At 46.6% G+C, this 121896-nt stretch overlaps 1 protein-coding gene across 8 annotated transcripts; it reads left to right on the forward strand.

Moving 5' to 3' along the window:
* The first annotated feature begins 2945 nt into the window (after window positions 1-2945).
* On the forward strand, window positions 2946-120649 carry ALPK2 (alpha kinase 2). 8 transcript variants are annotated; one of them, XR_013443284.1, is made up of 16 exons: window positions 2952-3586; window positions 17427-17554; window positions 21007-21124; window positions 47752-49486; window positions 80411-83636; window positions 86746-86893; window positions 90229-90356; window positions 90472-90507; window positions 94978-95252; window positions 96717-96805; window positions 101795-102012; window positions 107036-107084; window positions 111056-111162; window positions 116520-116616; window positions 116897-116982; window positions 119851-119916. XR_013443284.1 is itself a non-coding variant. In XM_036111957.2 (13 exons), the coding sequence occupies exons 2-13, from the start codon at window positions 17446-17448 to the stop codon at window positions 120077-120079; spliced, it is 6360 nt and encodes a 2119-aa protein (XP_035967850.2). In that variant the 5' UTR covers window positions 2955-3586; window positions 17427-17445; the 3' UTR covers window positions 120080-120649. The 8 variants fall into 8 exon arrangements, 4 of the variants coding, with proteins under 4 accessions (XP_035967853.2, XP_035967850.2, XP_077916379.1 ...); XR_013443286.1 differs by lacking the exon at window positions 111056-111162; XR_013443285.1 differs by lacking the exon at window positions 116897-116982 and having other exon boundaries at window positions 119851-119912.
* Window positions 120650-121896: the final 1247 nt, after the last annotated feature.

Genomic DNA, 121896 nt, shown 5'->3' on the forward strand with positions numbered 1-121896 from the left:
GATTTCTATGCACTGTTCAACTAATTAATTTTACTTAGTAATTGTCTTAGGGTTTAGCATACAAATTTATGAAAATTGGAATTTTGCTCCTGTTCTGAGGAGTTGTAATACTTTTTTTTTTTAATGTCTGTTTTTAAAATGAAACTAAAACTGTGCCAAAATTTTATTTTGGAAGTTGAAGTCTGGATATTTTTTTGCAGATATTTAGACTTACATATATAGTTAAATTGAATTTTAACCTAGTTTTGATCCTTGTGGTTTTAGGAAGCTGAAATACAGTACTTTGGGAACATGATGGATTAAATACTTCTGTAAGGTGTTCTGTAACCATTTATTATTTTGAGACTCAGGGAGAAAAGGAAATCTAACTTCCAAACAACATTCATATATTTGGAAAAGCCCCTTTTGGATATATGAATTCTGAGAAAATTGCATTTTAAAAATTATTTTGCAAGTATTTTTTATAAAGATTTTAAGTAATCTCTACACCCAACAAGGGGCTTGAACTCACAACCCCGAGATCAAGAGTCGCACGCTCCACTGACTGAGACAGCCAGGTGTCCCTTTTGCAAATATTTTTTAAACTTCATATTCTAATGAAGAATTTTATCTGCTACCTGGTATGAAAAACATCATGAGAGAACACAGTCCTATTTACATTGATCTTTCTGTTGCCACTGTACTTAAGGGATCAAAATGCCTGTTGAGTTGACCTACCTGATTGGCAATACGGGGAACTGAATGAAGGTTGCAAGAGTTGGATTCAGGTCGTGTCCTCTGAGCAAGATGCCAGACACAGTGCAGAAACTATCAGAACCCCTGGATCCTGCGTAGGGATGGACTGCTGAGAGAGGGAACCCGAGCTGATGCTCTCAGTAGTGGGGGACTCTCACAAACGTTGACTGTGCCCTGAAGTTGGAGTGGCTGCCTCAGTTCCAGCTTGGCCCAAGGACCCTGGCAGAAAATCTGATCTGACCTGACATGTGACTGGTACCGAGCCTCCGCCAAGAATGTGCTCTGCTGGAAAGGGCATTCATCACTCCTACCATTAGACACAAACATTTGAGGGCCTTCTCTGCCAGGAGGGATAAAATGAGCAGATAAACTCTTCACGTACCAATTCAAGCCCAATTTATGGGAGTGAAAAGCAGCTTGCAAACCTAATGAATTGGCTTTAAATATTCAGATTAGTTGGGAACTGACTAGATCTGGTCCCCAGCAAGCCTACTGTAGCCAAGGAAATGTGAGGCACCTGTTCATTTGAGAAGCCAAGAAAATAACAAAGCCCCAGAGGCCTTTGAGAGAAGCAATTAAAAGACATCTGATAAAAAATACATTTCCAACTCTGCTCTGTGGATGGGCAATCCCCTTACAGAGGGAGGGCTTTGTTTATCCTCCTCTAGCTTCAGAAAAAGAGATAACTTACACCTATTTTCTTTTATGTCATACTGCTTTACCTGAAATGGTGCTACACATCTTTAGGTCTTCATTTTTAATCACAAACTCCGGTATTTTTGATGCTTTTGAAAGGGCACAAATATATGCCCTCCTTTTTCTCTTCAACACCTTAAACCTTCCATCCCCTCCTTTGAATAATCACAGAAAATTCAGAACAGTGTCCTGGCCTCATTGAGTTTAATCCCAAGGTCTGTTTCTGATTGTCTTCTATTCCTGCTCCCCAAACCTAAGATTAAAACAGAAATTCTATGGCTGCAGGTTAATGAGATGAACAATAAAACATATATAGGCAAGCCTACTATATATATAATATATATAAACATAAATATATATATATTTTTTAATCCTCTGCTCCTTAAATTTATTTTACTAGAAGATGAATGCTAGGCGCTGAGGGAGTCCATCTTTCAGACTGTCGGGAACAAAAGCAAGTTTCATAATGAGCGTCAACTTTTCCATTTAAGAACTCCCAGGCAGCAATTCTTTCATGACCATATACGTCTGTCTACTGCACTGGGATGTTGATTCCCTTTTGTCTTTATCCTATCTTGCTGTTGTGTGATAACTTTTATTTATTTTTTATCATCACACCTTCCTCTTATCGGCTCTCTTAACAACGTTCTCTCCTTTTACTTGGAAAGAGCCTCTATGAAGAGGATCCAGCTCTAAATAAAAACAGCTGATGCCTGCCGTCACCAAGGGGTGGTAATTTCTGCATCCGGTTGCATTTCATAGATGTGTTCCCAGAGACAGTCATTATTTTAGAGTCTCTCGGCTTTCAATATCTTTCTTCTCACATGAAGATAAAACTGAGAAACAGAACACATCAACCGTATACTTCTTGATATTTAATAATTTTAGATGATGACTTTTCATCTTGTGGAAAATGTCATTCCATCCAGGGGTAGTGATGCACACACTGCGCTACGTAAGAACAATCTGCTTTTGAGGATTATACTGCCCAGGACAGAGTGAATATATCCAGTTATGTCCCTCTCAAAGTCACCCACTCAGAGCTGCTAATTTTAGCCATCTCTGTGAGTGTCCTAAGAAGTTTCTTTCCAAGCTGTCCGTTTCCAGGTGTGGCACACACTTTTCCAGAGAGGCGAAGTAGTTACAGAAGAATACTTCAGGATTTTTTATCTTCTGTCTTGGATTTGGACAAAGTTCAATCAAAGAAATGCCCGCCTGACAAATTCTACTTTGGTATGTAACACGAACAATTCTTGACAGTTTGATGGATTTGTGGTATTTCTCTATGGTTTTCTTGTGTTCTTCCTCTCTTCTCTTCTTACTACAATAGCCAAAATAGGAAGAGAGAGAATGTGCGTGTGTGTGTGTGTGTGTGTGTGTGTGTGTGTGAGACAGAGAGAGAGAGAGGGAGGGAGGGCTGTGGGGGGAGGACCCCGATGGGAGGAGGGAGGAGGGAGGAGGGAGGAGGGTGGATCTTGCCCTGCTGTGGCTTCTGCGTTTCTCAGAGAACTTCAGAGAACTGTAATGCCAATTCTAAACGAACAACATAGTGCCTCTTCTTTTCACCTCCCCTCCACCCCCTCCGCCCCCTCCACGGGTTTCCTATGTGTACTTCAGTGCCTGGTATTCTTGGTATGAGACCTGCTGGTGTTACACCGGCCTCAGGGTCTTTATCAGACAGCAAGATTCTGCTTTTCTGAGAGGGAAGCCACTACCTCAGGGACAGCTCGTCTGCGTTTCGTCAGCTCACTGGAGCTGCATTTCACCAGGCCCCTCTGCCAGGGCCTCCCTGGCGGCCTCGTCAACAAGTGTCACACCTCCTGCAGAAACAGCCCTCAAGTTTCATCACAGTGATGCTCAAAAATATTATCCAGCTTCAGCAATGACCTAGTTCATTCAAGTGCAAGGGGGAAAATGTCTTCTTCCAGAACTTCTCTGGGCACGGAATTTTCCCTCTTAGGAAGATAGGAGCTTTTCTGGAAACAGACCCAACTGTGCTTTGACTCGAACGTGGAAAAGACCCTGAACCCTGTAACTCCTCTGAATCCCCAGTCCCAGGAGCAGGGACACCCAATCAATTCCTCCCACACAGCCTGGGGAGCCCACAGCCGAGCCAGCCCTCCTATCATGTCTCTTGGACAAAACGTATTGAAAAGTAAGTATCTAGACTTTGGTTTTTACATAAGGAATGGCTGTGTTTTAAATATGTAGTTGTTTGCATTTTCTGCAATAAGGAACAAAGCCGATGGTTTCCTTACGAAATGGAACAGAAGGGAACAAGTAGGGGCTGTCTGGCATATTTGGCTATCTAGGGTTTTAAAGTGGCCAAATTATCATTTGTAGTTTAAGTCCATGCAGACCCTTTTTGGGAAATGATTCTTTTTCATGTCTGTTTAAATAATTAAAATTGATTCTTTCACATCAGGGCTATCTCAACACTTAGAGAAAATAAACACATAGGATGACTTGAAGGAGTGATCTGCAAAGGCTTTGCAATGTAAAATGAAAAACTGAAGTAATTATCCAGGTAACTCAGGCCCCAGATCCTTTTGCCTGAAGTATTTGAGGATTTTAGTCAAAAGTTATTTCTTGGATTATATGAGTGATTGAAAATCCCCACTTTCTGGGTGGACACAGAATGACACCCGGAATGCAAATTGCTGAAAAGCTATCAGGCATTTCAAAATGGCTGATGCAGACATTCATCAAGTCATTAAATAGATTTGCTTTCCTCTCCTTTCCCTTTAAAAAAAAAAAAGAAAAAACTGAGGTAAGAACATTTAACATGACATCTACCCTCCTGATGAATTTTAAAGTGTACAATACAGTATTGTTAACTATAGGCATGATCTTGTACTCTAATTGTTAAACAGAGTCTTTAAAAATCTAAGGCAAAAAGTCAATCAAAAAAATCCATCGATAAAATGGCACCACTGTCACATTGCATTTGGATGAACACATCTAAACTTAAAAACCACTGATTAAGGGTGTCAGTTACAGACATGTTTCTTTACAGCGTACCAGCTAAGGGTAAATTGAATGAGCTGCTTTGCTGTGAGGCTTCTGAACCAAAATCCAGGATGTTGTGAGTGACTTTCTGAATCAACAAATTAACAAATTCTGTATTAGCGGGCACTGAGGGTCAATAAGCATGTTCAAATCTTGGAAATCAGGACTTAAAACAAATCTGGTGCCAAATTACACTGTCCTTTTGAAGTTTTTGCAAAACATTCACAATTTGGGGAAGATTTTTAGGTGGGGTGGAATTCCTGTTTTTGTCACCTGCAAAAACCACCCTCCCCCGATCTAACTGGTTTTTAAGTGCCCCGTGCACACCTACATGTAGATATCAGCCTATGCAAGGAGGAAGCAGTGGATGTTCTAATCTGGGTAGAGGTGTGTGTGGGGGGGCAGGGGGTGCTGAGTAAAGTCCAGGCTCTGGAGTCAGATTTCCAATCAAATCCTGACTCTAGCAGTTTTCCAGCTTGTCTGAACTCCAGGGTTCTCATCTATAAAACGAAGGTAGCAACATCCACTCTGACAGGAGTGATGGGGACATGAGTAAATATACCTAAGTATCTGTCACATCCTAGCTTCTCCCCAAAGTTCAGTTCTTCTCCTTGGTTAATTTAAAAAACTCTTTTTTTTGCTAAAACTTCCGAATGCTTTCATAATACAAACTATTATAGTGGAAGTGGCACATTTTTGACATTGGTGCCACGATTAAACAAAAATAACATAGGAAATTAGATTTTTTGAGGAACTTTCTGTACTTAAAAACAGTGTGTTTGAGAGCAAAACAAAAAAGGATTATATTTTGGAATGCATCTGCAATAAATAAGAAAAACTATTTTCTGTTTGAACATGGCTGATGGTATATTTATTATCTAAAAGGAGAGGTAGAGATTTCTCAACATCATTGGATCTGATACTTTTTAGCATATATTGGTACCATATTTAAATATGAGTTCTCATAATTCATAGGAATGGAGGGTAAAGTTAAATCTCTGCATACAAGGTGATATCTCTGTGATTATTACGAAAATTAAGGCACAAGTCCAGTCTTTTCTCAAAAATTCTAGCTGCGCCTTTCACTGATCCCTTTTTGCTTGGACAGAGACATAGTGGAGTGAGGGCACGTGAAAACACTCTGAAATGGGCTAGCCATGGGGGCTGAGTGGAGACAGTAGCTGGGGGGGGTGCATTTCAGGAGCCATGGCTGGAATTTCGAGGTCAGCGATGAAAGTGCATAATGAACAGGATGCTTCCTTGTTCTGGAGTGAGGGTGAGTCAGGCACAGAGGGACGGAGCAGACAAGGGTCACAAGCAGGCCTCATGGAACAGCTCCAAAGAATGTTATCCACATCTTTATTATTGCACTGTCTTTACTGAGCTACACCACAGCTTTTGCCCAGACACATCAGAGTAGCTTGATAAATTCTTTGCTTGAGCTACTGACAAATCCACAAGGAACCCTGTTATTTTGGGTTTAATTCTGCCAAAAAGGAAATCTAGAAATTCAGAAATGTAAAGAAACTTGGGAGAAAGTAAACATGTCATCTTAGGGTTGGCAAAAAGGAAAGAATAAATGCCCAACCTACATGAGAGAAAAAGACCCACAACTCACGTTGATCTTTGCTTGGTCTTCAATCCTGCTCTTGGATAACCAGGCTCATTTGCTCCTCAGTCAGTAGTTTAAGATTTTCCTCTAGTCCAGTGGTTCTCAAACTTTAAAGTGCAACAGAATCCAGAGAGCTTGTTAAAACGCAGGCTACTAGGTCCCACCCCCAGAGTTTCTGGTTCTGAAGTTCCGAAGAATTTGCATTTCTGAAAAGTCCCCAGGTGATGCTGATGGTGTGGTCCAGGGACCCACACCTGAGAACCATTGCTTTAGCCGTTTCTTTGGCCTGTAATTCCTGAGGAAAACCTATTCTTTTCAATCACTAAACTTGCCTCCTTCTCAAGAGGTGTGGAAGGCCCGGCCACAATACGCTGGAGCTGGGGTAAATACAAAAGATAAACCCAGGAGTTGTCTTGCAGGCAAACATGTCACAGTGGAGTGTGTCTGGGGGGGGATACTGAGTGTGGGCGGGGCACACTGAGGTAAGCGGTCCACCCTTTGGGAGGGGGCTGTTTTTTTCTAGCTGAGGCTCTCAGGGGAGGCTTCAAGGACAAGCTAGCACTTGAGCTGGGGTTTGAAAACTGGTGGGACTGAACATAAGAACCAGATGGAAGGTGCTCTTTCTGTGTAAACAACAAAAAGCAAAACAAAACACAAAGGGCAGAAATAGACAGGAGGCAAATACAAATGGAGCTCAGAAATTCGGTTATGTTAGGCGTCCCCACAACTTTCTTGGAGAAGCATTCTTTGATTAAGCTCTCTAATCTTAAATCCTTCCCTTCTGCCTGTAGCTTGGCGAAGGCACGTACGACACGGAGATGTGGAATGGAGGGCCAGTGGTAGGAATTTCAGGCACCATGGGCCAGGGAGGGGAAGCTATGGATGCTTTGGTATGCTTTCCAGAAGGAACAATCAAAAATCAACTCAAACTAGCTTAAGCAACAGCAACAGTGGGGATGTACTGCTCACACAACTGAAAAGTCCAGGAGTTCGGTCAGGACCCCGGTTCTGGTTCTCTGCATTTCTGGAGACTCTGCTCTTCTCTGAGCTTTGGTTTCCACCTCGGGCTGGCTTTCCACAGTCTCAAATGGTACCCTCCCCTGGGCTCCGCACGCGTTCTTTTTCCTGTTTACAGGACGCAGTGAAAGACCTAAGCTTTGCACTGATTGGATCACCCCTGAACCACTCTCTGGAGAGAGCCGCGTGCTGACTGGCTTAGAAGTAGGTTATAAGCCAATCACTGAGCAAGAGTACTTGACCAGTTTGGACCAATCAGGGCTCATGAAGCAGGAAGGGTGAGGTTCCGCACGTTGGTCCCCAGGCTGAGTGATGGGAGAGGCATAGGGGAATGCAGTTAGGAGGACAAGGGAAATGGCCAGTCTAGGAGGTTTGGGATATACTCTAAAGTCAAACCATCTCTTCCCTTAGTCACGAGGTTAGTCGTGGGCAGTGTGGATACTTCACAGGGCTTAGGATGGGCCTGCTTCAAACTCCAGCCCAAACAGATGAAAAGAATCTCCCACAGAAGAGTCCTGTGTTTGAAGGCAACGAACTCCACGGATGCAGGACTACTCCCCCGCTTTCCTTGGGGGTGGTGCTCCTTATCTCTAAGGCACACTTTACTAAAAACAATTCGATAATGAACGATAAAAATAATTCTTCAGAAAACAAGGCAAGTGGGGGCCAAAACACAAGAGTTTTCTCCTGAGACCGTTTGACTGGCTGGGGGAAGGATGGTGGAGGAAGGTGGCCGAGGTGACGCTGGCACTCCCCACAGCACCCCTTCCCCGTCCCAGGCAGGGAGGGGACAGAAGGGAAGATAACTCTTTCCGGGGGCTCCCCTATCTGCAGATGCCTGAAATTGCACACCTCTTGGTCCAATTTAAAATAGATACTCTCCAAAGAGGGACACAGAGAGCCTAGGAGAAAGCAGAGGACAAGAGGAGGAGGAACCAGAGAGAGGGTTTCTTCACAACACAGTGAGGACTCTGATGACCCATGCCTGGATGGGACACGGCCTTCAGCCCACCACGTTCAACCTCAACCGAAGTGATGTTAACCGGTTAATCCATGGCAGTTGGTCTCATTAACAACACTGTCATGCTCTGTATGTTGGTAGCATCATGATCTTTCCTTTCTACCCTGTCTTTACCCTGAGAAAGGACCAGAATAAGCCCGGCAGAGGAATATATCCTCTCAACAGAGAGTAAGTTGAAAATCAGAATCAAGAATCGTGGACTCTGCTGCTAACAAGCAGTGTGACCTTGGAAAAGTCACTTGAGCTCCCTGTTTCAGGGCATTTTTCAATCGTAAAATCAGGGAGGTACTAAACTCTCTCACATGTTTCATTTAACCTTGAGCTCTTTGTTTTTAGCCCTCCCTTAAAGAATTGGAAACTGTCATAGATTTTAAATAGCAGGGAGGAGTACCAGTGGAAAGACTATTCTACTGCCAAAAAAGTTCGAGCAACTTCTGAATGCAGAGCAAGCAGCAGCTACAGCTCAGTGGTCAGCACAGATGTGCCAGGCACACTGTCAGGCACACGGAGTTGCTCGCTATTAATATTTAAAAGTTAAATTGTATTTATTAGGTAACATGTATAAATTTAAATTATCCAAAAGGATCTGCAGAGACAATCACTGTCCTTAACAGGCTCCCCACACCCCTTTCCTTAGATACTTGGGCCTCCTCCCAGTGGCAACCATATTACCAGTTTCTTGTGTGTTTTTGGAATCATTATGTGTATAAATAAGCATATCAGAATATTCTTCTTTTTTGCCTATACAAGCGATAGCATACTCTACATTCTCTTCTGTATTTTATTTTTTTGAGCAATGTATCTTGGAGATTATTTCAGATCAATGCATACAGAACTGCCTTATTCATTTATAATGCCTGTTGCTGTTAAAAATAGAAAATTCCGTTTAACAGATAAACTGTAAGCATATTCCTACCGGTAGACATTTTGGTTGTTTGCAGTCTTTTGCTATCACAAGTAAGGCTGCAATGAACTCAGTATGTACTTATGAAATGTTTGTCTCCTTCTTGCCTCTGTTTTTTTTATTGTATGATTTCATTTATATGAGGCATCCAGACTAGGTAAATCCATAGAGACAGAATGCAGACTGGTGGTTGCTGGGGCAAGGGGGAAAGGGAGTAGGGGGTTTCCTTTTGGGGTAATGATACTGATTTGGAACTAGACAGAGTTGATGGTTGCACAACATTTTGAACGTACTAAATGCCGCTGAATTGTTCACTTTGAAATGATTAATTTTGTTATGTGAACTTCACCTCAGTTTTTAGAAAAATTTGTATAGCATATAAGCAAACCTCCAGGGCACATTTCCTTGGTTCTATTTTGAAAATTAACTTTATTGAGGCATATATTGCATATTATAGAATTTACCTTTTCTTTTTTGCTCACCTGCCCCACACCCCTATAATTCACCTTCTCTAAGTGTTCAGTTCAATGATGTTTTTAGTAAATTTATCAAGTTGTACAACCATCACCATCGATTAGTTTTAGAACATTTTCATCACCCCAAAAAGATCCCTCATGCACATTATTGTTGTTGTTATTATTATTATTATTATATTTTTTAAGTAGACTGCACGCCCAGCATGGAGCCCAACACGGGGCCCAAACTCACGACTGTGAGATCAAGACCTCAGCTGAGATCAAGTGTTGGATGCTTAATGGACTGAGCCATCTAGGCTCTCCCATGCACATTTATTTTTTTTTTTCCTTTTTTTAAATTAACATATAATGTATTATTTGTTTCAGGGGTACAGGTCTGTGATTCATCAGTCTTACACAATTCACAGCACTCACCATAGCACATACCCTCCCCAATATCCATCACCCAGCCACCCCATCCCTCCCACCCCCCTTCACTCCAGCAACCCTCAGTTTGTTTCCTGAGATTAAGAGTCTCTTATGGTTTGTCTCCCTCTCTGGTTTCGTCTTGTTTCATTTTTCCCTCCCTTCCCCTATGATCCTCTGTCTTGTTTCTCAGTTTCCTCATATCAGTGAGATCATATGATACTTGTCTTTCTCTGATTGACTTATTTCACTTAGCATAATACCCTCTAGTTCCATCCATGTCGTTGCAAATGGCAAGATTTCATTTTCCTGATGGTTGCATAATATTCCATTGTATATATATACCACATCTTCTTTATCCATTTATCTGTTGATGGATATCTAGGCTCTTTCCATAGTTTGGCTATTGTGGACATTGCTGCTATCAACATTGGGGTGCACGTACCCTTTTGGATCACTACATCTGTATCTTTGGGGTAAATACCCAGTAGTGCAATTCCATGCACATTTATTAATCAGTGTTTTCCCCATTGCCTCCACCTCCAGCAACCATGAGTCTACTTTTGGTCTCCATAGCTTCTTTTCGATATCTTATATAAATGGAATCTTACAATATGTGGTCTTTTGTGTCTGGCTTCTTTCACTGGAATGTTTTTGAGGTTCATCCATATTGTACCGTGTATCCAAGTTTGCTCCTTTTTATTGCTCCAAAGTATTCTATGGTATGGCTTTATCCCATTTGTCTATCTATTCACTCGTTGGACATTTAGGTTGTTTCCAACGCACATTTAGGTTATTTCCCATTTTAGGTTATTATGAATAATCCTGTTAAGAATATTTGTGTGCAAGTCTTTGGGTGGATATATGTTTTCATTTCTCTTGGGTAGATACCCAGGAATGGAATTTCTGAGTCTTTTGTTCAATTCCTGTTTAACTTTTTCAGGAACTGCCAAACTGTCTTCCAAAGTGTCTGTACTGTTTTACATTCCCACCCCAGCCATGCTTGAGGATTTTCTCTATATCTTTGCGCACATTTGGCTGCCTATCCTGTTATAACCATTCCAGTGGTTGTGAAATGCTATCTCATTCATTATGGTTTTTATTTGAATTTCCATGATGACTAATGATATTGAGCTTCTTTTCATGGGCTTCTTTTCTTGCCTCTATTTCGCACACACAACCCTAAAATCACACCCAAGAAAGAAAACAGTGCTTGAGCTCCGACAAACCTGGACTCATTTCCCAACCTTGTCACTTACAGGCAGCGAGAAACTAAGTTTGTTACATCAACGCTTTTAAAGTTACCTTAAGCTTTCAAGTCATTATCTGTGAAATGGGCAAGAACACCTACCTTGGTAGTTTTGCTGTGAGGATTAAATGTGATAATGTCTTTGAAGCGTCCAGCCTGGGGGTTGACACATAGAACGTACCCAAGACATGTTCATTTTCTCTCTCCCCCCTGGTTTGCCTCCTCCCCATCCACCTCCCCAAATTCCCAGGACCCATCTTTGGGGAGGTTCTCTTCCCTAACTAACATGATGTCCAAATCTGTAGTAACTCAGATGGCACATGCAGGCACCCAATTGCCATTGGATTAGGCTGGGTAATCAGAACTAATCCCGCCTGTCCCCAGCGAGAAAGCGCTCTGACAGCTGGCTTTCCTGACAGCTCCAGGGGAGCTGGTTCCCCGTTCTCTGCACGTGGGCTGAGATTGCTTCCCTGACCCTGTCAGCTGGCAACAGCTTTCCTGCTGAGAGCAGCCACACCACCGGCTATCTAAACGGGGCAGATTGGCCGAAAGAAAACTTGGCGTCAGTCGAGGGCTCTAAATATTCAAAGAATTCTCCTATAACCTCTGGTCTGTTCTCTAATTTAAGAGGAAGATATTTGGGTACTTTTACTGATGTTAAACCCAAAGCTCCTGAGAGCAGCTAACACAGAGTTCTTACTCTACCATTTAGAAGAGCTTTGTATGTACTCACGTCATTTTCCTAACAATGAAATGAAGTAGATACTGCGATTATCTTAGTTTTACAGATGAAGAACGTCGATAGAGCAAAGGTGAGCTAGGAAGTGGCAGAGCTAAGATTTGAACTCAGGAATCCGGCCCTTCATCACCACATCCTTCTACTATTCTGTTAAGGGCCCCGCCCATTTCGGAGTATCTATCAAAATAAAATATGTGAATGCTCTCTTATTCAGCAATTTCTTATTTATTTATTTATTTTAAAAAGATTTTATTTATTTATTTGACAGAGAGAGACACAGCAAGAGAGGGAACACAAGCAGGGGGAGTGGGAGATGGAGAAGCAGGCTTCCCGCTGAGCAGGGAGCCCGATGCGGGGCTCGATCCCAGGACCCTGGGATCATGACCTGAGCCGAAGGCAGACGGTTAACAACTGAGCCACCCAGGTGCCCCTTATTCAGCAATTTCATTTCTTGGTATTTAGTATAGAGAACCACTTATGTGCCCAAGGAAGCATGTAGCAGGATGGGTTTTTTTTGTTTGTTTGTTTTGAGACACATTTTGTAAGTGTAAAAAACTGTAGCCTGGCTCTAGGTCATCAACACAAGAACACACAGAGTAAGCCTGGTATTGCGTGCTATGCAATATTGATGTCATTGAGCAGTGTTTAAAAAATGAGGCAGCCCTTTATGGATTGGATTGACATTGGAAGATTTCCAACGCTTACTACTAAGTAAGATAAGCCAACTGCCTGGGAAGTATACACAATTTAATGCCATGCATGCAACAAAATTATATATGTATATTTAGATGACTATATACATACATGGATAGAGATTATACAGGTATATTTATATATACGTATATATAAAATAAAATATAAATGTTATATAAATATATATATATATTTAGATGATGATATACATACATGGATAGAAAAATGTCTGAAAGTCTAGCAAACCCTTCCTCTTGAGAGGGTACTGAGTTGGAGGGATAGGGCCTGTGGGAGACTTTGCCTTTAGATGTATTTTTACAAATACAAATGTATGCATTTAGAATCTGTACAATTAAAAGTAAACCAAATTTTTTTCTTAAAAAGGAAGCAGCTTGGGGACACCTGGGTGGCTCAGTCGGTTAAGCATCTGCCTTCAGCTCAGGTCGTGATCCCAGGGTCCTGGGATCGAGCCCCACATTGGGCTCCCTGCTCAGTGGAGAGCCTGCTTCTCTCTTTCCCTCTGCTGCTCCCCCTGCTTGTGCTCTCTCGCTCTCTCTCTCTGTCAAATAAGTAAATAAAATCTTAAACAAAAAGGAAGCAGCTGGTTCTGGACCCCACAGCTAAAAAAAAAAAAAAAACAAAAAAACACAAAAACACAAAATAAAATCATGCAAATCTTGTGTTCCTTCCAGTTAGCATGTTACCTCTCCAAGGTGTCTGTGAACGCCACCTTGGCCCCCTCTGCTCAATCAGTAATTGGTTGTCCACATCTAGCAGAGAATGATAAATCTGTCTTCAAGGGTTCTGAACTTCAGAGAAGCCACGAAACATGAACCACAGCCTGACTTAACTGTCCTTTCTCCTTTATAGTCAGCACCGTGGTGGTGACTGAACCGTCTCTATGAGTCAAATAACGTGTTTGTCAGTGTTGTAACCTGTGGGACCTCACTGTCAGGAAGCAGTCACCTGGGGAGGAGTCAGAGATGACACATCAGGTTGCCAGCGTCACCCCAACTCTTCTTGGCAGTTTGATTTGTCCTTTCTTCCCTTTCTATCCATAGCAGTGGACCCTGGTCATGGGAATGGGAGGAGCCTCGTCTTGAAATTACTATTACAGGTGAATGTTCCACAAGGAGAGATTTTTAGACATTAACTGGTGTATCACTTAAAAAAATTACTGTGGTAACTCACAGCAGAAAAGGAAACTGATGAAACCAAGTGACGTCTTTCCCTGATTATCACCTCGAAAACCAATTATGTAGCAGATTCTCCCTAGGCCATTTACGTAAGGATTATTCTAATCCTTAGAACACTAACATCATCTCCTTTTACAGATGGGGAACTTTGACCAGGTAAGTGGCAGAGCTAGATGTCGATTTGTCCCTGACAAGTGACAAAGCCTGGGTTCGGTCCCCAGTCTTATGATGCTTCCTGATCAGGAGAGATTTCCAGCCTCTAGAGCCCTTCCCCTGCTACCCTCCCAATTGTCTGAGTAAGCATCCTAGGACTGTGGAGAGCCAGGGAGTCATCCTTCCGCCCCGACAGCTGCTCCCAAGAAGGGTTGCAGAATGTTTAAAAAGGACTGAATACTGACCCGTGCTACAACATGGATGAACCTTGGAAATGTCGTGCTAAGAGAAAGAAGCCAGTCACAGAGGACCACGTAGCATTTGATTCTGTTTACCTGAAATGTCCAGAATAGGCAAATCCATAGAGACAGAAAGTAGACTAGTGGTTGCTTGGGGCTGTGTGTGTGTTTTGGTGGAGGGATGGGAAGATGAGGACTTGAAAGCTAAGGAGTGGGGGATTCTTTCTGGGGAAATGAAAATGTTCTACAATTGATTGTGGTGATGGTCGCACAACTGAATATATTGAAAGTCCCTGGATTGTACACTGTAAATGAGTGAATTATATGGCATATGAATTATATCTCATTAAAGCTATTAAAAAAAAAAAAAGTGTTGCAGAGCTCCCAGTCTCACTGCCAGTCAGATGGGCTAGTGTTTTCAACTGAAGCCACATTTTTTTTTTCAATAATTAGTGCGAACATTTACTGAGCATTTGCTTTTGTGCCAGGTCCTGTACTAAGTGCATTACGGGCAATAACTCATTTGATCTTTATAACGACCTATGACGTATAGACCATTTTACAGATGAGGAAGCTGAGGCGCAGAGGGGCTGCGACATGCTTACTGACAATGCTAGTAAGGCGTGCGGCCGGAATGTGAACCCAGCGTATCCGGCTCTGGAGCTCTTAACCACCGGTGCTATGTTGCCACTCAGAAACGATCAACAGATGTGTTGGAACTAGAACTTCTGACTCCAACTTCACTGCTTTTCGTGGGGAGTAAAACCTACCTATGTGCCATGTCCAATCAATATACTAACTGGGGATATAAGATACGTAAATTGCATGGTTCCCATCTTTGGGAAATTTACCAGACCAGCAATAAATACCCCAAATATCTTTATTTGGAGGATGATTCTAAATCTGACTCTCTACGTCTCTTTCTCTTGCCTTTCTTTCTTCCTCCTTCCCTCCCTCCCTCCCTCCCCCCTCCATTCCTTCCTTCCCTTCTCTCTTTTCCTTTCTTCCCTTCCTTTCCTTTCTTCTCTCTTTCTGAAGTTATACTTTTATATGTTTGCCAACCCTTGTTCTATATTTTATATTAAGTTAAAACAGTAGATGAGGTCATGAATACAACTTACACTCTTAGTTGTGAAATACCATAAAAAATTTAAAACTGGACTTAGGTTCCATTCTTACTGCCTTATGCTTACATTTAGCCCTAACGTTCTTTGTTCAATAATACTGAGAAATATCAACTTTTATCTCAAGTCCAATCCAGAGCTCTAGCTCCCATCACCTGCTCAAACCTCTGAAATGGATAAGCAAACACACTGGCGTTAACCGAAAAGCTGCTTCTTTCTGCGCATGTTTGTTGGGGGTGGTGGGCAACATTTCCTCAGTAGTGAAAGGACAGCATGTTGCCATTCATTTTCTTGGTTTTCTGAGTACTGTGGGACCCGCACTCATTCTGGCTTAGTCATCTATTCATACGGTAATTCAGCCACACTCACCATGTCTTCTCTAAACATCATCCTTGCGCAAGGTGGCTACCATGAACGTTGTCCTTTGGAGTTAGTTGTTTTTGAGACTTCCTTCAACCTAGTTGAGAGCAGTATTTCCATTAGACATTTCTGTGATTGCTAAGTAAATAGTAATACATGTCAAATCTGGCCTTTTTATACCAATCGGAACCATCAAACACCAAACGCACTTATCACATAATCTGGATTGGAGGTGTCTATTTGCCATTTTACAGACGGAGTTTCTTTCTGTTCTGTGCAACTAACTTACCATCTAGACCGAGAGGGGCTTATGATGCTTTTAAATATAACACCTGTTGACCAGGGACCTCATGGGGTCCAATCTCAGCACAGCTGCATTTAAAATGCCCTATAACCAAAACCCACCAGAAATGCAATTCAAGTCTTTATTAAAGAGTGTTAAAATTCAAGTGTCGAGAGGATCCAATTAACAACCACAGAACAAAACTTCTTACAATCCTCCCTTCAGTCTCTCTGGCTCAATCCCCCCCCTTTCCACCACCACCCCCATCCCAGATCCCTGCAGCTCATCAGGCTTCTCTCCTTGTCCTTGTGCTGTGTTCCAAACCCAAGTGGTTGTCTTCCTTTTTGATGCAAGCATACTACTTTTTCAGCTTTCCAACTTTCTCCCTGTTATGTGCATTAGCTGAACCTCAGGTCAAAGCACAAAGTTGCTTCCTGCACACTCCTCCTGAGGAAAGGAAGGAATTGTATTCTCCTAAATATGTTTATCCTGATATTCAGAGAGCTTGGGTGTTTCAGTTTGGGAATGCTTTTTTGTTTTCAAGGAATAACCTTGTTTCTAAACAGACACCTTGAGATTAAGGAAATGCTGTGGGAACATCAGAAGGTGCAGGAAAGGCATCAAAGGGAAGGAAGAGCTAGTGGACATTCGTGAGCAGAATGTTCCCGGGGCTGTGTCTGCCCGGCAGGGCCAGCCTCAGGATCCCACGATGTGAGCCTCACACACTGATCCCCACGCCCAGAAGGGCCCCAGGGCTCAGTTTAGTGTTCTGTTGTTGCCATCTCAAATAGCTTAATCATTTTTGAACAAGGAACCCCTCATTTTCATCTTGAACCTGGCCCTGCAAATTGGAACCAATTCCTAAACGGTTAAGAAACTGGTCCTGGTGACTAATCAAGTGTTAAATGCCTTCTCGTATCGATGAGTACATGCTTGCTCAAAAATGCTAGCCAAAGGAACAGTACTTCCCCAGTTTCAAAATACCTCCCTCCTGGAGATTCATTTGCACTTCATCAACTCGTCTTTTTTGGAGGCATGTGTGGCTATGTCCTTTTTTGAGCCCAGTGAAAAGACTTGGAGGACAGAAAGAAAGAAAGAGAAAGGAGAGATGGCAGTGGCTATCGGCTTAGGCAATTCTCTCTCTCAGTCTGGGCTCCAGCTGCCTTGCCCTCCACTCGGATTCCTGGTTCTGCACTGGGGCTGCCCTCCCCAGGGAAACTGGCAATTTCTGCGGACATTTTCAATGGTCACGACTCGGGGGAGGGTTGCTGGTGGCATCTGCTGGGTGGAAGCCAGGGGGTGCTGCTAAGCCCGCGACAGTGCACAGGACAGCCCCCCACGATGAAGCATCTGGTCCTGAGAAAACCTGCCCACCAGCCCAAGTGCCGAGGCCCAGCCCTCTCTAAGCCAGGGGGCAGCGCCGGGCTCCTTCTCTCCCAAAGAGCCACCGACAGAACCAGGAAAGTCAGAGGAGTCCCGGAACCAATGGTGATGTCAGGGATTTTTGTTTTTCAGATTCACGTGGCATGAAAGGATGACAGACTCGGGAGGGCCCCAGAGGCACACCCTTTGTTTTCTATCGACATTGCTTTCCCAGAAAGTTCCTGAGAAGTCAGACGCTTCGCTTCACTGCATAATATCTGGTAACCGTCAGCCACTAATTACCTCTGAAATCTCCCTGTGGACCATGGTTTTCGGCTCACAAAGGCATTATTAAAACATCACTTGTGGAAAGGACCTGGGAAGCTTGGTCTGAGTGACCAGTTGAACAACTAAATCCTCTACGATGATTTTTTTTTTTTTTTCTGGAGGATTTCTTCGAGTAACTTCCTGGACACATTTTAGTGATCTTTTTCACTTCACATTGTGGTTCTTGGTTAGGCGACTCCCACACCTGTTATTTTTTTCAAATAATACAGTCTTCACTTCCTGTGTGCATAGGAATGGCATGAATAACTTTGCTTCAGATGACTTACTGAAATCTTCCATCACTCTTTCCTTGATATCCCCAAACTGGTTAAATGCATCTCTGGCTGCTTGCGTTCCTCAGGTGGGCTAGTCAGCAGTAAAGAAGTCAAAACCAAGGCAGAGGGTGCCCAGTGGAGGAAAAGCAGGGGACTGGAACTCCCCCGGGACTGGAGAGTACATGACCCAGACCTGACCCCAAATAGGCACCCCCAGTGGTAAGAAGGATTTGTTATTAAAAGCAAATAGTAGAAGCAAAATAATAGGGCAGCGAAGTGGTCTCTTGTACCTTGTGGGTTCTTTTCTTTCTTGGATTATATCTCCACCTTCAAAAACATAGAGGCACCAGTGCTCTTTCCTGAGGATTCACAGGAAACTCTTCTCCCTTGAGATCCCTTTTTCTAGAGAAGAAGAAGAAAAGAGCCAGCTTCTGAAACGGCCAGGCTTCCTTAGCCGAAGTCGTAATAAAATCTCATCTCTGGCCTGGGTGCTGGGGTGTGCAACTCTGTGCTCAGGCTCTTCTACGAGGCCAGAGCCAGGGGCCCCCCTCTTTCTCGGTGTTTGTCCACAGCCATTCAGAGGAGGGACATGCACGAGTCCACCATTGAGCCTTCATGCTCGGGCCCCTGTGGCTCCTCAGGAAGCCCCAGTGTTTGGTCATACCCTAAACTTGGCCACCAGTCCCCACACATATTAGCCAGATGCTTGTGAAACATTCTGGAGGTGGCTCTTAGTATGTGACCTGCAGGTAGGCTTAAAAAACAAGGGTAGGATTTTCGGGTGAGGTTTCCAGCAAGTGGAGGGAGAAAAGAGAACCACCCACAAGGTACAAGATACCACTTCCCTGTGCAAGTCTCATTTCTGGCTGATTATTCAGATCTATACTGCACAAAAGGAAAAAACCAGTCAGCCATTAAGAAACTGGGGGCATCAACCAGCCCTGATCAGTCTGAATAAAAAAAAATGGGGGTCCAAGTGATTAGAATGAGTTCCCCAGGCCCAGTTGCATGCATACTTTATATACCTTCTTTTTTTTTTTTTTTTTTTTTAAGATTTTATTTATTTGTGTGTGTGTGAGAGAGGGAGAGAGCACAAGCAGGGGGAATGGCAGGCAGAGGGAGAAGCAGGCTCCCTACTGAGCAGGGAGCCGGATGCGGGACTCAATCCCAAGACCCTGGGATCATGACCTGAGCCAAAGGTAGACGCTTAACTGACTGAGCCACCCAGGAGACCCTATATACCTTCTTAAAAAAAAAAAAAAAAAAAAGAGTCAATTATACACAAAAAAAGGGGCAATTAGATGCTTCCTGAGAAGGAATCTAATAAAACTGACTGAACGGGGGACACAAGGCTGATAAGAACCAATAGAAATGAATTATGATCAGCAACCTCCTTGATGGTTTTTCAGGGAAGCTCATTTTTGGTGGTTTAGTCATTTGCCTGGAAGGGACTCAGCCAAGCCACTGGTAAAGAAGGATCTGTCCTTGCACGCAGATCTGTCTGCTTCTGGTTCTGGCGACTGATTAGTCAGGCACCTACCTAAAGGGAGGGGGCAAGGAGTAACAACCACAGTTGCCACCAAGCACATTCATGGTATTAGCAGAGAGGTAGCCTAGCTGGGAGACTCCAAATCAGACAAGACACAGAGAGGGAGGCGGGGGCTCTGAGCACGCTCAGGTCCTGTCCATGGTACAGGTCTCAGAAGCACATGGAGTTCTTCTCTTAGTAGTCTCTGGGGCTACTCACCAAATATCCTGTGATAAATCAGACAGAAACACAAGAAGGATGGATCTAGAAAGTGTCTTGTTTCCCAATACTGGGCTTTCCTCCTATACACATGGCACATTTTGATAGGTTTTCAATGATACGGAGGCTAGGGGGAAAGCTCCTTGCGACACACTGGAAACCTTCCTTCGCCTGTCACAAGGGGTAGAAAATCCCAAGAGGTGAATGGGATTCCTGGGGGTTTCACCAGATGAGTCCATCAGCATCACAAGGGCAGGATGAGCTCCTTCTGAGGGAGAAGGCTTAGGGCAGTTCCCGTGAGACCTCCCTCAGGTATGCACAGTCCCAGCCTGGGAGACGCTCACCCCAGACTCTTTTATCCTCAGGAGACAGCATTTGTTCCTCTACTTCGTTCTTCCCTCTTCTGTGCCGTAACATAGGCTCAACTCTGAGTGCTGCCAAAGTATAATTTTCCAAAGGTCAAGGGACTTCCATGCAAATATGAAATGAACACTTCAGTGGTTTTTGTTCAATTCTTTGAGTAAAGAGGGAACTGGAAAGTAGGAAATCCTGGTCAGAAGACATTTGAGGAATTAGGTATTTATAGGCAATTTCATAAAAGAATGTTAGGATAAGATTGCTGACCCAGGTAAAACACTGGTCAATAAGCCACGACGTACAGAGTTATTTTTTTTTTCTTCCAGGCAGAGATTATTTACATCTCCGTTGGATAAAAATCTACCAGTGTACATGTAACTTCACTAAACCTGGGAATTTTAATCAGTAGTAATCATTGAATTAAACAGAGTACATTCCCCTAGATAATTCTTAGATGGACCTTTGTCCCCCTGTGACATTGAAAGAAGATACTATCCACATTTTTGCCTCAATACAAGTTTTTGATAATTTTTCTTAATAGCGGGCGCCTGGGTGGCTCAGTTGGTTAAGCGACTGCCTTCGGCTCAGGTCATGATCCTGGAGTCCCTGGATCGAGTCCCGCATCGGGCTCCCTGCTCGGCGGGGAGTCTGCTTCTCCTCTGACCCTCCCCCCTCTCATGTGCTTTCTCTCTCATTCTCTCTCTGTCAAATAAATAAAAAAAAAAAAAAAAAAAAAAAAAAAAAAAATTTTTCTTAATAGCTCCTTGAGATTAGGGAGAGCATCTTTCATTTTGTATGCCTCATCCTCACCCCAGCACCACACCATCTTAGGCACATAGCGTGCTCAGTCATGCTTATTGAATGATGCATTTGAATCAAGGAAAGGGAGATTTTCCAGTTCCCCGACTCGACATACTTTATCATGCTCATCCCTAGTGTTTATTACCCATTCTTGTTCATAGCTTTAGGATTTACTTTTCTAAAAATACTTAATGTAATAAGAATATTCTTATTTCTTCATTATCAGGTCAGCCCAAGCCAAAGGTAACTTGGTATAAGAATGGTCGCACCATCAATGAGTGTGGCATTGTTTCCAGTTACGAATTCTTCCAGAATCAGTATATTCATGTGCTACATCTCTGTTGGTAAGTGAATGTATCTCTGTGGACGGTTTGCAAAGGTCCCTGCATTCTGTCATGGGCTGGTTGCTATCAGGTAAGGCCAAAAGATTGGCTCCTGTTCGCTTTTTGCATCCTAATGTTAGATGCTATGAGCAGGCGTCAGCCAAGGCGTCCAGCTGAGCTCTGTCTGGTAAATTGTTCACACTCCTCTAATTTGCTGCCATTGATGGAATTACAACTTTATCTAGAATGGTATTCAAGGTGTCCAGGCATTTTCATTCATTAAATGAGCTTTTCATTTAATCTTGTTCTCTCTGGCAAGTCAAGAAATGCAACAGGGTTTTGGCACTGTCATTGAATCTTTCTTGTGTTAACACTGGAAGGAAGGAGGAGTGGCTGGCCATGATCCCATAGAACACTGGTGATGGTGGAAGGCTGGAAACCATGCCTTCTGGCTTTATTTTAGGAAGTAGTATGGTCCAGTACAGTGGCTTCTATTCTTTTTCATTTCCCCAAGAACTGTTTTTTCAGATGAAATCAGGAAGCTCCACATGTGAAGTAGAGAAACAGAACAGCTTTGGTTGAAGCTGGGTGGAGAGCCTGTGCTCTTGGTCCCCAGTGCTACTGAACTGGTCACGATGTTCCTTACGGGAACTCTGAGGAGCCTGAGGTCTGCAGAGCGTGATAGGAAAATGATTGGTAGGCATGCGCATGCGCCGATAGCCTTGGATCCGAGAATAACAAAGTAAGACTTGGGTTTGAATTCTGGCTCTACTATTTCCTGGCTGTGTGACCGTAGCCGCTATTGAACCTCTCCAAAACTGAATTTCTTTATCTGCAAAATAAAAGGATTGCTGAGAGAATTAAATGATTTTATGCTTGTAAAGTTTCTTGCTATGTAGTAGTTGTTCAATAAACACTAGCTTTCTTATCTTCCTATCCACTCTTTTGTATCAAAGTATGATCAGAGATCATTTTATCACTGAATGATCTGTGAATCATTGAAATGCTTCACTCAACTGGCTTACAGAATATCTAACCTGATATTCAAGACATTCATTTATTTGTCTACTATTTAATCCTTTAAAAAAAGATTTTATTTATTTATTTATGAGAGAGAGAGAGAGAGAGAGAGCGAATGCAGGGAAGGGCAGAAGGAGAGGGAGAGGCAGAGAATCTCAAGCAGACTCCGCACTGAGCATGGAGCTCAATGCGGAGTTTGATCTCAAGACCCTGAGATAGTGACCTGAGTCAAAACGAAGAGCCAGATGCTTAACCGACTGAGCCACTCAGGCGCCCCCATCTACTATTTAATTCTTTAAACAATATTCATCAAGCAACTATTATATGGCAGGCATGTTACATAATGCTAGAGCTAGAAATGAACAACATAAGTGTTGTCTCTGCCCTCATGAAATCTCAAGTCCAGTACAGAAGGTAAGTGGTGAACAAATCACATGCCCTTTTCCCCCTCACTCCCCAGTATCCTGGGAGCCAGTCCAGTTGTCACTTGCTGAACCTCATCCATGGAGTAGACTTTCCTGCCTCTTCAATCCAACTTGGCCCAGGCCTTCCCCTCCCTCCTCTTCATCCTGTTCAACTCAGAATCCATCTCTATGGTTCACAATAATTCTAGTTACCACGGCTCTGTCCAGCTTCAGACATCCTCTGTTCTTTTGCACAGGCCCCCCCTTTGGTGCTTATTTATTGCTTCGGATTGACAGTTCAGTAGACTGTGGACCTCCTAGGGGGGCAGGAACCTTCTCTGTTTCACACTAATGCGACGCCTAGGGCCTAGTACAGTGCAACATAAATATTTACTAAGAGGATAGGTGGGTGGATGGCTTTATATGTACCATAAATATACATGATGTTAATTTAGATCAGCATTGGCAAACTTTTTCTATAAAGGGCCAGATAGTAAATATTTTAGGCTTTGAAGGCCAAATGGTCTCTGTCACAACTACTCAACTCCACCATCGTAGTGTAAAAGCAGCCATAGACAATATGTTTTGTTTTGTTTTTTTTAAGCATGGTTGTGTTCCAATAAAACTTTATTTACAGAAACAGGTAGGGGGCCAGATTTGGTCTGTGGGCTATAGTTTGTCAATCCCTGGTCTAGATGGTAAGATCCTTGAGTATCTACATACTGTACTTCTTCATGTGTTTTCCACTCTTGCCTTTGTCCCTCTGAGCTCTCAATCCATATTTCTTGATTGATTAATTTTAGTCTCACACTAAGCTAAAACATTACACTCACCTTTTTAGCCAGAAGAGAGACTTAATGAGTGTTCTTTTACTGATGGAATGCTGTTTAAGAATTGAGGTTTGTTATTTATGTTATTTGCTGTTAATACAGGACCAGAAATGTAGGCAAAACCAGTGTTTGTGGGGTAAGGGAGCTAAGGGATGGAGGAATGAGAAGGCCATGATGAAGCCCAGGGGCAGGTGGGCAGGTTAAAATGGGAAGAGAAACTTAGGAAGAGAACTTGAGCTGTGGACGGGGCACGGAGTCCTCATTCTCGTCCTAGAAGTCCAGCAGGGCACCGGTTTATGGTAACAACTGAAGACTTGAGATGACAGAATGTACTCTTTCCAAACTCCTGTTTTGCCATTTGGAAAAGTAGCCCACTTACTGGGAAAAGCATTCAGTCATGGTGCAAGGAGTATTGGTGGGGCAATACAATAATAGATGTGGTTGCATTTTTCTGCTTCGTAGTCAGTGTGCTGGGGTACTAATGGTCTTTTGAAAGTTCTGACTTTTTACACCCGTAAAGTTCTGAACATTGCTGCCCATGAACATCCCCCAGGGAACTTTTAAAACCCCTTAATGCTTGACCTTCAACCTTGACTAATTCAATCTGGACCCCAGGTGATTCCAATGTAATTGCCCAAGGTGAAAAATTCTTATTTATTTATTTATTTATTTTAGTAATCTCTACACCCAACATGGGGCTCGAACTCACAACCCCGAGATCAAGAGTTACATGCTCTTCCCACTGAACCAGCCAGGTGCCCCCAAGACGAAAAATTCTTTACATCCTAAAATATTCACCTGCCAAGTAGTTTGACTTTTACCAGTGTGTTAAATGCTGGTTAGGCAAATGAATTGTATTTTGTGCCAATGCCTTTCAAAGATTAAACACTGGTTGTTCATTATAATATTAGTCTCAAATTTTCTTACCATCATTGGGTCACCATAAACCACCAGATTAACTCATAGTTCCCCCAAAGGAAAGTACTTTCATTTTTAATCTCCCTGAGTTTAGTCTTTGGGTCATTACATCTTCACTCTCAGATGTTCAAAAGCTCCCATTCCTGTGTTTCCCAAGGGTTTTTTTCCTGGTTTGATAGACCTAATCTGCAGTTCTGCTCTGGGGTCAAGAGCTTCTTAGTTGACCTTCTGATCTTCCCTCTTTCCTTACCTAGCACGGTCCTTCTCCATCCTCCCTGGGTCCTCCTCCTTATGCCCCTCTAATCTTGTCATACCATGTACTTTGGACAAGTGAGACGGCTCCGAGGAGATTGATCAGTGCTGTTGGGACCTTTGCATACCACAGGTCAAGTGTGCTTGGCAGGCGGAGGAGTGGGAAGCCGGGAGAGCATTCCAAGGGCGAGCAACATCAATAATAGCATGGTTTGCCCCGTAGCATCAAAAGTTTTCTTTTTTTTTTTCAGAAGATGTGGGGGTTGGGACGAGGAAAATGCAACTAGATGTTTTCTACCTCATAGAAAGCAAGTTGCAAAGAGCGTGTACACAAACGAGGAATTGTGGTCTCTTCTGAACACAATGTAAAGAAAGGCAGCTGAACAAGAGATAAAAATCTGTCCAGGAACTCACACCTAGAGAGACACACTCCTTTTCTCAGCAAGGAGGCCTCTTAGTGGTCATGATCGCGTCCCGCCGTGCTGAGCACCGATTACAAGAGAGGCAGAAGTGAGGGGGAGGCAGGGTGGGTGGACTGGGCCCCCGAAAACCTGGATCACAAGGAGGCGTGAGGCTGCTCTTCCTGTCCCTCGTCAGCTCAGCCCCGGCCCTACAGAGGACCTGGTGGGGACGAAGGCCAGGAGGCCTGCACAGTCACCACGAGCCAGTCTGCTCATGATGTGTACAGATTGAATAGTGTCCCCCCACCAAAATTCATGTTCACCTGGAATGTCAGGATGTGACCTTATTTGGAAATAAGATGTTTTCAGCTGTAATTATTTAAATGAAGGGGAGATTGTGGTGGATTAACGTGGGTTTTAATTCAATAAATGGTGTTTTTATAAAAAGGAGAAAACAGACACAGAGGGGACATAGCCATGTGAAGACAGGCAGAGACCACAGGGATTTAGCTACAAGCCAGGAAATGCTGAGGACTGCCCCCCACCACTGGAAGCTAGGAAGGGGCAAGGGAAGATTCTTTCCTAGAGCCTTCAGAGGGAGCACGGCCTTGCCAACACCTTGATTTGAGACTTCTAGCCTCCAGAACTGTGCAAGAATAAATTTGTGTTGTTTTCTTGCTACCCTCTTCGTAGTAGTGTGTTCTGGCAGCTCTAGGAAACGAATACGTGGTGTATCTGAACATTCTAGCAAAAAAAAGTGCTGCCATTTGCCTACCTTGACTTAGGGCTGACCAACTTATCTGATAATGTAGTACTGGTTCCCCAAATACCAGCTGGGTTCATCTGGGCCACCTGGGAGGCATCTATGGGTCAGGGGGGGAAGGAACATTTTTCCAATTACGCCTCAAACTGGATATTGATTCCTCAAGACTTTGAAGGAAAAATCAATATGAAGGTTTCCTGGGTCACTTGTGTTTTTGCTCCCAGGGGACATCTGGCCATGTCTGGAGATACTTTTGATTGTCACAGCTGGAAAGGGATGCTCCTGGCATCCAGGGAGGAGAGGCTAAAGGTGCTGCTGGACATTGGACATTGGCTGGGGCGATCCCCACGACAAAGAACTATCCAGTCTACAATGTCAGTAGTGTTGAGGCTGAGAAGCTATGTAATAAACCACCACCAAACAGAGTGCCTTGAAACAGCAGTGGCTTATTATTTCTCATGGTCTGGTGGGCGGGTTGTGGTTCCTCTGCTGGCTTGGCCTGGCTCACTCAGTGCTCCCTCTGACCACTTGAGTCAGTTGGTGGATTGGTTGGTCTGGAAGGTCCAAGATGGCTTCACCAACAGGTCTGGCCGTCGATGCTGGCTGCCGGCTGGGCCACCTCCGCTCTCCTCCACCTGGGCTCCTATCCTCCAGTAGTCTACAACCTCTTGAGCTCCACTGTTAACGCCGGTCCCCACACATCCCCCTGGTCAGAGCAAGACACTGGGCCAGATTTCAGCAGCACGAAAGCAGATGCCACCCCTTTAAGAGTGGAGTGGCGAAGTCACATTGCAATAGGGCATGCGTAAGTGGATGGGAGGAATTCATGGCAAACTGTGTCATCTACTACCCCCTCTATCCATCGAACACCTACCTAATTAATCTTTTTAAATCACCTACTTGCAAGCCTCTTTATCCCACTTGAAAACAACTTTCTAAGGCTCCTTTTTGCCTATAGAATAATTGTTTTCATTCTTATTCCATTCATTATTCTGTAAGCATCAAGCGCACTTTGTCGGTTCTCATCACAGCCCGAGATAGGAGGATGCAGGGTGGTAAGAAAATGTCTCGCCCCTGTCTTCTGTGATCTCACAATCCAGCGGAGGAAGCAGACACAGCAGAAGACAATTAGCAGAATGAGTCAGGGTTTTTCTTCCTGATACCAACCAGTTCCGACACCAGCTGTCTGTTTTACAATTCCATTCAGTTCTGACACCAGATATTCAGAGGGAGCATCCGATTCCGTAGGTTTAAGACCTCCCTCCCTCAAAATTGCCCCCCCCCACCCCCACTTCAGACACCAGATTATCCACATTTCTGTCTGACTGGCTACAAAGTCAGAGGGTTCCCACAATCTCCTCTCCCTCCTTCAGGTTCCATAATTTGTCGGAACAACTCAGGACTCAGGGAAAATACTTGACTTACAATTATCATTTTGTCATAAAGGGTACAATTCAGGAGCGGCTAAATAGAATCGACACGAGGGCAGGGTGTGGGGTCAAGGCTGCAGCACTTGGGGACCTCTCCAGGTATGCCACTCTCCCAGAACCTTGATACATTCACCAACCTGGACCCTTTCTGAACCCAGGACTTTAGGGGTTTGTATGGGGCTTCCATTATGTAGGTATGACTGGTGATTAACAGTCTTCAGCTCCTCTCCCTCTCTGGAGGCCTGGGAGTGGAGCTGGAGGTTCCAACCCTGTAATCATGCCTTGGTCCTTCTGGGACCAGGCCCCCTCCTGAAGCTACCTAGGGGTTCTCATTACCATGCAAAGGACATCACTCCAGAGATTCCAAGGGTTTTAGGGGCCATGTGCCAGGAGCCTGGACAAAGACTGAGTATTCATTTTTATTATACCACACCAAGCATGTGTTAAGATGGAGCTGAAGAGAAAGCATCCTGGAAGACCAGAGTAAAGGCCGTTAAGTCAGACTCTGCCGGGTGGGGGTAGGTGAGGGGCCAGTGCGGAGGTACTGGGAAGTTTTCTTAGAGGTGCCGCCAGCATGAAGCCTTGAAGGGCCTGGAGAAGGTGGATGGGAGGGAGGGGAGGACTGTGCGTCCCCTGGGATGAGAAAAGCATGAGCAACGGCACGAGGGCACCACCTCCTGGGGTGACTGGGGTGCATTCAGTCTCTGGCAGGGGTACAGGCAGGGCCCGGGGGGCAAGCAGCCTGCACTGGAGAACAGCCGGGAGGCCAGGCTGGGGCTGGACCCAGAACCCATGTGTCCTAGCTAAGAGGTTTGCACACTTGTCCTAAAGACGATGCCCAGACTAGGAAGGAGTTTGGGGCAGCAGAGGATCATGGGAAGGTTTGCATTTTTAAAAACCTCCCTCTGACTGGGACACCTGGGTGGCTCAGTCGGTTAAGCGTCTGACCTTTGATTTTGGCGCAGGTCATGACCTCAGGGTTGTGAGATCGAGTCTCACTTCAGCTTTTTGTTGGAAGTTCAGCTCCCAGGGGCAGGGACTGGGATTTCTGTTATCTCTTATCCCCGCAGCCTCATGTGTTTGTAAATGATGACTAAGTTCTCCGGGTCCTTCCTCAAAGTCCACACTTTTGCTGTTGCCATGCTCTACCACTTATTAGCTGGGTGGCCTGGAGCGAGTCAATTAACTTCTCCGTGCTTTGGTGTCTTCATAAACGATTTTTTGTGATGATTTAAATGAGATTATTCATGTAGAATGGTCAGCAAAGCGTGCATTAAGCATGCACCAAATATTAGGTATTAGTAACTAATACTATTTTACTGACCATTCCCTGAAAGCTATGTGGTCCCAGAATTACTCTGAATCACTCTGCCCTAGCTTATAGTAGTTGTATTTAGAGCCAGGATACTTTTATATGAATAGTTTTGAAAAGTGTTAGAATCAGTGGAACATTTTCCAAGACAGGAAAGAAGTGGACATTTAACAGGTGAGCTGGAACACAGACCCAGGTTGAAGCTGTTTTTCTCATCCGTGTTTGTACCTGAAACCCTGTTTGGATGGTTTTTAGATGGTGGACTCTGTGATTTTAGTGATGTCTTAGACTTTTTAGTTATTCCTCACATCTAGGTGGAGCTTTGGGACACTGTGTTATATTCTCGAAGCACTCCAGTTTATAGCAAAGAGTTGTTTATAAGTTCTTGTCATCTGAGTCGAAGACTTTGGTTTTTGGAGGCCGCTTGCTGGACATGATCACCCAGGGAAACCCAAACTCCTTGCCAAACATCTAAAAACCATGAGTTGTTGGTCGAGAATGAGTCTGGGCAAATGAGTATTGGAGAATCAGTTTAAAACATCTATATTCCTGCAAGAAACACTTCAAGGCACCTGTCCTGCTAACAGAATTGTCACCATCAACTTTACTTACAAAGGACAGGAGATTATTTCCACCATTTAGAGCAAGGATATGAAGCTGGGTTGTCTGGATTTAAACCCCAGATCTTATACACTGTATCATCTTCAGCAAGTTACTTAGCCTCTCTGAGACTCAGTTTTCTCATCTGCAAAATGGGGATAATGATAGTACTGCTTTATGGGATTGGTATGGGGATTAAATCAAGATGTGCAAAGAATTTAGAATGCTCTGTAAATAATAGTTATTTTATGCAATTTGAACATGTCCCCACATGGAACTATAATTTTGGAACTGATTAAAAATAGGGCAACTTGGAGGTAGGAAAGGTAGCATAGCTTGGCTGCATTTCCCCTCTGCTATTTCCCTCTTGGAGGGTAAGATATAATTAATGTGTTTCATCAAGGAACCATTGGGTAGAAATAAAGATGACTGAATCTTGCTGTCTTGACTAAGACAGGAAAAGGCATTTCATCTGGGGTTGGAAAGCATTTTGTGGACTTCATGTTCCTGTGAGCTTAAGTAGGTCTAACAAGTCTTAAGGATGACTGGTAGAACTTTCAGCACCCCAAGGCCTCTGTGTTCCCAGCACGGAGCCCAGGTGGGCATTCCTCCTGAATGAATTCAGTGTTGTAGTCATTCCTCAGACCATGCCTGGAGCATTTCTTGAATGAGTCCTGAGGGTCTGACGAGAAACTCCCATTTAGTCCCCAGGGTAATGGGTCTGTGCCGAGAATTCACATTGTCCTCCCATTCTGGTTTTGACTTTGGTTAGGTAAGTGTGTCAGAGGAGTGAATGGTTATGGGAGCCATGAAATGGGACACTCATCTTTTCCTGGGGGCTGGACTTGGGCCGTTGCTCTCACTGTGGTGCTGGCTCTCAGGGCAAATCAATGCTAGTTTGGGAACAAGTGACAGATTGATCCAGGAGCCCCTCCCAAGATGTCGGGACAGAGAAAGGTGCAGTAATCCCTGGAAATTGGACGAGTGCTAAATGTCTTTGTAAATGCCACTCCATCACCACCTTCTGAGGACTTAGAGCAGACCATTCGGGAAGCTTTGGGCCAGCTGGGGTTCGGTTTTAATTTGTAATCACAGAATCTCGGTCCAGCACTTCTGATGACTGACAAGATGGGGAGTCTCACTGCTCTACAAATCACGGCGTTAGTACTAGCAACCATTTGACTCTGTTTTAAAGGTGAGCATCATAAAGAAGGTACTTGACAAGTGCAGACAGCTACTTGGGAGAAGAGCTGGAACCAAATCAGGCCTAGGATGGGCTTTGCTCCAACTCTGAAGGGAGGGGCGCAGGGCAGGTGGTTGCGGGGGCGGGGGCAGGACTAAGAACAAAATTTGGTTTGGGAACATGTGTCCTTGTCCTGGCCAGCACAGCCTTATTTTCTCCCTCTCATGCACTCAGCCAAGGGCCTCCCATGAAGTTTACCTCTATCTTTGTCCCATCATGCCTGGGAGCTTCTCGTATCTCTGACTCTACCCACCTCCTCCCCTTACTTTTAGTTCTTTGTGAGCCTTGGACCCTGAGCCTCCTCTCTGCCTGCCTCCAGACTCCGTCACTTCTGACTGCCTGGTTTGCCCTCTCCCTTCTTCTGAGTCCTACAAGGTTGGGCCAGTCCCAGCACCTCAACCCCTCGGTTCCTAAGACATCAGCCCAGGCCTCAGCCTGAGTCCCACTCATATGGGTGAGGAGGGCCAACTCTCTGGATCCTCCTAGTACCCCCTCGAAGCCACACCTGAGCCCCAGATGAACCCAAGAATGAGCTGGACCTATGAGAGGGGTTTCTACCTGGCATGGTCCACCTGACCCCACCTGCATTAGTCAGCTCAAAATACCACACCCTGGGGGGCTTAACCAACAGAAAGTAATTTCTCACAGTGCTGGAGGCTGGAGTCTGAGATAAAGGTACCAGCATGGTGGGGTTGTGGTGAGAACCCTCTTCCGGGTTTGCATATAGTGACCTTCTTGCTGTGTCCTCATATAGTGAGCAAGCTTTCTACTGTCTCTCCTCATCAGGGCACTAATCCCATCCTGAGGGTCCTACCCTCATGACCTCACCTAACCCTAATTACCTCCCAAAGGCTGCATCTGCAAATACCAACACATTGGGGGTTAGGACTTCAACATAGACATTTTAGGGGGACACAATTCAGTCCATAATACCGCTCCAACTGTGGAAGTTTTCCCAGCCACGTACAGGGACAGGCCTGGACCGGGCCAGTGGGGGTGTGCAGGGGCCCACTGGTTAAGAATCAAGGATTTGCAACAGGCTGGGAGGCCACATGTGGATATTTATGAGGGCTGGCTCCAGAGTCTTATTGCCTGGGGTCAAATCTTGGCCCCATCTCTTAATTGGGCCTGTTGCTTATCCTCTTACCTGCCTCAGTTTCTAGATGTGTAAAGTAGGAATAATAATAGTATGTACCTTGCTGGGTAGATTGGGTAAAGATTAAATGAGATAATACACATTAGGTTTTTAGGACAGTGCCTGGCACTTACCAGATGCTTAGTAAATGTTAATTCTTTTTACCCTGAGGGCTTCCGTATTTTGTTATACACAGTCATTCTTGGTCATAAGAATTTGAAAGCGGAATCAGGCTGCCTGCCCATTTCAGAGAAGAAGGGATCAAACTGACCTCTGAATTCTTGAATGAGAATCTTAGTGCAGATTTCCAGAGCTGATGTTAAGAAGCCAGGCTCAGGCTAAAGACACGGACCCTACTTGGGTGGTCAGGACAGATGCAAGACTGTATGTGAAGCTTGGGGCAATTCTTTTTTTTTTTTTTTTTTTAGATTTATTTATTTATTTGAGACAGAGAGAGAGAGTATGCATGAGGGGGAGCACAAGCAGGGGCAGAGGGAGAAGGAGAAGCATATGCCCCACTGAGCAGGGAGCCTGACGTGGGGCTTGATCCCTGGACCCCTGGATCATGACCTGAGCCAAAGGCAGAAGCTTAACCGACTGAGCCACCCAGGCGATCTTAATGCTTTAACTCAGTTCTGAGCTATTTCAGAGCTCAAAGATGTTAATGAGGTCTAGCAGCTTGCTCCCACAGGGCCTTTGCACTTGCTCTTCCTTCTACCCGGGATGTTCTCTCCCCACGTAGCCCCATGGCTAGTTCTCGTGTCTGCTCCAACTCACCTGGATCACTAAGGCCTTCTCTGACCAGCCACCCATAGTACCACCTGCCCCCAGCATGTCCTACCTTTCTTATCTTTATTTTTCACATAGCACATGACATAATGTGTGTGCGTGTACATATATTTAACAGCTTTGTGTAGGTGTAGTTGACACACAATGAACCACACATTGAAAGCGTTCAGTTTGGTAAGCTTTGATGCGTGCATACACCCATGAAGCCATCACCACTATCAAGATGAGCGTATCTCTCACCCTCAAACGATTTCTCAGTGCCCCTTTGCAGTCCAGCCCTTCTGCCCCTCTCTCCCGCCCATCTTACACGGCAACCCCTCTGCCTTCTATCCCTGGAGACAGGTTCGTCTTTTCTAGAATTTTATATAAATGAGATCATAGAACATGTACTCTTTTGTATCTGGCTTCTTTCACTCCCCATAATTATCTTCAGAATCATCTGTGTCCTTTCGTGTGTCAATAGTTCCTTCCTTTAATCATGGAACAGTGTTCCAGTGTTTCATTGTTTGGATCTACCAGAATTTGTTATTCCATTCACCTGTGGATGGACACTTGGATTGTTTCCAGTCATGATGCTTATTTATTTGTATTTGTGTTTATTGTGAGTATCCCCCAGCTGGAATGTAAATTCCATGGGAACAGAAAGGTGTCCAGTGTTCCCTGCTATACCTCCAGGGCCTGCTCAGTGTCTGGCTATCATCAGACATTCAGTAAGGATTTATGGGATACATTACATAATGCATTCGGTACTTTTGTTATATTCGCCACAGTTTTGCCAAGGGAGGGGGAAATGCTGATAGGGTTCAGGCACCCTTCCTCAAAATATGGCACCTTGGCATATTAAGTAATTTAAACTGAAGGAATTATTAAAAATGGCAGAAGGAGGAAGGTCTGAGCCCCCCACCCCCACCCCAACCATCCTTTCCCTGCTTCCCTGAAACAGGTCATAAATCCTATGTGAAAGGTACATTTCCTGTGCCAGGAGGAGGGAAGCCATTTTTATCACCAGAGACAGGGAATCTGGGGCCAGATCTGTACACAAACAACCTTGTCACACTCATTCTTACCTTCCTAGTTACTTTACTTCTTCACCATTTGCTACCTCTAGCCCAAACCCCTTTGTCTTATCAATTCTTCACAGACTTATTGTTTCTTTGTCTAAAAGGTATAAAAGCTTTCCGCTCTTGTCACTTCTTCGGGTCTTCATTCTCTTGTGAAGGCTACCTTGTATGTGCAAAAATTAAATAAAATGTGTATGCTTTTCTCCTGCTAGTCTGTCCTTGTCTTTTAATTTTCAGACCCATGCAAGGATCCTGACAGGGTTGAGGAAACTTTTTCCTCCCCTGCAGAACCATTCCATGGTTCCTCCCCATGAATGTGGGGACCTGATTTGAATTACTGTGGCTTCTTGGTGGTCAGCAGACTATTACTTTAGAGACTATGCAGTCTAAGGGGATTGTGAAGACAGGAAGTAATTATAAAAGGCCTCTCCCCTGCAGGAGCTGTAGGAGCAGGCCACTATGTCAAGAGACCCTGGGGCCATTTGAGCTTCTGAGTCTGAGCTTCTGATCTTTATGTGGCTGCCCCCTCTCTGTCCTTGTCATTTCCCATTCCCTGGGTTGCCACGCCAGTAGCGTGAGGATTCTTCCTCCTCATCAGCCTAGATCAGCTTTCCTACAACCTGAGCCTGCTCCTCCCAGGTGCCTTATGGCTCCCTGCTTTCCTACCGGCTGCCAGGGGCCACCCTTGCTCACACACAGGGTCCCAGGAGATGGGAGCGAGGCAGACGCACAGTGAGATGGCCCAGAAGAATGACAGAGAGGGACATAGCAAGCACCAAGGCTCTGGCAGAGCAGCAGACAAAGAGAAGCCATCAAATTGTGACAGTTTCTTCTCTGACCGCAGGCCTCCCAGGCTGCTTTTGAGAGAGAAGTTCTTGGGTCTGGTTTTGTGCAAACCCCCCCCCGCCACACACACACACCTGGGTGCAGTGGTTGGTTTTCTAAAAAAGCAAAACTAGTTCCAACACCCAGAGAGCTGCTTGTGGGGGCAGCTTGTCAGGCATTTACTGGGAACTCAGCTTAAATTGAGCAGTGAGTCAAGTGACGGCAGATATTTTTCTGAGAATTTAATAAAGGGACTTTCACCCTTTAGAAACACTGGAGTCCTGGAGCTGGAAGTGACTCTAAGACCTTGCCCTTCAAAGTTGATTTTGGAGCAGCAACAGCAGCTGCAGCCCCTGGGGCTCGTTAGGCTGCCTGAGTCCCAGGCCCCTCCCCTGCCAATCGGATTCTGCATTTTAACAAGGTCCCGGGGGGATTCCTGTGCCTAGTGACACAGAGGAAGCCCAGCTCTAAGGACTATCCCGCTCCTGGCTCTCTGTTACATGTGAAGAACTCTTTAAAAAATACTGACACTCAGGTCCAACATCTAAGAAAGGCTGATTTAATTGGTCAAACCCAGTTGATTTTTACTTTATAGATCACCCAAGGCCCAGAGAGATCATGGGACTCATCCAAGTTCTTAACAACTGGTTAGGAACAAAGCCAGGATTAGAAGCCAAAAATTCTGTCTCCCAGTACCCTCGGGTCCTATTACATTACTCACTGCATTTCCCTCTACCAGAGCCGTCTTCCAAAACAAGACCTACTAACATGTGTGCTGGTGTATAACTCAAAGAGAAGTGATCATGAGGATTGCCTTCAAAAATCAGGATTAATGGAGGGCCTCCTGTATGCCAGAGCCATTCAAGACCCTAGAGACCCTATAAGGGAGCACAGTGAAGTCCTGATCTCATGGGACAGGGATAGAGAAAGAGTCACACGTTAGTCACACCAGCAAAGCCAGTGGTGTCAGGTGACAAAGAGTAAAGGAGGGCAGGGAAAGGAAGGAGTCTCAGAAGGAAGCTGTCTGTGCTGAGGTGCTATGAGCACAGGTGGGGAGGGTAAGAGTGGGACAGTGGTGGCATTATTCTGGGGCAGAGTGTTCTCTTCAGAGGGACCAGCAGGGGCAGAAGGAAGCTGGAGGTGGGGGCATGCAAGGTCACTGTGGCTGCTGCAGAGGACACAGGGCAGAGCGAGGAAGACCCGCAAGCAGCAATGCCATGATCCAGACAAGGGAGGAAGTGGCCCAATCCAGGGTGGTCCTGGATCAGGTGGCAAGAAGCCGCCAGGTTCTGGATCCATCTGCCAAGAGTTCCTGCTGGATTGGATGCAGAAGGGGAATGAAAAATGGGACTCTGAAGTGTGCCCCATGAATGATTAGTAGAACGAATGACAATTTTTTTTTTTGAGACAAGAAGTAGGTTTGGATAGGAAATTCCAGAGGTTGATTTTGGGCGTGCTGGGTGTTTGATGAGTTAGCAGTACTGGTCGTTATGGATTCTAAGCTAACTTGCTTTTATAAAAGAGCTCTGAGTCCTCCAGTGTCTAGGGGTGTGTGGTTCTCGGTCCTGTTCTCAAGATGCCATGTCTTTCAAAGATGGATTTACAATTTACTGTAGGAGTTTTTCTATGGTCACAATGTACCTTGAGATTTCTGGACACATTCTGGGCATTATGGTAGCCTGGGTGCGTGGTAGGGACTGTTTCCAACTACCCTTGAGTTTTCTTTTGATAAGAGGGTTCAGCTGTCTATTAACTAAGCAACTAAGCCTGATGGTAGTAATGCTGCAGGGTTTTTTTTTTTTTTTTTTTTTTCCTCTCTGAAGTCAGTTTGCTCATTTCTTATTTAAAGAATATCTGGTCAGCCTGCTTTGCTCCCAGAGGTTCAAAACGCTGTCAAAAGCTTAGCACTTTTGTGCCACAAGAGAGCCAAAAATCACTCCTGATACATGCCCAGGCAAAGATCCCTCCTCTTCCATCAGTTTACCAACTCCCCTACCTCCTTCACGATCATACAAGAGCTAACATTCATTTAGCTCAGTGCTTCTGAGCTCTGGCTATCCTTTAGAATCACCTGGGAAGCTTAGAAAATACCCATGGTGAAGCCCTTCACCCTTGAGATGCTGCTTAATTGCTTTTTTTGGTAGAGCCCTGACCCTGGTATTTCTCCCCCTTTTAAATACTTCATTCTTTTTTTTTTTTTTTTTTTTTTTAAGATTTTATTTTATTTATTTGAGAGAGAGAATGAGAGAGAGCACATGAGAGGGGGGAGGGTCAGAGGGAGAAGCAGACCCCCCGCCGAGCAGGGAGCCCGATGCGGGACTCGATCCTGGGACTCCAGGATCATGACCTGAGCCGAAGGCAGTCGCTTAACCAACTGAGCCACCCAGGCGCCCCATAAATACTTCATTCTTTAGAGCAGTTTTAGGTCCAGTGCAAAGCTGAGCAGAAAGCACAGCTTCCATGTCTGCCCTTGACCCACCCCACGCACGGCTTCCCCCACAGTCAACATCCCCCACCAGAGTGGTAGAGCTGTTACTAGCAGTGGGCCTACACGAGCCATCATTATCACCCGAAGTCCGTGGTTTACATTAGGATTCACTGTTGGTGTTGCACCGCCCATGCTTTTGGATGAGTGCGTAATGACGTGTATTCACCATTATAGTGAATGGTGAATACCAGTTCCTGGTGGGCGACTCTAATGTTCAGCCAGGGCTGAGAACTACTAATTCAGTGCTTCCTGTGTGTGGGGCCCTGCTTTAAGCACTTCTAGGAATAACCTCCCACAGTCCTCATGTCATCCTCTGGGGTAGGTATAGTTATTGTACTTTGGGAGCTTGTCCACGTCACACAGTGAATGGGCAGTGTGTGGACCCAGGCAGTCTTGCTGCTAAGTCTGTCCCTTAATCGCTGCGCTGTACTGGCCTTGCAAACTGCCTCTCCCCTCTGCTCAGAATTGCACTCGGGTGAAGGGGAAAAGTAGAATTCCCACTGCCGTTCACTCGTGTGCCGTGCTCCTGAGAGAACTCTGTGCCTTTCGGTCCCCAGCTCCTGTCCTTAGGGCCCTCTCCCCACCAGCTCATTTTTTTTCCTGTCCCTTACACATGACCTGCTCATTCCAGCTCTGCTACACCTACCAGGAATGCCCTCCCCACCTCCCCACCAGCCAAAATTTAATCCTTCCCACTATGCTCAAGTTCCACGCTCCTGGCACGTTGTCTGAAGATCCAGGCCACTCTGACCTCTCCCCTCCTAGCACCAGAAACGCTCCCTGCCTCAATTGTGCCTTTTGAGATTCAATGACACTAGAGTTTGCAAATTGCATATTGCTCCCTGTGTAACACCTGAAAGTCTTATCTCTCTGCAAAACGGGCAGCTCCCCTGGGGAAGGAGACAAGTCTTATGCCATCAATTTCTCTCCCCTTTCTCAAGTCCCACACACTGGCTGGGCATGTCTTGTGGTAGGTCCAACAGGACATATGGGAGAATGAGGTGTTCCTGCTGGAGCAGGGACCACAGGCCATGTCAGGTAGGGAGAGCAGGAGCCCTCCATCCTCACCCTGCTACGTGTCGTGAGCATCTTACAGCATGGTTTCCATTCCTCCCTAAATGGCTGCTTTGATCAGATTCCCAGAGATTCCCAGTAAGCCTGAGGTCCAAACTTCTCAGTCCGGGGTGGAAAATCCCCCCCGATCTGGGCCCTGCCCAATTCCTGGTGGGTGACCGTACCTCCTGATTTATCTGAGTCAGTCTCCATTTCCCAGGCATGGCCCTGGTTTCTGCCTGTGGTCTCGGCGTAAGTATTAATAGTGTCCCTTTTCATCCTCAAAACTGTTCTATTTTTTAAAAAAATTTTTTTAAAGATTTTATTTATTTATTTGACAGAGAGACACACAGCGAGAGAGGGAACACAAGCAGGGGGAGTGGGAGAGGGAGAAGCAGGCTTCCCGCCGAGCAGGAAGCCCGATATGGGGCTCGATCCCAGGACCCTGGGACCATGACCTGAGGCAGACGCTTAACGACTGAGCCACCCAGGTGCCCCAAACCTGTTCTGTTTAAACAATAAATAATGCAATGGCCCTACCTTTTAGCCCACCACTCCCCCAGAGTCTCACCTTGAGGCTGTTTCTTCTGCCTGGAATGGTCAGCTTCCTCCCCAACCCTGGGCATATACCAACTTTCCTGCCAAAATCCTACTGTGTATTTTCTAGGCCTGCTTCGGGTTTTTTTCTTTCCTTTTTTTTTTTTTTTTTTTTTAAAGATTTTACTTATTTATTTATTTGAGAGAGAGAGTGAGCAGGAGAGAGAGCACAAGCCATGGGAGGGGCAGAGAAGCAGACTCCCCGCTGAGCAGGGAGCCCAACATGGGACTCAACTCCAGAACCCTGGGATCATGACCTGAGCCAAAGGCAGACATTTCACTGACTGAGCCACCCAGGCGCCCCTGCTTCAGCTTTTAAATACCCAGGAAACCTTCCCTCATTATCTTGCACCCCCTGACCCGAACCTCCATAATTGGTCGGATTTTTAATAGCCCTTAGCATGTACCACCCTGTATTATAGCCATTGGTATGGATACCTCATTTCTCTTATTGGCTGAGAAGCTCCTAGGAAGGGCCTAGGAATTTACCACCTTTATTGTCTATACAGAGCCTAGCACAGTGCCTTACACGTGGTAGACATTTCTTACAATTTTTTAACTGTTGTACGTAAGACACATCTTCTCAGGGCCTCAGTTCCAACGTCAGTGAACTAAATCATCTCTCTATCCGTCGGGGTCTAACCAGGAAGACAAAAACTATTTTCAGGCATTCAATATGGGGTTGTACAAGTGATTGAACCAAACACGGGTCACCCAGAGATGAGCATCAGCAGGAAGCTACCATTCCCTAGGCTTTGAGAGTGAAGGGAGGCGGCAGGACGACTAGTTCCAGGTCACAGGGCAAAAGCTGGAACCCTGGTGGGCCTGTCCCGTGGGACCTGGAGCTACTGACGATGACAGAGGGATGTCCTCTTAGAAATCCCACCGGAGGGTGACTTTTCCCTTCTCCCCACTCTCCAGTCTCCTGCCTCTCTGTTGTCCAATGCAGCAGGAAGCCAGAGGTCCCGGGAGCTGGGGAGCCTGGGCCTCAAGGGTCAGCTCCGGGAGACAGAGCAGAACAGGGAAGAGCGCAGGGGGAGGGAGGCAGGTGGGCCCAGGAGCCGCACAACTCCAAGTCGTCTTTCAGTCTTCAGACTTGTGGTTCAGTAAATCCATTGGATAAATGAGTAAACTGGTAAATGTATATGGAAACTCCTCATCAGTTTTTGAAATGTGTCTAGTTGCTTGTAGAAAATACGATCAAGAAGTTGTGTGTGTTTCTAGTGTTAGAGTTCTCCCCTCTCTACAACAAACATAGCTTTGGGGCGTGAAAAAACCCAAGCCTTTCATATTCCTTTAGTCATTCTGAATAATTCAATCAATCAAATTGATAGTAGCAGTTAGGCCAGTAATAAGATACACTTAGTGTAAGAAAATATTTTGAGCTTCACCTGGCGCTGGGACAGTGGCAAGGACACGGGTGTCATCGTGTATTTATTGAACCAGGCGCTCTCCTTCCTCCCTGCTGCACAGGCAGGCAAGGCTCAGAAAATCCACAGTGGGGGACGGAGTGGGGGAGGGGGGCTTTGGAGGCCTCCCCACCCCCCGCATTCCTGGCTGCAGACATTTTGTTCCCAGAGATTGTTTTCCTCCACTGGAAAGTGGCACATAGTAAAATAGAACAATACCTGAAGCCCAGAGAGGATTTCATGTCTTACCTCCAGCCAATAGCTTGAGCTTCCTCTCCCACAAACTCTGTCCTCAGGGTGTCTGGTCAGATTGCAGGGTTTGTTTCAGCAATTTTAATCTTGTTGGGAGAGTTTTCTGGGGAGCAGGGGAATGACCTCCAGGAGACAAAAGAGAGAAGAGAAGCAACTTGAGCTGGGGAAATCCACTTTTCAGTCCACACGGGTGTAAGTCATTCTATTTTATCTGTGTCAGTGGGGTGGTGAATGAATAGATGTATGAAGGAGTGTGTGTGAAAACCCAACCCCCTGAGGGGGCAGTAAGGGTGGGGATTGGAATGTAGGGATTTCAAAGACTATCAGGTCTGATAAGTCTGTTGTGCTGGTAGCTAGAGAAAAAAATTGATTCCTTGTCTTCTTTTTGCACCTGTTACATTCTATTCCCAAACCTTCTATTTTCATGTTCTTATTTGCCCTATTTTCATGTTCTTATGTACTCTTAGTTCTCACTCACATTTATAATCCTGTTCCCAAAGCACAAAACCGTCCTAAGTTGGCGAGATCCTGAGGAACTTCTAAGGTTAGCGCCCCCCTTCCACTCCTGCACTGATGGACCCAGCCTTCTCCTGCCCCAAATTAAATCGTGTAGACCCAGGTACTGAGCATTAAATCAGAATCTCTAGGGGGGTGGGACCGAGACATAGGTCTTCTTGCTCTTTGTAAGTCAGGAAATTGAGGCCCAAAGAGATGAATTCGTCTGCCTAAGGGAGCACCTAAATGATTATACCGAGCAAAACGTCAGCTCTCCATGCAGCTGCCCATCTTCCAGAGTGCAAGAGCACTCCTCTGTCAGGTGTTTTCCCATGGGAGAATGCTGAGAGCATTTTAAAGCTTCCCTCAGTGAATAGCTTTAATTAGTGGTTTTCAAAGTGTGGTCCATGGACCCCTGGGGGTACCTAATGACCTTTCAGAGGATCTGCCAGATCAAAACTATTACCACAAAAATACTGAAACATTATTTGTCTTTTTCACTGTGTTGACATATGGAGTGATGATAAAAAGCAATAGATGGTAAAACTGTCGGTGGTTTAGCATGAATCTAGGCAGTGGTCCCAAATTATATTAGTTGTCATAGAATTCTTCACTGCCATACAGCCTCAGTTAAAAACAAACCAAAACCCAAAACATTTTGCTTGATAATGTTTCAGATGCATCAATAAAAATGGTTAATTTCATTAAATCTTGACAAAGCCCTTTTTCTGCCCTGTAAGGAAATGGGAAATATGCCCAGAGCATCTCTGCTGGATTTCCTTAAGATGATAGTCATCTTGAGGGAAAGCACCTGTATGATTGTTTAAGTTGCAAACTGAACTAGCCACTTTTTCATGGAGTACAATTTTTACTTGGAAGAGCAATGAACAAATGATGATCATCCAGCCCCGGATATTTGGCAAACATTGTCCTGAAAATTAACAAAGTAGACCTGCCACTTCAAGGAAAACTAATAGTATTTGTTGCTAGTGATAAAAATCCAAACTTTTTAAAAAGGTACAAACTTCCAGCTATAAAATAAGTAAGTCCTGAAAATGTTGTGTACAGCATGGTGACTATAGTTAATAATGTTGTATCGTGTATTTGAAAGTTGCTAAGAGAGTAGATCTTAAAAGTTCTCATGGCAAGAAAAAGAAATTTGTAACCATATGTGGTGATTGTTGTTAACTAGACTTATTGCAGTGATCATTTACAAGGTATACAAATATCGAATCATTATGTTGTACACCGGAAACTAATGTAATGTTATATGTCAGTTATACCACAATTAAAAAAAAATCCAAGCTTTCAAGCTATCACCGCAGTCCCTCCTCTGAACTAAGAACTTCCACTTTCTTCAGCTATTCTTTCTGCCTCTTTCATCTCCTTCTGGGACTCCCTTTGTGCATATGTTGTCTCTGAGATTCTGTCCACTTTTTTCCATTCTTTTTTCTTTCTGTTCTGAAGACTGGGTAGTCTTAATCAATCATATTCAAGTTCATGGACTCTTTATTCTGTCTGCTCATCTCTGCTCTTGAGCCCTGTAGTGAATTTTTCATGTCAGTTATTATACTTTTCAACTTCAGGATTTCTATATCGTTCTTATTTACAATTTCTGTGTCTTTATTGAGACATTGTTCTCACATTTTCCTTTAGTTCTTTAGATATAGCTTCCTTTAGTTCTTAAAAGAGCTAATTAAAATCTTTATCTAGCAAGTCCAGAGATGGTTTCTATTGACTGCTTCTCCCCTTCCCCATGACCATGTATGGGTCATGCTTTATTCTGTCTTTGCATGTCTCTAATTGTTTTGCAAAGACTGGACATTTTAAACAATAGAATGTGGCAACTCTGGGAAACAGATTCTCCCCCTTTCCCAGGGCTTGTTGTTATTTGTTTGTTTAGTGACTTTTCTGAACTAATTCTTTCAGTCAGTATTCTTTATTGTTTGTGGTCACTGAAGTCTCTGCTCAGTTTAACTTAGTGGTTGACTAATGACTAGACGGAGATTTCCTTAGATGCCTGGAACAAGTAAGTCTCCCAGTTTTTGTTGAGAGGCTCTGTGCACATGTTGGTGCATGCCTTCAACACTCAGCCAAGCAGTGGAGAACTCTGTCTTAGCCTTCACTTCCTGCTAGCACGAAGCCTTCAGGTCAGTTAGAGTTGAGAGCTTAATGTCTTCTCAGGTCTTTCCTGAGCATGCATACAGCCGTGGACATGCTCACAGCCATACACATGTGCATGGCCTTCTGGATTCCCAGAAACATGTTGGAGCTTTTCAATGGCCCCTATGGACATCTCATTCCCTAGCTTTCCCTTTTAATCTTTCTGGTTAGCCTGTTGTTTGTCTCGCCAGTTATCCACTGCCTCAGGCAGCCATCATGTTAAATAGTTGCCTCTGAATTTTTTCCTGACAAATGTCTCAGGGAAAATGTTCTTCAGTCTAGTTGAACTCTGAATCAGGACACATAAACACAGTCTTGTACGTGTGATCAGGGAGCCAGCAGACAGATCAGATGATAATTCCCTGGGAATGGGGGCTTTGGAGTTGCTTCAACCGTGTTCTGCCCCTTCTGTGGCTGCCAGACTGCTGATTTTCGCCATGATTGTGAACACTTGGTTTACAGGACTCCATGGAGGTGGGGATGAGGGATAGGACAGGTGAAGTTACAACACCAGAAAATTTGCTATTCTTCCTGAGATTCAGTCATTTTTCTTGAATAAATCCCCCTCAGATTGTCTTTGGTTATTTTTCAGAATTCTGAAAAAGTTGATTCAGACACATTTTGCCAGCATTCTTATTGCTTTTATGGAGGAGAAAATTTTCAGAAGTCTTTACTCTGCCATTTTACTGATGTCCTCCATCTTTCCATTGCTACCAAGCAACTTAGCACAGAATTGACTTACACAGTTATGATCAATTAATATTGGTATTATTTCCCTAACTAGAAATTTCAAAAACTTGTATCCTTCATCAGAAGCTTGATAGTTTGCCAGTACTTCCAAATTATTCTGGAAAGATCAGTAGGAATATTAATTAATGTGATTTTTAAAAATATTATATAATGAAATGTGGTAATGTTTAGAAGATCTCATGAACCAAGTTCCTCCAGATGAACAATACATGATGTTACAAAATCACATATGGGTAAAAATGCATGTAAAATGCAGTCTAGATGAATGGATTTTATGTAACTAGATGATAGGGTTTCAGATTCCACATCGCAACCACTCTTTGTATAGTAATGAAGATTATCTGCAATCATATGAAAAGACTATTAAAATACTCTTCCTTTTCCAACTGCATATCTGCACGAGGCCAGATTTTCTCCCTATACTTCAACCAAACCAAAGTATTGCATCACAATGCAGAAGCAGATAGAAAAAAAACAGCTGTCTTTTATTAGGCCAGATATTAGGTGTGTGAAAAATGTAAAGCAATGCCATTCTTATGAAATTTTACTTTGTTTAGGAAAAATATAGGTAGCATATAAATATATGCTATCCATGCTCACATGTAATGAGCTTATTTTTGTTATTTTTAAATGAATAAACGTTTTCAATTTTTCTCAGTTTTAATTTTAATATGGTAAATATTGATAGATATAACCCTCATAAACAAACATTCTTGGGAGTCCTCAGTTGTTTTTCAGAGTGTATAAAGGGGTCCTGCTGCCCAAATATTTAAGAACCTCTGGTTTAGACCAACCCAGGGGGTTCAAGCCCAGAAGAAGCCCCATCCACTTAAGGTCACATGTGCCTCTTTTTCTTTAATATGGAAATGATTAATTGAGAAAGAACGTAGAGTATTCCAGCAAGACTTTCACAGCAAGGGGGAGGAATGCTGTTGCTTCCTTCCACCAAAAGGAAAGATATGCAAGGAGGGAACACAATTAATTGTTCAGGGAATTTCTTCCGGGAAGCTTTTGCATTCCTGTCAAATCACTGTGGGGCACACAGGTCACTCTGCCGGCATCTTGCAGATTCTAAAGCTCAGCACTACTCACACCATTTTAGCTGCTCCTACTGGAGTCCCCTCTTTGAGCTTCCCTTGCTCTTCCAGTTTCCACCTGACAACTTAGCACAGAACTGACCTACAAGGTTCTCACAGAAATTCAGACTGTTTCCCCCAGTAGACTTTCAGTCATTTTAGGGCTGGACATGACGTGGCATGCATCTCCTTGACTCTTGCTCAGCACTCAACATAATACCGGGCACCAGAACAAAGTCTTCAAGAGTGTGTCAGTTGACCAATGCAGATGAACACTTAGGACAGAAACATTTGTAAAAATGATCGCTCTACATCTGTCACTTCCTTTTTCTGAATGGGAGTTTTCTAACACGACGTACCGAGCCTGGCTTCAGGGTAGAAGGCTCTGGTTTCCTAGCCCAGCTCCACCACTTACCAACTTTGTCACTTCAGGGAAATTAGTCAACCCCTTTGAGCCTCAATTTTGCATGCAGGGAGCAGCACGCACATTGTTTACTAGAGGGGACATTCAACAAATGTAGCGCTCCTGGCCAAATGTTCGCCCTCTCTTCTTTAAGATGCTTAGAGATAATGATCAAGGACATGTCAACCACAAACCATAAGTCTCTGAAAAGAGGTCATTAGCCGGTGAGAAGAACTCTACTTAATTAACTTCTGAGAGGTCAGTTATGCTTTTTCCTCTTTAGTAGACATAAGATGATTTGTAAATCTTCTATTGGCTGAAACACATACTCCATAAAATCATACATTACTAAATCATAACGTTCTCCCATTTGCTTATTTAGTCATTCAGAAGTGAAATATATTTAACCCAATTATTTTCTCCATATTTTTTCTAAAATTTCTTTGATTTTCCATCCTTGGTTCTTGAGAACCATCCCTGTTCCCCACCTTGAATGCTTTCTTACCTGGTCCTTTGGCCTCTCCGCCTTATTTCCTTCTCTCCCTTTCTGTTCTTTCCACACAAGTCTTGGTACTTTCGGGGCAGGTGGTTTCTCTGGCATAGGGATCATGTCTGGATAAATCAGGAAATCAGAATTACTTGGGATTTCCCAGTAGCCCATGGTACTATTCTATGCTCCTTGTAAGTTCCTATCTGAGGCCAGGTCTCCAAGAACTAATGGAAAAGAGGCAAGCGGGCAGTGGTGTGGGCCATGTGAAGCTCAAACGAAGGCCCGTTTCTCTTCATTCAGCTTTAATTCAGCTCAACCGAGACCTATGTGTAAGTAATGAGGATGAGGATGAGGCTGTCTCCAAGGGCGGGCCCAGGACAATTTGTAGCAGAATGTGTTTGGGATCTCTTTTTTTCTTTTTTAAAGATTTATTTATTTATTTGGGGGGGGGCAGAGGGAGAGGGAGAAGCAGACTCCCCGCCGAGCAGGGAGCCTAACACAACCCTACCCGAAATCAAGAGTCGGATGCTCAATCGACTGAGCCACCCAGGCGCCCCTGTTTAGGATCTTTAAAAGCAGATTCTCAGGCCTTTAACCCATGGATTCTGATTCAAAAATTTTAAATAGAGTTTCCTGATGCTTCTTCTGCACAGTTCTTGAGAACCCAAGGTAATCTGGTCTCAGCACTCTCACATTTTTTTTTTTTTAAATTGAGTTATATTTGACATACAACATTGTGTATGTTTTAAGGTGTACAGCATATTGATTTGATGCATTTATGATTGCCATAGCAGTGTTAGCTAATGTCTCTATCACACCACGTAAATATCATTTTAGCCCTTCCACATTCTTATAGAATATATGTGGCATAAAGTTTCTGCTTTGCCAAGCCCCTTCACATTGATTTTCTCATTTGAACCTCAGAATAACCTTGTGAAGTAGACAGGAGGGGCAGGTACTTTTCCTCTAGAAAGTTAACCCTAAATTTCAGTCTCCGCATGTTGTTGGCCAAGACAAATCCGAATATCAGCTGTGGCCAGCCTCAGCCACCCCTGATTGGCTTCTACTTGGGAACCAGATTATTAAAAACCAAGATATTAACAAAATTGGAATTAGTCTATGATTTTTGAAAATGAGGTGTGTGTGAGCAGGCACCCAACTATTTTTTTTTTTTAGATTTTATTTATTTATTTGACAGAGGCAGAGAGATCACAAGTAGGCAGAGAGGCAGGCAGAGAGAGAGGGGGAAGCAGGCTCCGTGCTGAGCAGAGAGCCCAATGTGGGGCTCGATCCCAGGACCTTGAGATCACGACCTGAGCCGAAGGCAGATGCTTAACCAACTGAGCCACCCAGGTGCCCCAAGCACCCAACTATTGAGGGCTTATGAGCACATATGAGCTTGGGGAGACAGGGGGATGCCTTCAGCAAGAAGAAAGCGAGTAAGAAAGACTGTGCCATTGAGTGTCTAACAATGACCCTTCTAGGTTAGATATTGGTGCACATTTTATGTAAATCAGTCAATAAATATCTAAACATCACCTCTAATTCTGGCCAGACCACAGCTCCTGCCTTCTGAAAATCCTGATTGACTTCTGAGCTGGATAATGCATCTAGTGAGACCAGCAATGTCATAGCTACACTGAGGTCAAATGAATAAAGCAGTGCAAATTATAAAGCAAGTGTAACAAGTTTTTATTGGAACTGCAGAGCCTGGAGGCCCTAGTGGGAAAGGTCAGCAAAGCCTGTTAGGCTTGAGTCAATAAAGGGAGGGGCCACAGGAATACCATCTCTCCTGGAGCAGGGAGAGCAGGCTCAGCATGATCCAGGATTCAGTTTCTTCCCTGCTGGGCCCAAGCCAAACACCTGACTTGGTCTGTGTAAGTCAGGATGGCATGTGAACATGGGTTTCCAGCCAGAGGGGCTCATGGGGTGGGGTTTAGACTTCATAGTCATGTAAAATGAAGAGAAATGGCACCATTCTTCATGCACATAATCCCAGTGTGGTACCTTTACAGCCTCCTGGCAAGAACCTTGCCTTCTCAGCACAGGCTTAAAAAGAGTTATTGCTTATGCTGTTCCACTGCAGGGGGTCGAATTCTTCAGTTGTTTGTGTACCATATCTCACTCCAGAAAATGATGTTTTTTTTTCAAATTCCCATAGCATAAAAAAAGACTTAAAAGGAGAGAAGAAGGAACTAGAATACTAGAAGCTTCCCCATTCATCTGAATAATTCTCAGCAGTTTTCAAGTTGGGGTAATATTGTGGAAAGTTCTAAGGGAAAATGCTGAGCTTCCTGGGTTCTCAGCTCGAGGGCAACTGGAACTCAGGAGCTGGTTGCCTCTGACCACGAGCCCCTTTGCAGGGAGACCACAGATCTCTTTGTGGGTGCAGCAAAAACCATGGTGGTTTTCTGTGTGCCATGACGTGAGAAAGGTTGGCATGTCCGTCCAAACCCGGCAAACTTACCTGTGTATTCTCTTCCTCCTAGCTGTACCCCAGATGACGCTGCTGTTTACCAAATCTCCGCTAAAAACGGTTCCGGAATGATTTGCTGCTCTGCGTCCGTTGAAGTCCTGTGCTCAGCAGAGGACCCAGAGCTCTCTCCCAGCCTGAAAGATGGCGGGGGCACGGGCTGGAAACATGCAACAGGGGCACGTGCGCAGGAGAAAACAAATCAGCTCGATGAGAAAGAACATCCTTGCGAGGGGGAAGAAAGTATCTCCGCAGGTACTCCCATGTCAGCTGATGCTCCCTCCTCCAAACTCAGCTGTCTATGCTCACTCCAGTTTTTGGTCAATAGGGGCACTAGGGCCTCCAGTCCTGAAAGTCCCTTGGATGTTAAAGGAACGAGGTCAACGGAAGAGGCTCATGATCCGGATGACGCAGAGGAGGTTGCAGATGGGTTGCTTTTCTCTAATTCAAGTTATATTCCCGCTAAACAAGACATCTCTTGCCACAGGACCGTGCATTCCAAAGTATCGAGGCTAACGGACGGTGCCTTAAACAGCGATGGGCCTCATGAGGAAGTCTCAGACTCTGGGCAAGCGGAGCCCAAAGTGCAGAAATACATCAGCTTCAGCCGGCCCCTGTCGGAGGCGACCGCATCCGCCTGCCCAGGTGACAGGGCCACGATCAAGCAGCAAGTCAGCCCACAGGTGTCCAGCGAAGACTCTGACAGTGACTATGAACTTTGCCCAGAGATAACCCTAACCTGCACTGAGGAGTTTTCAGATGATGACCTAGAGTATCTGGAATGTTCCGACGTTATGACAGATTACTCTAATGCAGTTTGGCAAAGGAACCTGCAGGGGACTGAGCATGTTTTTTTATTAGAAAGCGATGACGAAGAGATGGAATTCAGTGCGTGTTGCCTGGGTGGGTGTGAGCATCTCCTCAGTGAAATGGGTTGTGGGCCTCGGGTTTCGGATGACAGCAGGCCTATGGCTGCCACCACTGGCTTCTGCGGTTATCACTCACAACCCCAAGAAGTGGGGGTGAGGAGCAGCCAAGCCTCCACCCACAGTCCCTCATCCCTGCAAACGGGGATGATTCTGACTTTGGGACCTCACCGGGACGCAACGTCTACGGTGACAGACCAGGGGAGATATAAACCACCCAGTGCTTCTGAGGCCGCTGAAAATGATTATCCAGGAATTCGAAGAGAAACCAGAGACAGCCACCAGGGAGGAGAGGAATTCACCAGTGACAATCTGCTAAACGTGGATAAAGCAGTGATAGAGACGGCGATGAAGCGCTTGTCTGGTGAGTTAGAAAAGTCAGGGGCGAACCAGTGGTTGGAGATCGCAGCCGAGGAAAAAGTAAGGGATGAGGGTTCATTGACCAAGAGGGGCTCAGAGAAACCTGCCAGGGTGAGGCGGCCCGGCATGAGAGGAAAACCCAAAAAGCTGAGGCCCAACCGGAAAGAAAGTGCAACAGAGGGCACCCTTAATCTCCTCTATCCCAAAGAACCTGTTAAGCACCCACTAACCCAGAGTGATAAAAGAGATGGTTCTCATGCCAGAGCGCAAGCTGCCGAGTGGAATTCCCAGTTCCCTGAAGGAGAATGTACTGCTGCAACCCAAACCGAGCAAGAAGCAAAACCCCTGCAAACTGCCCCGGGCCCACTCCCCCGAGGAGGGAACTCAGGCTTCTCGGGAGAAGGGGTGCTGGTCCAGAACCTATTCGAAATGAGCAGAGCTCCAGACTGCAGGGCTCATCCTCAGGTAAGGCTCCTCTTTTTTAAAAATTACTAGATGGAAGGTGTGTGTGTGTGGGGCTCATCCTCAGGTAAGGCTCCTCTTTTTTAAAAATTACTAGATGGAAGGGGGGTGTGTGTGTGTGTCTTCCCTTTATATTCACGATCACCGTACCACAGTGTAAATCAGAAGCTAGGAGTAGCCGCCGCTGCTGGGAAGGAGATCTGGTTTTGAAAAAAGGCCCAGATAAACCCTAAGCCATCCTAATTATAGCCAAAGACAGAAGTGAGAGGCACTAATGGGATTCTAGACAGCTGGAAAAAGAAATTCGATATTTTGTCGACTGCATGTGTTTTACCAGGCCATGTCCCTATTCAGAACGTTTTTCAAGCAAATGTGTTGGGTGAAGACTTTAAAAGGGAAAAAAAAATTCTCTGTGGTCATTTTTCAGGAGCCCTTTGAAAACGGTAAGCGCTGGCTTTAATCAGAATTCATCGTAAAAATGAAAGATCTTGGTGTGTCTCAGTGATTTGTAGAGTCCGCTTTCACGGTGCTGGAGAAGGGGGACAGAGTTGGTTTTCTGTGCCCAAAAATCAAAGTGGATTTGTGAACGAATGTTTGTTTTGTTTTCCTTAGATCACAAAGTATGAAAGAGGCTAAGGAAACACTGCCAGGAAATAAATTTGTTTCACCCTATTACTGATTGGGGGGGGGGTTATTTGAAAGAGATGGAATTAACAGAAATAGGGCACAAAAGGTATTGTGTTTGATATGTGAATTCTTGTATTTTTAATTTTTAACGGTCCGGAATGGGTTTTGGACTGATGTTGTGCTGTGTGGCCGAGATTTTATTTTTGTAGCTAACTACCTAAGAAAAGTTATTCAATTATTCTTACTAGACCTGTGTTCTCTCTCCCCCCAACTTCAGAGTAGGAACCTAGTGTTGTTTTTACAGATTGGACATACTCCAAAGAAAATGAAATATTCCCAAATGCATTCACAGTTACTGAACTCTAGCTATGAAAAAGTAAACACGTAATACATTGGTTTCTAAAGACCCAGTCATAAAGTAGCCAATCTAAAAATCTCCAGATCTGAGGTAGCTTTTTCCTGAGCAAATTCTCTGCCCCATAAAAGTCACATTTATACTTGACATTTTGCAGGAGAGCCAGCTTTATGCTATTTGGTTGTTTAACACCTACCACTGGGGTGATCACATGCCAATGACCACAGATGCCTGCCCGGGATAGGTTTATGGAGGTGGTTTAGCCAGAGGTTAATACAAAATGAAGTTGCAGTGTTAATTTTTTCATGTCAGTACACATAGCATTTCCTTTTCTATTCATAAAACGCTCTTCCTGGCTCAGCTAAGTACCTTGTTACAGTTGTTTATCCACATTGAGCATTTCACTGGGCAAATTATCTTCCTGATTAAAGGTGGGGGCGGTGAGGGGGGTAAAGTGGCCAAGGAAGAATACTTGGAGGGGAGGAGGCTGGTGACAATGTTAGTTTTAGACCCACCACTGGGGGAGACAATTTCTAGCTTCCTCAACTGCCAACAATGAGAGGAGCTAAAGGAAGGAGCCCCCTTTGTCATCCTCGGCTTGCACCCTAAACTGAATTCTGAGATCGGGAGTCCTGGTAACAGCAAGCTCCATGCAGCTAAATAAAATGGGCCGTCTCGGGAACCACAGTCATCTGTCTGGTGCACGTTCTTGTCTCCATCAAAGTTCTTGTGGGACTCTTGCTTGTACACTCCCACACACTCACCTCTCCAGCTATCGGCTCCGGGTCTGAGGTGCGTGTTTTGTGTTTTGTGGCGTGACTCCAGCAATTACCTCAGACCCATAAAGGTGACTTTTTAGGAAGCTTGCATTCTGCAGGTAGTTGGGCTGTCTCTCACCTGGCTGTTCTCAGTAGCAGAGCCAGCCTCTCACTCAAGGGTGACCAGAAACGTGAATGGAAGTTGGAGATTCAGGGGCGGTTCTGTGCAACCTGAAGTTGGAAATAGGAGCTCTGTATCTGTGGCATTTATTTTCCCTTAACTAAAGCGGGAAAATTCTGCCCCAGGGCCAGGGGCATAGTGAGAGCAAATTCTTTTATCCATGTAGAAAGTTACTAACTGTAGGAGATGCCTACGTCCCTTACATGCATAGACAATATAAGCCAAATTTACAGCGAAGGGCTAAATATCATTCTAAATGTGACACAAAAGCATGAGAAGCTCCCTGGGAGCTAAATCAGACTTTCTAAAAGTACTGCTGAAAAAAAAAGTTGGTGAATCTTTCGATAAGTCAAAAAGACATTTTAAATACTTATTCTCAGACACCTGACGCTTGTGGGATCTTAAAATTCGAAATGGTTAAAAATCCTTGGTTGGGGGGTAATATTCATAAATCTGCCCACTCTTGACTCTTGCCTGATGCACTTACCTTTAGGTGTCTTTTTGTAGAAACAGTGACCATCAGCTTATCTTTTAGTAGGTTGTCTTCATCTGTATATTTTAGCATTCTGAGGAAAAGTCCATACCTCTAATTCTGCATTTGAAGAACAAGGCTATATTGTAGAATATCTCCTGCCTAAACATAGATCTGCAGGTGTATTTACCTCCTGTCTTCCCCTCCTGCTTTTACAATGTAAGACCATCTTGTGCTGATTTGTGTGGAAATAGTATTTACCCAGGCTAGGATTGGAAAGCCCCCAGTTTCTCTCCATTTATGGAAGATTCCAAAGTTAATCCCAGTTTGGGGTGGAAAACAGAGAGGGCACCCCAGGATAACTTGAATCATCTTCAAGGATCACACTGCCAATCCTTCACCTTGGTTTTGCTCTTGCTTTTATGATCCAACTCAGAGGCAAGGCCTGATGACCTGCTCATCTTAAGTTTCCTTCTAGCCATGCTGGGGTAAGATCCTCCTGACTCTTAAATCAGAAGTGCTGTCTGTCCTTCTGCATCGCTGCCCAGCTGCACCCCAGAGAGATTTGCATTTCTCTTTGGGGTCGTGGGATCTCAAGTGTACAGTATGAAAGTATACTCTTAGGTTTTGAGAGTTAAGAATCTTCCTGATCAGGAATCAACACTAAGCATAGAAGGTGAGCTCCTTGACAGCAGGGAGTTTGGTCACTGTATTTTATTCATGGATAGGTCCCATGTCTTTGGAATCATGCTGGCCACATAGTAGGCACTCAAGAATTGAAAGAATAAGTAGCCCTATGAGACAAGATTTAATTCCATTAATTCCGTAATGATCATTGGTCTCAACCACTTTACGGCCTTTGGTGACATAAATACTTTCTTTGGTTCTCTTCGCGTACCAATTTTCCACTACCAGATTGCTTCCATTGCTCTTTGGGCCCTGGGAATGGATTACTTTGTACTAAAGTGTAAACACCTTGCACTTGGATTCCTTTGTGTATGCTGGCGATTCGCACATAACCTTGGCCTCATCAGTGCCTTGTTAGCTTTCCCAGATCGCTGCCTAGACCCAGGAAGACATTACCACATTCCCCTAACATTCAAGACCCTCTGCCATATTGCTTCCATCTACCTCTGAGTGGCAAAGCAGACAAACACACCAGTTTCTTCATCTGGAGAACGAAACTTTCTCTCAGATGTGTGGTGTTTCTTCTGTCTTCCTGCCTGGAATGCAATGCCCTCGCTTGGCTTGTTCCCAGATCAGCTCCTTTCGTCTTTCAAGGCCAAGATCCTGCAAGGTACTTCAGATGCACCTCACCCCCGAAGCACAGTCCTCATCCCTAACTATGATTTCTCTTTCCACAGAAACCCAGCATTCTTGTTCGCATACTCTGTGTAAGGCTCTGGACCTGAGTCTGGGTCCTGCCCTACTACTTTCTGATTCTGTGACCTTGGCAAAAACGACCTAAGCTCTCCCAGGCCCAGTTTCCTCATCTAAAACAGAAAACAGAAATGATAATAATAATAATAATACCTTATAGAGTGTTGTGAGGATTAAAGTCTCGCATGAAAAATGCTTATCATAGTACCTATTTTGCAGTTAACATTTAATGAGTATTATCATTTTTATTTTGGTTATTATTTACTTTTTTAAAAAAGATTTTATTTTTACTTAAAATTAATCTCTACACCCAACATGGGGCTCAAACTCACAGCCCCAAGATGAAGAGTTGCATTCTCTACTGACTGAGCCAGCCAGGCCTCCCTGTTATTTACTTTCTTAATACTCTGTCCTTTTCCCCCATGTTAAAGACATACCGAGGGCTGGCTGTGAGTGGTTTTATACCTTTTTTAATTGCAATTTTCATTGAGATCATTGTACGTGCACACACAGTTGTCAGAAACAGCATGAGAGATCTTATACCCGTTGCCCCGGTTTCCCCTACAGTGACATTTTGTAACATTATAGCACAATGTCACAACCAAGAGATGGATACGGATACCATCTAGTGATCTCATTCAGGTTTTCCGTGTTACTTATGTGTGTGCGCACGCACGCGCATGAAGATCTCTCAAAATTTATCATTTGTGTGGGCTTGGGTGATAAATGCAGTGTGAAACTTCATGCTAATCGGAGTTCAGCCTCGTAGCCAGGCAGGTGGTACAATAACACAGTATATGGCAGCTTGAAATGGGCATGGCCGTCCAGTAACGGGCAGGACACATAGTAGGTCTCCAGTAAATATATATATTTTTTAGCATAGGAAAATATCAAGCAGGGACACCTGGGTGGCTCAGTCAGTTAAGCGTCTTCCTTCAGCTCAGGTCATGATCCCGGGGTCCTGGGATAGAGTCCTGCTTTGGGCTCCCTGCTCGGTGGGGACCCCGCTTCTCCCTCTGCCTGCCGCTCCCCCTGCGTGTGCACTCTTTCTAATAAATAGATAAAATCTTTAAAAAAAAAAAAACAAAGGAAAATATCGAGCAGATAATCTAAACCTCCTTGTAATGTAGTTTTCGTCTCTGGGACAGAGCAACCTGAGATTTGAGTTCATCCGCATAATAAAATGCGCCCCCTCCCCAATAACAACTGTTCAAACGGCCTCCAGAAGGCGGATAAGCCAGCTCTCTACCGATGATAGGAAGGGCCGAAGTTTATAATTACTCAACTCTTAGCACGCAGCAGTCAGGCCTCTTGTCAACACCACCCCACGGTTGACCCGGCAAGTAACACAAACATTTGTTTTGTTTTTAATCACGAAGCCTACCGTGCCGCTTCTGCCCAATACTGTCACTGCCCCGCACCTGCAGGATCCGCCGGTGCCCTGGCTCCCCGCGGTAACTGTACTCAACGACTGTCAAATAATCAGTGGAGACTCGCTCGAACCTCCAGCCCTGCTACTCACAGTGCAGTCTGCAGACCAGCTTGTCAAAGTACAGACCCTCAAACCCTGCCCCAGCCTCACGAAATCAGGATCTGCATTTTAACCTGATTCCTGGGTGATTCATATACACACTGAAGTTCCAGAAGCTCTGGTCTACAGAGGGGAGATCTTTCTCAGATTAGAAAAGACCCGAACCCAGAGGTCTGGCTGGCTGGCTGGGACCCTAACACAGTCTGATTCCTGAGTTCGGCCCCCAGAGATTCTGATGTAATTTGGTCTGAGTGTGGCTTGGGCCTTGGGGGTTTTAAAAGCTCCCGGATGGTTCTCTGTACCCACAAATTTGAGAATCTTAGCTGTGCTTTAAAACCATCCCTGTTATTTTCTAAATGTAGAGATGCCTAGGCCCCACCCCCGGAAGTTCTGACGTCAGTAGTCCTAGGGTCCTAGGGCTCAGGCTCGTAGACCTGCAGCCCTTAGTGGAATGGAAGGGTCGCCCTGGCAGGCTCCAGGTTGAAGACCCGAAGAGCAGGGCTGCAGCCTGCAGGGAGCTGAAGGTTGTACAGCTCATGAAAGCACTCTGTCAGTGAGTCGGGAGCCCCTTGCCCCAGATTTCCCTCCAGTCTTAGCTGAGGAGCCCAGCACCAGGTTATTCAGTACTACTTTTCAAACAGGCAGTGGGTATTCGCCACCCAGAAGATGTTGCTGTTCTCGTGACATATATGCATTCCGGAAATACCTCCTATTCTGCGAAAATCACAGCCTTTCAATGATCAGGGCTTCTGGGGAAAATAGCATTCCCTGCAGGTCGCTTCACAAACTGGTCATTGGAAAACCAGAGACAGAAGCAAAAAAATGTGTGCAGGAAGTCCCCTTGGACGGTCCAGGGAGGCAGCCCAGGTTGGCCGTGGGTTGCTAGGGCAGATATTTAAACTACACCAGATAACTGCGTGGAAACGTTGGCAGCCCTCATGTTGGGCAAGTGGGAGGGTGCTGAGGCCGCAGGGACAGGAAGGGGATCTCCACGCCAGCGTGGCTGGGCCTGGGAGGGGGCGAGCAACCTGGCCTCAGACGCACCGGCCTAGAGTGCCCGTCTCAGGAGAGAGGAGTGCAGGACAGGCCTCATTTTTAATTTTATTCAAATACGCCTAGAGTTTCTGCTGCCAGTGCAAAAGTTGAGTTGAAGGCTCTTCCCTTTCCAGCTCAAGATTCTCTACTTGACCCCAGCACTTCGGGGGCCCCTTGGCCTAGGAGAGACCACGTAGGAACCAATGCAGCATCTACATCACAGCGACGTCATTCCCCTACTCACCCATCTCAGAGGGGTAACCCGTTATAGATCCCGTGTTGGAGCACAGAGACGCCCCGGGGCCCGCGGCCTGCCTCTGCTCGGGGCTCAGGGCAGTGCGGCTCCCCCCGGAGGGCCTGGATTATTTGCACTGGATTCACCTGCTGTGGTGCATGTTTAGATCTCTAAATTTTACCTCAGGCTTGTTGAATCGGCACGTGGAACCAGCGCTGGAGGTGGTTCTCGTGGGCAGTATGGTTCCAACCATGGGCTTCATGAGACCGAGATCTCGAGTGAATACTACCACCTGAGGTGTTCCCATAAAGAATCACAGGATTTTGGACGTAACAGGAAGTGTCGGGCTTATCAAGTGTAACCCCTTTGCCCTAAGAGGGAGAAAAACCCCTCATGATTTCGATGTTTCTCTGCTTTCTACTTGGCTTGCTCTAAATGCAGCCTGTTCCTCACCTGTCCGGCAACTGAAATAAATACAGATCCTGACTTATTGTAACTAATCCAAAACAGGTGTGCCATCTACAGCTGAGCTTTATTTTAAGGAGTAGTTCAGTGACCGGAATTTGGGCGGCAGCAGTGGAAGCGGACAGAGAAGGGTCGCGTGGCTGCTTGGGTGGGTTTAAGTCCTTGTAGCAAATCTCTCACCACTGCCTTGGATGGGAGCTGAGTGCCAGAGACATGCCTTGTTGGTGTTTTTTGGCTATGACGGAGAAAGAACTTGCTTCACTGATAATGGGACAGGAAAAATGTTGGATTAACTATCCATCTATCAATATAAATGATAAAACCGTGGCAGAACAGGGTGGGGGCAGCCCTCAGTAGATCAATAGATAAACCAAAGTAGAGAGTACAGAATCAGGCCCAAGAATATACTGGAATTTGGTTTATGATGGAAATAGCCTCTCAAGTTTTAGGAAAGAAACAACATCTTCAATGCTGACACGATTAGCCATCTATGTGGAGAAAAAAAAAAAAAAAGACCAGTACTTTTCAGTGGACCCAAATAAACTCCAGATGGATCTTTGAGTCAAATATATTTTAAAAAGCCCAAAACTATAAACTACTAGAAAAAATATTGGAAACTGTTTTCATGAACTTGAAAGCCATAAGATCTTCTTGGGACACAAAGGACGAAAAAGAAAGGAAGAAAACATTGATCATTTTGCTTACATCAAGTTAATTTCTATATGACAAAAAATGTCATAAACAAAATTAAGTGAAAGTGAGATACTGGAAGAAATATGTAGGACATATGTAACAGACGAAGATTAATTTCCAAAGTATATGAAAAGCAGATAAGAAAACATATCCCTAATGGTTGAATTTTAAGGGAAGTAAATAAATACGAAGTTCATAGACTAGGATATACAAATGGTTACTAAACATGTGAGATGTTCAACCTCATGAGTAATTAGGAAAATATAAATTTTAAACGTATAATATCTCTCACCCATCAGACAGGCAAAAAATTTACAGGATGGGAGATAAGATCAAGGTGTTGAGACTATGGAGAAATGGGTACTTTGTCAGCAAGCGTGTAGCTTGTTGATATCTTTTAAACTTAAAGAGGGCATTACCGGCTATTCTGCAGTTTCATGGGCCCAAGGAGACACGTACCATGATGTAGAGTGAGAAAGGTATATTACAGAATGATCCACAGAACATGGTATCGTGTATGTACCCACCCTGAACCAACCCATAACCATATATGTCATTTGTACCTGTACATGGGAGTACATAAAATTATCTTTGTTAAGTGTAGAAGGATCCACACCAAAGTGACAACTGTTGATAACTCTGGGAAGGGACACAGGAAACTTGCATTTGGACCATTGATTAGTAATGTTAAGAGTTTTTAAGGAAACTATATTCATTTGTTCCTTGTATTATTGAAAACTATTTTTTAAAAAAGGAGACTAAACAGAGGTCTAGGAATCCGTGATTTTGGTCCTGGTTCTACCATTAACCAGCTTTGTGTCCCTGAGCCCATTTCTCCTCTTCCTTGGGCCTCTTCCCTCAGTTTTTCCTTAAACTGAAAGGGTTTGAACATGAGGATCTCTAAGTTTCCAAGGCACGAAAGTCCTGTGAATCCCTAATTCCATATCAGCTGCCAAAATAAATATCAAATAGAGTGGAAGAAAATGTGGATCTCAAGGTGAGGAAAGCCTTTCTAAGCATAAGGGGGAAAATCGATAAACCTGACAATGTAAGAATTCTGCATATTAAAAAACTCATAAACAGAATTTAAAAACAAATGAAAACTTAGAAAAATACGTACTGGGGGCGCCTGGGTGGCTCAGTTGGTTAAGCGTCTGCCTTCGGCTCGGGTCATGATCCCAGGGTCCTGGGATCGAGCCCCGCATCGGGCTCCCTGCTCAGCGGGGAGGCCTGCTTCTCCCTCTCCCACTCCCCCTGCTTGTGTTCCCTCTCTGCTGTCTCTGTCAAATAAATAAATAAAATCTTTAAAAAAAGAAAAGTACGTACTGGTGATGTATAGACAAAGAAATCAGCATAAGAAAGCATGAACAGCTTAATCCAATATAGGCAAAGGAATCATAGTCAATTCATTAAAAAAATGTAGACTTACATCATAAACTTAATCAGCTGACTTCCTTCACCGTTCCTTCCTTCGTCAGTTTTCAGTGATTGCTTTTGAAGTGATAATATCTCCATCTGATAAGACTGTGAGGAAAGAGGCTTTCTTCTACTTTGCGGGTGGAAGTGCAAAGTGGTATCATCTTTCTGGGTGGCAGATTGGCAATATTTACTAATATCTTTAAAATGCGAACTTTGGCCCAGTGATTCGCCAAGTGCGGTGATGAGAGCTGTAAGAGCTAGCTGGACAAGAGTGTCCATTGCAGCATGACTTGTAATAATGAAACTTTGGGAACAATCTAGATCTTTAACAGCGGGGGTAGGGGGATGGTTAAATATTGTGGTACAAAATCCTTTGGAACACCACACGGCCGTTACAAATCATGCTTTGGAAACATTTAAGGGTATGAGAAAATACTTGCAAACAAATGACGAAGCAATATATACGTAGTCTCTTCCCTTGAAAACCTTGGGTGTCATGAGGGAAAGCTCCAGTTCTTCCCCTGTGGTCCCATGGACCCTAACCAAGCGAAACCCCTGGGCACTTTGCTATTCAACACCTTTACACCTCGCTGCAATTCGAGCATCAATCAGTCAGTCTCAAAGTCACTTACTGAGCTCTTGCCGAAGGGAACTGACAAAAACTGGTGGCTTTTGAAAGGAAATAGCCTCGAGGGCGTCTGGGTGGCGCATTTGGCTAGGTTTCCGACTCTTGATTTTGTCTCAGGTCATGATCTTGGGGTCCTGAGACTGAGCCGTGTCAGTCTCTGTGCTCGACGGGGAGTCTGCTTGAGATCCTCTCTCCCTCTCCCTCTGTTCTTCCCCACTCCCTGTGGGCTCTCTCTCTTTCTAAAAAATAAATATAAATAAAAGGAAATAGCCTCTATTCTCTTCTCCCAGCTACTTTACAATACAAATAAGTTCCGTTCCATTTTTCTTGAAAAACAGCCTATATAATACTACAACTTTTCTAAATCCCTTAAGAGACTGCCCCAAATGTAGCAAGAGAAGCTTTCTCTTTGATCAGTGAAAATTAATTCTCTCTGATGCCGAAAGTTAAATGCTGAGTAGAGGCCCTATGAGCATCCAGGGGGCCTAAAAATGAGTTAATACTGTTAAAAATAGAACCCATAAATATGGATAAAACCCCCTTTCTTACCATTTTCCTAGAACCCTATATGGTGAGACTGTATTATGTGAGATGTCAGATTTCCCCAGGAGGAAAGCTACTCTATAATGGTAAGCAAGGTGTCCTGAGTGTTTGTGTCCCCCCCCATTCATATGTTAAAGCCCCAACTCCCACAGTGTTGGTATTTAGAGGTGGGGCCTTTAGGAGGTAATTAGGTTTAGATGAGATCATAAGAGTGGAGACCCCATGATGGGGTTAGTGTCCTCATAGGAAGAGGAAGAGAGATGAGAGCTGTCTCTATCTCCCCTCTCTCTCCCTCCTTCCCTCCCCCCACTTCATGTATGTGCACATGTGTGTCTCTCTCCCTCTCTCTCCCCTCTTCTCCCTCCCTCTCCTTCCTTCCCTCTCTCACTCTCCCTCCCCTTCTCGGTCTCCCTCTCTGTGTGTATGTGTTTCTCTCCCTCCCTCCTTTTTTCCCTCCCTCCCCTTGTCTCTCTCTCCTTCTCTGTGTGTATCTCACCCTCCCTCTCCCCCCGCCCAACCTCCCTCCTTCCCTCCCTCTGCTCCCTGTGAGGACATAGCAAGAAGGCAGACATACGCAAGCCAGGAAAAGAGTCCTCACCTGGATCTGCACTGGACTCCAGAACTAGGAGAAATACGTTTCTGTTGCTTAAGCCTCCCAGGCTATGGCATGCTGTTTGAGCAGCCCAAACAGACTGAGACATACGGTCACCCTCAGAATTCCGAGCCCCAGGTAATTTGGGAGCCATTCGGGGCACTAATGTAGTAAATTACTACAAAGCATGCCTATAGTCCCCAATAGCTTTCATTTATACCTAATTTAAGCCAGAGGTTATTCACCGGGAGCCTGGAAGTTCTTATAAATTATGATTTGGGTATTTTTGTGCTCATTGCATGACACTTACGCAGTGCTTTAATAAGGCATTTTTCTGAGATGGGATTTTTGTTTACCAAAACCAAGCAATAAGCCAGTCATACCAGGCAGATGTGTAGTTAGAAAGCATGACGAAGAAGCTGTTGTGGGGGTGTGCTTTCCGATCATCATCTCAAGTTCTGTACCTGGTCAAAAGTTTGCACTGACTGGAGGGAGAAACAAGTGTTGTCATCCGTAAAAATAGTAACCATTCATAGCGTGTTTGTGTGTTCCAAGTACTAGGTTAATGCCCTACTACGTTTGGTAGTAATCCCTATAATAAAAGTGTGAGCTGACCTACAAAGCTCCAAGAGGTTAATTAACATGCCCACGGTACATCTATTTTAAGTGACAAAACTGGAATTCACATTCACTAAGGAAATCCGATCAGCACAGCACAAACTGAGGCTGAGGATTATGAGGGCCAGTGCATTCTGATGGACGGTAGAGTCAGAATCCTTCGGGTCAAAGAACCCCATTGATTGACTCCAGCATCCGGATGGTGTGTGAAGTTACCGAATTGTCCCCAAGGCAGATGCAGAGAGCACTGTGCCCCAACACTCCTCAGTCACCCGGGTTTCCCTGCAGCTGCGGGTGAAGACAGTTTCCAGCTCCCCCTGCCTGAGGCCTTTCTTCATGGCCTGGGAGGTTGTTTGGCCACACAGGACAAGGTAGCTGGAAGTAGGAGACCTCACTTTCCCGTAGGATGATTCTAAGGCAGGTGCCACACAGTTTTGGAGCAGTGCCCCGTGGGATCCGGCCCCTGTGTCCACACCTGCCACCTGTTTGGTCCCGTGCGGGCTCCTCCCTTCCCTGACTCACACTCCTCTTCTCTCGTGCTCCCTGAGGTCACCGCCCTGAAAGACTCACCACATCCCCGCTCTTGTCTCACGGTCGGCTTTTTGGAGGGGACTCAAATTAAGACCACTTCCTAAAGCCTCCAGTTGAAGGTTGAATCTTCCATCCCTGGAACACAGAGGGAACTCCCTTGAAAGGCTTGACTGTGAAGGCATCTGGCTGATTCCTTAAGGCCCGGTGTTCAGATGTCACTCATTTCATAACACGTTCAGAATCCTAATGTCCCCGCCTAACCATCCTGCCCTGATACACTCCCTCCGCCGAAGTCCTATGGCTCTTTGCTTCACTGACTTAGAGGCTTTGCTGCAAATGACGCTGGATTAGACAGACAGTGTAATTGTCCCATGATTCCTCATGGGCCAGGGGCGAGCCTTATGGAGCACACACAGGGCCTGATAGTTAGAGATGCCCAATACATGTTGAGTTGAACCCTGGCACGTGGTCGGACAGGCCTGCTTGTGAAAGAGGATTTCAACTCAGCAAGTGTGACAAGAGCTTCAGAAACTTTGTAAACCAGAGTCATATGAAAAGATTTGAATTGTAATAATTCATTTCAAACCGTACAACGGTACGAATGTGGAAAAGGAGTGTTTTCGTTTATTAGGGTTGCCATAATAAAATACCATAGACTGGCTGGCTGAAACAACAGAAATTCGCTTTCTCCCAGTTCTGGAGGCTGGACGTCCAAAGCCAAGGAGGTAGTTGGCCCAGCAGGTTTCTTCTCGGGCCTCTCTCTGCGGCTTGCGGATGGCTGCCTTCTCACAGCATGTGTCTGGTGTTTATGTCCCAATTTCCCTTTCTTGTAATGACACCAGTCATATCGGATTAGGGCCCACCCGAATGACCTCATTTGACCTTAGTTACCTCTTTAAAGGCTCTACCCACAAACATCGTTCATTCTGAGGTATAGGGGTTAGGACGTCAACATATGAATTGGGGCGGGGGACACTTTTTAGCCCCTAACGAGTAGTCTATAAATCTCTCATAGACCATTTTGGGGGCATATGTCAATAAGAACGAAGATCTGGAAAGTCAGTATTTAACTATCTCAGTCTGAGAAACTCCCACCATTCTGGAAAAGCAAATACACCCAGTTTCTTCTTATGGAATGAGGGTGAGCCAGAATGCTGGCTGAGGGACGATCCCAGCAGGTTGTCCAGACCCATGAAACACTGTGGGAAGCTGAACAATGCCTCCAAAGATGGGATCCATGCCCCCCATTCCTAGAACTTGTGAATATATTACCTTACGTGGTGAAAGGGACCTTGCGGACGGAAGTTAGCTTTTTGATATGGGGAAATTACACTGGATTATCCAGTGATCCAAATGCAATCCCAGGGGCTCCTCTAAGTGGGAGGGAGAGAAGAGGGTCAAAGTCTGAGAAAGTATTTGAAGTCCCCATGCTGCTGGCTTTGAATTTGGAGGAAGGGGCCAGGAGTCGGGGAATGCAGGCAGCCTCCAGAAGCTGGAGAAGTCAAAGAGATTCTCTTCTGGAGCCTCTAGAAGGAATGCAGCTTTGCTGATACCTTGATTTTAGCGCCCAGTGAGATTCATGTTGGACTTTGGACTTGCAGAACTGTGAGGTCATAAATTTATATTCTTTTAAGTGACTGAGTTTGTGGTAATTTGGTAGAGCAGCCACGAGAAACTGCTACCGACAGAAAAGGGTGATTTAAAAACAAAGTACCTCAAAGCAAGTCCGGGGATATCTTTCTTCAGGTTTTTTACTTCAGACATCAGAGAAGGAACCCATTCATGACACAGACTTTGCAAATTCCAGTTGTCTTTGGCTTAGGAAATCTGATGTGGAAGAGAAAACAAGAAAAATGGCAATCTCTAGCCCAGAATGAGGCCGGCTTAATTTAAAGTAAGTAAAACAGGGGCGCCTGGGTTAAGTCAGTTCAAGCGTCTACCCTCGGTTCAGATCATGATCCTAGAGTCCTGGGATCGAGTCCCGTGTCGGGCTCTCCCTCTGTGCTCTCTCTCTCTTAACTCTCTCACTCTCTCTCAAGTAAATAAGGAAAATCTTTAAAAATAAATAAATAAAGTAAGTATAACATTTGGGAACTTAGGAAGCCTCAGAGAGTGAGGACAGAGCCGTGGACTCCACAGCTAATCCACTCTGGAATTCCTGGGCCCTTTCGGGACTCTGCCTAGAACATCTCCAAGGGCACGGGCTCAGGTGTGCAGAGGAGCTGAGCACACCTGGGAGGTGGCTGGGCTCCAGAGAAGGCCACGCCCACAGTGCGTAGAGGAGGCCAGGAACCCCTGAGCAGCCTCCAGCGCCGGCCTCCTCAAACCTGACCCTACTGACATTTGGAGCCGGATAGCTCTTTGTTACGGGCAACTGTCCTGCACATTGTAGGATGTTTAACAGCATCTCTGGCCAATCTCACCCCACCCCACCCCTCTGGCTACTTCTCACCTCCACCCCAGCTGCCAACGAAGAATACCTCTGGACATTGCCACATACCCCTGGGGAAGGGGCAAAAATTACCCCATGTCCATTAGCTCTGGCTAAATTCTGTACCCTCACGGGTGACAAGAGAGGAACAGGCAGGTCATCTAAATCCAGGCTGTCCAACACAAAGGTAACGTAAGCCACATACATAATTTTTTGCATGTCTACAAGTTGAGCAACCATCACCACTATTTAATTCCAGAATATTCTCATCATCCTCAAAAGAAACCCATACCCATTAACAGTCATTTCCTATTCTCCTTTCCCCCCAAGCACTGGGCAAACCCTAATTTCCTTTCGGTCTCTATAGATTTGCCTATCCTGGATATTTCATATAACTGGAATCATACACTATGTGGCTTTTGTGTGTCTGCCTTCTTTCACTTAGAATATTATTATCAAGGGTCATCCATGTTGGATCATCTAGCAACACTTCATTCCTTTTTATGGCCGAATAAGATCACACTGTATGGACATACCACATTTATTTTCATCCATTCATCAGCTGATGGACATCTGGGCTGTTTCCACTCTGTAGCTATTATGGATAATGCTGCTATGAACATTCAAGTGCAAGGTTTTTGTGTGCACATATGTTTTCAGTTCTCTTGGGCGAATGCCCAGGAGTGGGGTTGCTGGGTGACTTTACATCTAACTTGTTGAGGAACGGCCATTCTGGTTTTCAAAGCCGCTGTACCATCTACATCCGTACCAGCAGCATCGAGAGCTGAGCCACACACAGAAATTTAATTTTTTTGGAAGCTACATTTTAAAGTTGTAAGACACAGGTGAAGTAAGCTTTAATTTTTTATTAACTAAATAATTTAATTTTTTATTAACGAAATACAACCAAAATATCATTTCAATATATAATCCATATAAAAATGAATGAGATATTTTACGTTCTTTTTTTTCTGGTATTAAGTTTTCCAAAATTTTACACTTACATTGTATCTCAATTTGGTTGCCAACTATTCACTGGAAACACTTGATCTGTATTTAGATTTCATGAAATTAACAATTGAAAGAGTAGATTCATACACCCAAATTGCTCCAAACCTCCTTAAAAATTTTACTGTATGTATCACACATGTCAGTTTTTGAATTTACATGTCAATTAGTAAAAATTAAAATTTAAAATTCATTTCCTTAGTTGCTCTAGGAACATTTCAAGTGTTCATTAGCCACAAATGGCTAATGTCTTCAGATTGGACATCTCGGTTCTAAGTTATTTCTGTTACAATTGTGATTTTTTTAAAAATCATACTGCCCCAGGCCTCGACCTCGGTTTCTTTCTTCCTCTCCTATAGCTGATTCAGTAACAAATTATAATTTTCTTTTTATTTTGAAAAATAGACTTTTCTTTTTCAGAATAGTTTTTGGCAAAATTGAGCAGAAGCTACCGAGAGTTCCCATATACCTCCTGTCCCACACACGCACAGCCTCCCCAACTGTCAGCACCCCCACCAGATTGGGACGTTTGTTATGGTCGATGAACCTCCATTGACACATCATCATCACCCAGAGTCCGTGGTTTACAGTAGGGTTCACTCTTGGTGGTGTACATTCTGTGGGTTTGGACAAAAGTGTAGTGACATGCACCCACCATTATGGTATGTGGTTCTATTTTTTTTAAGAAGGCGTGGGGGAGAGAGAGAGAGAGCGATGTGGGGCAGAGGGAGAGGGAGAGAGAGAATCTTAAGCAGGCTCCACGCCCAGCACAGAGCCTGACTCAGGGCTTGATCCCACGACCCTGAGATCATGACCTGAGTTGAAATCAAGAGTCGACGGAGCCACCCAGGTGCCCCTGTGGTTCTGTTTTTAAAGGAAAGGGCTGCTTCCTGTATCCCATATATTCCCAGCCATGGTCTACCTGTTTGGACCAAGCGGCCAACAGTAGCAATGGTCACCTCACGAACCCCTCCAGCCTCACAGCCCTAACCCCGTGGAGCCTTTACTCTTAACACCAAGTTCTAAGGCAGCCCCCCGTGGCCAGGGCCTTCATGTTCCAGTTGGCATCCTGGCAGCCCTGCTGCTTGTTGGGCAGGCTCCACCGTGTCTCTTGTATCACTTTAAAAACAACATGCCACCCGGCCCCGAGCCATCTATCAGGTTACTCAGGACAAAAGGGGACACTTTCCAGTTGTCTTTGAGGTCACAGGTTATTGGGCTTGGAAAATCAGATTTAGTGGAATAGAAAGCTGGAACCGGGTTGGGGGGAGCGACTGCTTTTCCCTTAAAAGAGGGAAATGTTCCTAGAGCAACTAAGGAAATGAATTTTAAATTTTATTTAATTTTTACTAATTGACATGTAAATTCAAAAACTGACATGTGTGATAACATACAGTAAAATTTTTAAGGAGGTTTGGAGCAATTTGGGTGTATGAATCTACTCTTTCAATTGTTAATTTCATGAAATCTAAATACAGATCAAGTGTTTCCAGTGAATAGTTGGCATCCAAATTGAGATACAATGTAAGTGTAAAATTTTGGAAAACTTAATACCAGAAAAAAAAAGAACGTAAAATATCTCATTCATTTTTATATGGATTATATATTGAAATGATATTTTGGTTGTATTTCGTTAATAAAAAATTAAATTATTTAGTTAATAAAAAATTAAAGCTTACTTCACCTGTGTCTTACAACTTTAAAATGTAGCTTCCAAAAAAATTAAATTTCTGTGTGTGGCTCAGCTCTCGATGCTGCTGGTACGGATGTAGATGGTACAGCGGCTTTGAAAACCAGAATGGCCGTTCCTCAACAAGTTAGATGTAAAGTCACCCAGCAACCCCACTCCTGGGCATTCGCCCAAGAGAACTGAAAACATATGTGCACACAAAAACCTTGCACTTGAATGTTCATAGCAGCATTATCCATAATAGCTACAGAGTGGAAACAGCCCAGATGTCCATCAGCTGATGAATGGATGAAAATAAATGTGGTATGTCCATACAGTGTGATCTTACTCAGCCATAAAAAGGAATGAAGTGTTGCTAGATGATCCAACATGGATGACCCTTGATAATAATATTCTAAGTGAAAGAAGGCATAAGATGCCTAAGGGCTTCTGCCCGAAGGTCAAGATTCAGCAGCAGCATCTGCCCAGAGGCAGGGAATCTACGGCCCATTCCCTCGAGGATTTGGGGCTCAAACAGGATAGCGCTCCTTGTGCTCTCACATGCGTGCAGGTCACCTGAGATGTTGTTGGAAAGCAGCTTCTGATTCAGCAGGTCCGGGCAGGGGCCTGGGATTCTGCATTTCCAGTAAGTTCCCAGGGATTTCCAGTGACCACACTTTGAGTGACCAAGACTTCCCCCAGAAAGTGCTCAATGTGTCCTGCCTTTCTACCCTCCTCCATCACACTCAACTGGCCAATAGCTAATAATAGCTGATGTCGATTGAGTTTGAATATGTGCCAGGCACTGTGCTAAGCCTTCAGTGGGTCAGCTTATTGAATTATCTCAACGACCCAACAAGAGAAATCCTGTGGCTGTCCGGGCTCTGGGTCAGGGTGGGGGATGGGGGTGGGGTGCAGCCTGGCTTTAAACAGAGTCTGCCTGACCCCAGGCCCTCAGCCCTAACCACATTACATACCCTCCTAATTCCATTTTAGGTCTGAGTTCCTTAACTGTCTTGAGAACGAAAATAACCTCTGGTAACTGTGGTGGCCTCTGGTGAAGGGGCCTGAGAGGGTGGCGGGGGTAGGAAGGACGCTTACTGGTCGCTCACGCCCTTTCCCCGTGTACCTTGTGAATGTTGTACTGTGTGTCTGACCTGCTCAAAGTGATGAACAGTTTGAAAAAACACAAGCCCACGGCCTTCATAGTCAGAACCATATACCAATATGGGGTCATTATCAGACCAGTTCCCCAGGGCAAGGGGATCAGATATCTTTCTCCAAACTCGGCATTCGACATCACTGGTGAGATGGAGAAGGTTCTTCAAGCTCCAGCTGTAGCCTTCCCATCCTCTGGGAATGTGCACAACATTCTCTTCTAAGACACTCCCCACGGGCTACAGCAACAATCTTCCTGAAACCTAAATCTGGGAATATCATTCCCTTCGTTTAAAACGACAACACCTTCCCAGCCCCGGCCAAACCTTGGGGGACCCTCTCTCTACAGGACTAAATCTGAATGCTTTGCATGACATGTATGGATCTCCATAGCCAGGCGGTAGGCTCTTGCTGTGGTCTCCCTGCTCTCCTGCCCTTTCCGTGAACCCCATATGCTAGTCATTCCAGATAACCGGGGTCTTCCCTGCCCCAGTGTCTTATTCATGCTCTTTCCTTCATCTGCTCTCCCGATAGCACATTTGCTGACCTCCTTAACCTTCTCTGCTTCCTTACGTGCAAAGTAAATTCCAAGAAGACAGTCTTTGCTGGCTGTTGTCCTTTTCCCAGCAGCTATGATGAGGTCTGGCACACGGAGGACTTTCTGTAAGTTGTTCGCTGAATAAAGGAATGATAGAATTAAGACATGGAAGGCATAGGCAGCGCATAAATGGAGTCTGGATCTTTCCCTGGTATGCTTGTCCTTCCTCTCTCCCTGAAGGAGGATTAATCTCTCCCATACGTTTTATTCCTGCCTCTCTGCTAGCATTCACCTTATAGTACAGCTGTTTGTTTGATCAGCTGGGCTGCTACTTGTGTGAGCTGCGTGGAGACAGACTCTGGGTCTGATTCATCCGTGAGTGCCCAGGACAAACACGGTGTTGAATTAAATCTCATTAAAGAGGCAAGACAAACACGAACAATCATATCCCCCCACCCCCTCCAGTCTGCTGCCTCCACCGCATTTGCCGAGCTGGGGAGGGGGTGGGGGCGGGCTGGTGGTAAAATTGCAGATTCTGTAAGTTCCCCTTTCTGCTGATGCTTGAAAAATTATCTTTCTGAGTCAGCACAGGTATTTTGATACTGCCTTGAGATGTCGGGCCCTTTTTTTTTTTTTTTTTTTTTAAGTGATGGTTTAAAAACAAGTGCTTTCACATTTACCATCAAACTGATGGTGTTGGGTGGGAAAATAACCATCATGAGAACCGCTTACTCCTTCATCGCGTACATGTCTAGCTCAGGGCCTAACTCTGACAACAAACACATTAGCAGCTGGAAGAATGTCCAACTCAGGCCTGGCCTGGTCCCTGTAAGGACATTCTGAAGTGGCTGTCACTGATTATAGGGCCCAGAAGCCGGGCAGCGACAAGAGAGATAAACCCTTGGTTGTACTGAATTCCACCATCCTGACAGACTGCTTACCACAGAAGCAAGCGGAACTTCCAGAAGAGAGCCAGCCTCCCTAGAATGATCCTGCGGCTAGAACATCATTCTAAACCTCAAGTCCACACTCCCCGTCAAGGGACAAAGTGTCACTGCTGAGCCAACTGGAGACTGTGGGGAGGGAAGGCCAATAGGACAGGCCGGGAAAGGAATGGGTTGCTGTAGTGGGTTGAAAATTGTCCTCCCAAATTTATGTCCACCTGGAACCTCAGAATGTGACCTTATTTGGAACTGGGGTTTTTGCAGATGTAATTAGTTAAGAGGAGGTCAAAAGACAGGAAGGATTCTTCCCTAGAGGCTTCAGAGGGAGCATGGCCCTGGGGACACCTTGATTTCAAGCTTCTGGCCTCCAGATCTGAGAGAATAATGCGTGTTGTTCTAAGTCACCCAGTTGGTGGTCATTTGTTTCCAGAGCTCTAGGAAACTGATACGGTCACCAATGGTGGGTCCAGAGATATGTCAGAAAGAAAAAATTCTGTTTTTCCATTTCTGCCTCCAGGACCCCTTCCAAAGTAGCTCAGGGGACTAGGGTCGCCTCAAGGGTGAAGTGAAGAAGGTGGTAAGGGTTGTGCTGAGGAAAGGAAACAGATGGAAAGAAGAAGGTGTCTGTTCTTATTTTTGTTGAGGCAGGACAATAATTTTTAGTTGGATTTTGTTGAGAGAGGAGTTTTCTAAATTCCTTTCTTCTTAGATCAGGGAGCCGTATGTCTGCACACTCAGTGGGACCGCGTGAGGGTCCGGACAAGGGTACGCAGCCCTTGGAAAGTGCCCTCGGAGATGCTGGGACAAAAGGCTGACAGAGTCAGGGCCCAGGGGGCACATCCACCCAGACTTTACATCTTCCGGCATCAGGATTGTGTTGGCACCAGCTAAGGGGAACTGCGAGAACAGATCTTTCCCCTGCTTCCATTGTGGGACACGGGGAGTAGCCACCACCAATGTACCAGTATGGACAAGTGGGACACCATCTCCTACGGGGGCAGGAGCAGAACCAGGCAGAACTAAGGGCCGGAGCGTTCCCTAAAGGAATGTTCAAGTTATTGGATCAGAGGTGGGGCCTAGGCAGAGAGAAAACTGTTACTCCCCACACAGTCCTCAAATTCCTACATGTGATTGAGAGCTCAAGAGGAAGACAAGATTAGTTACAGGAAAAAAAAAAAAATACAGGACTTGTATTTACTCATGCATCAGGGAAGAAATATATGCATTTCAAACCACCATCAGTGCAAATATCAGCTCAGCATATTTTTTGCTCTCCTGGCTCAAATCACTGCATTGAATCCCAGACATTGTCTTTCTTTCTTGGGTCTCCTAGCATCTCCCTAACAACTTCAGCCTCCCGAAACTTCTTTCTGAATCATTCTGTTTCCTCCACATCTACAATGGGAGAGTGGGTTTTGATGGCTCCCTGAATTTCTGGTCTAATCATCATATTCCTCCTTGCTCTCCACCCAGCCTTTGGTTCCGTTCATCTTTACAGGGCAGGTGTTTTCAACTTAACCCTTCAACTGCACATTGCAACTGTTCAACGCTGTGTCCGTGGTCACCTTCTTCACCTCCAGTGCCTGGTGCCCACTGGTGCACATATGCTGATGTCTTCTGGAGACTCTGTTTAGAACCTCAGTTGCTCATGGTAGAAACAAAAGGTGCTTCTCTCTCTCTACTCAAAAAAGAACAGATGGCTCAGTTTAGATCTAAAGAAGACCGAGCCCAACCAAGCAACAAATTATTAGAGATGAAGAAGACTTATATTTTAGTAGAAAATACATATTAACCAAAGCACAGGACCCTCGGGCAACTTTTCAGGTAGCAGATCAACATCTCAACAGAGAACAAGAAGAGAACCATACTCCAAAGAGGCAAAACCTTCCTGCTTGGGTTGGCAAAGAAACATTGGCCCAAGAAAAAATTGGATAGATTTCACTGATTTGGCCTATTTTCTGAGCACCTGCTATGGACCTCACACCAGGCTGAGTAAGACTACCTAAGACATTTTGCTTCTGCTGAACACAGCTGTCTCCGAATCGAATCGGGTAGCTGTGTTGCTTTCTGGGTATCTCTACCCTTCTAGAACTGAACTCTCTGGGGAGACATTTTCTAACCAGAAGCCAAAGCTGGGCACAGAGCTATCCTGCTGCTTACTGTAAGAGACAGAGGACCTTCAAGCCCCCAGGCTTGCATTTTCTCCTCATTTTTGGTAATGACCATCCAAGATAAGTGACCTGCCTGTATTTACGTTTAAATTCAGATTTTCCACGTGCCCATCATGGCTGTGCACTGTGAGGCCACGCTGCAAAGGCAGGGTAGTAATGTTGTAACCATGACAGGTATTTCCTGTTTCTAAAGTTTACAAGAACTTGCTTTGTACAATGTATTATTGTCAGTGCGGTACAGTAATTGCTACTACGTTGGTTTTGATTTTGCTCACAAATTCTAGAAACTGTAAAGAGAGAGATTGATTTGAAAATGCTCTCCTAGAACCTGACTAAGGGTTACTTCTCTCCCCCCCACCCCCACCCCACGTTATCCCATCTGAAATCTACATAGAAGTTTCAGGCTGTGGGAAGTAAACGGTACCACACAACTCACCCCCAGCGCACGACCAATAGCAGGAATTCAGTCCGTGGCCCCCGTGGGCCCCGAGGAGGAGATCGGTGGCCTCAAGGGGGTCTGGTAGCCCCTGCAATGATACACAAAACTGTGTAGGTAAAACAAGATCTGGGGGAAGAAGAAGAAGCCGTAACTTTTCTCAACCCCAGAAAGCATTAGCAGGGTTGGGGGCTGATCGGCCCTGCCCTTCTGCTCTGTGGCTGTGAGGATTTTCATCGGCCTGGACTAGGTCTGTGAGCCTCCAGAACTTGGCAGGTGGGCTTGAGGGGCCCTACGTCGGAGCAGCGCAGCCTACTGGGAACACAGAGTGCTCACTGCACCCAGGAGGGAGGAGCTGCAGCGCGGGAGAAAGGACGAGAATCAGGACATCGGGCCCCACGGTGACCAGCCCACCGTCTCCTCGCTGGTCCTCTCTGGGGTCCGCACAGGCTCCTTCTGGATCAGGTCCGTGCGTATGACGCCAGGCTGTGTCTTCTCCTCTAATAGCTCTCATAGTTCACAGAGAGGATTATTTTTTTTTTTTTAAAGATTTTATTTATTTATTTGAGAGAGAGAGAGAGCACATGAGAGCGGGGAGGGTCAGAGGGAGAAGCAGACTCCCTGCTGAGCAGGGAGCCCGATGCGGGACTCGATCCAGGGACTCCAGGATCATGACCTGAGCCGAAGGCAGTCGCTTAACCAACTGAGCCACCCAGGCGCCCCACAGAGAGGATTAGATCTGGAAGCCTTACGAGTCCAGGGGAAATCCGGTTCCAAGGAGAAGGTGAGGTTTAAGCCTCATTTCAGTGTTTGTGTTGTTTACAAGGCGGCAGGACATAGAACACCAGGGCCGTCCGGGCCAAGAGATGCTGTCCAGCCTCTCACTTTACTATGGAAAAAGCTGCCTCCGAGGGACCCGGTGATTTCTCCAAAGCCACTTTCCATGGCGCAGCAGATCCAGGACCAGAGCCAGGTTTTCTAAGGCTCACTCCTCCATTTCGCACCGATTCCACTTTCCTTTAACCTCCTCATCCAATCCCCATCTCCCCAAGACAGCAAAAAACCGAGAGACTATTCAGAAAAGGAATTGAAGAAAAATCATGGGCCTTCCCAACTCCATTTTCCTTATGTTTGCATATCTCCCCGAGAATTTCCAGATACACATGGGGAAAGACGAAGGCTGCTTTTCTGACTTGTTGTACTTGGCAGTTGAATACTATAGAGGTCTTCTCGTGTGTTGGGATAGCTGGTATATTTGTCCTTAACCTTACACAACCCCAAGTCCCAAAGGTGTACTTTTCTATGGCATTCTACAGACGTTAACTATGTTAACATACGTAAAGCACTTAGCATAGTATCTGCCCCGTGTTAAGGGCCACACAGGGCTTAGTGATTGGTAGTAGTAATAGCACCTGCCTCCCATCATCTGAGAGGCACAAGATACAGGTAGATCTCCTGGCTCACACGCTGATGGTCCTTCGCTCACACCATGTTTCCAGACAAAGATCCACCGAATGTACAAGAGCCCCTCGGCCCTAGGAAAGGACATTTGTTACGGAAACCCAGTCCCCTCCCAATAAAAAGATCCAAGTGGCATTTTACAAACTCTACCACCTTTCCAAGAAGTCAGGACGGGATTGGAATGCCAGCGGGCTGCAGATTTCTGGTCTCCTGGGAGGGAATGGCATGAAGAGAAGCAGGTCAAATGACAGGGGTGTTCAGGATCAGGTTTCAGGGTGAGGATTTTAGACGAGTGTCCTCCACGTTCTTCTGTGTTATTTTACCGTTCAAAGACTTTAAGTGAAGCTCCTTTCTGGGCAACCCGGCAACTCCTAAAAATAAACTCAGGTTCCTGAAATATTCTAGTTTGCCTGTAAGCTTGTTTTGGCTGGGCGCCGGGCTATTTCAGTGTTGCCGCCCCAGGTGGTATGGATTTGATCTATCGAATGACCGAACGACTGAATGACGCTATGCCCGTAGTGAGGGCTCGGCAGATACCGAGGAAAGGTGAGCCGTGGGCGAGGCTGCAGCCGCCCAGGATGGGCGGGAGAGGGGAGGGTCCCGGGGAAGGTTCCTGGAACCACGAGGCGGGGGAAATGGATGATGCGTAGACAACTGGCGAAGAACATGGTGCTATTTATGTCTAGATAAGGAAGAAAGAGCATTCAAAGAACATTTAAAAAGAAACAGGAATTAGAGACAGAAAATTATCCCCACCAGAGTACACATCAGCCTCTGGCAGTGTTCCCAGCTGAAGCAAGGATCTAAGTGGCTCGACCCTCCTGGCTCTGGGTTGTTGTATTTGGCCCTTAGAACCTTGGCCTCTCCTTTGATGACCCATCTTCTCACATTTCCCTGTTCTCCCCCGCTTCCCTTAACTTCAAGTTCACCTTGCCTCAGGCCTTTTTGATCCCTTGGCATTTAGACCAGCCCCTGGAGTCCCCTTTCCAGGAGCCACATCCCTTGCCCTTTGTGACATTAGCTGTCAGACTATTATCTACCCAAAGCCACCCAGATGCCTCCAGAAGGTCTCCAGGGCCAACCTCATGTGCCTTTTCCTTTTCCTTTTCCTTCATCCCCCAGCAGTGTATTTTCCTCTTGTGTCCGTAAGGAGAGCTTTTAGCTGCAGTGAACAGAATACCCAACTACTACTACTACATAAGGATCTTTGCCGCTCACTTCACCAGAAGTCTGGGTAGAAGGTCTCAGTGTTGTTCCAGTGGCCCAAGGATGCCTGCAAGCTCCCAAGTCTTTTCTCTCGTTCTGCTCCACTAGCCACAGCGTGTTGACTTTCATTTTTGTGATGGTTGCCTCTTGACGGGAAGATGATAGCTCGACACCAGGCATCACATCTTCGTGACAGGAAGAAGGATGGGGGTAGGCAAGGTACCTGCCCTATCTGTGCCTTCTATAAGGAAAGCAAAGCCTCCTCAGAAGTCCCTTAGCAGAACGCCCCTTGTGTCTCATTAGCAAGAACTAACCCCTTGGCCCCATCTAGCTCTGCATCTAGCTAATTATGTGGTTTTCCAGATTTTTTGGCTGGAGGTAGCAAGGGAGAAGGGGATTGGGGATGCTGTTGAGTTAGTCAACCACAGTGCCTACCACATCTGCCACACTTTGCTCAGTAAAGGAGATTCCTGAGACTGCAGAGAATGTCCAAGAACTATCTGAGAGTTGATACAAGTAACATAAAGGTACAACATCTGGGGGCATCTGGGTGGCTCAGGTGGTTAAGTGTCCGACTTGATTTCGGCTCAGGTTATGATCTCATGGCTCATGAGATCGAGCCCCACGTCAGGCTCCATGATCAGCGGAGAGTCTGCCCGAGATTCTTTCTCTCCCTCTCCCTCTGCCCCTCCTCACTCTCTGGGAAAAAAAAAAAAAAAAAAAGAGTGCAACGTCTGGTCTTGGCACAGCAGGGATTGTATCTGTGGAGTAGAAGAGAATTAGGTGGTGACCTTATTTCCTCTCCTGGAGCAGTACCCATAGCTAAAATCCATCCATTTGGCCGTTGGCTCAACTCGTCAAGAATTGTTATTTATCTTTTCCGTGTACATCTTGTCTCTTCAGCTGGATTATAAGCTATTTGAGAAGAGGGATCTTATCTCTTCCCAACTTCTATTGTTAGTGACTAAATTAGTCCCATGCACTTTATAGGCACTGAGGACTCGTTCGTGAAGAGGAGTGTAACTCTGAACACCACGGGGTGGACGAAGAGGCGACACACCTTTCCTAAGGGATCCTCCTCAGGAGGCCAAAGGTTTGAAAAGACCAGCGAAGGAAACAATGCGTTTGTAGAATGGGAGGCATGTTGATAGAGAGGGGGTTGGAAAATGCCGTACAAGCAGAGGGTCGGTTTTCAAGGCCAGTACCGCTTTCAAAAACAGGTTTGGAAGTGTTACTAAATTTGGTTCACCGTTTCCTTTCCTTGTATTCATTCATATGTTTATTCATGCAGCAAAGTTAACGGAGCCCCTACTGTGGGCTAAGGTTCTGGAAATTCAGAAATGAGTAACAGAGTCCCTGCTCTTAGAGCTTGTGAGGAAGCTGACAGATAAGCAAGGGGTCACGTTGCATAACAAGGACCATTACAGTCTTCCACCCAAAGTGTCTCAGGAGCCCAGAAGTGCTAGCTTTCAAATTAAGGGGGAGTTCCCAGCCTCTTGGTGGTGTTTGCCTTATCTTCTCTTGTTAGAAAACTCGAGTTGGAAAGGGCTTTATAGCCAGACAGACTTGGCTTTAAATCCTGGTTCTGCCATTCACGGTGGGACCTTGGGGAGATTTCTAGCCCCTGAACATCAGTGACCTCATGTGTCAATTCTCAGTTGACTGCCCCTCGGCTCCTCATGCACCCTTCCCAGGATGCTTACTGAGCACAGAATTTCATTAACCATTTCTCTGTTCAAGTAAGCCCGGTGTGAAGCCTTCTCAGCAGAGGGTGCTGGAAGGACACTGCAGGAGAAGGACGACCCTTGGCATTTTCAGCATGGGGTGTGTGTGTGGGTGTGTGTTCACCCCTCAGAGCCGGCAGCAGCCAAGGGGCTCAGAACATGGCCCATCCTGCAACCTTGTAGCCTTGGCCTGGGGATGATCTTGCAGCCCTCTCTACTCGGGAACCAGAGCTCTGTGTGGCCCCCTCTCTATACCAACATCCGGCCTCCCGTGGCCCCAAATACACAGGGCTGTCATTCCCTGTCCCTACTCCCGCCACATGTCGCCCACCCACTGTGAAGGCCCTAGCCTCTGCCCCCACGTCGTGCCCCTGCGCTGGGTGCTGACCTCCTCTCCCCGCCTGCGTGTGGAAGGGTGGTCTGTTGCTCACCCAGCAGTTCCAGACCAACTCTGGCCTGGCTAACCCAGCGAACTTCTCTGCCATCTGGCGGCCTGTTTACACCTTCTCCAGCTAGGTCTGAGCACCTTGCAAGCTGACCTGCCTTGGTGCTCTCCCTCCCCTTAGAGCGCGGTGGGGTCTCCCAGTTACTCTTCTATGCAACTAACAATTGTTGACATTCAATTTCCCTTACTTGTACTGTGTGGTTGCTGTCTCCTGATTGGACCCAGGCTATTCACCTCATCCGTGACGAAGAGATGATAGTATCAGTCTTTCAGATTTACTTGACCAATCAAATGAGAAAGCCCGTGTAAAGCCCAGGGCTCACCTCTCTGCTCATCAACGTGGCTCAGTTTTCTTTTGGTCCTAGCCACTATTTTCTTTTCACAGAGAGCAAGGGAAGCTAATGTCAGCATGCCAGGGGTTGGACAGGATGGTGCCGACAAATGTGTGGTTAGCCCTGGAGGAGGAGACGGAGGGTCAGAGAGGCCAGAGAGGTTACCTGGGGTCATATTATATACAATACTGTACTGAGCTGAACTCAGGTGCCCCGTCCTCGGAGTCCACACTTCACACACCGCACTGGGCTTCCTCCTGGAGCCCCAGACCCTCCCCTTCTTTCACCTGAATGAGAACAATCTTCTGACCAACAGAGCCTCCTGAGTCTCAGCACACACTCCATAATGAGACTAGCCGAGCAGCAGGAGAATCATTTGCTAGGGTTCTTTCACAATGACTTCACTGAGCGATCTCCTCCTAAAAGAAAGGTCTGACTCATTTGAAAGGTGTGAGTCTGTGGTTTCCCTCTCTCTCTCTAAGTCAGTGTCTGAATGAGACCCAAGGAGCCAGCCCTTGGAACCAAGTCTCAGCCTTGACAAGTATGCACTAGGCTGTTAAAGGCTCCACTTTGAGAAAAGCCCATTGTTTCAAATCAAATTGATGGAGTTTCACATCAGCAGCGGACCGTTTGTGTGGTTTGTTGCTTGGACATAATTTCCAAAAGGCCAGCAGTCTTTGTTCTGCTCACTGATGCTTCCCCAGTGCTTAGAGTAGAACTTGGTACATAGTAGATGCTCAGTAAACATTTGTCTGGTGGATGGATTTACACAGTCAAGGATTTGCCATACTTCTTTACACATGTGAGGCTTCACTAGGCTGTTTTAAAGTGGGATTTTATTTTCAGAGCAAGAGAGGGGAGGAGAGAGTATATGTTAACAGGAACATGACTGTTTTGGAAATCAAGGCATGCTACCGTGGCTATGCCGATATATCCCAATGACCAAAGTCCCCCTGATCAGAACTCATTTGTCCTGTGACGCACCCTCTCCAGAGACTAGTGTCTGCTAGGTATCAGCCTATAACTCTGTCGTTTGGTGATCAGCAATAATGGGTGGGTAGCATCCCAGTAAGTAACATAGTGGCTTTTTAACGGGAGCCCTTTGGGAAAAAATGGTCCAGTGCCTGGCAGAGAGTTCTGTACGAGGCAGCTACTTCATAAATGTCTGTTGGCACTGATGATAATGCAATGATGACAGGACCTTAAAATAAAGGACTGACATAGGCAGTGGAAATTCAGGCCAGGGAAGAAGGCTCAGGAGAGGGTCCTGGTGTTTTTAACTGGACAGTCTTCCCTCATTTCTCAAATCACGACCAGGAAACTACCCACACTTTCTATGCTTGATATTTCAGTATATTTTGTACTACAGCTCGTTACGAAAAAACTGAACCAAAAAAGCGAATGAAAAGAGCATTCTCTATATGTGTTACAGAGGTTCAGGTATAGAGGTGAGACCATATACATCTTAAACTTCTTGACACTAAGAAAAAAAGAAACAAACCCTTGTTTCTTATTTCCCAGAAGTGATCTTCCTTGTTTTCCCTTTTCCATTTTAATGTGATGGGGGCTATAGAAAGAAAGTAAATACATTTTTCTTTTTAAGAAACCCTGGGATGCAAGCCAGTAGTGCCCCAGCTTCTGGTTAAAAGTCTTTTTTTAAAATAGAGTTTTCCCAAAGTCGGGAGCAGATGGAAGTCCAAAGCCCTTCAGATTTAGAGGTTTAATGGGTGACATTGGCTTGAGCTGCCTGAACGTGCATGGTTCATTCATTTACTCTTTCCTTCAACAAGCGCTTATGGTGCACCTGCTAGGTGCTAATTGCTCTTACAGGCTTGAAGACAACACAGAAAGGGAGCTCCTTCCCGATGGGCAGGTTGCCTGTGCTGTGTCCGCGTCACCGGGGACACTCCCTGGTACCCTGGAGGCCGTCAATAAACATTTGTTGAATTGACAATGGTCCCAGCCCTCCTGGAGTGTATAGCGCAGGAAATTATCCTAAATTTCTTCTTGTTCATTTAGCGCTTGTATGCCAATAAGATCAGAATTAAATGAACATCAGGGTGCGTTTAAGGAGGAGATAAGAGGGGACTTGGTGGTGGCGGCAGGCAGCCTTGGGGGAGTGTGGAGGGCGGTGAGGCTATGCCCTTCTTTCCCCACTGGTAGTATGTAAACGGGTTGACTGCAGGGCAAGAAGACCCAAGATCTCCCCTGTGATTTATGGGAAGGATCCTCAGGACTTGGAGCCACACCGTACCCAGGATCATTCCAGGTTGGCTTTGTCATATATTGGGAGACTCTGTCTCCTCCCCTCTATAAGCCCATTTATCAGTTTCTGCACATTCGAAGAGGGCTGTTCCAAAGTGGGACTCCTGGGAGCAAAGATAGAGGTACTTGCCAAAATTTAGCAGCAATTCCCTTTTTGTTGGCTGGGCATGATTTTGATGTGTGTTGAAATAATTGATGAGCTAAAAGTTTTAAGAGACAAGAATGTAGTCCAAGATCTTGTTGCTTCCTTAAGCAATAGCCAACGTCACAAAACAGTCAGGGTTTACTCCTCACAAAGTGAGCTAGCTAGCTTCCTTCCATCCTTTCCTTCCTTCCTTCCTTCCTTCCTTCCTTCCTTCCTTCCTTCCTTCCTTCCTTCTTCCATTCCTTCCTTCCTCCACCCCTTTCTCTCTCTCTCTCTCTCTTCCCCTGAATCTTTGACTTCTCGTGGACATGGTCTGCTTGCCACAGGGCATCTGTTATAAAGGGGAAGAGGCATTCTAGGATTTTATAACCTTCCTGGGAGATAATTGGCAGCATTGGTGACCAGACATAAACCTGTTACTTCATTAGAGGCAGATTCAAAGGACAGGCCTTTCTCTGTTCTTTAGTAACATTATTAACCAGCAAGCTGCCGTATCCTGGGGACAAAGGTCGTTCATTACTACTTTACAAGCACCGTATATTTCACGTGAAATAAATCTTTCTGGAGAGATGCACACAGGCTCTGGTGACTTCACTTGATCAGAATAGTTTATATTCAATTTATTTCTGTCTTTTTTTCCTGAGAGAGAGACAAGAAAGCATTAAATGATGACGGTCAGAAGGCTTTTTGCTTATAATGGGGAATTTGACCAAGGGTTCCCTGGAACATAGTTGCTTAAATGTGCATTTCTCCAGGAAGTCTCTAATAGCTAGAGAGGGTTTGGGGACCAGTGTTTAGATTTCAATCATTCCTGCTACTCCTCTTGTCCATTATGACAGTCATCGAGGATTAACATTCTTGGGCTCGCAGGAATGCTCAATTGGGGGCTCTCCTAGGAACAAGTCTATTAATATCACTTTCATCTTCCTAGGTGCAAATTCAGGAAACAGTCAGGGGGAGAGACTTTCTCAGCCAGTTGCCAGCGTTCTCAGATCCTGCTGGGGAGCAGTCTGCATTTGCTGGGACCACAACAAATTCCTTCCCCAATGTAGGAGGGATCGACGAGGAAGACACATCATTGGCCCAACACCTGGAGCTGGGAAGCTGTACTCGATGCCCACAGCATGGAGAAAAGCAGTACAGAAAAGACCACTCACTTGGAGGTTCCTGGGTAGACCTAGGATATGAGCTGAGCATCCCAGATACCAATAATGAAAATACATCCCCCTGGGAGCTGTCAGTGCTTCTCCCCCAGGAGGGCAGTGCTGACCCCTGGGAGCCCAAGGCTCTCTCTGTTGCTTCCCCTGACCCCACAAATACCAGCTCCACCCTGGAAACCTTATACGATGGGCCAAGGGGCAGGGAAGCAGCGAGCGTGTTGGAGCGTCTTGAAGCACGTGACCAAGGAACCTGTGAAACGACGGATTCTCCTGTTGGAGCCTCAGCTGATAAATATTTGCCTCAGGAAATTTGCTCCATGGACTTAGAGCTGGCGGAGAGTCAAAGCAAAGTATCTGATTCCTGTTCTCATGATAACGAGATGCCAGGCATTCTTTCTCAAACACGAGGCTCTGAGCTTCCACAGTCTCCGTGCGAGAGCAGCAAGGAAAGAAACTCTGCCATGCCCCCTCTTTTCATCAGTACTTTTACCTGGAACATTTCACAAAAAGCCAGGGAAGGTGGCACAGGGGAAAATTTAGCAGAGATGGAGAATGTCACCTCCACAGTGGTCTCCTTAGCACAGACTGGCCGGGAGAGGCCAAGCGCCAGCAACTCGGGAGGCTTTGAGGAAAGACAGCGTCTGTGTTCTGAGAACACGTCGTCAGTGCAGTTTCCAGAAGGCAGTGACGAGTGTCCCAGGACTAGTGCCCCAGACACTGCAGACGCGCCAGCCAGAAATGGTTCGGTTGTAATGTTTCCTCAGGAGAAGCCGATGACTTTAACTGCTAATCTTGAGTGTCTTCAGGTGACCAGGGAGAGTGGGGACACATCGACGGTTACCATGGCCACCGAAGTCCACCCAGCCAAATACCTCCCCGTTTCAGTTGCTGAGGACAGTCATGCACATGGTCCCAAGGAGAGTTCTCCTCAGGCACCGGATGAAAATATTTGCCAGCTTCCTTCCAGGGCACAGTTGGGTCATATTTTAAATGATTCCACAACCACATCTTTAGAAGAGCCCTTTTGCGAGGCTCCCAGTGGACCAGGGGTCCACGTCCATGTACCTCAGCTCCCAGAGGTAGAGGGTTTCTGCTGCAGTTCCCCTCTTCAGACTGATAACCATTCTGGAAATAAGAGCCTGACAGTGGACAGAGCAGACAGTAGGAGCCGTGAAGAGAATTTCCAAGACAAGGAAAGTGAAACAACACAGAGGATCCAGCAGGAGAGCTTACCCCAACAGAGTTCTCCTCCTGAAGATGATTTCCGAGAAAGTCGGCCCACGACACCTGTTGCCCAAGGGGGAATAGACCCAGTGTCCTTGGACCGCTTATCAGCAAACTCCAGGGAGGAGAGAGGACAGAGCTCAGGCCTGGGGACTAGCGTGTGCAAGGTGGCTGAAGCCCCTGTGGAAGATAGGGGTCAGGCTCCAAGCCACATCCCACCTCTCTCTAATATCCCCCTGGAAGAGTCGGGAGGGAGCGGGCCAGGACTCTGGAAAGCAGACAGCAAGCTGAAGGTTATAACTCTGGAAGCTTCCATTCCAGAAGTCTGGCCACCAACACAACCGACAGGTTCCGAGTACGAGGAGTTGGAAGCTGGTCCCATAATTCCTGACAGGGTCTGGGCTGCATCGGACGTTCTCAAGGCTCACAGCCCTCAGGCTGAGTCTGGCTCAGTCCTTGCTAATAACAGAGAAACCCATGAAAATGGAAAACCAGCCAGCCGTGCATATTGGAGCAGTCTTTCTTCCGAGTATTTGAGCCAACCCAGACTCCTAGAGTCATCTGTGGATCCTTTAGACGAAAAGGAATTATATGTCACAGATTTGCTATCAGAGACTTGCAAAACTGGAAAGAGGGAAAATATTAACAGTGTGAGCCAAAACCGAGAGAAAAACCAAATCCAGGCGGATCACACTGCCTTCTTTAAACGGTTTCTGACCAGCCCTAAAATTGTAGAGTCCTCTGTGGATCCCACGGATGAAGTAGGTGTGATGGTGTGCGCCTGGGCTGAGACAGCAGGGCCTTCGGCATCCACGCCGGCTGTCATCAGAGAGGAGAGGAAACGGAATGATGGGCCCATGGGCCAGAGACCAGAAGTCCAGCCTGCCTTCTTGCAAGTCCCGAGTCCTGACGAAGGTGAGGGAACACTTCCACGTGGACGTGGAATCAGCCAAATACAAGAGGGCATCATGAGAAGCTCAGGGGAGGCTGAACGAAGTAAAAACAACAAAGCAGAATCTGTTTTCCCCACTTTACCTCTTTCTGATGGCCCTGCAGTGGTGACTCATGCATCTGTTGGAGCTGATATTCACAACTCCTCGGGTCAAATTCATGACGTCCCTGAGAAGGGTTTAGTGGAGCCCAGAAACCACCGATACGCATTTTCTGACTCAAAGGAGAGAGGAGCCGTTGAGAGTGAGTGTGGGAAACATTCACCCTCTCCCAGTGGGCTCACTCGGTTACCTTTTATTTCATGTCCCGAAGGAAACATCACAAACTTTTCAAAAAGCCACAAAATCCAGGCACCTACAATGGAGGAGCCCCACACTGGGGAAACCAAACCCGCCGGTGCATCGGGCTCCCCAGCCGTGACCTTGGCATCCATTGCAGGTGAATGTGTATCAGCGAAAGCTCCTAAGACACTGAAGTCCCCATGTCAACAGGGCTCCAATCTGGGCTATGGGGGAAAACCAAGGGAGGAGAAGCTCGGGCACACAGCCGCCCTGACCCTCAGCTTCCCAAAGTCCCCTCCAGCAGCGAGTGGCTCCGGGGAGGTCAAGAAGCAAGAAACCTCAGGGAGTGGACATTTAGCTGAGGGGGTGAAGAAGAAAATTCTGTCCAGGGTGGCCACCCTGAGGCTGCGATTGGAAGAGAAGGAGAATGTCAGAAAGAGTTCAACCTTTCTCAAGAGGATTCCTGAACTTGAAACATCGGCATCAGGTGCAGAGGAGAAACAAGACGCAAAAAAGCCGCCTTGCAAAAGGGAAGGGAAAGGTGAGGCTCTGTCGCTCTCTGTCGTTGTTAACGTTGGGGTTTGCGAACCAGATGTCCAGTGTCTGCGTGCAGATTGCCAGGCTCTAGCTCCAGAGTTTCTGATTCAAGTTTCGGGCTGCAGAAAGTGGTTTCTAACAGGTCCCCAAGTGCTCTCGAGAGAGAACCACTGTAAGAGGCTGCCTGGAGGTAGGTTTAATCGAGGGAGCGTGATTAAAATGACTTTCTGTTTAATTATCCTTTAAAAAATATTTTAAAAGATAAACAGAAGCATTCATCAGTGTAGCTAATTAGTATAATTAAATAGACCACACACGAAGCAGGATTTACAGAAATAAACATTTAGGTACAATTTGGGAGTCTCCCCTTTAATTGGTGATTTTCATTAAAAACGGCTTAATTGAATCCTGGGTTTTCTTCCAAATGGGAGCATAAAATTTCTTTCCAACTCACACTCCTCTTTGTCTGAGTCTAAGTGCCCTGGGGGCTCCGTTCCAGGTTTCAGACCACTTGAGGCTCAGGGCCCTGTAAGTGCAGTCACCTCTGCTTTGCTGGGGGCGTCACCTCAACCCCAAACTCCATCCCTGAACCGGATTTTAGCCTCTTTTATTTCAGAGCTCTTCTTTCCCTTCCCATGGGCGGGACGAGTCAGAAGAGAAGACACCACAGCCAGGTGATGCCATCTGCGCATGCAGGAGCCCGACGCTGGGGGCCCCCTTAACCCGAAGTGGGGGCTTTGTTCCTCCTGCCCAAGTTTTCAGACTTCCACACTGATGCTCGTTATTCCCGTGCACAGCACATGGCCCTCAGCCCCTGCTGCAGACAGGATTCAATACAAAACTCCCTCCGAAAGTTTGGGGGCATCCAACCAGGATTCTGGGATATATGTTTTAAAACATTTAAAGTTGGGGCACCTGGGTGGCTCAGTCTGTTAAGTGTCTGCCCTCAGCTCAGGTCATGATCCTGGGTCCTGGGATCCAGTCCCAAGTTGGTCTCCCTGCTCAGCGGGGAGTCTGCCCCTCCCTCTCTTCCTCTCCCTCAGTTTGTGGCTCTTCTCTCTCTCTCAAATAAATAAAATCTAAAAAAAAAAAAAAAAAAAAAAACCAAGAACCCACATATTTAAAGAGGATGAAGCAGTATTTTAAAAGATCTCTAAAGTGGTTTCAGCCCAAAGGGAAATGTCTATTCGGAATCCTTATCGGTGGTTATTCAAGTTACCGTAGAACAAGGACCATGCAGGTAAGCACAGGCTGGTGGAGTTTGCACTGGGTGTCTGGTGTCTGGGTCTGGGTGTGAGCACAGCGTTCTGCCGGGGCGGGGTGGGGGGTCGCTCTCGCACCAGAGACCCCTCGGGGCATGAATTAGTATGTGTGTGTGTGGGGTGACTCAGATGACTCAAAGAAATAAAACTGAGTACCCTTTCTTGGGGACATTCAAAGCTTTCTATTCTAGCCTTTCCCCTCAACATTTGGCCAGAATACACACAGAAGAAAAACCTGGCCACACTCCCAGGGCTTCTTTGTAGCTCCTTCCTCTCCATTCCTCCCTTTCTCCCACACAAGTAGGGGACCTTTCTGAAGCCCTGAGGCTTCTTGTCCAAGCCAGCTTTCTAGCTTTCCAAGACCCTCATTTCATTCTGCTGCCCACTGTATACCCTCCCCTCTGTGCCCCCCAACTTTCTGTGTTCAGAACTTAGAATGGGCGGTGGACAGGGTTGGCAGCCTTAGGAACATGTGGGTATCCACAAATCATCATGAAGACTGCCACCGCATAGTGTTGGAAGGGCCCTTGAGGAATTAGGTCCCAGATGAGGAGCCAGTCTGGGTCCAAACTCTGGACCAGGAGTTTGAGACCATGGGCCTCAGTACCTAGCACAGCTAGTCCCGTAGGGCCATTTGCACTGAAACGGGTGTTGCCAACAATAAGCACTCGGTATGTTTTCTTTCTCTCCCATCATATTGTTAGGATCTTCAGCTACTTCCCAGTTGAGGAACTTGTTCCCTGGGCAGCCCATTATCACTTCCTGGGAAGAAAATAAGCTTTTAAATATGCATTCTCCTGCCCAAGTGTCTGTCGGCATCCAGGAGGGATGAGAGGCACCTTTAGCCCATTCGCGACTTCACAGTAGGGGGACTTGAGGGCAAGGGGCAAACAAAGCGTCAGCATTGAGGACTTCTGGCTTGGCCGTGGATTACGTCATGCTTTGGGTTACCACAGCTGCAGAGTTAGGGGACTTGGTCTGTAGAAGACTGGCACCACATTTCCACATTTGGCAGTAACCTTAACTGCCAGATCATTCTGCCCACCTGGCTGGGTCAGCCGTCCTTGTCCCGTTCTAATGTCCGTGCTGCCACCCAGTGGCTGCCCTGAGTAATGACACATTTCCCTGGCCTGCAGCGCGCTCATCCCTGATTGAGAAAGGCGATATTCAAAGAGCGCAGGCTAACCCCCTGGGGAATGGTTTCCTGCTTGCTCCCATTCCATTCAAGAAGACACTTCTCTTTTGCTCACGAAATTGATAGCAGACATCACTGCAATCCTTTAGGATATCTTCAGCAAAGACAACTGATCAAGGGGAAAGATGGATGAATGTTATTCATAACTTACTCTTGAGTCGCCTTTTGTGTCTGGGGGCTTCACCACAATTACTTGGATAATCTGGATTTTATTCTGCTCCCTAATCCCCAGCTCTGATTTTGACCTGGACTATCTGGTGATCATTTAAAAGCATTCTATTTGGCCCAGGTTTATAGACTAGGTATCCACAGTCCCCTACCCTCTTCTTTAAAAAAAAAAAAAAAGTCTCTCACATTCTATTTCACTTTATGCATTATAGATCTCAGGGAGTTTTAAGTAACGAAAAATGAGATTTTTCTATTATATTGGTTTGTTCATTTTCTGTCTGTTTAGGCATGCCGCATCTCCCCGCAGACACTTGGTTTCCTCATCCATGAATTGAGGGTAATAATTATTATCCCTATTCTTGGGATTATTGTCAGAATGAAATGTGATACAAGAATGAAATGTGATACAAGATGCAACGTCTTTTCCCCACCGTGAAGCTCTTTGCAACTGTTGTAAGGACACTGACCTGCAAATATCTCGTTTCCAGCTCCGATATTACTGAAAAAGATCCAAGCCGAGATGTACCCTGACCACTCCGGGAATATAAGATTAAGCTGCCAGTTTGCAGAAATTCATGAAGATTCTACAATCTGGTGGACAAAAGATTCAAAGTCAATAGCCCAAGTGCAGAGAAGGTGCGATATTTGCCCGGTCACTTTTCACAGCTGTTGCTTGTTTCACAACGTAGTTCTAAAAGAAATTAGTTATAGGAAGTAAAAAGGAAAACCGAAGCCGAAACCCCACACCCAAAGTATCCAAGACGAGTAAGTAACTGAAGACAGATGTCTAGACAGGGAAGGGCGTGGAAGGTTCTTAGCCGGGCTCTGCCACCCCTGAGTTTTGTGGCCTCAGGAAGTCAGGAAACCTTTCATGATGTTTCTAGAATCAGGGGAACGGGCCAGATCATCTTCTAGTCTGAGGTTCTGTGGTCCCAAGAGTACAGAGCTCTCTTCTGTATGTCTGTGAATTTGGCTGTGTTTTCTGTTTCATAAATTCCCATGAGCCTGACAAATTTCACCGCTAAGAAGGTGAATCCAGAGGAAGAAAAAAAGAAAAACTACCTCTATACCATGAGGTCATAGAAAGTAGCAGCTTGGAGGGTGATAAGCAGCCATTTCTGAGATGGAAAAAGCTATTTATTTCTGGGGCCCTAGGATGGAAAGGCGAGGAAGAGGGGAGAGAGAGGAGAGTGAGAATCATTGCCTAGAATTCCCGTTGGAGTGAACCTGACGAACGGCTTCCTAAAGCTCCTTGCTGGCAATACACGCTCGTTCACGTGAACTGTGGACCTTGAGCTTCATCTGACACACCTGAGGGGCGTGGCTCCTTAAACAGATCACCTGGCTCAGTGGGAACCACCCTAACTCAAACAGTCCTCAGGTGCTTCTTTCTGCCAAAGGAGGTCCCATGCAGGTGTTCCTACCCCCTTCATCTTGTCACAAATAGCCTGCAAAAGGAAGAAAAATCTGAGAGCTTTCTGTCTAATTAAATCAAATATGTCTGCGTGGAACATGTGTCTGGAAATTATGTCCCAAATGCAACTATGGCAGATTTGAGCTATAGTTTTTTTTCCATGACATCACTCCAGAAAATCGAACTGGATTGTGATGGATGGAATAATGCCTTGCTGCCTAAAACGTTGCCATTATCCTGCCTGTCTTATGTATGGCTTAAGAAGAATTATAATGGAGAACAAATGGCTTCATTTTCAAATCAAGGCCGCTCCCTAGAGCTTTATAGAAAAGAAGCACTCATGATTCATTTAAAAAACTTTCTGTAGCTGTGAGCCAAGGATAATTAACCAGTGGGGCTTTTCGCAGTCTTGCTCTGAGCTCACAATTGGCACCCGAATCTTTTGGGTCCCTTTTCCATTTGAGACGTCTTTAGAAAACCTGACCTCCTTCTGAAGAGCATATGACAGTGGCAGACTTGCCATGTACTAGTGACACTAGGCCTTTATGTTCTTAGTGACGTTGGCTTCATTTCGTCTTGGTCACACTGGCTTAGGTGCACCCATTTGCCTTTTCTGTGGTGACCCGAGAATACTTGGGAGTCCTACCCCCTCTGTATATCGAGAAATCATTTATATTATTTCAAGTGGCTTTTTAAATGTTATCAAATTCTCTCTCACCCTTAATTCCAGTTGAGTGTTTCCTTTACGTGTCCCTCCAAGAAGCATCTCACTGCCTTGTCAAAACATAATTTTCAAGAAGCTGAAATCTCTCAAACAAGTAGAGTGTAGCCATGTAGCAGAGATCTTTTTCAACTCATTAAATAATGAAGAACCAGGAAGATGGTAAAGCTGTTCAAAGGAGCATTTGAGGAACAGCGATTTATATAGTCAGTCAGGCAGATGAAATGCAATAGATGATACTTTTGCAAACAGATACAAAACTGGTTAATATTTGACAGGTAATAAACACTGGGGGTTACCTTTTCTCCTAGACAGAACCTATAAGTTGGAAGTTTAAAATGTCTCAGGGGTTCTATTTAAATAGCAAAGTCACGCACAGGAGCGTTCTCCCATAATTAAATTCTCCTTGGGTGAACCCGTTAAACTGTGACCTATGAAGGGCAGGAAGGGGCCTCCAGGGTTCTCTGTCAAGTGTCAGAGCATCAGGGAATCTCTGGGTCAGAAGCCACAGAGAAAGACACTGCCCCAGCCCTTCTGTGACTCAGTTTCCCAGCCCAACAGGAAATCTTCTCCCCATAACTGGGCCTGTCCACTTTCAACCACGCATTCAGGATGTGTTCAGAGGCCCTGTCGGTGGATGATGTATTATCATTTCGTGGACTTTTTTTTTTTAAGCCTTTGGTACATGAAACATGTGTAAATCAGAGTCTCGATGTCCACCGAAAAACCAACCGATCATGAATACTTTGTGGAATGAGCAACTGAGACAGAGTCATGATAAGTGGAATTTATGGTTGAACTGTGAAATGACCTAAAACTGAAAAGGACAAACCTGGTGAATGTTTAACAACATTCAAAACAAAGCTGCAACAATATTTAATGTAACTTTTTGGCTACAACTAAATTTTTAGTCTCAGACTTTGGAATAAAGATTGGAGCATTAGCCATAATTCCCATTATCCCAGATTCGAGGGCAGTGATCACAAATCACTTGAGGAGGCACCATAACGAGATCAAGGTGAGGACTCCAGACTCAGGCTTTCTCGGTTCAAGTTCCGGCCCAACCCTTATCAGCTGTGTGATCTGAGGTCACGTGCTTGATCTCTGTATGCCTCAGTTCCCTCATCTGTGAAATGGGAATAGTAATATACTACTTCTCTCATTAGATTGATCTGTGAGCGACATGAAATAGACGTTTAAGTCATTACTACAAGGCCTGGTGCATACCAAGTGCTCCATATGCATTAGCTATCATCATCACCACCACCACCACTGGTTTTTCTGTTCATAGCACGGTGCCTAGAACTTAATAAGGTTGAATGGGTGGGAGGGCGGATGGATGGATGGTATTCAGTAGAGGAGTACCCTATTTAAAAGAATACCCTCAGCCACACATCCTTATTTATAGCAGAGACCTCCTTTCTCTTGTCCCTTATTGTGTCTGTGTTTAGATTTGGGTTTGGAATTTTCAGGTTTCCTTCAAGCACGGGTCATCTGCATTAGTAACATAATTGAGGTGAATTCTGAGCAGAAAGGTTAATGACAGTCCCCAGAATTCACACTTCTGGTTCTTTGCCAGCGGCAGCCAAACCTCCCAAATGTTTCTGTATTAATGTTGCATGTTGGAGCGAGGATGCTAAACCAAAATCGCACTGATCGTCCCCCACAGACAAATGAATTATTTAAACAGCTTATCGAGATCTTGTTCTTTTAGCCAGCCCGCTGGCCCAAAAAACAGGAGGGCAGGGAAGCATGTGTTTCTTTCTCCTTAAGTGTATTAGAAACATCCAACCTCAGAGCGATGAAGCGTTCAAATATTCATGTCCCCTATTGCAGTGCAGGCAACAGCTCTGCTGTGTCCTTGGCCATCATGCAAGCTGGTCAGAAGGACCAAGGCATCTACTATTGCTGCATCAAGAACAGCTATGGAAAAGTGACCACTGAGTTTAACCTCACGGCTGAAGGTAAGCCTCGGCTGTCAGTTTCAGGCGAAAACCACGAGCTCTGCTCCCCCCACCCCAACCCCAGTTCAGAATGCCCGTGTGTACTGAAGGCACTCTCTTCTTTGTCTTCCTCTAGTTCTGAAACAACTCGCGAGTCACCAGGATATGAAAGGTAAGCCAATCCGAGTTGGATGTCCGAGGACGGGGGCACTCCATAAAAGCATGAACTAGCTCCTGGAATCAATGGTAGAAGCAGTATTCCCATCGACTCTTCTAACCAAGTAGGAGAGAGTGCCCGAATGACCGAGACATGAATGACAATTCATGAGCTAGTTCAAGCTAGTCGCATGGCTTACGGTAAGTGCGGGAGGTGACAAGTATCCAGAAGGGTTGTGTTTATGCAAGATCAGACTGCAGCCGCAGTGCTCGCGGACACGCTGGCAGGGCTTTGGGGTGAGACTTCTTCCTTTAAGCCTCAGGCTCGCATCCAGCCCCTCTGCAGGGGGGTTTCAGTCTCTGGCAATGACTGAGCAGCCTGTTTTGTGTCTTCGGTTTACTTTGCGGTTTGACTAACTGGGCCGATTCCAAAGACAGCCAGGCGTTGAGCAGACTAACTCCATTCGTTTGCATCTTAATGAAAATGAAAGGTGTGTTTGGGTGCTTTCCTTTGGCGTTTTGGCCCTGGTATGGCAGCAGCCTAACAAGGCTCCTGAACAGTCACCTGCCGCTGGGCCACCCACTGAGGACGGTTTGGTGGAGTCCTGCTTGGCCTGTGTTTCCTCTTAGGGAAAAGTACCTGTCCCCACACATGCCCATCCCCACCCAGTGGTGTGCTGGGAAATGTTTAACGACCTGCCAGGATGGGAGGCTGATTCATCGAGTTTACTCATTTCTGTGGTGTAAATAGTCTCACCACGGCCGATTTTAAACTGCCAATGTGACATCGGGAAAACATGGAACCAGGAAGAGATGCCCATCTGTGCACGCCCGCCTCACCCACGTGACCACAGCTTTTAGCACCTCATAGCACCTTGGTCACTTTTAGAAGAGGTGCGAGTAAAACTGATAACTTAGTTGAGTTAGCCTCATAAAGAGATTCACTTCGTGTGCTGATTTTTAGACGAACAAAAGACCTGAAGACGGTGAAGTCTTTGTGAAGACAAGACAGGAAATGCAGTTATGATGGAGAACACCTAGTTCATTAAAGGCAAAGAGCTGGGATCTTGACTTAGAAATGGTCTAGCAAATACGTATCATGATATTTATCCAAAACAACAAACGCAGGCTCTTTGCAAACCTTTTCAAATGCTATGTGCCTGTCTTTAGCACGGAGTGTACTTGTATAATTTTAGATCCTTTTTCCATGTCTGCCCCCCCATCTCCCCAAAAGTCTAAATATGCAAAAGGATGTCCTTCCTCCTTATACACGAGAAAACACAATGACTTTCAGAAGGCTTTCTCTGCGTCATCAGCTTCTTAGCATTGCTTGGCATTCACATCCCAGATACTTGCTATGACCACGTTCATTTAGGTTCGCATAAACTCATTTTTCTAGGTTTTTACCAGTTAGGAATAAGACCCCAGTGGGGATGAGTGTAGCCCTGTGACTCCAACCAGAGGGCTCGGGTCTAGACCCGATGACATCACCTCCTCCCAGTGTCAGACCGCTGTGACTGGGGGGTCCAGTGTCAGTGACTCACCGGGCTGGGGATCCCGTACTTTCCTCCCTGTCCCCTTGATCTTTCAGATGAAGAAGACTCAAATGACTTCTTTATCACCTTTTGTATTTGGAGGAGTCTCTCTCACTAAACATTTTATTAGTTGAGTTCTCCAGAGGAAGAACAAATAATATTTTACAAGTTGGTCTCTAATTAAAAAACTAATAAAACCAAGCTTGCGGGAAAGCCCAAAATGAATGATAGTCCAAATAAAACACAAGCTAGCACAACCTAATGATAACACACGGGGCTTTCAAAGAAAAGTCCTAAGATTTATTTTTTTTCCCTTTCATTGTTTTATCTTTGTTAAGTAGACATTTCTGGTGGAAATTACAGATAGGATTGTTAATTATACCCAATATAGTACTATACAAAAAAATTTCCCTTCTTATTTCTGAGCACACAGTCTGGAACAACTTTTGTGTTAAATTTGATACATTTTTAAGTACTCAGTGCACACACTTCTGTTGAGAATAATGGAGTTTCAGAAATTTGGGGGATTATGAAGGAAAACAGAAGGGGGTAAATATAGCTCATATTTATTGGGCTCTGGTGTGTGTACCCAGAACACTTCCTATATTCTTTAAGTGGTAGTAGGGCCCAAATTGTTAACATGAAATTAATCATGTAACTAGAATTGAGAAGATTTGGGTTATATAAAAAAGCCTCCCTTCTTCGTTTTGTGATCCAATTTCAAAATTTAACTTAAAAAAAAACTATACTCTTCTCCATAAATTAATTTTTTTTTCTGGTTCTATCACTAAGGTTGAAATCCATGATACAAGGATCTCCTTAAAATCTGCCTGGGTGGCACAGTTGGTTGGGCGACCGACCACTGGTTTCAGCTCGGGTCATGATCTCCGGGTCGTGAGACTGGGTCCCGTGTCAGGCTCCACACTCAGCATTGAGTCCGCTGGGGTTTCTCTCTCTCCCTCTGCTCCTACCCCCTACATGTGTGAGCTGGCTCACTCGCTCTCTCTCTCAAATACGTAAATAAATCTTAAAAAAAAATTTGCCTGGGACAGTGTCCCATGTGCCTGCCTGTTTCCCAGCTTCACCACCCCAGTTCTGTCTAGAAACCCAGCACAGGTTACTTGGTCAGAGGCTCCCGCTCAGCTTTGTGAAGTCTTGGAGGATCTTTCTGCACACTCCCTTTCCACTGGCACCTTCAGCCCTTTTCCTATTCGAACCCCTCCCTCCCACTTCCTTTCTTTCTTTCTGTCAATAACTAGGCCTATTCGTTCATCAATACCCTTTAAGAATTATTTTATTTTATTTTATTTTTTTAAGAGAGCGAAGGTGCGGGGGAGGAGGGGCAGAGGGAGAGGGAGAGACAGAATCCCAAGCAGGCTCCACGCCAGCATGAGGGGCTCCATCTCACGACCCTGAGGTCATGACCTGAGCCGAAATCAAGAGTTGGACACTCAGCTGACTGAGTCCCCCAAGTGCCCCAAGAATAATTTTAATCTCCTTATACCTTTAATAGCTAGCTTTAGTCATAAGCTGCTCTTATTTATTTTAATTTAATTTAATTTTATTATGTTATGTCAGTCACGATACATTACATCATTCATTTTTGTTGTAGTGATCCACGATTCATTGTTTTCGTATAACACCCAGGGCTCCGTGCATAGGCTGCTCTTAAAACATATGATCTGAAAGTATTTTTAAAAGCAGAGAAAAAAATGTTTCTCTACACAGTCTAAGTAGAAATGTGAAGTGAGATTTTTCACACGACCCAGGATTTCTTTGTTCTTTTAAACATTCAGAAAGATGTCCGTTTTCATCTACTTTGAGGAGGAAGGCATTTAAAAAATTCTAAACAAACTTACTTCATTGAAAGCCATCTTCTTTACTTCTGTCAGCCCATCGGAAGGCTGACCTGCTCATCTCTAGTTTAAAAGAGAGCCTTCTGATTGCGTCCTTTGGCACCTGAAACGTGGAGAATCAACTTTGAAGCTGGTGCTAGAAAAAATAATTCTACTTTTCTTTTTACAAATAAATCCAAAATGATTAGATTTTTTTTCGGTCTTTCTTCAGAGGCAGTTCCTGTTATGGTTTGGTTTTTGCCTGCCTATTTCTTTCTTTTTCTTTAAGCTTTTATTTATTTATTTGACAGAGAGAGAGAGCACAAGCAGGGGGAGCGGCAGAGGGAGAGGGAGAAACAGGCTCCCCGCTGAGCAGGAAGCCCCACGCGGGACTCGATCCCAGGACCCTGGGATCATGACCTGAGCTGAAGGCAGACGCTTAACGACTGAGCCACCCAGGCGTCCCTGCCTGCCTATTTCTTATGTCTACTACGGACATTCTCAACACAGGGAGGCAGTATTGCCCCCGAGAAGGCAAAAATTGCTTTTTAAGGAGGCAAAAAACATGCACTCTGTGTGAGAAGCCCAGATATACACATAGTACATAAACGGATATACAGTATACGTGTGGAATTAAAATTTTGGGGTAGGGGCAATTTGAAAAAAAAAGTCTAAGAAGACTCCTTTCAGGGGGCAATCATGAGAAAAAGGGTTGAGAAACATTGATCTATCACATCTTACCATTGGTCCCTCCTCCTCCCTCCTCCACCCTTCACCTGTCTTTTCAACTTGCCTTTAATTACCTTTCAGGGTCCTGTCCATGTTTTCCAGGTCTGCCTAAACTTCTTTTCCTGGTCTCCCCAGTTTTGCTCCAGCCAGTCTTCTCCCCTCTCATCGGATCAGGGGAGGCCTCACACGGATCCTCCTCCGTCCTCCTCGATGACTCACCCCCCGCTCCCCACCATCTCATCTTTGAGCTTGGCCTCTGTTGGGAGTGTGGTTTCCCTCTAGGTTCTACAGGCCAGACTTGCCCTTATCTCTGCGTGGGAACATCGTTAGCCAAGAAGCAGCACTGGGGGGGATCTTCTGCCCCACTAAAGGTGAGCTGTGTTTTAGGATGTGAGGAGATTGAATTCAGCCAGCTCATCTTCAGGGAAGACTTCCTCAGTGACAGCTACTTTGGGGACCACCTGCACGGTCAGATTGCCACGGAGGAGTTGCACTTCGGCGAAGGCGTGCACCGGAAGGCCTTCCGCAGCAAAGTGATGCGGGGGCTCATGCCCGTCTTCCAGCCCGGCCACGCCTGCGTGCTCAAGGTGCACAGCGCCGTTGCCCACGGGACCAGAAACAACGATGAGCTCATCCAGAGGAACTACAAACTCGCTGCCCAGGTGGGTGCACCTGCCCGAAAGAGTCCCTTGGAGTGTGAGGGGGACCCATGATAGCCTGAGATGAAAGTCAGACTCAGAATTGTTGGGAGTGTCTCCAAGAGTGGGTTTCTCTCCCTTTGGGGTGTGGTTGTAAGGGAGCCACGGGATCAAGCCCGAATGCTGGGAACCAAGTCCAAGTTCTCAGGGCAATTTCTTGCCCTCATGCCAGCCGATTGGGACTCAGCCTGTGTCTGGAGGCCCCTCCCTGGTTCTGACCTGGGCTGGGATCATTTCTGTTCCAAGGGAGCCCCATGAGGTTCTTGAAGGTTTGAGTCTACTTGGACACAGGATGTTATAGAAAGTGGGGGCTCCAAGCTACACAGGAAGCCAGGATTCCCAAGCATCCCCAAGGGAGTAGTTTCTAAATTGTTTTGGTTTGGTTTGGTTTGGTTTATGGAGGGGTGTGGGGTATAATCAGAAGGTTCAGCACTTGTCCTGTTTTCTGCCGTTCTGAGTTTGGGTCAATGTCCGCCTATAAGCTCTGTGGAGAGATTGAGCCAAGACTCCAGCTAAGTTCCCGCCTCCCTATGTTACTGAGTCATAGAGTCTTGAGACACGAAGAGAGCATGGGCTTCCCTCGCTGCCCCCCCTCCCGCTTTGGCCCATGTATTTCACTCTGGACACCAGCACTGGCCAAGCTTTCGGGAGTGTCAGGTCTAGCTCTTTTGCAGAGGAGGTGCCCTTCTAGAACTGATACCTGTAGAACGGATAGGTTAGACTTCGATGAATCTCCTGGGTACTGTCAAGCTCTAACAACCCATCATTGTCTCAGATGTGCTGATGTCAGGTGGGACTTGGGGCTCATGAAGGCAGCCCCTCTTCTGAGTATAGTATTTTGCCAACTGTATTCCTTTCTCCTCCAAATCAACCCTCCTTTTTTCTGTTCTTTCATTGCATATCTTTCCATCTCAAGTACCATCTGGTCCAGTCAGGGAAGACCCCCATCATCCAGACTCCCTCTTGGAGAGGCCCTACAGAGCAGAAAGCAGAATCCAGTTCGCTTTTCCGAGGCAAACAATCTTGTCGAGGTGTTCACTACCCGCAACTCTCATCACACCCCTGAAGAAGAACTTCAGATGGGAGAGCTCACAGGCAGACCAGCGGGCCCTGACATGCTGCCCTGGGGCCATTCCCCTTAGCCTAGGGTGATTTTCAGCCATCCAGCTTCTAGAACTTTTGTAGTTCAGGACACCTGGCCCCAGAGACCACTTGAGCTTTACCTAGATAGTTCCTTCGGGTCTCAGAGCCCCTCGGCAAGTGGACAACTCTAGGTTGTAATAATTGTTGCTTCTGTGCTCCTAACCAAGGGATGGATGGGTTTGGGAATCCACTGGCTTGACCCACATCAGGAAATCTGATTAGCTTTACTGGCAACTCTGAATTTCTTCTAATCACTTGTCTTTCTCATGTGTGTGGGTGATGTAGGAATGCTATGTCCAGAATACTGCCCGACAGTATGCCCAGATCTATGCTGCCGAAGCACAGCCTCTGGAAGGCTTTGGAGAAGTGCCAGAGTAAGTGTGTTTACCCGCTCTAGTATTACCACTCCCGATCTGTCAGGGACTTGGGGGGCCTGGAGGGAGGAGAGGGTGAGAAGGACCAGTAGGACAAGCAGTTCACCTGGTCTTTCTGTCTGGGACCTATGAGAACACACGTGGCTGCTATCCTGTTCCTTACTAGGTGGCCAGAGGCTTACAGAGAGATACTTAATACATTCTTTAAATCAACGTATGTTTGCATGTACGTGTGTACGGATAGATGGATGGAAGGATGGGTAGATGGATGGAGAGATGAATTCAATAACTGTGTCATATGAAATAGAAAAGGATTGGATAGAAAATGAATTAGATAAACGTATCATGTTAAATAGAAAAGAAAGAGTATCTGCTTCACGGATATGACATTGTCTCAACAATAAGCCGGTATAAGAGAACACGAGACTATCACAAAACAATTACCCTACGATGAAAATAAAATATGGTGCCTGTGTCTAAGAAGAGTGACTTGGGTATCATCAGTGGAGGAACATACTACCCATTTCCTGGAACCCTGCAGAGATAAATTACACTGATTATTTTAATCCACTCATTGACTAAACGTGGATTGACCCAAGCAGATGTTTGGGGGTCTGGAACTTGTGGTTGCTAGCCTGCTTATGTGGTTGAGATCATATGTGCGTGTTTAAGTGGAAAGAGAAAGAGGTATGCCAGGGCACGTTGGAAATTTCAGACAGAACAGTCTTTTGTGTTTCAGTAGAAACTGGGAGAAGAAGGAAGGAGGGAATTGTTGCCTACATTGATTCTGTCAGCTCACAAAGGGGGGGAAATACTCTCCCTGAGGTGGTGTATCGGGCATATCATATAGAAAGTCCAGTCTTTCTGCTCTTTGTCAGGAAATGCTTAGTGTCCTTATTTAGTTCACAAACATTTCTCAGCAACTTCAAGAAAAATTAACATAATGCAAAGAAAATACACAATTGCTTTTCTGTTAAACCCACAAAGAGAGCAATCTGGACTGAGTTACGGTGAACTCGCACATTCTCTTTCTTCTCCAGCCCCCTTTCCCAGTCTCCGCCCCCTTCAGTTCTTCTTAAGGAGGAAGAGAGGCAACTGGGTGAGCTGTCCACAAAGCACGGGACCATGGCCCTGTCCGGCGAGGCACACCCAAGTTTTGTGTGACTTGACACCACAATCTGGGGGCTTTCTAAAGAAAACAGCACAAAATTATGAATACAAAGATTGGTGCAGGGACTTGGGAAGGGCCTGTGCTTGTGAGGGACACAGGGGCTAATGAGTGTCATCAGCACCCCCGCGTATATGTCACTGGTTTAAAGATAGACTAGGACATTTTGATATGTAAACACCTGTCCCTTCCTTACAGGGGAAGAATCTGTGAGTGCATGAATGATAACATACGGAAGGATAGGGGTCCTCACAAAGGCATCTGCTCCAATTCCATGCTCATTGAACCAAAATCAGAGGATTCTGCACTGGGAAACACACACACACACACACACACACACGCACACACATGCACACGCACACACACACACACAGAGCCTTCATAAAGGCTTCCATATTTGAAACCATGTTAGAAAAGCTGAACGCAAGCAGGAGACGGCACAGTGAGTGTGATCGTGTATGTGTTGGGTGGGGATGATTTGGATGCTTCTCAGCCTCGAGATGCTCCGGGGTGTGCAGGGACCACCGAGACGTTTCCACCTGGCGGTGGCGGTGCAAGTGGAGGGCAGAACATTGGTGGGGGCATCAGTGCTAGCCCCCGGAAGGAAGAGGCCCACCCGAGAGGAGGTGCAGAGGCTGGATGCAGTGAGACCAGTCGGAGAGGCCTTGCTACAGCCCCGGGGAGGGGCAGTGGTAGTGGGACTTGGTCACTGGACAGCAGGGGGAGGGGCAGTGTCCCAGATCTGGTTAAGGGGAGAGGGTCCTTCCAGAGGGGAAAAGGGTCAACGCTCAGGTGGTGCGGCAAGATCCTGGGCAATAATTAAAAGCCATCAGAATGAGTGACCTTAGCAAGCGGGAATTTTTTTTTTTTTTTAGGACTTATTTATTTATTTGAGAGAGAGAGAAAGAGAGCATGAGCAGGAGGGCAGAGGCAGAGGGAGAGAGAATCTCAAGCAGACTGTGCTGAGCGCAGAGCCCGATGCGGGGCTCGATCCCACGACCCTGAGATCACGACCCGAACCAAAACCAAGAGTTGGACTCTTCACTGACTGAGCCACCCGGGCGCCCCAGCAAGCGGGATTTTTGTAAACCGAGGGGTAACGGGTCAAAGAGCGAGTTGGACTTGGAGCCAAACCAACGCATGGTTGCTCCCGCAGTGAGTGGTAGGTGAGGCGCATTCCTACACATCCCCTCACAAGCCCCCGTGCAGTTTGTTCCTTGCTCAGTGACTGATGAACGGGAAGGGCCAGTTGTGACGTCACATCCTTGCTCCATGCTAGAGTAACTGGGGAGTGGGGGGGCGGGCAGAGCACCCCTGCGGCGGACCTCAGGGAGGAGTGTTAGGGAAGCTTCAGTTCAGGCAGGGTGGGGTGAGGAGAGGACCTGGGGGTGGGACTCAGATGGGCTCGTGTGCGTGTGTGAGTGAGCGGGGGGGACACTAAGTTAGGGGGTACCAAGATGGAGGGGATGGGGTTGTTAGCGTGCCCCTCCCCCTTGCCTCCCACTCTACCAGCTTATTTCTACTCAGTCTTTACAACTCAAGTCACGCCACGCCGCACCCGGAAAGCCTGCAGCCTGTCTTTATTAGTTAGGAGTTGGGAGCAGCGTGCACCTCCCTTCCCAGCGTTTGTCCCTGCAAAGCAGGGGCTGTGTCTCTTTCATGTTCGCTTTCCTGGTGAGTTTTTGAGATTCTGGCATAAGCTACTCAGTAGACCTTTATTGAATGAAAAGAATGGGAGGGTAAGCCGCCAGTCACCGAGGTGGGGCAGAGATAGGAGTGTGGGGCACATGAGGGGTTCAGTTTTGGCTGTGTTAAATTTGAGGTGCCTATTAGACATCGATCGAAGAGAGTAGGAGGCTGGACATGTGAGTCAGGAACTCAGGGGAGAGGTCTGGACCAGGGATATAAACGTGGAAACCATCACCATGCCGATTGTACTTGAAGCAAGGAGGTCACTGGCCAGTGTGGGCAGAGAGAGAAGAGCTCTCCCAGGGCACGCCGGCTCTAAAGTTTGGGGAGACATGAGGATCCAGCAAAGGAGACAGGAAAAAAGTAGCCAGTGGAGCAGGAAGGAGACCAAGAGGAAGTGAGTCTCTGGAAGCAGCGGGAAGGTGCTTTGAGAGATCAGCTGTGTCCAGTGGCACTGAGAGCAAGTAAGACGGCGATGAAGAGGAGACCGTTGGACTCAGCCACACCTGGATGCTACTGGTGCCCTTGACCGAAGCTTCTTTAGTGGGCATGCCTCCGTGAGTGGGTCCCAGAGAGACTGGGAGGGGAGGGACTGCAGACAGTGAGTCTAAACTGATCTGAGTTTGGATGGCAGCCGTGAGTCGGTGGTTGAGGGGCAGCGGGGTCAGCATGCTGTGCAGAGTGTCTCAGCAGGTCGCTGGGCCACTTGGCAATGATGGTTCTGCAGAGGGAAGAGGGGATGGAGGATGTGGGCAGTACTTGCTGGGGCAATATCCCTGATATCAGAGGGGGTGGCCAGATCCAGGACACCAGTGGAAGAAGAGGTGCGGGGGGGAGCAAGGAGGCTTAAGCCATCGTGGAGGGCAAAGGGGGGGCGCAGACTCCGGGAGGTAGGACTCTGTGGTGGTGGCAGCTCTTAGAAGCTCTCTTCTGATTGTTTCAGTCTGCACAGTAACCCAGGAAGCAAGGCCATCAGCTGAGAGGGAGGCTGGGGAGGAGGGGGGCGGAGTGAGGAGAGGAGCGATGGGCAACAATCATCTAGGGGGGTGACGGTGAATGGACTGTGTGGAAAACCCCATTCAGGACGTATCCCTTCTCCCCTGCGGCCGCCACCACTGTTGTGCTGTGTGCTCCCTGGTCTCCCTGCTCAGCCCTTGCCCCCGCATGGCCCCTTCTCCCCAGAGTGGCAGACTCATCCATAACACGGGTGTGTGATCGTGGCACTCCTCTGTCCAAAACCCTCCAGTAGCCTCTCATCCAAATCAGTACAAAGGGCCAGAGTTTTTCAAATGACCTTCCAGACCCCACAAGGTCTGGCTTCCCGTTCCCTCCCTGTCTGCACCCACCTGCTACCACCTCCCCTTTGCTGACTCTACTCCAGCCACACGGGCCCCTCCCTGCTCTTGGAACCCACCAAGAATGCTCCTGCACCAGCGCCTTTTCCCTTTGTTGTTCCTTCTACTTAGAATGCTCTTCCCATAGATACCTTCATGGCTCCCCACCTCCCTTCCTACAGGTCTCTGCTCAAACGTTCTTTCTTAACAAGGCCTTCTCTGATCTCCCTCAGTAAAATAGCAGCCCCTGCCTGACCCTTGCGCTACCTAGCACCTTTCCACTGCTTTATTTTTTCACCTAGCACCTAGCACTATACATTGACTTCTTTATTGCCTGTCTCCCTCATTTAAATGTAAGATCCTTGAGAGCAGAGCCTCTGTTTTCTTCGCTGTTTTCTAGAACAGCATGTGGAAGACCATCTGACATAGAAACCACTGAATGAATATTTGCTGACTGAATGGAAGGAAGGAAGGCAAGAAAGAAAGAAGGAGAAATGATGGGTGGATATATGGCCAATGGGTCACTGAGATATGACTATAAAGCAAACATTCATTTCCACATGGGCAGTCAAACTCCTTCCCAAGGAAGGATTTCTGACCAACTCCAGGCACAAAGGAAAGACAGAAATATATCTTTCCACCTTTTGAACAACCATTGTGGTCGGGGGCCAGCCTATATCTAGTGGGGTCTGGGGATTTGTTCTGCATCTCCCCGCTCCCCCAAGTGAAGGCAGAATGCCCCCAGTCTCTAATTCCAGGTGAGAACGTGATGTGTGCCCATGCTGTCTTCCCTTCCAGGATAATTCCCATCTTTCTTATCCATCGCCCTGCGAACAACATCCCTTATGCAACAGTGGAGGAGGAGCTGATTGGAGAATTTGTGAAGTATTCCATCAGGGATGGGAAGGAGATAAACTTCTTGAGAAGAGAATCGGAGGCTGGTCAGAAGTGTTGTACCTTCCAGCACTGGGTATACCAGAAGACAAGTGGCTGCCTCCTGGTCACGGACATGCAGGGTGAGGAAAGCAGCCTGGCCTGGCTTCCAGGGATGCCGCGGGCCTGGAATATTCCTGGGGGTGTGGACGGGAGGAGAGGGAGAGGTCTGCTGGATGCCTTTAAGCATCTTTACCAGCAGAAGGTGTGACTAATGTCTCATCAGGAACAAGGGCTGAGACAGGAACCTGAAATGACCAGCCAAATGGAGCACTAAAGTACATTGTAATAATTCATACCAATAATGCGTTCCTATTACTACAGGTAACCGAAAATTGGCTTGATTGTTCTATCCTCCACAGGGGCAATTCCGAAGTATGGAGGAAAATCTGGCTGTACCAAAAGATGAATTAAGATGTAATCATTCATTCTTAATAGATGAAAGGGTCTTTCACAGTTGCTTTAGATTTTCAAGCTCCACTGGCTAGTTTGCAGCATTATCAATTTATGTGCAAATTGACGGGAATGCCTTTGTCATATGAAGTGGGGATATGATAATTAGGGTACCCAGAGAGACAGCCCTGAGACCAGTTGCAGTTTGGGGTTCCCCAAGACCACCTTCTGGTTCATTAATTTGCTGGAAGAACTCACAGAACTCAGAAAATCCTTTACACTCATGGTTATGGTTCCTTACAGTGAAAGGATACAGACTCAAGTTAGCAAAAGGAAGAGGCTCGTGGGGCAGAGTCAGGGGGAAGCCAGGTGGAACTGGCAGGTGTCCTGTCACAGTGGAGTCACGTAGACAGCGCTTACTTCTCCCAGCAATGATGTGTGGCAGCGCACAGGAAGAGCACGGGAAGCTCGCCCAAACCTCGGTGTTCAGAGTTTTTACTGGGGGGCGGGGAGGGAGGCCATCACATAGGCATCACTAGTCACAAGGTGGACTTTGGTCTCTAGCCTCTCCAGAGGTCACACCCATGGCCCCAGGTAGACCAAGACACTCTTATCAGGCAGGTCATTCCGGGGCTTAGGGGTTACCTCTCAGGAGCTGGGCAAGGATTGAACCTTTATTTGGGCAAGGTTAATCCTTTCCTGCACACAAATGTTCAGGTACAAATATTGGGGAAGGGATCCCAGGAAACACTGGTAGGAGAGAGAAGTGGGACAGGCAGTGGGAAGGCGGCCAGTAGGGGAACCTTATAACAAAGCCAGTTTCCGCGGCGGGTCACTGAAGCTCCTGCCTGCTGGGGAGACTCTGGGAGCCTGTGCAGAGCAGCTCCTCAGAATTATCTCACGCAAGAGTGAGGGAGCAGGGGTCTTTATACACCAACTGTCTTTAGCTACCGGTGGAAGGCTACTCCTGGTGGGGGTGTTAATGCTCCTGCACTTACCACCTGCACACGGACAAGCCAAGCTGAGCAAAGCAGGCTCCCGTGATCAGAGAAAGTTCTCAGGCAAAGAAATGCTGGTGGCATGTGGAGGGGGGCCAGCGTGCACGGAAGCGGTTAGGGTGAGGGCAGTGGGTGGGGCGCCAACAGTTTCTACCACAAGGGTTTTCCTTTTCCTCTTCCTTTCCAAATAATAATACTGCAAAGAAAAATCTGAACTATAATCGGGTGCCTGCTCTATGTCAGACCTTGTCACAGACGAGGATCTCCAGCTCTTTCTACAGCCTGGTGGTGAAGAGCAAGACTGCCTCTGGGTTCTGTTCCCACCGCTTCCTAGCTGTGAGCCTTGGGCAAATTACTTCCCTCTCTGCGCCTCAGTACTTTACGTGTGGGGTTGTTGTGAGGCTTAAACAGAATGGGAAGACATGTAGCACAGCATTGCCACATAGTAAGTGTTCCCCGATTTTTTAAACTTTTTATTTTGAGATAACCATAGACACAAGAAGTTGCAAAAATGTTCAGAGCGGTCCCCCTTTTTGTATGTACTCATTTTTCCTATAATTTTTGTCTGATCTTCATAAGACAAAAGGAAGACATAAGACATAAGTCTGCAAAGAAGACATTAGGATCCCATTTTACAGATGAGAAAACAGAGGCTCAGAGACAGTGCTTTGTCTGCTGTCACTCAGCCAATAAGCAGAGGGGTCCAAGACTCTACCCTGTGGTTTCTGACTCCAAAAGCCAGGCTCTTTCCACTAAACTGCAAATTTACCAATTTGCGAGAGATTGCCAAGTGTCTCCCGATGTTAAAGCTTCTAGTGAGGACCTTCTTGTAGGCCAGCTGGGAAGTGCACCGTGTTACAGTCTTGCAGATGGGGCCAATCTGCATACTGAAGGCTGCCATACCCGCTCACTTTCTGAAGAGACTCCACTGTCACTCTCACACACACACACACACACACACACACACACATCCCTATCTATTCTAGTTAGACTCCGGCTGTGTAATTCTGGATTCCCCCCTCCATCTTTTCTCCTTCAGAGTTAATTTTGCAATAAATGTAGTTCTTCTACTGAAAAGCAACACCCTGGAACTCTGTGCACAGCTAGTTTTGCTTCCAGGCACTTGTAAACAAGCGTAGTGGAATGTTAACATCTCTCCGTAAATGATGTGTGCGGTTTAATGTGTTGGCACGGTGTATCATAACGGGGTTTATTTACTCTCTGCTGCTGGGGAAAATCTCTTTATTGTCATCATCGTTGTGTACAAGATAGCACATCCATTCTCTAGAGAACCTGTACATTTTCTAATTTAACTGAGACACTGGAATGAGGATTAAAAAAACCCCAAACAAACTCAAACTCCACTATGACCTTCTCAGACTCTTAAAAGCGATCCCCTCCCTCATTGCATTAGGTTGTTGACAGGATTGTGGTGGGTTCTGCAAGCTTGGGGGTAAAATCCCCACATGTGATTTGGCCCTGAGGTCTGCCCACCGCTGAGATCACTAGGGATCGTAAGAAGCGGTCACCCCAAAGACCCAAGAACTCAAGTTCTGGAGAACAAATTCCTGATGCTGCCTACTTCCTTCCTTCCACCAGAAACGACCCGTAGATGACTGTTATCCCCCACTCCACTTCATTGCTCCACACTAGAATTCAAATTATTATCCTATGGAGACTTTGGTTGAATCCCCAGCAAATTACTAAACCGAGACACGTTTCCTTTTCAAAATTATATTATTTTTCTCAACTGTAACTGATAGCTGGTAATTGTGAGAGGCAGGAAAAGCAATTCCCAAGTTCAAGGACCTTTTGCCAAATGACTTTTTAAAATTGGATTGAAATGCAGCTCAGAGCTGTGATTTTTAAATACAGCATTCCACAAAAACAAGATGTCCAAAGAGGGCTTTTACAATTTGGTGTCTTTTTTTTTTTTTTTTTAAAGCACAGCCCCTGTAATAAAGGTTATGTGAAGCATTTCTGCATATGTTCTCGTTGTTAGCAGCTTTGCAAGAATGAGATGAATTATTCGCCCTCTGCGAAAGCGGCTTTTAAAATGCTCACTGGCTCACCCGAAGTGCCAGGTCGGATTTAGCTCACAGGTGCACTGCAGAAAAGGAACGCCATTGCTTCTGTCTGACTAACCAGCCTGAATAGCAGCATGGCCTGTATTTTTGCCGTACTCCGGGCAGATGCTGCTGAATCAGGGCATTAACCCATTAGGGTTCCTCTCCCGGGCCTCCGAAAGCAGCGCTCATAAGAGTGGAGACCCACGGAGCTGGGCTGCCATCAAGTCTGACCTCGGGGTTGGCTTGGGAGAGGATGCTGGTTCCTTCGTCCACAGCCCAGACCGGTTTCTGTGCTGCCAGGCCCCTCTGCGAGCGGGTCATCTGCTGGCCATGGGGAATACAGCAACCACAGGCCTGGGTAGGACAAGAGGTAGGGGCAAGAGAGGGGGAGGCAAGCCAGACAGACTGGTGGGGTAGCACTGTGGACCCCATGCTCTGCCACAGAAGGCCTATCACTAGATTGCAGGCATGTGCTTGAGGCGGAGGTCCACTGAGTCGGAGCCCGTGCCCGTGGCCACCACCCTAGAGAGACAGGAGCTGAATGCTCCCGGGTCTGGCAAGGAGAGTCTGGAAAGGCCAGAGGCCATCCACACTCTGGGCGTCAGAAAGGTTTGTCTTCCTCCAGATCTGGAAGAGGTTAGGGATGCAGAGTGAGACGGGGACAGGGTGAGAGCATGGCTCTTCTACCGCCCCAGGTGATGGCTACTCCGGCCTTGCCCGCCCTGCAAGACAGAAGGATTTTCCGTTTTCTTTGAGTCTCTGGTTCCTCAGCCACTCTCTCAACTGCTCCTGCTGGAGGGGCAGAGGCAAAAAGCCTCCTGTGCGCTTGCGCTTCTATCCGGGGTACACCATGGCTCTTGCTGAACCAGAGTGGGAAGCTCAGGGAGCTGTGTGGCTTGTTTTGGTGTTGGTAACCAGCCCCCCCATGGTTTAACGGGTAGAGGCTAGGATAAGTTAAAGGGTTAGACCATGGGTCACAGCGGTCAGCATCTCCAGGCCAGTAGTTCCAAGTCTCCATGTAACTCAGGAGTGTTTCCCTGGGCCTAAAGCCAACCCAGAAAATCTTCCCTCCTTAATTGGGAAACCATCTTTACGGGGATGGGAAATCGCATGTCTGGAGTTTGGCTTGGAACTGAACCAATGCCATCTTGGACTCTCTCACTGCTGACCTCACCACTCCCCCGGCCCACGCCCATGCCCACGTCACCCGCCACTGCAGTGACCCGGTGGAGCAGACCGAAGGCCCGTCTGAGCGTTTCCAGGGAGAGAGCTTGCGGGCCAGGCAGCCGGGCTCAGAGCCGTGCATGGAGCTACGGCAGCGGGGGGTGGGCCGGGCACACAGAGGACATCGTTGCCCGAGCTACAAAGGCCTGGGGGTGGCTGGGGGTGGCAGGCCCCACCACTGGTTCCCGCGAGACACAATTCCCCTAAAGTGCTGTCGGAGGCCTGCCGTCCCCCGTTATCATCCCACAAAGCTGGAAGTATGTCTGCAAGGCCGTCAGTGCTGATGGAAACAAGGAGGAACGTGTGCTTATGTAGGAGAGGAAGGCGGGTGGGCTATCAGTACCCCTTCCCCCGGAGTGGATGGCCAGTCCTTTCCCAGGAGCCCCGGGTAACACAAATCTCACCTCTCTCTCTCCCTATAGGTGTAGGAATGAAGTTAACTGACGTTGGCATAGCAACACTGGCTAAAGGGTGAGTAGAAAAAACCCCAGCACATCTCATTCGATTCTGAGCCTCCAAACACCTGCCGGGCACACACTGTGAAACTGATATGGGCAAGTCGATTTCTTGTCCTAACTGCAGATGACAAATGTTCCTGGGACGAATTCAATTCGCTTCTCTCACTTACCAGGAGAGCCATGGGGGGTCAACGCCAGCATGATTGGAATTTCTTTTAATCATGAACATTCCATTTTTCTGCCTTTGATATCTTCACTATTAGAATCTTCTTAATTTTTCTGCATTTGAGTGCAGTGAATTCAATTTGCATATTTTTAACGATTCCCCCCCGCCCCTTATCCCAAAAAGTCCTTCAGGCGGCTCCCACACTTCCCTGGAGGTGGTTTCAGGAGCAAATGGCTAGGGAACAGCTGTGATGCCTTACTTTGGTGGTTGTGTGGCTTTGTTTTCCCAGTTCAGTGTAGGGTCTGGCTTGGTTCCGTGTGGGCTATGCCCGGACGGCACTGTGACATCTTCCTGGCTGATCTCTTGAACATCTGTGCCTTCTCTCTGCTTTGCTGGACCACCGTTGAGGAGAAAGCAGGCAATTTGTGGTTCCTGGTGAAAATACAGTTCTGGGTTGGAGCTGCCCCTTGCTTTTGCCCACTCCCGCTGTTCCCATGGCCCAAGACTGTCTATCACGAGGACGAAATAGAGGGACGGATGACTTTTCGAAGGGACGGATGGCTTATGTGTTATTATTGTCCAGGTATGGCGAGGCCAATCCTTTTCTGGATGGAAAAGGAGGACAAAAGCCACTGACAAGCATTTGTTGCTCACAACCCCGAAGAGGGCCAGGCTGTGGGGTCCGCACAGGGAAGCACGAGGGTCAGTCTGGAGGCAGAACATGAGCAACATGTTTGATTTGGTTTTCAAGGGAAGGAATGGGTGAGGCAGGGAAAGCAAGCTTGGGATTGGCTAGTGTGAAAAATGTCAGCAGGCTCTGGGGTCGGGGGGGGGGGGGGGGGGGGCAGTCCTCCTTGTCTGGCCCTGGTGCCACGAAGGCAGGTGTGAGAAAGGCTTTAGATGGGCTAGTTTGCATATGAAAGGTGTTCTAGAAGGCCAGTCATCCACTATCTCTAGGAATTGGCTACCTGGGAAGGGCAGTCTCTCCAGGGTGAGCAAGACCCCAGATGTCATAACATCAGAAATAGAGAAAACAGAACGGCCTGATTAATAGAGCTTACTCCCCCCTTGGCTGCTAATGACTTATCCGAGAGAACTTTCTGGTTATTTCCGCCCACCAGCATCAGCAGTCCTTCAACAAGTAAACCTATCTCCAACCTTAGTGAAGGGCAGAGAAAAGCAGAGGAATGGGGCAAAAAAAAGGGGAAAATGGACTTTTTAACCTCCAGATCATTGACTCTGATTCACAGAGTTCTCACTGACAACACAGAGCTTCTGGTCTGGGTTTAGAACTAAGATGCAGTTTGGGTGTTTTCCTTCTAAAAAGCGGCTCAGGATAATACAGTTTTGTGTGGGAATTCCCTCCATACGGCATCCCCAGTGCCAACCAGAGCCCTAAGCATCAGATGAGTCTGGAAATTTCGTTGTGGCCTTGGGCATGTGAGGAGAGCATGGCAGGCGGGGTACGACGTAGTGGGGAGAACTGGGGTTTCAGAGAGAGTCTTGGGTTCAAATCTTGGCTTGTGCCATTTACTTGTGACTCTCCCAGTGGCGGCCTTGCTTCTTCTTGTGTTACAGGCGTTTGTCCGGCCCGTGGGATGGGTGACCGCACATCCTGGTGTGTGCGGGATGGTGCCATTTCATGTCTGCTGTCCTCATACCCATCGAGTTAGTCATTTGTCCTGGACAGTTTCCCCCACTTAGAGAAGAAAATAATGGTGCTGCTATTTATGAAGAGATTTCTCTGGACCTCAAAAGCATTGCCCAAGTAAAGCAGATTCCGTGTTCCCTGTGGGCAATTGCAAATTCAGCATCATGCACACCTGGTTTGAATGCTGGGTTCTCGTCTTACCAGCTATGTGATCAGGTGACTTTAAAAAAAAATTTTTTTTTTGAAGATTTTATTTATTTGATAGAGAGAGAGAGAGTGAGAGTGAGCGTGCGAGTGGGGGGGGGAGGGGCAAAATTGGAGGGAGACAAACAAGCAGAGTCCTCACTAACATAGAGTCTTGATCCCACAATGCGAGATCATGACCCGAGCAGAAACCAAGAGTTGGAAGTCTAACAGACCGGGCCACCCAGGCGTCCCGGGTCACGTGACTTTAAGTTCTGGAAGCCACTGATCTACCGAATGGGGACACAGAGGGCTGTCTTGAGGATCCCTCCCCCACCCCCGTTAATCTGCATCCAGGCCCGGAAGCTCAGTATGTGCGTGATCAACACTGGTTTCCCTCCTCCCTCTTCCCTCAGCCTGATGCCAGGGTAGACAAATTTCATACCATTCTTTAGAACAGCTTTCTACCAAAACAAAGCAGAAACCTGCCCAAGAAGTTTCAAAAGCTAAGACAAGCTTAAGAGCATGATTATTTAAGACATCTTTTAAAAGCATCTTAACAGTTTCTGGGAACTCATTGTACATTTTGGTCCTCATTTTAAAAAGAAATGCAATCCCTTGGTTTTGTTCTCAGCTTTAATGTGACTTATCTGGCTTGGGACAACTGCCCAAGACCCATTAGGAGAGCTGATGGCTGGAGCCCAGTGCAAAATGTTGTCTCTAAAGTGTTACTTATGGCCTTCTCTCCTAAGGAGTGGTCAGGAGGAGACGGGACAGAAGGGAGTTCTGAAGCACCTGAGAGCTTTAGAAGGGATACTAGATCATCTTGTCCATTGTTTTTTAAAAACTGTTCTTTCAAATTTTCCTAAGTCACAATTTTTTCCCCCCAAAGAAACATTTCTTAGAAGCCCAGTTTAAAAAACTGATAAAAGGGGGACCCTCAATTGGAGTGTAAGGAGTGGTTGGGAGATCTCTTCGGAGGCCCCTGGGAACCCCTCTGCTCTGGATTGAGAACCGACAACCATGTCCAGCCTTCTTACTTTCCCAAGCAGGAGGTGCAGGGAAAGGGGCGGGCTGCTTGCAATCACGGCACGTTTGGAGCTGAAATTCAACTGAAGAGACTCTCCAGGGAAAGCTAGAGCTGCAACATGGAGCTCAAAGGGAAGAACCCTTAGAAAGGGTTCTGATTTGAAGGCAGCTCCAAGACAGGCTGAGGAGAGCCCAGGTGGGAAGGACTGCAAGCTGGGGAAGAGGCTGGGGAGCGCTGCAGATGCCCCAGGGCCTCTGCAGAGCAGGAGAGAGGATGGACAGCTAAGTGTCCATAATGCACTTTCTCTTTATTCTTAGCAAGCACCCCAGAGGGCTTAACTCATCCTGGCTGGAAAGGGAGGAGCCTGGGGAATGGGCACGATCCTAAGAAGCAGTGTTCCGTGTAGGCAGCATTACACACGGTCTTTTAACCACATTAGAAAGAACACAAGGCATGGGTGGGAGAAGCATGGAGGAGGCCAGTCTGACTTACTTTACTAATAATTAATAACGACAATAATAATAAACAGGGGCGCCTGGGGGGCTCAGGCATGTGACTCTTATCTTGGGGTCATGAGTTCAGGCCCCACGTTGGGTGTAGAGATTACTGAAAAAAATAAAAACATTTTTTTTAATAATAAACAATACACCGTATTGTTTAAAGCAGCAAGAAAAGGATCTCCCAAATTTAGGACCCACCCTTTTCTGGCCAGCAGTGGTCAGAATCTTTGGCAGGAAGAGAAGCCATTGTGTCATTTAAAGAAAATATTCCCTTATGTCTCAATCTGCACCGTATGTTTGGCTGCTGGCCTCCCAGTAAGTGCGACCTGTCTTGTCCTCTTGTTGAGTGAAGGCAGAGGGTATGCGACTATTTTGAGGGCAGTTATTTACAATCTTGTAAAATAAAATAGGAACTGTCATGACTTATTTGTTTTGATGCCACTTTACCTGGTAGAATGATCCTTAAGACAGAAGTATGTCCTATTTCTCCTGGGAGCCAGCGATAGGAAGATGTCTGGAAACGCATCACCTGTCCCCAGTACCCATGACCTTCCAGCAGTGGTGAGTGCGAAAACTTCAGCTTACAAAGCGTGGCCAATAGCACTGTTGCAACATCTAATAACCCATTTTCTCGGCAGACCCAAGACACTGACCGGACAGTTGAATATTTTTCCCATTTGGAATTGCTTGAAAGCTCTTTGAAGGGGAAAAGGGAAAACGCCTAATTCTATAACTGGAGATTTAGAAAGTTAACTTCACCAAATCAAAGCCCGTGTAAACCATGTGTAGGGGAGCCGACCGGCAGGTGTCCCAGTAGGTCCTGGAAACCCGCGCCCCTCCCAGCCAGCCATTGAATTTCTGGGGAGATGTTTGTCAATAGAAGACATGAAAATGTCTAGAAGGTAGCTAGAAAAAGGAGTGTTGTGTGTGTGTGTGTGTCCCACAAAGAATGAGGGGCTCACTGTGGAGTGATGTTCCAGAGGAGCAGAAACCCTTCCCTAAAGATTTCAGAGCTTGTCACATAAAGAAGGCGCCTCAGTCAGTGCCATCCCATCCTGAGCACACTAAAAATGTGGCCTCCACGACCACCCCATGCCCAGATGCTCTCTGATGGTGAAACCTTAATGGGAATGAAATTTGTCTACCTCTGGGGAGATGGCGTGATGTGATTGGCCACCAGAGGGCACCAGAGCCAATACGTTTTCCCTTTATAGGCTCCAAAAAAAAAGCTCATTTTATGTTGCGGGGATTAAAGTGAAACAGCGAAGAGTACGCTGAGTAGATTTCTTCCCAGTCAGTAAGCATTGGACGACATAGGTCTGATGTGAAGAGCACCAAAGGACACTCCTCAGGGTGACCAGCGCCAGTATCTCAGATTTCTACACTTGAAAGAAAGAAGCAGCCACGAGATGCATGGCAATGCCCAGTGTCCCTGACGTGGAAACCAAATTCAGGAGACAGAATGATAAATGGCTTGTTCCCTGCAGAAGGGCAAACATGAGGTGATGGGGACTCAAATGTCAAGGCAGGAGCCTGGGAAGGACAATTGCCCTGAGAAAGCAGGCTCTGCCGCTGTTGGTGTGTGCAGTCTCGTCCTACAAGCCCTGAAAAAGAGGAAAGATTAAACCAGACTCCCACATTTAGTCAAGCTAAGCTCCAGAAAAAAAGGCTGTATCCTCACTGCCAAGAGCAGCCCACGGCAGAGCCTCGAGTGCCCACGGGCAGGCACAAGTCTGAGACCCCACCGTACCTGGAGGGAAAGGGCAACACAAGCTGGGGGATGCAAAGAAATAGGATTTGTATTCAAGACACACGGCCCTACGGTAGGCTTGTGTGTGCATGTGCGTGCGCATGGTGTGTGTGTGTGTGTGTGTGTGTGTGTGTGCACGCGCCCTGCGTGTGTGCTGACTCCAGGCAGACCATTAATGCATGAATCTGCCAGGAGGGGAGGAAACAAAGGGACCCGGGGACAGAATCTCCTGACATCCTGTAAGTGCTTCTCACAGCAGGGCCGTGTCCCTGTAGAACCCACACGTTCCAGCGGACTTGCCAACACAGGCTTCAGAGGACAGTCTCTCGGGTCTAAGGGACCTGAGAAAGGCACCTTACCTAACTCTCCGCTTCTCCCCACGGCCCCATTGTCATCTATCCTGGAGGGCGGTCTGCATCCTGTTTTAATCTGATGAAGCCGTCACACAGTAGAGCACCTTGGCCAGTGGCTGGTTTATTTGGCCAGTCTTGGCCATCAAGGAGGTCTGGAGGCCCATGAAGGGAACATTTACCCTTTTCACAATTTTGGCAAGGCTGGTACCAACAGCAATGTTCTCGGTGTGTTCAGAGTCTCCCGGATCCAACAGTCAGCAAGGACATACCCCTCCATGGAGTGGGAATAGCATGGCAGTCTCCTGGTCTTGGCCCAAAAGTCTTGCAAAGGACAGCTTGTTGAAGTGAGTAAAGTTGGAGCTGTGGGCTTCTCCCCCTTCCTCGGCACTATCCCCCAGCCTGGCCATCCCCAGGACCAGAGTGACCTGCAGCCAGGCTCCTTGTCATTTGCCATCCAGCTTCAGAGGCAAGTCTGAACAGAAAGAACATCTGGAGAGGTTGAAGGGTTTGAGATGGGCCCCTGCAGGATGGGCCCCTGGAAGACAGGAGGAGGGAAATGGAAGATGAAGAACTGAGGGCCAAGAAGGTCAGGGTTCACAAGAGCCTGAGAGCATAGGGCTAGATGAAGACCAGACTGTCCAGAAAGAAGTTCTCGGTGCCTCCAGGAAGGTCCAAGCAAAGTGCGCTGGAGCCAGGTTACAGGGATGGAAGAGGGAACGTGCCACAAAGATGCCATGGACTCAACAAGTTTGTCAATAGAAGACATGAAAATGTCTAGAAGGTAGCTAGAAAAAGGAGTGTTGTGTGTGTGTGTGTGTCCCACAAAGAATGAGGGGCTCACTGTGGAGTGATGTTCCAGAGGAGCAGAAACCCTTCCCTAAAGATTTCAGAGCTTGTCACATAAAGAAGGCGCCTCAGTCAGTGCCATCCCATCCTGAGCACACTAAAAATGTGGCCTCCACGACCACCCCATGCCCAGATGCTCTCTGATGGTGAAACCTTAATGGGAATGCTGATGCCCTTTTGTCTTAACTGCCCGACTCTGTGCCCTAAAGGGGCTCCTCCCTCTGCAGCTAAAATCTGGGTTTGGGCCGGAGCTTTGGGAATCACAGCTCTGGGGCTGAGGACAGTGGATGACTCTCAGACTGCCCATTTTAGAGCTGTCTGGTCTCCAGGATCCCCTCCTTGGCCCTCTGTGTCCTGACTTGAGTTTGTGTTTCAGATACTAAGGAGAGGACTATGTGCTGGCATATCTGTGGGGACCCACGGTCACGAGAACGGGGACCATTGTAGATGCTTGGTTCTCCCTCACCTCCCCAGGACCTCCCTCCTGCTCTCGCTTCCTCAGGGCTCACAGCACAGAGCCCCTCCTGGCTTAGGGAGATTCCTTCAGCAGCAAGACAGCAGAAGCCATGCAAGTGTGCAGGGCTTCTAGAATGCCCTTGCCAGCAGAACCAGAGCACCAGACTCGTGGGCTGCTTTTGGCCCTCCTCTCTTTACGACTCCGCGTTTTCCAGCCTGGGCGGATGTCAGGGAAGAAAGTGCCAGGGCCGGTTTCCATGGAGCCTCCCCAGGCTATTGCTCAAATTGGGGCCTGAGGGAGGAGCCGAGAGGAGGCGGAAGGGCAGGGAGTGGGCAGGCTGGGGCAGAGCGGGCTGTCAGCCAAGCGAAGGAGCTGGGGTGGCTTCTCAGGGACACGGAGCCCCTTGAGCAGCTGTGTGACCATGATCTGACTCACCCTGTGGGGCAGGAGACTGCCCACCATGGCGGGCAGCAAGGACAGCCCCCGGGAGGCTACAGCCATAGTCTGGGTGAGGTGGTGGTGGCCGGACCAGGGTTCCCATGGTGCTTGTGGGGGTGGGGTGCGAAGGTCACCTCTCCAAAGGGAGGAAGATCGTAGACAAGCTCAGAACACAACTTGTGTAGAAAACACAGATGTGGTTACATTACAGCATCCCCACCGCAAAGAGCTCAGCGACTCTTACAGAAGCATTTTCAAAGGGATTGTGTGAAAACAAGATTCCTGTTGTCAAATAATCTTGAGAAACCCTGGATTGAATAAGTGTAGGTGGTTTCTTTAGTGTGAAACTTCATATGGTGTTTAAAGAGCCAGTGGGTGATTTCAAGGCCCAGGGGCGCAGGGAGAAAGATTAGAGAGCATTAATTGCAGTACTTACACCACAGGATGATTTTTATTTCAAAGCATCTTGTGGGGCTCTTGCTCCTTGGAACATATTTCGGGAAATGCCGACCCACAGGAACAATTACATAGCATGGCTCCTGAAGCCTTCCACAAATGTCCTCTGGCCTCATCCCTCCTCAGAACACCTGCTCTTGCTCGGAACGTCCTCTGAATCTTCGCCCATGCCGTTCCCTCTGCCACATAAACCCCAAGCCGTCCTTCCTGCGTGAATCCTGCTCAGGACCCACCGCGCAGTGGGAAAAGCCCCATCTCTCAGGTTCCTGTAGCTGTTTATCACATAAAATGTAATTATTTGTTTGTGTATCTGTCTTCCCTACAAGATGGCCAGCTTCTGGGAAAGGGCCATGTACCTTATTAATCCTTTTTAATCTCCCCATCATGTCTGCTGTCTAGCTGGTGCCTAATGAAGGAACAAATGAAGAAATGGAGGGTATTGACGGAACTGTAGGAATTACCAGATGGTTCCAGAGTGGGGGGCTGCCCCGGGTCCCTCCTTTTGTACATGTAGATAGCAATCTGTTCTCTCTGTTCATAAATCCAGCCCTGGCTTTCTTGTACACACACACACCCCAAAACTAGAGGTTTATTTCAATTCCTCACCCCTCTCCTCACCCTGAATTCTGGGTCCTTGTAGCCATTCCCTATAAGTTAAAAGTTTCTTCAGAAAGGATATCAAACTAAAATTTGTTCTAAATAGCCTCTGGCTTGCTTCTAAAAGGATTAACTAAAGTGTGGGAATTCTCTATTGCTTTTTCTTGTCCAACGAAGTTTTAACGGGTCCCTTAGTAAGTCAGACAAAAACCTTAATTCGTTCAACACAGCCAGATCTGGAAGTTTCTGCCACTTGGCTCCACCCACTTGCCCTCTCCAGGTGTGTTTGGAGGCAATCCATGGCACAGGGAAGCCATGATGAGCTGAGAAGAGAGAGAGAGAGAGAGAGAAAAGCTGGCCATGCCATCAGCTGGCGATTTTTGTATGAGTCTGATTATCAAGAAGTCAGCCTAGCATGGCTGCCAACGCGTAGTGAGTACTGAATAAATCTGTGCTGAGTCAGGACAGGATTGTGGAAATAGAGAGCTTCCTAGGATGTTGTATGACACAACTTTCACGAACAAACCATATGCCTGTGTTCCAATTTAAATAGAAAAGTGTCTCCAAGATGCAGTAGGGCTGACTTGAAGTCATCACACTTCAGTTCATCTCTTGGCCCCTCCAGGTGGGGTTGCTGGACCAGTGGCATCAGCATCCCCCCACACCTCCTTAGAAATGCAGGATCCCGGACCCCAATGCAGACCCCCGGACCTACTGAGCCCAAACCAGCATTTTAACAAGATCCCTGGGTAATTTGTATGCACCACTCCCATCCGAGGGGAAAGATATTTAAGAAAAGACCCCATTGGGTGATGTTTGGTGGAATGAATGGATGGTTCTACTTGAGGGAGGTCGTGAGGGAGGACGGACAGATGAACATAAAGTGATGGGCTAGAAAATTATACTAATTTGAGGTCAAGGATAAAAAGATCCAGTTAGTAAAATTCCACAGAGCTAAGCTTTCTAAAAATGGAAATGTGTGAAAAAGTTCTACAAGGTTCTCTTTATTCTGTTGTATTAGATTCCTGGGGCCACCATAACGAACGGCCACAGACTAGTGCTTAAAACAACAAAAATATATTCTCTCGCATTCTGGAAGCCAGAAGTCCAAAGTCCAGGTAGGTGTCAGCAGAGTAGGTTCCTTCTGGAGCTTGTGAGGGAGGATGTGCCCCACGCCTCTCTCCTGGCTTCCCAAGCTGGTTGTCAGTCCTTGGCCTTCCCAGGCTTGCACATGTCCCGCTCCAGTCTCTGCCTCTGTCGTCACGTGGTATTTCCCTGGTGTGCCTGTATGTTTTCTCCCCTTCTTGCACAGACACCAGGGTGTTGGGTTAAGGGCCCATCCTATTCCAGTGTGACCTCATTTTAATTACATCTATAATAACACTGTTTCCAAATAAGGCCATGTTCTGAGGTTCCAGGAAGGATATGCCTCTTGGAGGGGACACTATTCAACCTAGTACAACCGTCTAACAAGAACAAAAGAGGTGAGTGCAGTGGGGATCATGCTGGAGAGATGTCAGGCTACTTGAGATTCATGGTCTCCTCTACTCCTGCTGGTGGCCGATGGCACATGGGGCTTGCAAGGGGTACCAGAGGCAGGAGAACTTGTATTCCCCATTGCTTGGTGGTATAGGAGAGCTTTATGTCCTTTGAAACACTCTGGGTTAATTGATCTAGGAACACGAAGGATGTTGCCCTGTTTTCTCTTAAGGCATCGGCCATGGCTGTGAGTTTGAGAGAATAGGAAGTCATGGCAGGAGCCCAGCATCCCTGACTGAGACCAAAACTAAACTGAGAACGGAGAAAGATTTTTAATTCAGCAGATGCTAGGCAGCCCAAAAGATCTACATGTGAGATAGGTAAGGGATGGAAGTTCATTATTGCATGGTATGCCAAGTGGAAGGTCCAAAATGAGACTCAGAGAGAAAGAGAAGTTCAGAAATGTGCTCTGGAGACCCTCTGGGCTGAGATGAGGCAGCTCTGAGGATGGGGCTAGTGTCCGTTTTATCCTTGACCTTTACTGAAGAGCCTCCCCTGGACGGGTATGTTGGGAACCAGGTAGTGTCCTGGGAGAGATCACAGTCTGTGTAGAGATGTGAGGCATCCCCCGAATTCTGAGAAGTGGATGTAGTTCTCCTAAAGATACAGGGAAGACGTTGGAGATATTTCTTCTCGTGGTGGGGCTAGGGCCAGGGAGGGCTCCACAGAAAGGCACTTGAGCTGGTGGCTGAGAAAGGGGCTCCTAGACCAAGCAAAGCAGCCTTCCCTCTAGGGCCTCACCAGGCCCACGGCCGTCTATGGTAAAAACCAGCCCCAGTCCCTGCTGCCCTACTTTGGCTTTCCAAGAGGAGTCTAAAGAAAGAGTGACATAGAGGAAAAGAAGGGGCCAGATTTCCGGGAACAGGCCTGGGCTCCCCAGGGCTAGTCAGGAGGGCAGACCCTGCTGCAGAGACTGGATATGGTCCGAATGTTTAAAAGCCTCAAGGCAGCCTGAGACAGGTGACCACGACTTGTTTCCAGGCAGGGAGGCTGCCCCTGCCCATGACCTTCCTAGTTTGTGTGAGGAGCGAGGCCTCCCTCCAGCGGAAGGATGAGCTCGGGCTCTCCAGCTTGTCTGCGAAGCACAGGCCGAGGCCGCCTCGCATCCTGCCCGCATCCTGCCCGCATCCTGCCCGCATCCTGCCCGGGAGCGCTCAGGCACCAGAGGGACGCAGTGGGCCTGACAGTTCAGCCTTTCTCGCGGTGTCCTACAGAAGATAGAGATGTTTGGATGACGTGGTTGGCAGTGGAATTTTTTCTGCCCTGCTGGATTCAACTCCTGTCTCCAGCTGACTTTTCCTTCAATGAGGGAGCTTGGCTTTTAGGAACCGAGTCATTTGTCACAAGCAAATGGACTGTGGGCTCCCAGGGGCAGAGCGTTCCCTTGCAGGGAGGAGGAGGAGGGAGCAGGCTGGATTTGTAACAGATTCGTCAAGTTAGAGCTGCTGCCTGATGCTCTGGCCCCAGGGATGAAAGGAACCTTTTACTCCCTTAACAGCTTCAAACCCAGCTCGGATTTCATAGGGAAAAGCGTACAGTCCTGGTCCCCATTCATTCCAGGCTTGTTCACCTTTGTGGTTTCTACCAGCCAATGAAAGAGACCGATTTCTTGTTTGTCCTATTAATCAGATGTGCCCAGAGCTCTCTCCCACCCAGCAGGGCTGGTTTCATGGGCATGCTATCTGTGTGGTCCGCTGGGTCCTGCGCTCAGAAGGACCCTGGGCTTCATTGAACGCGTGCTCGACTGTTGTTGTCTCAAAAGTCTTCATAATTTTTGAACATGGTGCTCATGGTTTCATTTTGTACGGGGCCCTACAAATTATGCTGACTGTTCCTTAATGCCAGGCTCACCCCTGCTCCCCTATTTACCTCCCTCACTCTTCAATCTTGGCTTGAACATCCCTTCCACAGGATGAAATGTTATAATATTGATCATTAAATAACTTGGTCAACACTAATTGAATCTGTACAGCATGTCAGGCCCTGAGCTAGGTGGTCTGTGTGGATTTTCTCATTTCATCCTCTCAACAACCTGTCAAACAGCTTTCTTGGTGGGTGGGGAGATTGGGGGCCTGGAGACTTGTCCCCTCAAGGAGGACACTAACCTTCTGTGATTGGGATGTGAAAAAAGTCATTTACAGTTCGAGTATTAAATGTCCCAACCCAAAGGAGCAACCCTTGAGACTACTCCGAGGCAGGTCAGTGTGGTCCCTTCTAGAGCCCACTAATGACAAAGGCCCATATTCTTCTCCTGCTGGGGAGCAGGGGGAGGCGGGGTGACACAGGACAGAGCTGAGCTGCATCCTAATCTTGGCTCTTGTACCAACTTGCTTAGTTTTCTTGGCTGGTGCCAGAATCTCTGGGCCTAAATTCCTTTAACTATAAATCAAAAGGTCTAAACGAAATAATTTTTTCCAGCCCCAAAGTTGTAGAATTTTTTATTTAGAACCTCTGGATGGGATGGGGTAGCTTTCAGACCACCAAGAGGTCTAATTTTTATCAAGATGGTCCAGCACTAGTCACTATGACTAAAAGGAAAAGAGCAATAACGTGCTGTTTTATTGGAACCATAAGCATCTAGAAGACTTGTGTAATCCCAGGCCTTGGGTCTGTACTCTGCATGCCAGTGGGTCTTTGCCTTTGCTCAGTCCCACAGGGTTTGTTTCTCCTTTCAATAGTTGTGACAAACATTTAGCCCTTCTTGTCTAGAGTGGGAATCAGTATATTTTCCATGTACCCTTAGTCTCCCCTGATAAAGCTGGTGAAGTGTCCTGTTTTTAAAAAAGTCTGTGTCCTTCTACCCAAACTCACAGGTACAAAGGATTTAAAGGCAACTGCTCCATGACCTTCATCGACCAGTTCAAAGCGCTACACCAGTGTAACAAGTATTGTAAAATGCTGGGGCTGAGATCGCTCCAAAACATCAGCCAGAGACAGAAGGAGCCACGTGTCAGTAAAAGCAAAACTCAGCCCAACTCCACAACTGTCAAGATGGCGCCCGGGCCCCCCGTGGCAGGAAGGAAGGCCTCGCGTCCCCTGTGAACTGATGGCCGCCAGCCGGCAGCACCCAGCCTTGTGGGCGGAAATCTGGGGACACTCAAGAGAGAACGTGTAGCCTGCGTCACGCACAGCCGTGTGACCGTCCTATTTCCCGCTGCCCCGGCGCCACCCTGCTTCCAAACCCATCACCTGCTGGCCTCCCTGAAACGACTTCGGGGCAGGATTTGTGACCAGACGTGGGGAGAGACGGAGTCAGCTGTCACCCCCAGAAGACAGTCCATCTTTGTGCCCACCGTTAGCATGTTTACCGACTTCACGTTCTTTGTCTACTTGTGTGTCTGCACGTGGTTGTGTTGTCAAGGACTTGGTGCTGAGCCCGGTCTGTCCACGGCCCAAACCCTCCCGGCCCCCCCTTCCCAACCTGGGGATTTCTAGACGCACCCAGCTGCTTATACACGGAAAATGTGAATTCCTCCATGGGGTCAAGTCGTCAGGCTAGTGTGGAATGTTCTATTGTTGCCAGAGGGGGTTTCTAACACACAAGGCCATTTCCTTCATTCTTTACACACCCGGCTAGAATTCTGTGCTTAATTAAATTCATATTTAAACAAAGAGTGTGAGATGCATAGATTGGCACAGACCCTTGCTCTTTAGAATCTGTGCTGTATTCTGCCTTCCCCCAGGATGAGTACTTTGGTGATCTCCTACTCAGCTTACTGGAGCACGACATCGATGCATCTGTGTTTTCTCCCCATTCCTACGTCCCAGAGAAGGTTCCATCAGGCTCCGCTCTGTAAAGTCAGGGCCGACCCCGCCGTAGGACACGGGAAGATGGTGCAGAGCCTGGCTGGGGCACCCCAGCTCACGGGGACCCCCGCCCCTCCCCACAGCCCACAGTGTGTCCTTCCCGGCCAGTGGGGGGTCCCACAGGGGTATAGGGCAGAATGGTAGTGGCCGTTCACGTCAGGCAAGAAGAAATGACAGAAAGACAGCTCGGGGATGGTTGTATACACCCCAGAGTGGGAGAGAATGTCTGCCCGCCCCACTGGTTTGTTGTGGTGGTTGTCGAATTAACAGACTAGTTTTGAGAGCAGTTTGGGGCTTACAGAAAAATGAGTGGAAAGTACAGAGGGTCCCCATATGCTCCCTCACCCCCACTCCGCCGTTTACCCCTATTACGGTCATCATGCGTCTGTGCGACACGTTTATCACACTCAAGGAGCAAATGTACATTGTGATTCATTAGAGTCCATAGTTTACATGGGGTTCACTCTTCCTGCTGTGCCTTCCCTGGGTTCGACACACATGTAATGACATGAATCCACCATGACGGTACCATACAGAGTGGTTTCTCTGCCCTACCGATCCCCTGTGCCCCCCAATTCATCTTTCCTCCCCCCACCAACTCCTTGTAGTCACTGGTCTTTGACTGTCTCTGCAGTTTTGCATTTTCCAGAATATCATATACAGTAGTTGGAATTCCACAGCATGCAGCCTTCTTGAATGGTTTTTGAAGATGATTTTAACTACTCCCTGACATATCATTAGGTCACCCCTGAGGGGTGTGAGCAACGCTTCTCAAGTTGACAGTGCACACGGGTCACCCAGGATCTTGTGAAAATGCAGGTTCTCATTCGGCACATGTGGGGTGGGGCCTGAGAGTCTGCATTTCTAGCACACTCCCAGGGGCTCTCCATGCCGGCCAGGGACCACACGTAGAGGGGGTGTCTACACCACAGGGCCCCGGAGGAGCACCATCTACTTCTCCGTGGGGATGTGTGAAACCACAGGAGGCAATTGCTCGAGGCTGTGGGAGCACATGGATGGGTCCGAGCGGCCTCCCTTGAGGGGCAGCCGGC

This window comes from Halichoerus grypus, chromosome 13, assembly GCF_964656455.1.
Source record: "Halichoerus grypus chromosome 13, mHalGry1.hap1.1, whole genome shotgun sequence".
NCBI lineage: Eukaryota > Metazoa > Chordata > Mammalia > Carnivora > Phocidae > Halichoerus > Halichoerus grypus.

Excerpts from the sequence above, each read along its gene's own strand:
- ALPK2 (XM_036111957.2), top strand. The coding sequence starts at position 17,446 with ATGACAGACTCGGGAGGGCCCCAGAGGCACACCCTTTGTTTTCTATCG. Across the intron at positions 83,637-86,745 it reads TTGCAAAAGGGAAGGGAAAG|CTCCGATATTACTGAAAAAG; the intron begins GTGAGGCTCTGT and ends TCTCGTTTCCAG. Across the intron at positions 90,508-94,977 it reads GAGTCACCAGGATATGAAAG|GATGTGAGGAGATTGAATTC; the intron begins GTAAGCCAATCC and ends GCTGTGTTTTAG.